The 144,179-nt window shown below is 45.0% G+C and overlaps 1 protein-coding gene across 1 annotated transcript; it reads right to left on the bottom strand.

Annotated features, from left to right (window-relative positions):
- Positions 1-78,250: 78,250 nt before the first annotated feature.
- SAP30L (SAP30 like) lies at positions 78,251-131,328 on the bottom strand. Its single transcript, XM_073621150.1, has 4 exons — positions 131,020-131,328; positions 101,870-101,992; positions 86,976-87,074; positions 78,251-84,042 (listed from the first exon to the last, which is right to left on the bottom strand). Exons 1-4 carry the CDS (start codon positions 131,209-131,211, stop codon positions 83,911-83,913), a joined length of 546 nt encoding a protein of 181 aa, XP_073477251.1. The 5' UTR covers positions 131,212-131,328; the 3' UTR covers positions 78,251-83,910.
- Positions 131,329-144,179: the final 12,851 nt, after the last annotated feature.

Genomic DNA, 144,179 nt, shown 5'->3' with positions numbered 1-144,179 from the left:
ACAATCTGGCCTTTATAAAGGCCCCCCCCCCCCCCCCCCCCGTTCTCTGGAGGCTGGGGGAATAAATAACAGACGCAAAAGAAAAAGCCAGGGAAAATTAGATCAAAAAAACGAAACTGTTTTAATGAGGAAAAACACCTCGGTCGTAACGATCACACTGGGACTGCAAAAAGCTTGGTGGAGAGACCCAGAGGGGCCGCAAAGCACTTTGTATTGTGCGCTGAGCGAAGGGGAAACTGCCAGAACTTGACATATTAGCGCTGAGGTTCAAATGTGACAAAATGGCAGTAGCTGCCTGCAGGGACAACGCCACGTGGAGCAGTGTATTAGGACGAAGATTATCCCCATTCAGGGAATAAGCACTATGTACATCATTAATGAAATCGTCCACCTATAACGCAGGTGAAATGGACGTTATCAATGTTTTAGCTGGAATGCTTATAAAACGTAACCGGAGAACATGGTTAAGCGCGGTACAAGTGTCATTTTACCAAAGCTGACCGCAGAAGTGAATAGCGATGATTAAATAGGCAGTTAAAGGGAAGCTACAGAATAATATAAGGGAGGGCCTGTTTTGCTTTATTATTATAAAACAGATTGAAGGTCATTTTTTACATGACATTCACACTGTTACATATTTGTTGTGCTGCTTTACCAGGTGATATTTTATAGGGAGACAGAGAGAGAATGTTTCCGTTGTGGCTACTTAAAAGACAGATAGAGCAATTAACATCTCTACTGAATGACTGCCAAGATACAGTCAGGAAATGCAGGATAAGTCGCTTATTGCCTTATACAGTAAAGAGTTCCTAAGTGCTAATTGTTCAATTATACTGCATGTAAAGCCAAAACTTTTATTTTGATTGAAATTATGGAGTAAGGAAGGGGTAAAACCCCTATCAAGTTATTTCTGTCGTTTCGTATCAAGCTGGGGGGGGGGCTTCATTTTCTGTCATGGAGATAAAAAAAAGATGAAATGAGAGGAAATCTCTTCAAAGTGAGAGGGATTATCATTTTAGAAAATGGTCACAGGTTCAGGTGTCACCATTGGAGAATTCCCCTCACTTATTGCTCTGTTGACAACTCAAAATTTCTGGATATCCCATCACCAAGGTCACCAGGAGAAACAGAGGGGTGCATCTACCCAGAAGGGGCACAGGCAGTAATAAAAACTTGACAAATGGACTTTAGTCCCCTAATTGGCCTTTACATACACTTTAAAGTATAAACTAAAGGCAAATATTTTGGGTTATCCCCAGAAAAGTATTAGAGGGGAAACCTTCCAATGGTGACGCTAGTTTTGGTGACCTGGGGGTCCCCAAGAAATTCCCTCAATTTGCAGGGCTATCCTTTCACTTCCTGTTTGGCTATGGGACAGGAAGTGAAGGGAAATCTCCGTAATGGGACACAGATGGCAAAAAAAACTCTGATAGGGGTTATAACCCTCCCTTGCTTTATCCAAAATGAAAAAAAAAAATTGCCCATAGTTCTACTTTAAGTGTGATAAGACACAGCAAGCTACCAGAATTCTCTCTGCTGAGGCCTTACTAGTACAAGATGTATTCTGATTGGTGCTATGGTTAATGCTCCTATAATATATATGAATGAATATGTTTCTTTTTAGTTTTAGCTAGTGTTGGACACCTCCATCCCAATAATGTACAACAAAACATCCTCCCAAGCTGGACGTCTGTTGCTGCCGCCTTTTAGGCATCCAGCATTTGGCAACCTGGCCTAGCCGATTGGTAAAATGGGGTCTCTTGTTCTAGACCTATCTGCCATAATTATCATCATTGTGTATATACATTTTTACTCTAGATATACTAACACACACATCCACCCCTGAAGAAGCGAGGCTTGTCTTGCAAAACACGTAGGGTATTACAGATGCTTGTGTTTATTGCATTTTGTATATTATTGTACGTGCAATGACAATTTTTATACTGTATGTACAATCTCATCGGGCACAATCTCATGGCTAGGCATTCATTCATGCTGGTATGTATGACATTTTTGAAATCTTGAGACTGTATTTACCATTTTCACCTCATTTAAAGTCCTAGGGCGACTTCTCTGTGTTTTAGTGTTGGTTATAGTTAAATCCTTGTTTGTTTTCCTCCTGTAATGAAGATTTCCCCTTACTTCCTGTACCAGAGACACAGCAGGAAATGACAGGAAATCTCTGCAAAGTATAGGGCGATCCCCTATTAGACACTTGTTACTGGAACAAGGGTACACACTGGAGGATTGGCCCTTCCAAATGCACTGGTAAACAATGTAATTATTTATAATGTATATATATATATCTATATCTATATATATATAGATATAGATATATATATCAATATATATAGATATAGATATATATATATATATATATATATAAAAGTGGTATTTTGAAACAAGTTGGCAGTATAGAGGGAAGAACAAAGTCCGGACAGCCGCACACCAGGTGAATATAATCCAACGAAATTTCTTTATTGTAAAATCAGGAACAAATCATGTACAAAGCACCATGGATAGAATGTACAGATAATCAGCTAACGCGTTTCATGCTCTGCGGAGCGCTTACTCATAGCTATAGCTTGTTTGGATACAACCTGGTGCGGGGAAATCGCTTGTGCTGAAGTTGGCAGAATAGTTTTCCAGAATGCCAAGAGAAAGATCTGCTTTTCATTCAAGAAGGAATATTGAGTGTTAAATATTAGGAACACTTTGGTTTTACGCATACCCATTAATGAATATACCTTCTCGTTTTTACTAGGTGGTTCTCTATGGAAAAATACAGTCATCATTAGGCCGCTGTCCACAAACATATAACGATCACACGCTATTGTGTGGAAAATGAGTGTGTGCAGCAAAGAAAAAGAAAGATTAAAAAAAAATCTTTTAATACACATATTAAAAAATGGCTGCAGTCCATAAGCAGAATAACTGAACAATTTCTTGGGTTTTTCTAACTAAACTATCTGCAATCTCATCATCCTTTCTGGGGCTGATTTCCTGTGACATCTCAATAAAGTTCATTAAAAAAAAAAGACCAGTGCCATTCACAGTGCTCAGAACATCAGCAGTGCGCTGATCCGGCCACTGCACACAAGCGGCTGGTGTGAACATACCCTAAGGCAAAGCAAGCATTTCAAAAGCTAAAGTACCTTGAAGCACCCTGAAAGCATGTTGCATGATGTCTGTGTAAAAAACAAAACAAAAAAAAAACTATAAAAGCTCTCAGTAAAATGCCCCCCAATATGTTCATTTCCCATAATCCTCTGCACACTATCAGACTGTCAATGGCACAGTCTTGAATCACTGCTGAAAGTGCTGTGATTGCATTCCTACAAACTCTCTAGGATGGTTAGGAGGGGCACCATTTAGCATTAAATATGCAGGCAAAGAACACATCCTTGGAGAACCATGGGGAATTAATACTCCAAAAATGATTGGTTAAACCCACAATTTTTTAAACCACTCTTTAAAAAAAAAAACAAAAAAACGAATCGAATAAATAACAATTTACTAAAAACAGAATAAGGTCCAAAAGGTCCTTGAAGGCATAAACATTTTTAAAGCTGTATCCGACTTTTACAACAAATCTCTTGCTATACAGTTGTGCTCATAAGTTTACATACCCTGGCAGAATTTATGATTTCTTGGCCAGTTTTCAGAGAATATGAATGATAATACAAGAACATTTCTTTCACTCATTGTTAGTGTTTGGCTGAAGCCATTTATTATCAATCAACTGTGTTTATTCTGTTTAAATTATAATGGCAACAGAAACTATCCAAATGACCCTGATAAAAAGTTTACATACCCTGGTGATTTTGGCCTGATAACATGCACGCAAGTTGACACAAAGGGGTTTGAATGGCTATTAAAGGTAATCATCCTCACCTGTGATCTGTTTGCTTCTAATTAGTGTGTGTGTCTGTGCATAAAAGGTCAATGCGTTTCTTGACTCCTGACAGACCCTTGTATCTTTCATTTCACTTTTCTGGATTCTGAGTCATGAAGAAAGCAAAAGAATTGTCAAAGGATCTGTGGGAAAAGGTAGTTGAACTGTAAAAAACAGGAAAGGGACATAAAAAGATATCCAAGGAATTGGAGAATGCCAATCAGCAGTGTTCAAACTCTAATCAAGAAGTGGAAAATGAGGGGTCCTGTTGAAACCAAACCACGGTCAGGTAGACCAACTAGAATTTCAGCCACAACTGCCAGGAAAATTGTTGGGGATGCAAAGAAAAACCCACAAATAACTTCAGGTGGAATAGAGGACTCTCTGAAAACATGTGGTGTGGCTGTTTCAAGATGCACAATAAAGAGGCACTTGCAGAACGATGGGCTGCATGGTCGAGTCGGCAGAAGAAAGTCATTACCATGCAAATGCCACAAAGTATCCAGCTTACAATACGCCAAACAGCACAGACAAAAATTAATTCTGTGACAGAAGAAGCAGAAGAAGGGCAAATAGTATCAGCAACCAAAATGGCGGAAACCGCATATCCGGTTTCACTGCAAACTGATTGGCTAAATATAATGAAAAAAGGGTATAAATACCTTAAGCAAGATGGCGCCACCAGCTTCCTGATGATGCATGAGTGATGCAAAACGCGTAGGGGCTAGTGAGCAACACCAACGTCACATCCTGTCCTTAACCCCGCACGAAACCGAGGCTTGCACCACACGGTTCCTGGAGACGGAAAGGTGAGCAGAGACGCCGCTCGGAACGTTGGATAGACTTGTGCTGGTCTAAAGGCACTTTTTCATGTGAGTGCACATTTGTTATATATATGTTACATAAAAAAAAGCAAGGAATGTTGCGCAATGATGGTAGTTTGTTTCCTATGAGGAGCAAAGATCACTGAATGGTGGAGACTTATGGAAGGAATATTGGCTTAATTGTTGTAAAATCCGTGGTATATCCCTACAACAGGATAAAACTAATCCAGGCATATATTTGAGGTGTTTTTTTCATTGCTTTCTGGTAAGCGTAAACTTTGGAAGGTGGTGGTGAATCACATATTGGTGGAACACGAGTTTGAATTTTGAAAATGGGGGGCTGAAATACTTGTGAAAAAGAGCAGCACTGGGACTTTTTAATTTTTATCACTTTAATTTTTCACTTTCTTCACTGTGGTTATAGTTTATATGTATTTTTATGAGTTTTTTTATGTGTTTATTTGAATGCATACGAAGTCACTACTGGATGTACATAGCATTTACATAATTAAATTTAGGGTTAGCGCGGTTATCCAATATATAAATTTTAGGGTTTATCCCACCTCTTATTGGGGGAACTTAAATCTATATAAGGGGTTTGCTGCAGTTATAAGTCACGTATCAATATATATATTTTTGCTTCTGTTTTTGCGCCGGTGACACTTGACACATAATAAGCACAGAAACAAGCCTCAAACCTTCTAGCACAAAGTCATTTGGAGTAGTGAGACCAAAATTGGGCTTTTTGGCCACAACCATATACGCTTCATTTGGAGAGGAGTCAACAAGGCCTATGATGAAGGGTACGGAGGTGGATCACTGATGTTTTGGGGATGTGTGAGCTACAAAGGCAAAGAAAAACATTTGTCAAAATTGTTGGCAAGATGAATGCAGTATGTTATCAAAAAATACTGGAGGAACATTTGCATTCATCAGCCAGGAAGCTGCGCATGGGACGTACTTGGACATTCCAACATGACAATGATCCAAAACACAAGTCCAAATCGACCTGTCATTGGCTACAGCAGAATAAAGTGAAGGTTCTGGAGTGGCCTTCTCAGTCTCCTGACCTCAATATCATTGAGCCACTCTGGGGAGATCTCAAACGTGCAGTTCATGCAAGACAGCCCAAGAATTTATAGGTACTGGAGGCTTTTTGCCAAAAGGAATGGGCAGCTTTACCATCTGAGAAGATAAAGAGTCTCATCCACAAATATCACAAAAGACTTCAAGCTGCCATTGATGTGAAAGGGGGCAAGACTTGGTATTAAGAACTGGGGTATGTAAACTTTTGATCAGGGTCATTTGGGTAGTTTCTGTTGCCATTATGATTTAATGAAATGAGTAAACACAGTTGATTGATAATAAATGGCTAAATCATAAATTCTGCCAGGGTATGTAAACTTATGAGCACTACTGTATATACATATATATTAGTCTCCACCTATAAAATCTAGTTTTATATATGGTGTACTAAGTTCCCTTTGTAGGGTCATATTTGCATTCACTGTGGAAGCAATTGTGATTGATAGGCCCCTATCCACACCACACTGACAATTCCAACTGACCAAAGCCATACCCCTATCCACTTTGATTCAACCAAAATGTCCACTTGCAAGGACCTTGCAAGCCATTCAAATTGGTTTCCTGACTTATGAGCTTAGGCAACATAACAAACATTTCTATTAGAGACGGCGGGAGGGAAGCTCATTCTATACCAGCCAATTCCCCACTGAAGCTTCTTCGCTTTTTCCCTAGAACAACCTCAGAAGATCCTCCTCATAAAGTCTAAACCTTCCAGTAAGGTAAGTAACACTTTATGTTCTCCACTCCAATTACCACTGTAAACCCCTTGTGTGGTTGGCACCTCTTCTACCCTGCCATGTAGGCCATGCACCTCTGCCTTTGCTTCGTTCTCCAGGCACATCTGGGGAGAGAATCATGTGCACCTTCATTCCTGGAATTACCAGGTGTTCATATAGATCCAGTGGGTGAACACAGGGCCAAAGAACACATGCAGCAATAAAAGCCCTCCAGGGGTTCTAACCATTCCCTAGTCTATCCAAAACTAGAATAAAACTTTTGACAGGTCCAGGATAAATATATAGAGAAAAGTTAATTTTCCGGGTCAAATCTAAGCATTTATTGTTATCTGCTTACTAAACAGAAGAGACTAAACTTCTGGGGTGGACAAAATATGGTGGAATGGTCAGGTCACAAGCCAGTTAAAAGTTAGTCATTGTTAGGGGACTTGCTGTTAGATTTAAGTAGTACAATTACAGTCTAATTTTAGAGACAGAAAGCATTTAAAGTATGGACTATCTGCAGATGAGCTGCGGAGAATGTTTCCAATACAAACACATTGCTTAGATTGGGTATGTGCACTCTGATAAAAGTGAGAGGTTTTGACCAGTTTGTATATCATGTGACCATCATCTGTCCAGAGGTAACAACCTATTGTTACTATGCTTGTTCAACCCATCGATAGAAAAGGAGACAGAGGTGTTACTGCACACGTGCTTCATATTCATCAGCAAGCAAGTCAGTCAAGGATGGGCAGATGAGTCACTGGCATTCTTTTTTGGAAAGACATCTTCCTCTCTACCAACACCATACAGCAGTGGCGTCTCCAGCTTTCATATTTAGGGGGGGCACATGGGGGGACAGGGACAAAAGTAGGGGGCAACTATAAAATGCGCATATATATATAGATATATAGATATATACTGGGGCCCTTTACTACGACCCCACAGCGGTCCTTTCACATGTTCTGCAGTGAGCTCCCTTCCTACTGTATTGGGGTCCCCCAGGATGAAAATATAAGGATCCAAAGCAGTGGGAGAACTATCAGGGTTGCAAAGGTTGTCTTGCCTCCGGGCCCTGGTGTTCTGCCACTGTGGGGTTTCCCAGCAACCTCTTGCTGTCCTGCTATTGACAGCGCTGGTCTGGCATCTCTTGGAATTTACAGGCTGGTTCTCCTGTCCTAAGGATGGGAGAAATCAGTCTGTTTTTTCAGTAACTGAGAGTCCTGGTGGAGTCCTTCCTGCAACTCGCTCTTCTCCCTGCCAATGAGGATGCAGGGGAAGGAGCAGATCGGGCAGCCGTGGTTGTGTGAGCGCTTGCATTATGCAGTGTCAGCGAGCAGAGGGAGGGGGGAGGAATCACCCGCAGGAGCTGACTGGGGACTCTCTCCCTCTTAGACATTGATTTTTTGTAAAAAAAAAAAAAAAAATTTTTTTTTAACCACTTAAGGACCGGACCATTATGCTGCTTAAGGACCAGAGGACTTTTTCCAATTTGGCACTGCGTCGCTTTAACTGCTAATTGCGCGGTCATGCAATGCTGTACCCAAACGAAATTTGCGTCCTTTTCTTCCCACAAATAGAGCTTTCTTTTGATGGTATTTGATCACCTCTGCCGTTTTTATTTTTTGCGCTATAAATGGAAAAAGACCGAAAATTTTGAAAAAAAATGATATTTTCTACTGTTTGTAGATCCAAATCCAATAAATCCAATAAACTCAATTTTAGCCATACATTTAGGCCAAAATGTATTCGGCCACATGTCTTTGGTAAAAAAAATGTCAATAAGCGTATATTTATTGGTTTGCGCAAAAGTTATAGCGTCTACAAACTAGGGTACATTTTCTGGAATTTACACAGCTTTTAGTTTATGACTGCCTATGTCATTTCTTGAGGTGCTAAAATGGCAGGGCAGTACAACCCCCCCCTCCCCAAATGACCCCATTTTGGAAAGTAGACACCCCAAGGAAATTGGTGAGAGGCATGTTGAACCCATTGAATATTTATTTTTTTTGTCCCAAGTGATTGAATAATGACAAAAAAAAATATATTTACAAAAAGTTGTCACTAAATGATATATTGCTCACACAGGCCATGGGCCTATGTGGAATTGCACCCCAAAATACATTCAGCTGCTTCAGCATTTGCCCAGATGGCACAAACCCCCCCAAATGACCTCATTTTGGAAAGTAGACACCCCAAGCTATTTGCTTTGAGGCATGTTGAGTCCATGGAATATTTTATATTTTGACACAAGTTGCAGGAAAGTGACACATTTTTTTTGCACAAAATTGTCACTAAATGATATATTGCTCACACAGGCCATGGGCATATGTGGAATTGCACCCCAAAATACATTTACCTGCTTCTCCTGAGTATGGGGATACCACATGTGTGGGACTTTTTGGGAGCCTAGCTGTGTACGGGGCCCCGAAAACCAATCACCGCCTTCAGGATTTCTAAGGGTGTAAATTTTTGATTTCACTCTTCACTGCCTATCACAGTTTCGGAGGCCATGGAATGCCCAGGTGGCACAAAACCCCCCAAATGACCCCATTTTGGAAAGTAGACACCCCAAGCTATTTGCTGAGAGGCATGGTGAGTATTTTGCAGCTCTCATTTGTTTTTGAAAATGAAGAAAGACAAGAAAAAAACATGTTTTTTTTTCTTTTTTCAATTTTCAAAACTTTGTAACAAAAAGTGAGGTCTGCAAAATACTCACTATACCTCTCAGAAAATAGCTTGGGGTGTCTACTTTCCAAAATGGGGTCATTTGGGGGGGTTTGTGCCACCCACCTGGGCATTCCATGGCCTCCGAAACTGTGATAGGCAGTGAAGAGTGAAATCAAAAATTTACGCCCTTAGAAAGCCTGAAGGCGGTGCTTGGTTTTCGGGGTCCCGTACGCGGCTAGGCTCCCAAAAAGTCTCACACATGTGGTATCCCTGTACTCAGGAGAAGCAACAGAATGTATTTTGGGGTGTAATTTCACATAATCCCATGGCATGTTTGAGCAATATATCATTTAGTGACAACTTTGTGCAAAAAAAAAAAAAAATTTGTCTCTTTCCCGCAACTTGTGTCACAATATAAAATATTCCATGGACTCGACATGACTCTCAGCAAATAGCTTGGGGTGTCTACTTTCCAAAATGGGGTCATTTGGGGGGGTTTGAACTGTCCTGGCATTTTATGCACAACATTTAGAAGCTTATGTCACACATCACCCACTCTTCTAACCACTTGAAGACAAAGCCCTTTCTGACAATTTTTGCTTACATGAAAAAATTATTTTTTTTTGCAAGAAAATTAATTTGAACCCCCAAACATTATATTTTTTTAAAGCAAATGCCCTACAGATTAAAATGGTGGATGTTTCATTTTTTTTTCACACAGTATTTGCGCAGCGATTTTTCAAACGCATTTTTTGGGGAAAAAACACACTTTTTTAAATTTTAATGCACTAAAACAGACTATATTGCCCAAATGTTTGATGAAATAAAAAAGATGATCTTAGGCCGAGTACATGGATACCTAACATGACATGCTTTAAAATTGCGCACAAACGTGCAGTGGCGACAAACTAAATACATTTTTAAAAGCCTTTAAAAGCCTTTACAGGTTACCATTTTAGATTTACAGAGGAGGTCTACTGCTAAAATTACTGCCCTCGATCTGACATTCACGGTGACACCTCACATGCATGGTGCAATTGCTGTTTACATTTGACGCCAGACCGACGCTTGCGTTCGCCTTTGCGCGAGAGCAGGGGGGGATAGGGGTGCTTTTTTTTTTTTTTTTTTTTTTCTTTATTATTTTTTTGCTTTTTTATCTTATTTTTAAACTGTTCCTTTCATTTTTTTTTTTTAATCATTTTTATTGTTATCTCAGGGAATGTAAATATCCCCTATGATAGCAATAGGTAGTGACAGGTACTCTTTTTTGAAAAAATTGGGGTCTATTAGACCCTAGATCTCTCCTCTGCCCTCAAAGCATCTGACCACACCAAGATCGGTGTGATAAAATGCTTTCCCAATGTCCCAATGGCGCTGTTTACATCCGGCGAAATCTAAGTCATGAAATGCTCGTAGCTTCCGGTTTCTTAGGCCATAGAGATGTTTGGAGCCACTCTGGTCTCTGATCAGCTCTATGGTCAGCTGGCTGAATCACCGGCTGCATTCTCAGGTTCCCTGTTGAGACAGGAGAGCCAGAGAAAAACACGGAAGACGGTGGGGGGGGGGCGCATTTCCTCCCACTGCTTGTAAAAGCAGTCTAGAGGCTAATTAGCCACTAGGATTGCTTTTACATGAAAGCCGACCGCTGGCTGAAAAGAATGATACCAAGATGATACCTAAACCTGCAGGCATCATTCTGGTATAACCATTCAAAGTCGTGAATGGCGTACCTGAAGACAAAACAATGGTTAACAATAAAACACAGTAAACGGTAAAGTATAAAAAATTGCATACCTGAAAAGCAAACATGATAAAACATAATAACAATAAAACATTGCAGAATAGAATACAGTAAAAAAGAGCAGAACAATAGAGAGAGAATAGAGAGAGAGAGAGCAATAAAACGACAACTATTTTTTTTTTTATTTTATATATATTTTTTTTTTTTTACACTTTTTTTTGTAACTAACTTTTATAACTGTAACCGGTTCCAGGTTCGGGTCTCTCAAAATGCGATGGCATCTTGGGAGACCCTGTGAAAGTGTGCCTAGTCTGTGCAATGCTGTACCCTACGCTAATACTCAACTAGTGAATGGTAGTGTTCAAAACATTCACCAATGCAAAGACCAGGATTATCAGGACAGGAGGGACAATAATAGCGGGTGTCACGCCTATATCCGCGCTTGCTGCAGACACTACATCTTTTTTGGGGGGGGTTCGTTGGGTAGGGGTACTCGGGAGGACATAAAGAAAATGCCTCTCATGCAGCCGACTGCATTTGGTTGGGGATGTGAATGGGGGAAGTACGGGCGCTGCAGAAGTGGTGGGTTCCCAATTAGGATTGGCGAATGCAGCAGGAAGGGCATTATGGGCACGACGGGCCTGTGTTTGTCTTCTTCTTGGTGGCAGCGGGACACTACTTGTGCTTGCCACCTCACCAGCTTGAACTGCACTTATGGGACTTGCCACGTCACCAAGTGTTACTGCAGTGCTGGTTTGACTATGACCGGGGTGTACTAGGACACTGGTGCTTGCCAGTTCACCAAAACGCTACCAAAAAAACTGTTAGCGATCGCAGGGATCAGGCCTGACTCTGCGAACGCTGCAGTTATGTGTTTAGTGTTTTGTAAGTGACAGTGATCGATCGATACTGCACTTGGGTGGGCTGGGCTGGGCCGGGCGGAGGGGCAAAACGCAGGTGCTAGCAGGTATCTGGGCTGATCCCGCTAACACTGCGTTTTTGGGAACCCTAAACTGCTGGGGACGCTAGTATAGATCTGATCGGATCAGATATTGATCCGTTCAGATACTATACCACTAAGGGAGGCGTATGCTGCGTGCGTGGGTGTTAGCGGTACTGGCGCTAATCTGACGCTGCCTGGGGCAACGCATATCACCGCCGGGCGATCAGGGGGCTAAACCTTTATTAGGTAATAAACGGCGGGTGCCCTGACACTATAAAAAATAAACGAACTAACCAGCATCACCCGTAACGGTTATACGGTGATCAGTGGTGAAAGGGTTAACTAGGGGGCAATCAAGGGGTTAAAACCTTTATCAGATAGTATATGGGGGTCCCTGTCGCTATAAAACGCTGACGGCGAACCTAAATATTTACCTCTCTAACTAGCGTCACCAGAGACACTAATACAGCGATCAGAAAAATAATCGCTTAGCGACACTGGCGACAGGGGGTGATCAAGGGGTTAAAACTTTATTAGGGGGGGTTAGGGGAGTACTCTAGACCTAAAGGGGGCTAACCCTAACTGCCCTAACACAGTAACTGTCACAAACTGACACCATGCAGTAATCAAAAAAAAAAAAACAGCTTGGTGTCAGTGTGACAGGGGGGGGAGGGGTGATCGGGGGGGATCGGGGGGTAAAGGGGGGTGTAATGTGTGCCTGGCATGTTCTACTGTGTGTGTGTGTTTGGTGCACTCACATTTCAGTCTTCTCTCCTCGGCGCCGGAACGGAAACTGCCGAGCCAAAGAGAGATGACATCATTTCCTCTGCCTCTGTGTACTACACAGAGGCAGGGGAAGAATCTCATTGGCTGGGAGCGATCGCGAGGGGGGGGCCACGATTGGATGGCCTCCCCCTCATCTCTTATCGCTGCCAGACCAAAGGCGACCGCCGCTGGCACCGGGGGGGGGGTCCGATCGGACCCCCCACCCGCGGGAAGGCAAGGACGTATATGTATGTCCTTTTGCCTGCCCGTGCCACTCTGTGGATGTATATCGTCGTGCGGCGGTCGTCAAGTGGTTAATTGGGGGGCACATGGTGGGGCACAGCATAATGTTGGGGGGGACGCCATTGCCATACAGGTGGCCATATACTGGGCAATATTCTATAATCGAATAATAATTCAAAATGCTATACTTGCACACACTTCTTGGGCAGGCCTTCTACCTAGCTAAGAGCAACTGTAATACCTGTCAGAAGGCCTGCCTTGTATAATGCACTTGGCATTTTTTGTTTATGCACGCATTTATCACAGGCACTTGCACTGCACGTGTGGTTTATTCAATTATTATTTTTAATCTCAGAGATAGAGAGTGCAGGTTTTTCAGGACCTGAACTGATGTCGGTGAGAGGATCTGTGGCCCTCAGGTTTTTCCCACTCTTCACTGGGGGTCTCTCTCTGGGAGACCCCTCACCAATACTAGTTTTGGCAGATCCCTAAGGAGCGGAGTCTGTTAAACTTTGATCTACGTAGAGCAGACTACCTTGCTCCTGTCTGGAGCCTTTTCCCTGGGGATGGGGGGCCCTTCCTCTTTGGAGGTTGGACTAGTACTGTACACTTGTGCACTTTTCACATGCTGTGATTTCAAAGTTCCCTCTTTTTGTTCATGGGGTTTTGACAAGCATCGCACAGTGGAGCTCCAGGAAAAATTATATATACAGCGGGTATAATAAGTATTGAACACGTCACTTTTTTTCTAGGTAAATACAGTGGATATAAAAAGCCTACACACCCCTGTTAAAATGTCAGGTTTCTGTGATGTAAAAAAATGAGACAAAGATAAATAATTTCAGAACTTTTTCCACCTTTAATTGGACCCATAAACTGTACAACTCAGTTGAAAAACAAACTGAAATCGTTTTAGGGGGGGAAGTAAAAATAAAAAAAATTAAATAATGTGGTTGCATAAGTGTGCACACCCTCTTATAACTGGGGATGTAGCTGTGTTCAGAATTCAGCAATCACATTCAAAGTCATGCTAAATAGGAGTCAGTATTGGAGTCAGTACACACCTGCCATCATTTAACTACCTCAATACAGGGCAATTGCTCCCCCTTCCTGCCCAGGCCATTTTTCAGCTTTCAAACTGTCACAATTTAAATGACAATTGCGCGGTCATGCTATACTGTAACTATGTGACATTTTTATCATTTTCTTCACACAAATACAGATTTCTTTTGGTGGTATTTAATTACTCCTGGGTTTTTTATTTTCTACAAAAAATATAAGAAAGACTGAAGTTTTTGGAAAAAAAAAGTTCTTCTTAGTTTCTGTCAGTAAATTTTGTAAACAAGTACATTTTTATCCTTCACTAATGTGCGCTGAGTAGGCGGCACTGATGGGCACTGATAGGCTGAACTGATGGGCACTGATGAGGTGGCACTTATGGGCACTGATTAGGTGGCACTGATGAGGAGGCACTAATATTCCACACTTATGGGCATTGATAGGTGGTACTAATATGTGACACTGATGAGCACTGATAGGTGGCACTGGTGGGCACTGATAGGCGGCACTGGTGGGCACTGATAGGCGGCACTGGTGAGTGGCACTAATGGGCATTGATGGGTGGCACTGATGGGCAACACTGATGGGCATTACTGATAGGCGGCACTGATAGCCAGCATTGACTGGCATCACTAATGGTTACTGATTGATGGCACTTGTGGGCACTGATTGCTAGCACTATTGGGCACTGATCGCTGGCACTAATTGCTGGCACTGGTGGCACTATTGTAATCAGGGAACTGATGATCAGTGCCCTGATTACATGTGTACATGTCTCCTGCGAGGAGAAGCCACTGATCAGCTCTCCTTGCCACACACTCTGTCAGGGTGTGGCGAGGAGCGCCGATTAGCAGCATCTCCATGTTTACATGTTACCGGCTGTGATTGGACACAGCCAATCACATTAGTAAAGAACCGCAGCTCTTTACAGAGATCAGGGTTGTGCCGTATCCTAGCAACATGGCGTGGCCGCGATCGCCGCACTGCACGCCCCCGCGGGTGCGTGAGAGCGGCCGTTCTGGGACAACATCATATGACATCGTCCCAGAACGAGAGTCGCACCACCCATTCATCATTTGAGGGTGGGGGGGTGGCAAGTGGTTAAAGTGCCTCTGATTAACCCCAATTAAAGTTCAGCTGTTCTAGTAGGTCTTTCCTGATATTTTCTTAGTCGCATCCTACAGCAAAAGCCATGGTCTGCAGAGAGCTTCCAAAGCATCAGAGTGATCTCATTGTAAAATGTATCAGTCAGGAGAAGGGTACAAAAGATTTTTTAAGGCATTAGATATACCATGGAACACAGTGAAGACAGTCATCTTCAAGTGGAGAAAATATGGCACAGCAGTGACATTACCAAGAACTGGACGTCCCTCCAAAAATTGATGAAAAGACGAGAAGAAAACTGGTCAGGGAGGCTGCCAAGAGGCCTAGAGCAACATTAAAGGAGCTGCAGGAATATCTGGCAAGTACTGGCTGTGTAGTACCTGTGACAACAATCTCCTGTATTCTTCATATGTCTGGGCTATGGGGTAGAGTGGCAAGACGGAAGCCTTTTCTTCCGAAGAAAAACATTCAAGCCCGGCTAAATTTTGAAAAACACATCTGAAGTCTCCCAAAAGCATGTAGGAAAATGTGTTAGGGTCTCATGAAACCAAGGTTGGACTTTTTGGCCAACATTTCAAAAGGTATGTTTGGTGCAAAAACAACACTGCACTTCACCAAAAGAACACCATACCCACAGGGAAGCATGGTGGTGGCAGCATCATGCTTTGGGGCTGTTTTTCTTCAGCTGGAACAGGGGCCTTATTCAAGGTAGAGGGAATTATGAACAGTTCCAAATACCAGTTAATATTGGTACAAAACCTTCAGGCTTCTGCTAGAAAGCTGAACATGAAAAGGAACTTCATCTTTCAGCATGACAACGACCCAAAGCATACATCCAAATCAACAAAGGAATGGCTTCACCAGAAGAAGATTACATTTTTGGAATGGCCCAGCCAGAGCCCAGCCCTGAATCCCATTGAAAATCTGTGGGGTGATCTGAAGAGGGCTGTGCACAGGAGATGCCCTCACAATCGGACAGATTTGGAGTATTTTTGCAAAGAAGAGTGGGCAAATATTGCCAAGTCAAGATGTGCCATGCTGATAGACTCATACCCAAAAAGACTGTAAGTGCTGTAATAAAATCAAAAGGGGCTTCAACAAAGTATTAGTTTAAGGGCTCTTTCACATGGGACGGATCCGAGATGATCCGCACCGTGAACATCCGCTTGCTCAGCGGGCATCGCTCCGCTGATGCCCGCTGAGCAGGAAGATGACAGGTCTGTCTCTGCACACTGTGCAGTGACGGACCTGTCAGAGTGCCGCTCTCCCCTATGGGGAATCGTATGATGACGGACCGTAGAGTCCGTCGTCACCCGATCCGATCCGAAAACGGATGGAAAAGTAGGTTTTTCCTCCGCTACACTTTTTCGGATCGGAGCGGGTCAGATGTCAGCGGACATGTCACCGCTGACATCCGACGCTCCATAGAGATCTATGGAGGGTCCGTTCAGGTCCGCCTAAAAAACTGACAGGCGGACCTGAACGGATCGTTCGTCTTAAAGAGGCCTAAGGGTGTGCACACTTATGCAACCATATTATTTTATTTTTTTATTTTTATTTCCCTCCACCTAAAAGATTTCAGTTTGTTGTTTAAAGAGTACAGTTTATAGGTCACATTAAAGTTGGAAAAAGTTCTGAAATTATTTATCTTTGTCTCATTTTTTTACATCACAGAAACCTGACATTTTAACAAGGGTGTGTAGACTTTTTATATCCACTGTATATTTCTAAAGGTACTATTGACATGAAATTTTTACCACATGTCGGTAACAACCCATGCAATCCATACATACAAAAAAAAAATAAGTAACAGAAATTAAGTTCTGTGTAATAAAATGGAATGACACAGGGAAAAAGTTTTGATCACATGAAGAAAGGGAGATTCAAAAAGGCATGGAAAGCCAAGACACCAGCTTAAATCTATCAGTAATTAGAAAGCAATCTTGCCCCTTGTCAGTGCAAATTAATATCAGCTAGTTCAGTCTCAACTGATGACCTCTAAAAAGGTGTCTCATTACCAAGGTGTCACACAAAAAAAATCTCATGATGGGTAAAAGCAAAGAGCTCTCTCGAGACCTTTGCAACCTTATTGTTGCAAAACATACTGATGGCATTGGTTACAGAAGAATTTCTAAACTTCTGAATGTTCCAGTGAGCCCTGTTGGGGACATAATCTGGAAGTGGAAAGAACATAATTTTACCATAATCTGGCCACGACCAGGTGCTCCTTGCAATATTTCTGAAAGAGGAGTGAAAATAATTATCAGAAGACTTGTCCAAGAGCCAAGGACCACTTGTGCAGAGCTTCAGAAAGACCTGGACTTAGCAGGTACAATTGTTTCAAAGAAAACAATAAGTAATGCACTCAACCGCCATGGCCTATATGCAAGCTCACCACGCAAGACTCCATTGCTGAAGAAAAAGCATGTTGAAGCTCCTTTAAAGTTTGCTGCAAAACATTTAGACAACAGGGATAAATCTTTAAAAATCCACTTGTAAGGACACCGCCACCATCACCCAAACACACTACCTCTTACCCTCAGGTAGATTAAAACAAGCCTGGATATCTCCCAATATCAGCTCCTCAGCGACATGGGGATATAAACTGCAGCTCTGTCAGGGAAATGGCCGTGTTGTGTATAATTCCGCCAGTAATAAATGTATGGGGACTAATGCGCAAAAACCACAATATAAACGAAAATCTGAAACTATCAGTGAGGTACCAGGTAGAGAGCTGCCAACATAGATGGGTGCACTCAGTTCCCCCAGGAAAATAATAGATTCATATAAAATATGTGGCGCTGCTCTATCAATCGGTACCAAACCAAGGTTTGGTACCGATTGATAGAGCAGCGCCACATATTTTATATGAATTCCGCCAGTAACCGTCATGGTTGCGCCAGACGAGTTTCTGTGTGCCTGCGCGCATGCAGATGCCCGTCAGCCAGACCACGGCAGTCTGTGCGCGCACGCCCTGATCTTGTGGGCACACCCCCCCTGGCCTATTTAAACCTGACACTTGCAGTTTCCTGGATTTTCAAAGAGCTTCCTGTGTTCCTGTGCCTTGTATACTCTGCAGACCCCTGGTTTGACCTCTGCTTGGCTTGACCTGTGTTCCTGTTTATCCTCTTACTCTGATCCCGGCTTGGCTGACTACTCTCTGATCCTCTGACCTCTGTGTATGACCCGGCTTGTTCCTGTACCTCTCTCGGACTGTCTTCTGGTATCTGATCCCTGGCCTGGCTGTGGACCCTGTTCCTGGTTTACCCTGCTGTTGCTACTCAAGACTTCTCTCCGCTGCCACAACGCACTCTAGCTACTTACAGCCAATCAGCCAGCTTGCAGTATCCCTGGCAACCAGTGCACCTTTGGCCATCTCATCCCCTGTATCAAATCCAGGGAAGCGCTGCACTCAGCCGCAAGGGATGCCCTCTCAGCAACCCGGCCTCACACTACAGATCTGACAGTATAATCCAGCCATGAGGCCGGCAGAGGTGCGTCCCCATTAGAGACTTTGTATCAACAAGCCACTATTCTGACCCAAGCAATTCAGAAGTTACAGGAAGGCTATCTTCAACTAACGGATAAGTTGCAACACCTGTCAGAGTCATCTGCTCAGGAACAATCCTCTACGGCTCCTTTGATGATGTTCCCACCTCCAGAACCCCGAGTTCCTGTTCCAGAACGATTCTCCGGAGACCGGAAAAAGTTCAGATCCTTTAAGACTTTGCTGTCCGATGAACCTCAGGCCTGGGCCCATAACTTATGGGAACAAAAGAGTCCAGTCATTTGCATGGTGGACGCATTCCTGGCGGCTATGGCACAACTCTATGAGGATCCCCAGCGTACTGCCACCGCTGAAGCCGCCCTGCATTCTCTGCAGCAGGGTAGGCGACCAGTAGAGGACTATACCGTGGACTTATGACGGTGGTCCGCAGACACAGCCTGGAATGAGGCAGCTTTACTACACCAGTTCCGCCTAGGACTCTCTGAATCCCTCAAAGATGAGTTGGCCAGGATCGGAATTCCCACTACACTTGAGGGTCTCATCCAATTATCCATATAACTGGATCGACATTTGCGGGAGAGACAGTCTGAACAATCATGAACCTGCAGACCCGCCAGTACATCCACCTTTGGATCAGTTCCTAAGCAGATTGGCCTGTTACATTCCGCACTAACTCCTGATGAAAAATGTCATCGTATCCTAGCCAATCTCTGCCTCTATTGCGGGGGAAACGGACATTAGCTATGTGACTGTCCCAGAAAGTCTAAGAAGCCACTCACCTACTCTCCAGCATATTTCCAGGTTTCCGGGACTTCTCGCTCACAACTTATTCTCCCCATCATGCTGCAGTTGGAAGAAGAAGAGATCCGGCTCCAGGGCATAATCGATTCTGGAGCATGCAGTTGCTTTGTGGACTTGAACCTGGCAAGAAACCTTAGGTTGCCCCTCCTTCACAAGAAACATTGTCTGGAAGTCCGTTTAGCAGATGGCACATTACCTAATTCTGGCCTTGTTACTCAAGAGACTACTCCTCTCCTTATTACTTCTCCTGATGGCCATCAGGAATTCATACATTTTGACGCCTTGAGCTCACCTATGTCTCCAATTATCTTGGGTATTCCTTGGCTCCAAGCCCATAACCCCCAGATCAATTTGATCAAGAAGGAAGTCCTGTTCACTTCCGCCTATTGCCAACAACATTGTTTCATCCCTGAATCCAGAGATACCACCAGTTGTCTGACAGTCCAGTCTGTATCCCCACTACCCAGGATGTACCCCGGGCATACCACGAATTCCTGGACGTCTTTGATAAGAGAAAAGCCGATGTTCTACCACCACATTGGCCATATGATTGTCCTATCAAACTGCTTCCATGGGCCGAGATTCCATTTGGACGTATATTCCCCCTCTCTGAAGTGGAATTAGGAACACTACGGCAATACACAAACGAAAAACCTGGCAAAGGGCTTCATCCGTCCTTCTTCCTCTCCTGCCGGTGCCGGCATTTTCTTTGTCGAAAAAAAGATAAGACTTTAAGACCATGTGTGGACTATAGGGAACTAAATAAGATCACCATAAAAAAACGATATCCACTTTCACTGGTCCCCGAACTCTTCCAGAGACTTTGTTCAGCCCAAGTATTCACCAAACTCGACCTCCGGGATGCCTACAACCTCATTCGCATCCGTGAGGGCGATGAATGGAAGACAGCATTCAGAACAAGGTTCGGGCACTTTGAGTATTTGGTGATGCTGTTTGGGCTCTGTAACGCTCCGGCTACTTTCCAGCACTTCGTAAACAACATCTTCCGGGAATATCTTGACTACTTCGTCATCTGGATGACATCCTTATATTCTCAGCCACCTTGGAGCTCCATCGGACTCATGTAAAATCAGTATTACTCACACTAAGGAAACACAGACTTTATGCAAAAGCAGAGAAGTGTGACTTTGAAAAGAAATCAATACAATTCCTAGGGCTCATCATCTCTACCGGTGGTGTAGCTATGGATCCACAGGAAGTGCAGGCAATCCTAGATTGGCCAACTCCGTCAGATAAGAAAGGGGTACAAAGGTTTGTAGGCTTTGCAAACTTCTATAGAAGGTTTATAAGGAACTTTTCTTCCATCATTTCGCCCATAACCCAAGTGACCCGCCTACATGTTCGTTTCCTGTGGTCCTCCGAAGCCCAATCTGCTTTTGAGAAACTGAAGTCTTTGTTTACCTCTGCACCAATTCTTCAACATCCCGATCCTGCCCTGCCCTACATTTTAGAGGTCGATGCCTCGGTGGTAGCTACAGGAGCAGTACTTTTACAGCGCCTGGAACCCAAGTCTCTGCTTCACCCTGTGGCCTTCTCCTCCCGAAAAATGAGCCAGCCCAAGAGAAATTACAACGTAGGTGATCGTGAGCTTCTGGCCATTAAGACAGCCTTAGAAGAGTGGAGATACCTTCTTGAGGGAGCCAAGCACCCTATAATGATATTCACTGATCACAGAAACCTCGAGTACCTCCGCACCGCCAAACGCCTGAGACCCTGTCAAGCTCCCTGGGCTCTGTTCTTTTCACAATTTAATTTTCATATCACCTACCACCCATGCCAGGGAAACAAGGGGTCCAACATTAAGTCTTGGGGTCTGCTACGTCCTTTGCCAGTACCAGAACAACCATGGAAGAATATATCTATGGACTTCATAGTAGAGCTGCCCCCCTCCGAAAGATTCACAACGATCCTAGTTGTTGTAGACCGTCTGTACAAGATGTCACACTTCGTGCCTATGACAGGTACTCCTTCTGCTGCAGACACAGCAAAAGCTTTCATAAAAGAGATAGTCAGACTTCATGGCCTTCCTGACAGCATTGTGTCTGATAGAGGGGTCCAATTTACTTCCCGATTTTGGAGAGAGCTCTGCAAAGTTTTGTCTGTTGAAGTATGCCTATCCTCTGCCTATCACCCCCAGAGCAATGGTCAGACTGAAAGGACTAATCAGACCTTAGAGCAATATCTACGCTGTTTCTGCTCCATTTCCCAGGATGACTGGTCCTCGCTACTCTCCTGTGCGGAGTTCGCATACAATAATTCAGTACACTCAACCAAAAATCAATCACCGTTTTCGGCCAATTATGGGTTCCATCCTCCATTCCTACTTAACGTCTTTCCAGAGACCTCAGTCCCAGCAGTTCAAGACAGGATAAGAGCTGTTCAGGCTAATTATCAAACCCTCCAGTTAACCATGCAAAAGGCCCAAGAGGACTACAAGGAACAATATGACAAGAAGAGGGGAGAGAGCCCTAGTTTTAAGGTTGGAGATGAGGTTTGGCTCTCCTCTGCAAATCTTAAACTTACTTGTCCCTCCCGGAAATTGTGACCAAGATTTATTGGGATTAGACGGCAGATTAACCCAGTACTTTTTGAACTGTCACTTCCGAGTTCTTACAAAGTGCACCCTGTGTTTCATTTCTCTACTTAAAGCTGTTTTCTCTAGTCCTTTTTCAGGAAGAGAAGAAGATCCTCCGCCTCCAGTTTCTGTGGGAGATGAGACAGAGTTTGAAGTTGAAGCCATCCTGGACTGCCGCCGGAGAGGTAGGATCATTCAATTTCTTATAAAGTGGAAGGGTTACCCAGCAGATGAAAGTTCTTGGGAACCTGCAGCCAATGTACATGCTCCTAGACTTCTGCAGAGATTCCAAATAGTTTAATATTAAGTTGGCCCACCCTTTCCAACTATAACAGCTTCAACTCTTCTGGGAAGGCTGTCCACAGGGTTTAGGAATGTATCTATGGGAATGTTTGACCATTCTTCCAGAAACGCATTTGTGAGGTCAGGCACTAATGTTGGACGAGAAGGCCTGGCTCGCAGTCTCTGCTCTAATTCATCCCAAAGGTGTTTTATCGGGTTGAGGTGCAGGCCAGTCAGGTTCCTCCACCCCAAACTCGCTCATCCATGTCTTTGTGGACCTTGCTTTGTGCACTGGTCCAAATTATTTGGTGGAGGGGGGATCATGGTGTGGGGTTGTTTTTCAGGGGTTGGGCCTGACCCCTTAGTTCCAGTGAAGGGAACTCTTAATGCATCAGCATACCAAGACATTTTGGGCAATTTCATGCTCCCAACTTTGTGGGAACAGTTTGGGGATGGCCCCTTCCTGTTCCAACATGGCTGCGCACCAGTGCACAAAGCAAGGTCCATAAAGACATGGATAAGCGAATTTGGGGTGGAGGAACTTGACTGGCCTGCACATGAGTCCTGACCTCAACCCGATAGAACACCTTTGGGATGATTTAGAGCAAAAACTGCAAGCCAGGCCTTCTCGCCCAACATCAGTGCCTGACCTCACAAATGAACTTCTGGCAGAATGGTCAAATATTCCCATAGACACACTCCTAAACCTTGTGGACAGCCTTCCCAGAAGTGTTGAAGCTGTTATAGCTGCAAAGGGTGGGCCAACTCAATATTGAACCCTACGAACTAAGACTGGGTTGCCATTAAAGTTAATGTGCGTGTAAAGGCAGGTGTTCCAATATTTTTGATAATATAGTGTATATGAGTGAAATGATTAATGGGCGGCCAACCAGTGCCTACATTCAATCAGATGCAGACACCACAAGTGGGTGCATTTATTGTTTTAATTACAAAAGTAAAATTACCCTGTATCGTGAAAAAATGCTGATGGTAGGTTCACTTTAAAGTGCCTACAAACTTACAGTCACCTGACCCAACTGTTTATGTTCACATCAGGAAATGTTCAAATATTTGTAAGCCCTATTCAGGACTTTGGCTAATGCTCCCTGGCAGAACCTGCCCAAGACAAAGTTACTCGACCAAAATGTACTTTTTTAAGCCCGGACTGGTGATGTCTGTATTGCTTCCTCTACCTTCTACCATGTTTGTAGAAAGATGTTTTGGATGCTGTATATTGTAATGGCAACAAATATAGGCTTACCTGGATGATCACATTGGAGTACAATGCTCCTGATGATTTCAAGCCATAATGTGAAGCTGTCCCTGTAACATTTATGTAGCCAGCCCCTTCTGTCATATGCTAAGCAGTGTATCATACACAGAAACTGAATAAGAAAGAAGTCATGGGTAAATAGTAGGCATAAGAAATGCATATTTGCCAACAGTCCCGATTTTCCCGGGACAATCCCGAATTTGGGACCCTCGTCCCGATTTAAGCTTGTCCCGATAATTTTCCCGGGGTTTTCAGTTTGTCCCGAGAAAATTGGGAATGTTTTTGCTAAAGAACGGCAGCGGCTACATGAACATGGCTGCCGCCGCCACCACGAGTGTTATTTCCCCTTGTGTTCAGTGCAGAGGAGAGGGGCAGCCAATCGGCTTCTCTCTTCAGTGTACAAATAGAAAATTCTATTCTACACTGAAGCCTATTGGCTGCAGGGATTGGCGGCCCCTCCCTGCTCTCCACTGAACACAAGGGTGTGATCATCTGCCGTCGTAGCCACTGCCCCTCCGCCCCATGTGTCAGATGAAATTTTTGTACATGTACATTGGGTGTGCTGCCAGGTGAGTACATTGCAGAGCCCGCGCAAACTTGAGGTGCGCAGACAGTCCTGATGTGAGGGAGGGCTCCGCTGGGGACTCCTGATGTGAGGGGGGCTCCGCTGGGGACTCCTGATGTGAAGGGGACTCCGCTGGGGACTCCAGGTGTGAGGGGGGCTCCGCTGGGGACTCCTGATGTGCCGGGGGGGCTCCGCTGGGGACTCCTGATGTGAGGGGGGCTCCGCTGGGGACTCCTGGTGTGAGGGGGGCTCCGCTGGGGACTCCTGGTGTGAGGGGGGCTCAGCTGGGGACTCCTGGTGTGAGGGGGGCTCCGCTGGGGAATACTGGTGTGAGGGGGGGCTCCGCTGGGGACTCCTGGTGTGAGGGGGGCTCCGCTGGGGACTCCTGATGTGTGGGGGGCTCCGCTGGGGACTCCTGGTGTGAGGGGGGCTCTGCTGGGGGACTCCTGGTGTGAGGGGGGCTCCGCTGGAGACTCCTGGTGTGAGGGGGAGCTCCGCTGGGGACTCCTGATGTGAGGGGGGCTCCGCTGGGGACTCCTGATGTGAAGGGGGCTCCGCTGGGGACTCCTGATGTGAGGGGGCTCCACTGGGGACGCCAGGTGTGAGGGGGGGCTCTGCTGGGGACTCCTGATGTGCAGGGGGCTCCGCTGGGGACTCCTGATGTGAGGGGGGCTCCGCTGGGGACTCCTGGTGTGAGGGGGGTTCCGCTGGGGACTCCTGATGTGAGGGGGGGCTCCGCTGGGGACTCCTGGTGCGAGGGGGGCTCCGCTGGGGACTCCTGGTGTGAGGGGGGCTCCGCTGGGGACTCCTGATGTGAGGGGGGGCTCTGCTGGAGACTCCTGATGTGAGGGGGAGCTCCGCTGGGGACTCCTGGCGTGAGGGGGCTCCGCTGGGGACTCCTGGCGTGAGGGGGGCTCCACTGGGGACTCCTGGCGTGAGGGGGGCTCTGCTGGGGACTCCTGATGTGAGGGGGGCTCCGCTGGGGACTCCTGGTGCGAGGGGGGCTCCGCTGGGGACTCCTGGTGTGAGGGGGGCTCCGCTGGGGACTCCTGATGTGAGGGGGGCTCTGCTGGGGACTCCTGATGTGAGGGGGGCTCCGCTGGGGACTCTTGATGTGAGGGGGCTCCGCTGGGGACTCCTGATGTAAAGGGGGGCTCCGCTGGGGACTCCTGATGTGAGGGGGGGCTCCGCTGGGGACTCCTGATGTGAGGGGGGGCTCCATTGGGGACTCCTGATGTGAGGGGGGGCTCTGCTGGAGACTCCTGATGTAAGGGGTGGCTCCGCTGGGGACTCCTGATGTGAGGGGTGGCTCCGCTGGGGACTCCTGATGTGAGGGGGGGCTCTGCTGAGGACTCCTGGTGTGAGGGGGGGCTCCGCTGGGGACTCCTGATGTGAGGGGGGGCTCCGCTGGGGACTCCTGGTGTGAGGGGGGCTCTGCTGGGGACTCCTGGTGTGAGGGGGGCTCCGCTGGGGACTCCTGATGTGAGGGGGGCTCCGCTGGGGACATCTGATGTGAGGGGGGCTCCGCTGGGGGCACCTGATGTAAGGGGGGCTCCGCTGGGGACACCTGATGTAAGGGGGGGCTCTGCTGGGGACATCTAATGTAAGGGGGGGCACAGCTGGGGACATCTGATGTAAGGGGGGCTCCACTGGGGACACCTGATGTAAGAAGGGGCTCCGCTCGGGACACCTGATGTAAGGGAGGGCTCGACTGGGGACACCAGATGTAAGGGGGCTCCACTGGGGACATCTGATGAAAGGGGGGCTCCTCTGGGGACAGCTGATGTAAGGGGGGCTCTGCTGGGGACATCTGATGCAAGGACAGACACTGCTGAGGGCACCTGATGCAAGGACGGACTCTGGTGGAGATATCTGATGCAAGGACGGACTCTGCTGGGACACCTGATGCAAGGACGGACAGCTGGTGGCAGGTGACGTGGCAGCTGACACGCTCAGGGATCCCACTGATTCAGCATTATGGTGAGTTGAATGATTTCATTTTATATTACAATGTAATAATAGAAATAATGCACTTCAATCATCCTGACACCATAACAATCATGGTGCCGGGATGATTGAAGCGCTAACACCAGGTGTTTGGAGTATCTTTATCTGCTGATTGTTAAACTTTGTAGAATACACATATTTCTGTTGTTGTGTAGGATCTGGGGCTGCTGTCATTCCATCCCTCTCCCCCCCTTTCCCTCTCCATCCCTCATTCATCTCAGACTCTAACCACACCCCCTTTGAGCCATGCCCATTTAAGACATGCCTACTATTTTGCATAAACCACACCCATATTTCGCTGCGCGCCGCACTTTTACTTTTCCCCTATGCCACGCCCACAAACGCATGCCCCCTGCCCCCTGATTATAACAAGACTCTGCCTACAGCCAAAAAAGTGTCCCTAAATTTTTTTTTACAATGTTGGCAACTATGGAAATGTGGAACAAGGATTACACTCACCAGGGTTGATTTACTAAAGGCAAATAGCCTGTTCACTTTGCAAGGGAATCTGCACTTTACAGTGAATGTGGTGAAATTTCACATTTTGCAATGAATACCCAACGAGGTAAAGGGGGAAAAATGCTTTTCTGCTTGCACATAATTGGATGATGAAAGTCAGCAAAGCTTTACCTCACTCAATAAACCATGGGGAAATCTATTTTGCAAAGTGCAACACTCCCTGGAAAGTGAACAATCTATTTTCTTTTAGTAAATCAACCCCATCAGGTCCTTTGTTTACTATGACATTATGCTAATCCAGTATCCACCTTCATACTTGATATTCAAGAACATTTTTGGCTGGTTTGTCCATTGCCATAATCAGTCAGCAATACAGTTTAGTAATGTATAGTAAACAAGATGCACGCAGGAGTCACGGCCGCGGCACAGAACTCTGAAGGAGCGGCAAGGGAATGCTGTTCCTTCAGATCGCATGCGGTGGTGATGTCACTGGCTGCTGCTCACTAGAATATGCACATTTAGGGGATATTCATTTAACCTACAGGTTAGCTTTATTATAAACAATACCTGTAGGTAAAAATAAAAATAGAGAGTTTACTACTGCTTTAAGTATTGTCTGTGCTTATTCCATTACACCTTTTCTGATGCTCTACGTACCAAACTTAAGCTGGCCATACATTATACAATTTTCTTATTCAATTTCCATTAGATTTACCTTTAACTATGTTGTGCAAGGGCTGACAGATTGCATACAATTCGAAAGTGTTTAAAGCCTAGTACACAGGATCAGAAAATCGGAAGAACAATACCGCTTTTGAAGCTTTTGTGCGATACTTTGATTGTTAGTACACAACTTTTCGAGAGCCGATCACGACAGTTCCTCAGAAATTATACGAAGGTACAAAACACAAATATTTTTCTCGTACAATACCAGATTGTACGATTTTCATTTAATCAGTACCGTTTTCGTCCAAATAAAATCGGAAGAATAAGATCAGCCATACACGGAGTGAATTTCTTCACAGAGAAATTCGCTCGATTCCCCCATCACAGACAGTGTTGACAGGGGAATCCCTCCTGCTGAGCAATTGTCTGCTCCTTGCCGGGGGGGGGGCAGGTGGGGGAAGCCGTTTCCGCCGGGAGAAGACAGTGATTATTGCTAGTGGCTATAACAGCCACTTGCGATAATCGCAAGTGAATCCGGCAGGCTGGTTGTATCCAAGTTAATCGATCAGTCGTACATTCAGCTTGCCCATTATTGGTTCGAATCTCAACTGGTTCCTGCTGAACCGGCCGAGATTCTAACTGTCTATGGCCGGCCTTAGACTATGCATGCTCGGAAACAAAAGAATACATTGCTATACAATACATTACATTACACCACTTTCAAAGTTGTATTCTGTCATACGAGCATTTTCGTAAGTTAAGTTACCTCTTCATTTTCTATATGAGACTAGCATGCAAAACGAAATGGACGATCATTCATCCGATATTCTTATCATGTGTACAGGCCTTTAGTTTCACCTCATATTATATAGTATTTGGTAAATCTAAAGGAAAGTTGTACAAGAACATTGTATAATGTATGGCGAGCCTTAGAAGCCCTGTTATCTTTCAGTATCTAAATATTAACATAAATATTAACATTTGCTGAAACACTAAACTAAGAATAATTTACTTTATCCATAAAAACTGCCCCTTGAACAGAAGTTCACCCTCTGGGACACACGTACCCCTGGCTGAGAATTTGTGGTCTATACTACACCTTCCAGCAAGCTCCATAGATCTGTTTATCTGATATCTTGGTAATCTTCTCTTATCTTGTTAGTGGTTTAGAAAGAGTTAACATGAAGCATTTAGCCCAGACATCTTGGAGCCACATAAAACAGCAAGGTTTACACCAGAAGGCTAGGGTCTGCATAGGGGAAAGTAGTTTTGGGGTCATCTGGTTAAGCCAAAGAACAAAACCCACCAGTTTATAGAGTTGGATATGCAAAGTCCTTTACAGTAGTTGGGGATTTGGGATGGATAAAAGCATTAAATTAGCTCCAGAACCTGTGTAATTCATATGTGTTCGGGTTTAAAGGGATGAGGTAGCAACCATACTTTGGTCCGATTTTCATGCAACTTGGGGGCCATAGACTTCAATGTTAAAACTCAAAAGGTGCATGAAAGTCCTACCTGAATGTTTTACATGCAACAGTGGGTCAAAGTTGCTCTCCAAAGTCGCACGACTTTGGACTCATACAAGTGTAAATAGAGCCTTAGGCCTGATTCACACTTATGCAGGTTGCAGTTTGCATACTCCAGGTGCATTTTGCATTGTTCAATACATGCTTTTTATCCATTGAAGTCTATGGAACCAAAAACCAGAAAAAAGTCCCTGGCACTTTCCATAAAATGCACAGATGTGAACTACATCCATAGGGAACCATGTTAAACGGACTGTAGTGTGTTTCTGCAAAACTGAAAACGTGCTAAAAAATGCATAGGTGTGAACCAGGCCTTAGGAAAAACTGAAGCACTCAGAATCAGGTGCATGGTAGCCAATCAGCTTCTAACTTCAGCTTGTTCATCTAAGCTTTGACACTAAAACCTGGAAACTGATTGGACTCTATGCAGAGCTGCACCAGATTTTCAATGCGCCAGTTTTAGTAAATCTCCCCCTTAACCACATACCGACCAGCCGCCGCAGTTGTACTGCGGCAGAATGGCGCAGCTTGGCGAAACGACGTTATGTAACGTCGCTTCACCCTGTGGCCACTCGCCCCCCGAGCCGATGCTAGTGCCCGGCAGTCTCAATCACCGCCGGGCTCCCGCGATCGCTCGGGGCACATGGAGAACCAAGATCTGCGTGTGTAAACACACCGTTTCCGGTTCTCTGAGGCGAGAACTGACAGATTGTTCATACAGAGTATGAACAGAGGATCTGTTAGTTTCCCTGCACAGCCCATATCCCCCCTTCAGTTAGAACACTCCCTAGGACACACATTAACCCCTTCACTACCCCCTAGTGTTAACCCCTTCACTGCCAGTGACATTTTTACAGTAATCAAAGCATTTTTAATCGCACTGATCGCTGTATTAATGCCAATGGTCCCAAAAATGTGTCAAAATTGTCCGATGTGTCTGCCATAATGTTGCAGTCACAATAAAAATCGCTGATCGCCGCCATTACTAGTAAAAAAAATTAATAAAAATGCCATAAAACTATCCCCTATTTTGTAGACGCTATAACTTTTGCACAAACCAATCAATATACGCTTATTGCGATTTTTTTTAACCAAAAATATGTAGAAGAATACGTATCGGCCTAAACTAAGGAAAAAAAATGTTTTTTTATATATTTTTTGGGGGTATTTATTATAGCAAAAAGTAAAAAATAATGCCATTTTTTCAAAATTGTCGCTCTTTTTTTGTTTATAGCACAAAAAATAAAAACCACAGAGGTGATCAAATACCACCAAAAGAAAGCTCTATTTGTGGGAAAAAAGGACGTCGATGTTGTTTGGGAGAAACGTAGCACGACCGCGCAATTGTCAGTTAAAGCGACACAGTGCCGAATTGCAAAAAGTGCTCTGGTCTTTGGCCAGCCAAATGGTCCGGGGCTGAAGCGGTTAATGTTGTGGCTGCATTCATTTTCTTTTTTAATCCATTTCCTTTTGGTCTTTTTTTTAACCTAGTGATCATACCACAAACACACACATCCTGTCCTAGGTGACAACATTCACTCACTGTACCAAATCTATGAAGTGGGAGATGTCCTGAAGTTTTTATCAGGTTCCTGGGAAAGCTAATAATAACATTATTTGAGATTTCAGTTCAGTGCATAGGTAGTTGCAAGGACGCTGGCTTTCCAGCAAGATCAACAGGTACTTTCTGTATTGCAGAAAATTTAAATATATATCCCTGAGAATTATGGGCGTTTCAAGACTTGTTACCTGACTGGGAAAACCCATTCTTCACAATGGTTATTTCAGGGTCTCCTCCTGGCATCCGCAGATCATCTTAAGCATAGGCACATTGAACATCAGTAGGCTGGGGGACCTTTTACCCTACATTTTACATTTGTACTTTTGTGCAATGCTTTGAGGTGAAATTTTGAATCTTTACATTGGACAAAATAAAAATAAAATCAAACCACATCTAGTACTTTCTTTAAAAATCTAATTTCCAAAAAACAGAGATGGACACAACTGACAGACCACCACTTGGAGCTGATGACCTGCCCATCACAGGGGCACTGGGGCAGTAATGACTTGTAGGTGGGGGGCTGATTTTATTACCAGCCAGTCTGACTTGTGGCATGATGTCACTGAGAGAGCAGATATCAATCACTTAGAGGCAGCCTCATTAAGCAGGGGTGAATTTCCCCATGGGATGCATCAAACCCTATCAGGACTAAATGACTCTAATCAGAGGAACTTTCTTTTACCTTTCAGTAAATAAACAAACAGAGGTGGGACAGATCTATTCAAAAAGAAGCCTAGCTCTGAGCAGACAGATATTTTAGTTTAACCTATCACAAATCTGGGCAATTCAGACTGGGCTTGTGAAAGAAACAACATATGAAAAAGATCAATAGATGTTGAGATATAGGCTGCTGAGATTTGCATATAATTCAGCTTCCTCTATCTCTCCTAACACAAAAACTAGTCATAGATGAACCGGGCAAGATTTGAACCATGTATGGGCAAGCTGATTGTAGCCAAGTTGATCAATCGATCAACTTGGGTACAACCAGCCTGTCAGATTTTACATGCGATTATTGCTAGAGCCTATTATACCTGCTGGCAGTAATCACTGTGTTGTCCCGGCAGGTATGGCTCCCTCCACCCCCACGAGAGAACACCATGGCGTCGCAGGAGGTATTCCCCCATCAACACTGACGGTGTTGATGGGGGAATTAAGTGATTGTCTTTCCTGCAACGCGTGGATGCAAGAAAGAAAATCGCTCTGCCTATGGCCTGCTTAACAGCATGGATGGAGAAATCTCCCTTGCCAGCTATTGCATTTAAATGGCTGGTACCCTCGGCCATTTGAATACCTAAAAAGTGACTGCATATGATTGGATACAATCACTGTTCATCTGACATTTTTCCACCTGGCTCCTTTGATTTTTTTTTCAGTCAAAGATTGTTAGGCTGGGTGGTGCCAAAAGGGACACCCACAGCTTGCATTTCGTCTGATTCAGCAGAAATCTGCTAAAATTTTAGTAATCTATGACATTTTTTATTCAATTGTTTTTAAGGCATGCAAAAAAGTGGGAATTAATATGTGAATGAAGATCCTTAATTCTCACTGTGTTTTTTTTTTTTCTTTTCTTCTTGGATTCTCTAGTTTCCAGTCACAACCCAAAAACCACCCTTGTAGGTTAACTGACCTCCAATAAAATTAGCCTTACTTACATGTGTGAAAACCATAGGGTCATTAGTCTGTAAGCATTCAAACAAGTGGTTTAATAGTGCAACAATAGTGACTATATAGGTAACCTTACTCCTTCCACCACCGTGGTTCAAATTCCATCAAGGACAAAGATTTTGTATGTAATTGGGTTCCTTCCCACAATCCAAAGGCAGACTGGTAGGTTAGACTGGGTTCACACCAATGTGAATTGGATGTGGGTTTCCCCGTGATCCAATTCGCATGACAGGAGAGTGTGAACGTCTCTCAATGGTCGTCTCTCAACAGTCCGAATTGCAGAAGGGTCCTGTGCATCTTCTGGTCTGTTTCAGGTGCAAATTCAGCCAAAAATTGGGACCTGATTGGCACCTGAAACGGTAAACAGACACGCACCGGACCCCCGGCTGTGAGCCGCGGCTGCAGCTAGTGTGAACCCGGCCTTAAATGGCAACTACGCAGAACTGGCCCAGTTTTGTGCATGGCTGTACTACAACATAGAAACAATAGACTGCAGGCTCCTCCAGGGTGGGAATAGAGAGAAATAAGAGCCCAATTACATTTCTTATCCTCTTATGCTTCTCCACGGTTCCTCGAAGTCCTCAAGAGAACTGCACAAATGTTGGCATTATAAAAAATAATGCAAGCAAACGTTTACAGTAACAGACCAAATAATCAAGCTCAGAGTCAGGCAATTTAAAAAAAGATTGGATATAGGAGGAAAAGGTTTAGCTAGCCATACGCAGACTGAATTTCAGCCGATTCCTACTGAATCAGCTGAAATTTGTTCTGTAGGCAAGCCTGTTGGCACCATATGGCTGTGCAAAAGTCAACTTTATAATAGAATTTTGTTGATAAAGCCGAGTGGAAAATTCTTATTCAGTAGCACCTGCATCCAATTAGATGCAGATACTATTTGGGCATTCTGACTGCGGAGGGTAGCGGCTGTCAGAATACAATAGCTGGCACAGTTTCATCCATCCTCACTGTTTAGCATGGATGGGGGATCACGTGATATCGAGTGAGAAATCTTAATGTGTATGGCCAGCTTTAGAATCTCTATTAAGTTTTAATTCATGTCTGTGACACCAATGGGAATGTTTATCCTCATTTCCTGTCCCTGAGACACCACCTTCACAACAAACAAGCTGTACTCAGGCAGCCCATGCATTCACTTAGGCAGGCCATACACGGTGCGAATTTCGCACAATTTCCACATCAACACACACAGTGCTGACAGGGAAATCAGCAATTGTCTTCACCTGGCAGGGAAGGGGTGGGATGGGGTGGGGGAAGCTGTCCCGCCAGGACAAGACAGTGATTATAGCTGCCTATAGCAGCCGCTAGTGAGAATCTCAAGAAAATATGTCAGGCTGGGTTGTGCCCAAGTTGATTGATCGACTTGGTACATGCAGCCTGCCCATTAACGGTTCGAACAGTATATGGCCGGCCTTATACCCTTATGCCGTGTACACACGGCAGGACTTCCAGACATAAAAAGTCCGATGGGAGCTTTTGGTCAAACATTCTGACTGTGTGTATGCCCCATCGGGACTTTTTCTGTTGGCATTTTCGACAGACTCAGATATAGAACATGTTCTAAATCTTTCCGTCAGAAATGCCGACGGAGTTTAGCCCGTTGGCAAGTCCGCTCGTGTGTACGCGGCATAAGACCTCTTCTTAGAGTCCAATCATGTCTCCATATCTGACCATCATCTGAGGCCTATGGCCACCTTATGAAGACCTTCAAGAGGAAGAAAAGTTTGTCCATAAATCACCCCTTTGTGTGGGGGCTTCAGGCATCACTACACACTCCAGGGGTTGTAAATACGTCATTAGTTCTGGAGCCCTTTGACAGACAACAGCAATGATCCATGTGCCATTTACAGAGATCTAAGTTCAGATAAGTTTAATGCTAAAGGTGACCATACACTGGCCCAATATCAAAGGACATTAGGCAGTGTTTGACCTAATCCCATATAGCCTCAGTTACAACCTAACTGGCCAAACACAACCCAATAAAAATATGTTTAAGTTAAAGCCTAACTCTGAGCATCATCGTCTTTTTAATAGCTTTAGAACGGATAGTAGCTGATTACCTGCAGTCATTCCATCATGACTTTCTTCATACAGTTTAATGGAGCAGGTTATGGTTAGAAGGTAATGAAGGAAACAAAAAGCCCTCTACTCTAATTCTGCCATAGCACAGTAAGGGCTTGTTTACACTTGCTTCAAAACAAGGCTTCATACAGGTTTTTTTAAAGCTCTCTGAACACCAGTCAAAGCCCCTGTCACCAAATAAAATGGTTAGCTTACAGTCGTTTACACCTTGCTTTGCTTTGCTTCAAAAATGATACCCCATGTTGCTTTAGTTGTTCTTTAAAGTGTCTTCTAAGCCTCGACAGAAGTCTATAACAAAGCTCACTTGAAGCACCTGTGGATTTTATTCAGCTTTAGCTTCGCTTTGGAGAAATTGCAGGTATGAGATATCAACAAACACACACACAGGGCATCTGCCAAGCTCTATTAAAGCGTAAAAAAAGCACCATCGAAGCACCACCGAAGCATTACAGAAGCATCAAAAAAGCATGTTAAAGTGGTAGGCGCTTTATTGTTTGTTGAAGTCAAAGAAAGTGTAAATGAGCCGCTGAGAACGGTATCCAGCCCAAGCAAACCTCTTATTTTTTGAATATGTGATAAAATGAGACCTTTTGTTTGAAGAATGCCTTAGGACTCATTTACACTTGCTTCAACTTCAACGTGCAAGCGCCTACCGCTTCAACATGCTTTTTTGATGTGTTTTTGATGCTTCTGCGATGCTTCGATGGTGCTTTTTTGAAGCTTTAATGAAGCTTGGCAGATGCCTTGTGTGTGTGTTGATATCTTATACCTGCAATTTCTCCAAAACAAAGTGAAGCTAAATCTAAATAAAAGCTGCTCAAAAGCTGCAGGTGCTTCATGCGAGCTTTGTCATAGACTTCTATGGAGGCTTTGAAGGCACTTTTAAGCACCACTAAAACTACATGAGGTGTAATTTCTGAAGCGAAGCAAAGCAAACACAATGTGTGACCAGAACTGTGTGCTAACCATTTTATCTAGTGACTGGTGCATTTTTATCAGCGTGTCCAATGGCATGTTTTCAAGCAAGTGTAAATGAGGACTGTATCCAGAGGATGTGAGGAGACACAGAGGGGGAGATTTGTAGCAGGAGACACCTGCATGGGATACACACCGATACACATAACTAATGTGCACGGTGCTGTAAACCCACCAAAAAAAGGTATGCTAAATTTCATCTCTGTTTTGTCAAGCCAGGTGGTGACAACATGGCCACCCACAAAATTAATTTCGGAAGGCTAATGATCCTTATTTTTGAAATATTGTAAGTGCCAGTTATTTTCAGATCCAAAGTTTCAGATTTCAGAACCCAATGAGATTTGTAGGCTACAGTCACATGGCAGAAAATATGAAAATAAACATCATTATCTTTTTGGTATAGCTTAGTGAATCAAGCCAATCAATTGTTGAAGCACACCCAGTTGTGTGACAATAGCAAATGAATATTCGCTATTGTAACACTGATTCTCCTCCCGGTCATTTAAGAAGTGGGTCATGAGACCCATCACCTGATTGGCCAAAAGGAGATCGGATTGGCCGCCAGGAGGAGGAGGGAGGAGACACAGGGGAACCGCAGGCTGCCCGGAGAGAAGCTGCCCACAAGATGGTGTGACTAACTGACCAGACCGACCCCCCCACAAAAAAAAAACACCACCTGCCACTGGCAATGCCATATTTCTACGGTTTAAACCAGTTTCTCTCTTTATTAGCACTAAAAACTGACAGGGGTTCTAATTCTTCTCCACTGTATCCATCCCACTGAATATCACGTCATGAGATAAAATACCGAATGGTTTCATGAGATAAATACCCCATTATTTTGATGAAATAACTCATGCTTTATTTTAGTAGCGTTTGTTTGTGAATTTCAAAAACATTTTTTTTTTTTAAAACTATGAGCGATTTTATCTCAGATTTTAAAGAGGAAATGCCTCTTTGTAAATTGAGCCCATGGAGAGGTTTTGTTTCTAGCATTACAGTAAGGCTCTGAGCCCTTCTCAGCTTTCATACAGCAATGCTAAAATACAGTATCTTCTGCATTTGCTTAGCTAGTGCTGCCCTCTGCTGCTCTGTTTGGTTAAACAGTTAGGTTGAAAAAAAGACACAAGGTCAATCAACCAATCAACCAATTATAATACCAACCAATACCAACCAACCAAAAATAATACATTAATACATTGGAAACTGCCATATACAGAACCCTATACCCACAGCTGATCCAGAGAAAAGGGGGGAAAAAAAACGTATAAACGGTCCAGTTTGCTTAGACAGGAGAAAAAAAATGGCTTTCCTGATCCCTAACACAATTGGATATTTCCTGGTGTAGCACTAACTCTCGGTGGAGCTGCTGGTTTAAAGCGGGCTGTTACCGTCACCTTCGCCACCTCCATTTCACCAGAACCGGGTCTAGGGTCCCGTAGAGTTTACCACCAGACAATGTAGGCACTGGACACTTGAGTATCTTTTCCAATGCTTTAATAAACATAAACTGAAGGAAGTAGCAGGAAAGCGGTAGAAGGAAAGTTGCAGGGAAGTTCAAATACCTTTTCTTGGTGTAGTATTAGGAATTTAGAGCTTGCAGATGAATGTACTCTCTCTTTAAAGTTGAATTTTTTCCCAGCCTGGATAGGTTTCTCTCACTAACCTAGCAGCCAGTACGTAACACAAACAAAAGTCTCTGCCACAGACTTGATTGGAACAAAACCCATACGATCCTCTGCCACAGGATGTAATGGTTTATGATGAATAGCAAACACAGCACTAGAACCTTTAAGCCGACCCGGCAGTACTATGCGGTAAGATTACTTTAGGATGCGTCCTCCAAATGAGTCACCAGGCCCCTCTCCAGACCAGAACTCTGCATGATCCTTCCATGATGGGTCCTCCCCTGGGATCTTCTCAGTTGTCCAGCTTCTTCCCGTAGGACAGACAGCTCAGGACCATTCCCCTGCTGCTGTGGTAGGCCCCAGACAGGCTTCTGGGCCCACCCACACGCCGCAGCGACGTGGGCCTCCCGAACGGAGGACTACGAGGTAGTACTCCTAGCACATACCTGTCGGCCAGGAGGGCCAGCAGGTGGAACGAAATGAACCCCAAAACGTGGCGTCTGTCCCATAAATACCCTCTCCCAGAATGCAACTTGGAGGACCACCTCCACCGAGTTATCTCCGGGACAGAGGAGCACTCATACACTTCAGCGTGTTGCCTTTCCAACACCGACCCATGGTGACAACGACACCCACAGGCACAGTGTGAAACTACATGCAACTCAGCCAAGCTGGAACAGAGGCAAATCTGACTATGTATGAACAGATAACCCATTAAATTTACCTATAAGCGGTAGATTGAAAATCTACCAGAGCTACATACTCCCTCCACTACAATAGACGTTGTCCTCAACGTCTGTCAAAAATAACTCCCAAGCCTGAGAGTAGGTATTTGAACTTAAAACTTGGATAAAGGCAAGGAAAAAGAAAAGACAGTATAAAGATATTACAGTTTCAACATTTATAAAACAACATGTTCACATCCGCAAACAAAATCACATTATGACTGTAACAACCCCACTGTCTATCTATTCTATTAGACACACACTAAATATGTACAGTACCTTCAAAAACAGTTTAGGAGCAAAGTCTCATTCTAAAAGAAGAATGACACTCTCTTCCCGTATATTTTTTTTCTTTTAATAAAACAAACTAGAGTAACTTGAGAAGTCCATCCCTATTTTTAAGTAAATCACATCCTTTCAATGGGGAAAATCCAGCTAGCAAGGAGTCTTTCGATTTAGGAATGCTGAGATGAACATTATCTCTTGACCACGAAGATCTCTAAACACTGACACTCTCTAACTATACACCCCAAAGTTCTTTTGTTCATAATCACCAATAAAACCGAGGATCTGGCAATGTCAGTTTCTTTCCCAATTTATCCACTGTAGTGAGAAAGTACAGAATGTCATCTTTTCCTGGTCTGCAAATGACCACTTTGTCAGCATAGATGTGCCGACCATAGTTCCGGTGTAGGAAACATCCACTGAAGCGTTCGTCCATGGCAACAGAATATCCAGTTTTCCGGAAAGGCTTTGGCACAGACAAATAGTCCCAAACAGCATCACTGTACCACAGTTCCCGGTTAGCCTCAATTTCCTGCATAATCTCCTGAGGAACATAGGGAAACTCCAGACCATATTCTGTGGCAACACGTTTGGAAAGCACTCTCTGTAAACGTGCAAATTTAGGCAAAGATCTATTTTTCCCCAAACCAGGAGGCACACAAGAGTTTGGTGATTTACTCACCATAGACCCGACGGGTGTCGGAAGCAAATTAGCAACTTTAGACAATGTCTCCTTAGTAGTACTGTGCGGCTCCACACAAGGTGATGTCTTCCCAGAATCCATGGCTGTCCACTCTGAGAAAGTCAAGGCAGATGCAACATCTTCGCCCTGGGCCCACAATAGTTCCTGTGACATTGTCTCAAACAAATCATCATCACCAGAGAGATCTGACATGGAATCTATCTCCGAATCTCTCAACTCTTCTGCCGGCAAATATTTATACAGAGTCCCAGATATGTTCCCATTTGATCTCTTACCCGGTCCTGACGTGGACTTCCCCGGATCCATGCATTTCTCCGGCTCCGGTTCGGGTAGTCTCTGGGGTAGGCCTCGACCACGGCCGCAGGAAGCCTTTACATATCCCACCTTCCTCTGGACAGGTGCAATGGGGATAGGTGTAGTAGATGTGGAAATGAAAGTGATGTCCGCCGATGAAGTGGTAGCAGCGCTATCTTCCTTAGGAACACTCTCAGTGACAACAGGTGAAATCACACTCTGTTGTTCTCCAACAGCAATGGTAGCAGCTTCTACTGTAGCAATACCTGTAGCCCAGTCCACCCGATAAGCACGGGGCGACATAGTAGGTTGCCCCACTATGAACAAATATTCTCTGCACTGCAAACAACGAACAAATGGACTGAGATGTATGCCCAGTCCTTCACACTTGTGGCAAAGCATGCCCAGCTCTTCAATATCTCCAACTGTGTAGAGAACAAACCTCCCCTGCGGTTTCAGACGAATGCCGGTATCTGTCAGCAAGGTTCCGGTCAGCATAGCACCCGCAGCGGTACTCGTAGGGAACATCTTAGGTCCCATAGCTGGCGGCATCAACGAAAAAGAAGACATGGCTGCATTCTGATCTTTTCAGCAGGATCACGAGGCCTCTCTTCTCCTCTGGCGCCAAACACACATACACACACGTCCCACGTGGCAACAAGTAGGTTAAGCTCCTCCCACTTGTTCTTCTAAACACGTAGCTCCTGGTCTTTTACTGCTCACCCACAGCCTACGCAGTCAGAAATAAAATCCTGCACTTTAACCCCTTCCTCTCTCCAAAAAATGACAAAGTCCAGAAACTTATTCCAACGTAAACTCCCGGTGAAATACTTCTCAGGGTTGCGGGAGGTTGACGGCTAGTAATCCCGGATGACGCCCCCACATGTAGCACTAACTCTCGGTGGAGCTGCTGGTTTAAAGCAGGCTGTTACCGTCATCTTCGCCACCTCCATTTCACCAGAACCGGGTCTAGGGTCCCGTTGAGTTTACCACCAGACAATGTAGGCACCGGACACTTGAGTATCTTTTCCAATGCTTTAATAAACATAAACTGAAGGAAGTAGCAGGAAAGCGGTAGAAGGAAAGTTGCAGGGAAGTTCAAATACCTTTTCTTGGTGTAGTATTAGGAATTTAGAGCTTGCAGATGAATGTACTCTCTCTTTATAGTTGAATCTTTGCCCGCCTGGATAGGTTTCTCTCACTAACCTAGCAGCCAGTACGTAACACAAACAAAAGTCTCTGCCACAGACTTGATTGGAACAAAACCTGTACGATCCTCTGCCACAGGATGTATTGGTTTATGATGAATAGCAAACACAGCACTAGAACCTTTAAACCGACCCGGCAGTACTATGCGGTATGATTACTTTAGGATGCGTCCTCCAACTGAGTCACCAGGCCCCTCTCCAGACCAGCACTCTGCATGATCCTTCCATGATGGGTCCTCCCTTGGGATCTTCTCAGTTGTCCGGCTTCTTCCCATAGGACAGACAGCTCAGGACCATTCCTCTGCCGCTGTGGTAGGCCCCAGACAGGCTTCTGGGCCCACCCACACGCCGCAGCGACGTGGGCCTCCCGAACGGAGGACCACGAGGTAGTACTCCTAGCACATACCTGTCGGCCAGGAGGGCCAGCAGGTGGAACGAAACAAACCCCAAAACATGGCGTCTGTCCCATAAATACCCTCTCCCGGAACGCAACTCGGAGGACCACCTCCACCGAGTTATCTCTGGGACAGAGGAGCACTCATACACTTCAGCGTGTTGCCTTTCCAACACCGACCCATGGTGACAATGACACCCACAGGCACAGTGTGAAACTACACGCAACTCAGTCAAGCTGGAACAGAGGCAAATCTGACTATGTATGAACAGATAACCCACTAAATTTACCTATAATCGGTAGATTGAAAACTATTCTACATTTTTACAGCTCTTATTGTGAAGAAGCGTCACTGTATGCAGAGGTTGAAGTGTACTTCCACATTTGAAGCCAATGTGGAAGTACACTGGTATGTACTCCCTACACACTCCCTTTCCCATAGCATAACTTAAAGTGATAATAACCGCTTGCCAACCACATAACATACTTATACGGCGACAAAATGGCTCTCCTGCACCGGATCACGTACCTAGTATGTGATCGGGCACTTCCGAGTAGGGGGACGTGCACACAGTCGGTAACGCGGCTGTGCTGTGAGTAGACACAGCACAAGCCGATCAGCAGGTACCAGCCAATGAATGTCCGCCGGCACTTGCTGATCGGTGAGGAGAGAGGCTCTCTATGTAAAGTGGGCAGAGCTCTGTCCTGACACGGCGGGAGTGATGGATTTTCTTTCCCTGCAATACAGGGAAAGAAAATCCATCACTTCCCTTAGTAAAAGCACCACCACACAAAGTACACATACAGTGGGGTCGGAAAGTATTCAGACCCCCTTCAATTTTTCACTCTTTGTTATATTGCAGCCATTTGCTAAAATCATTTAAGTTCATTTTTTTCCACATTAATCTACACACAGCACCCCATATTGACAGAAAAACACAGAATTGTTGACATTTTTGCAGATTTATTAAAAAAGAAAAACTGAAATATCACATGATCCTAAGTATTCAGACCCTTTGCTCAATATTTAGTAGAAGCACCCTGTTGATCTAATACAGCCATGAGTCTTTTTGGGAAAGATGCAACAAGTTTTTCACACCTGGATTTGGGGATCCTCTGCCATTCATCCTTGCAGATCCTCTCCAGTTCTGTCAGGTTGGATGGTAAATGTTGGTGGACAGCCATTTTTAGGTCTCTCCAGAGATGCTCAATTGGGTTTAAGTCAGGGCTCTGGCTGGGCCATTCAAGAACAGTTACGGAGTTGTTGTGAAGCCACTCCTTCGTTATTTTAGCTGTGTGCTTAGGGTCATTGTCTTGTTGGAAGGTAAACCTTCGGCCCAGTCTGAGGTCCTGAGCACTCTGGAGAAGGTTTTCGTCCAGGATATCCCTGTACTTGCCCACATTCATCTTTCCCTCGATTGCAACTAGTCGTCCTGTCCCTGCAGCTGAAAAACACCCCCATAGCATGATGCTGCCACCACCATGCTTCACTGTTGGGACTGTATTGGACAGGTGATGAGCAGTGCCTGGTTTTCTCCACACATACCGCTTAGAATTAAGGCCAAAAAGTTCTATCTTGGTCTCATCAGACCAGAGAACCTTATTTCTCACCATCTTGGAGTCCTTCAGGTGTTTTTTAGCAAACTCCATGCGGGCTTTCATGTGTCTTGCACCAAGGAGAGGCTTCCGTCGGGCCACTCTGACATAAACCCTCGACTGGTGGAGGGCTGCAGTGATGATTGACTTTCTACAACTTTCTCCCATCTCCCGACTGCATCTCTGGAGCTCAGCCACAGTGATCTCTACCTTCAACTCTCTACTTTGTCCTCCACCGCCTCCACCCACTGACTTACTCACTGCCCAGGAGATCGCTAATCACTTCAAAAACAAGATTGATACAATCCGTGATGAAATCTCCACTCTACAAGTATCTCCCCTAGCTAAGACCCCATGTCAACAGGTACAACTGACACTCCCCCTATTCAAATCTGCTGCTACAGACGGAGTTGCTAAACTCCTTTCTATCGCCCACCTAACCACCTGTCCCCTGGACCCTATTCCCTCTCAAATGGTACGGTCGCCCTCTGACCCCATCCTACACTCTCTTACCCACATCTTGAATCTCTCCCTCACCTCTGGCATCTTGCCCAATGCTCTAAAACATGCACTGGTCACTCCCTTATTAAAAAAGCCGTCCTTGGACCCTACCAATCTAAACAACCTACGCCCTATCTCCTTGCTCCCCTTTTCCTCTAAACTACTTGAGCGCCTGGTTTACAACCAACTGAGTGACCACCTCATTAAAAACAACCTTCTTGATCCCCTTCAATCTGGATTTCGCCCTCAACACTCCACAGAAACTGCTCTTTTAAAACTCACAAATGACCTACTAACTGCAAAAACCAACGGACTGTCAGAGAGCTCCCTTGGGCAGACGCGCTGTTGGTGGGCATCGCAGTGCATTGGCGCGCGTCGGCGTGCACGCGTGTCCGGTGTTTGGCGCCAACCTGCCTATTTAGGCCGTCTGCACAGGGGGCTCGGTGCTGTCCGATCTTCAGCTCCCTGTATCCCTGCACCTGCTTCCTGTTTCCTGTTTCCTGTTGAACCTGATCTCCTGACCACCGGCTTGTCTTTGATTCCTCCTTGCTTGCTGCCTGCCACTGATCCCGGACTGTCCTGACTACGAATCTGCCTGCTCCTTTGTACTACGCTGCCTGCCTGTTGCCGACCTCTGCCTGTGACCCGACCTGCCTGCTCCACTCCTGCTCTGCATCTGCTGCCTGTGTTTCAGTTACTAGAGATCTCCATAACCACCTTTACCGGGATCCTTCTGCAGCTAACCGCCAGGCTCTCATACCATTCTGTGCTCCCGTGTCTCCTGTCCATACTACCAGGGGCCAGGAACCAGATACGTAAGGGAGGCCTTCCCCTGCTACATCGGGCTCGCCTGTCTGCTACGTGGAAGTCTGACAGTATCGGACAGCCATGTCCGAGCCCGAGCAGGGGACCTCCCCCATGGAGGAACTGTGTAGACATCTGGCGGGTCTTACACAAGCCGTGAAGAGCCTCCAGGAAGGCTACACAAGGTTGGAAGAACAAGTATAAGTCCTGTCGGCTCCAACCCGTCTGCAAGCCTCCTCATCGGCCGGAGCAACATCCGCACCCTCAGTAGTTATGCTACCCCCGGAGCCTAGGGTACCCATACCCGAGAGGTTTACCGGTGACCGCAGTAAATTCCGGGCCTTTCGCAATGCCTGCGAACTATACTTTGCCCTGCAACCCCACACCTTCTCCTTGGAGGCAACCAAGGTGGGCTTCGTAATCTCCCTCTTATCAGGTGAACCACAGACCTGGGCTCATCGCCTCCTGGAGCAGAAATCTGGAGCTCTGGACAACCTTGATGCTTTCTTTACCATCATGTCCCAGTTGTATGAGGATCCCCAGGTGACAGCGACTGCTGAAGCCGCCTTGCATGCCCTTCAACAAGGGCGTAGAGCCACAGAGGACTATGTGGTGGAATTTAGGCGGTGGAGCTCTGACACAGGTTGGAATGATGCGGCCTTACGTTACCAATTCCGCATGGGATTGTCTGATCCTCTGAAGGATGAGTTAGCACAGGTCGGTGTACCCCAAACCTTGGATGAACTCATCAACCTGTCTATCCAGATCGACCGACGCCTCAGAGAGCGTCGCTCCGAGAGGTCTTCCAGCCAATTCCGCCCTACCTGGATGTTACCCAAGGTTCCAAGCTCTCCCAGCCAGTCCTTCCCGGCACCGGCCGCACCGGTTCTTGATACCTCTGAGCCAATGCAACTCGGTCTGTTCCGTCCCTCTCTCAATCCAGAAGAACGCCAACGCCGAAGAGTTAACAACCTCTGCATGTACTGCGGGGAGCCTGGACACTATGTGAGGTCTTGTCCAAACAAGACACGTAAGTCACCTAAGTCGCTGCCAATATCTTCAATTTGTGCTTCTGCTCTCTCTAAACCTGCTAATCATCTTGCTCTCTCTATCACCCTACAGCTCCCAGGAAAGACTATGCCAGCTACAGTCATAATTGATTCAGGAGCCTGCAGCTGTTTCATTGACCTAACCATCACATCCCTCTCCAGTCTAAAGTTCGGGGACTTTCTGTACACCTCGCTAATGGCTCCTCTCTTCGTTCCGGTCCCGTCACGCAGGAAACCATCCCTTTGTTAGCCACCATGGGCACTAACCATCAAGAACTCCTGCGCCTGGATGCCATCTCCTCTCCTCTTTTCCCCATCATACTTGGGATGCCATGGTTACAGGCCCATAACCCCAGCATTGACTGGTCTAGTGGAGAAGTCAAGTTCCTTTCTGACTACTGCCGGCAACACTGTCTTCATACCAGTCCTGCTTAGACTACCCGACTACTCTGTTTAGACGCTGCGTCCGAGTTACAACAGTTGGTCCCTGCACCCTACTGGGACTTTCTGGACGTTTTCAGTAAGAAAGGAGCAGAGACTCTACCTCCCCACAGACCTTACGATTGCCCAATCGAGCTATTACCTGGAGCAGAAGTTCCCTTTGGGAGGATTTTCCCACTAACTGAACAGGAGTTGGACACCTTAAAAATATATATCGATGAGAACCTGAAGAAGGGATTTATCCGTCCATCTACCTCTCCGGCCGGGGCTGGTATATTCTTCGTGGAGAAAAACGACCATTCCTAACGTCCTTGTATTGATTATCGGGAGCTAAACAAAGTAACAATCAAGAATCGTTACCCTTTGCCTTTAGTGCCTGAACTTTTCCAGAGATTGGGATCTGCAGTGATCTTTTCCAAGTTAGATCTCCGTGGTGCCTACAACTTGATCCGTATTCGTGAAGGAGATGAGTGGAAGACAGCTTTTCGCACCAGATTTGGGCATTACGAATACCTTGTTATGCCCTTCGGCCTGTGCAACGCACCTGCTACGTTCCAACACTTTGTTAATGACATTTTTCGTGACTTCTTGGATCTATATGTTATTGTCTACTTAGACGATATTTTGATCTTCTCCTCCTCAGTCTCAGATCATCGCAGGCACATCAGAAATGTGTTGGCTCGTCTCAGGCAGCATGGACTTTACGCTAAACCAGAAAAATGCCAGTTTGAACTTCAAAGCATCCAGTTTTTAGGCCTAATCATTTCTGTTGAAGGTATAAAAATGGATCCGCAGAAGGTATCAGCCATTCTGGAGTGGCCCGCTCCCTCCGATAAGAAAGGGGTTCAAAGGTTCATTGGCTTCTCGAACTTTTACAGGAAGTTCATTAGGGGCTTTTCTGCAATAATTGCCCCCATCACTGAAATAACCAAACAAGGGAACCGATTCCAGTGGTCCCCTAAGGCACAATCCGCCTTTGAAAAACTCAAGGAGCTGTTCACTTCTGCTTCAATCTTGAAACACCCAGATCCTGCCCTACCATTCGTCCTGGAAGTGGACGCTTCAGAGGTTGCAGTTGGAGCTGTTCTGTCCCAACGGCAAGGCCCAAAGACCCTTCTCTACCCAGTGGCCTTTTTCTCCCGCAAGCTCTCTTCTGCGGAGAGAAATTACAATGTGGGTGATCGGGAGCTTCTGGCCATCAAATCCGCCTTGGAGGAGTGGCGTTATTTACTGGAGGGTGCAGCATATCCTATCCTGGTCTATACGGACCATAAAAATCTGGAGTATCTCCGAACAGCCAAGAGACTGAAACCTCGGCAAGCGAGGTGGGCCCTATTTTTCTCCAGATTTCAGTTCCATATAACATACAGACCTGGTTCCAAAAATACCAAGCCGGATGCTCTGTCCCGTATGTTCCCTGATTCCGGCAGACCTGTGCATCCGGACACCATCCTTCCATCCGTAAATTTTCTGTTACTCCAAGAAGATCTGCTATCCCGCATAAAACAAGCCTCTGCAAATTGGACCCCAAGTTCCGGAGAGGAAGTGAGGACCCAGGATGGTCTTTTTTGGCACAAGGGTAAAATCGTGGTCCCTGAAGATTTGAGGGTGGCAGGGCTAGAGCTCTGCCATGATCACAAGATGGCTGGACATTTCGGTGTGCTAAAGACAACCGAATTAGTGCAGCGCACTTTTTGGTGGCCTCTGTTGGCAAACGATTGCAAGAACTATGTCAAATCTTGTACTACCTGTGCTCGAAGCAAAAATAGCCGAACTAGAGCCTGGGGTCTGCTAAAACCGTTACCCGTCCCAGAAAGACCGTGGAAGATGATATCAATGGATTTTATTGTAGAGCTTCCTCAGGCAGAAGGCTTCTCTACCATTTTTGTCGTTGTAGACAGGTTAACCAAGATGGCTCACTTTCTGCCTATGAAGGGCACGCCTTCGGCCATGGAGACAGCAAGGGTCTTCATTAAAGAAATCGTCAGGTTACACGGAGTCCCAGCAAATATTATATCGGATCGTGGTGTTCAGTTCACCTCTCGGTTCTGGAAGGCTCTCTGTGATTCCTTGGAAATCGAGCTGGCACTCTCCTCTGCTTACCATCCCCAGACTAATGGGCAGACGGAGAGGACTAATCAAACTCTGGAGCAATACCTCCGCTGTTTTTCATCTTTCTCACAGGACGACTGGGTCTCTCTTCTGCCAATTGTGGGGTTCTCTTATAACAACTCTCTACATTCGGCCATTAAGCAAACACCCTTTTTTGCCAACTACGGCTTCCACCCCTCCTTCCTGCCCAGGTCTTTACCCGAATGTACGATCCCTGCAGTTTCTGACACTATGGACTTTTTTCTTTCTAATAACAAACTCTTGCAGGAAACCATGGCCAAGACCCAAGGGTATAATAAGAGGATGTTTGACAGGAAGAGGCGGGGAGAGCTCATCCTGGAACCTGGCAACCAGGTTTGGTTGTCCACGACCAATGTAAGAATGGCCTGTCCTTCAAGGAAATTGGGTCCCAAATTCATGGGCCCGTTCTCAGTCAAGAAGAGAATTAACAATGTGGCCTATGAACTCAACTTACCCAGTACTCTGAAGATTCGTCCGGTCTTTCACATCTCATTGTTGAAGCCTGTTATACCCAACACCTTTGCTGGCCGAAGTACTGACCCACCGGAGCCCATAATTGTTGATAACAAAGAAGAATTTGAAGTGGAGGCTATATTGGATTGTAGGAGGAGACGCAACCAGTTGCAGTATCTGATCAAATGGAGGGGGTACGGACCGGAGGATAACTCCTGGGAGCTTCTGAGGACTTTCAGGAGTACTCGTGCCGCCAGATTGGCACAGTTGGACATCCGGAGGCTGCCCTTGAGGGGGGGGCACTGTCAGAGAGCTCCCTTGGGCAGACGCGCTGTTAGTGGGCATTGGCGCGCGTCGGCGTGCACGCGCGTCCGGTGTTTGGCGCCAACCTGCCTATTTAGGCCGTCTGCACAGGGGGCTCAGTGCTGTCCGATCTTCAGCTCCCTGTATCCCTGCACCTGCTTCCTGTTTCCTGTTTCCTGTTGAAACTGATCTCCTGACCACCGGCCTGTCTTTGATTCCTCCTTGCTTGCTGCCTGCCACTGATCCCGGACTGTCCTGACTACGAATCTGCCTGCTCCTTTGTACTACGCTGCCTGCCTGTTGCCGACCTCTGCCTGTGACCCGACCTGCCTGCTCCACTCCTGCTCTGCATCTGCTGCCTGTGCTTCAGTTACTGGAGATCTCCATAACCACCTTTACCGGGATCCTTCTGCAGCTAACCGCCAGGCTCTCATACCATCCTGTGCTCCCGTGCCTCCTGTCCATACTACCAGGGGCCGGGAACCAGATACGTAAGGGAGGCCTTCACCTGCTACATCGGGCTCGCCTGTCTGCTACCTGGAAGTCTGACACGGACACTATTCTGTACTCCTACTTCTGGATCTTTCAGCTGCCTTTGACACGGTTGACCACCCCCTCCTCCTCAAAAAACGTTACTCCCGCGGTCTCCGTGACTGTGCTCTTCAGTGGCTCTCATCCTACCTATCCCAACGCACATTCAGTGTCACTTACAATTCTACTTCCTCCACTCCTCTTCCCTTCTCTGTTGGGGTCCCCCGAGGTTCTGTTCTTGGACCTCTTTTATTTTCAATCTACACCTCTTCCCTGGGTCAACTGATAGCCTCTCATGGCTTTCAATATCACTTCTACGCTGACGACACACAAATCTATCTCTCCACCCCTCAACTCACTCCATCAGTCTCCTCACGCTTCACTAACTTACTAACCGACATATCTGTATGGATGTCACACCACTTCCTCAAACTCAACTTGTCCAAAACCGAGCTTATAATATTTCCTCCTCCACGTGCCTCTTCCCCTGACTTCTCTGTCAAGAGCAATGGCAAAACCATCCACCCGTCCCCACATGTCAGGGTGCTAGGTGTTATCCTGGACTCTGAACTCTCCTTTCGGCCCCACATCCAATCACTTTCCAAAGCTTGCCGCCTCAACCTCCGCAACATCTCTAAACTACGTCCCTTTCTAACCAGTGAAACCACAAAGCTCCTGATTCACTCCCTGGTTATCTCTCGCCTCGAATACTGCAACTCCCTCCTCATTGGCTTACCTTTAAATAGACTACCCCCCTTCAGTCCATCATGAATGCTGCTGCCAGACTCATCCACCTTACAAACCGCTCAGTGTCTGCTACCCCTCTCTGCCAATCCCTCCACTGGCTACCACTCACCCAACAAATTAAATTAAAAATACTAACAATAAGTTACAAAGCCATCCACAACTCTGCCCCCAGCTACATCACTAGCCTAGTCTCAAAATACCAACCTAATCTCCACCTCCGTTCCTCCCAAGACCTTCTGCTCTCTAGCTCCCTCATCACCTCCTCCCATGTCTGCCTCCAGGACTTCTCCCGAGCCTCGTCCATACTCTGGAATTCCCTACCCAAATCTGTCAGACTGTCTCCAAATGTATCCACCTTTAGGCGATCCCTGAAAACTTTCCTCTTCAGAGAAGCCTATCCTGCCTCCATCTAACAACTGCACTATTTTCTCCATTAGCTCATCCCCACAGCTATTACCCTTTTGTATAACTTGACCTTCCCTCCTAGATTGTAAGCTCTAACGAGCAGGGCCCTCTGATTCCTCCTGTATTGAATTGTATTGTACTTGTATTGTCTGCCCTAATTTTGTAAAGCGATGCGTAAACTGTCGGCGCTATATAAATCCTTTATAATAATAATAATAATCTTTGGGTTCTTCTTTACCTCGCTCACCAAGGCTCTTCTCCCCCGATAGCTCAGTTTGGCCGGACGGTCAGCTCTAGGAAGGGTTCTGGTCGTCCCAAACCTCTTCCATTTAAGGATTATGGAGGCCACTGTGCTCTTAGGAACCTTAAGTGCAGCAGAATTTTTTTTGTAACCTTGGCCAGATCTGTGTCTTGCCACAATTCTGTCTCTGAGCTCTTCAGGCAGTTCCTTTGACCTCATGATTCTCATTTGTTCTGACATACACTGTGAGCTGTAAGGTCTTATATAGACAGGTGTGTGGCTTTCCTAATCAAGTCCAATCAGTATAATCAGACATAGCTGGACTCAAATGAAGGTGTAGAACCATCTCAAGGATGATCAGAAGAAATGGACAGCACCTGAGTTAAATATATGAGTGTCACAGCAAAGGGTCTGAATACTTAGGACCATGTGATATTTCAGTTTTTCTTTTTTAATAAATCTGCAAAAATGTCAACAATTCTGTGTTTTTCTGTCAATATGGGGTGCTGTGTGTACATTAATGAGGAAAAAAATGAACTGAAATGATTTTAGCAAATGGCTGCAATATAACAAAGAGTGAAAAATTTAATGGGGTCTGAATACTTTCCGTCCCCACTGTAAACACAGGCTAGGCACACACTTAATCCTTTGATCGCACTAGATGTTTAACCCCTTCTCAGCCAATGTCATTAGTACAGTGACAGTGCATATTTTTAGCATTGCTCACTAAATTAGTGTAACTGGTTCCCAAAAAGTGTCAAAAGTGTCAGTTAGTGTCATATTATCTGATGCAAAATCACAGTTGCTTATTGTCGCCATTACTAGTATAAACAAAAATAAGTAATAAAAAATTCCAGTACATGTCCCATAGTTTGTAGACGCTATAACTTTTTAAACCAATCAATATACGCTTATTAGGAATATTTTTAACATAAATATGTAGCAGAATATATATTGGCCTAAATTTATGAAGAAATTTGATTTTTAACATTTTTTATTGGGCATGTTTTATAACAGAAAGTAAAAAATATTGTTTTTCTAATTTTTTTTTTATTTATTTATTTTCAAAATTGTTGGCCTTTTTTGCTTATAACGTAAAAAATAAAAAAGGCAGCAGGGATAAAATACCAGGGGAAAAAAGGACATCAATTTTATTTGGGTACAGTGTCGCATGACGGCGCAATTGTCAGTGAAAGTAAAGCTGTAAGTTAAAAAAAAGCCTGGTCATAAAGGGGGTAAATCTTCTGGAGGTCTAGTAGATAGAAGTAAAAAATATTGTTTTTTTTTTTTTTTTTCAAAATTTTCAGTCTTTTTTTGTTTATAACGTAAAAAAATAAAAAATGCAGCAGGGATAAAATCGTCAGTTTAAGTAATGCAGTTGCTTAACCACTTGCCTACTAGGCACTTAAACCTGCCTCCTGCCCAGACCAATTTTCAGCTTTCAGCACTCTCACACTTTTTTTCATACAAATAGAGCTTTCTTTTGGTGGTATTTGATCACCTCTGGGTTTTTTATTTTTTGTGCTATAAATGAAAAAAGCCCGAAAATTTTGGAAAAAAAACGCATTTTATCTTCTGTGATAACATTTTGCAAATTATTAATTTTTCTTCTTAAATTTTGGCCACAATTTATACTGCTACATATCTTTGGTAAAAAAAAAAAAATTAGTGGATATTATTTGGTCTTTGTGAAAGTTATAGAGTCTACAAGTTACGGTGCAAATCATACAAAAATTGATCACACCTGATGTACTGACGGCCTATCTCATTTCTTGTGACCCGAACAAGCCAGGAAAGTCCAAATACCCCCCAAATGACCCCTTTTTTGAAAGTAGACATTCCAAGGTATTTAGTAAAATGCATGGTGAGCTTTTTGATGTTGTCATTTTTTCCCTCAATTCTTTGCAATATTAAGATTTTTTTTTCCCCCCACAATTGTCATTGTAATAGGTTATTTCTCTCACATGGTATGTGTATACCACAAATAACGCCCCAAAATACATTCTTCTACTCCTCCTGAGTATTACGATATCACATGTGTGAGACTTTTTCACAGCCTAGCCACATAGAGAGGCCCAACATGCAGGGAGCACCATCAGGTGTTCTAGGAGCATAAATGACACATCTAACTTGTTGACTACCTATTACCTATTACATTTTTGAAGGCCCTGGAGCACCAGGACAATGACACGTGACACTGACGTGGCACTGAGGACAGATGGCACTGATACGTGGCACTGGTGACACTGATGTGGCACTGATGACAGATGGCACTGATACGTGGCACTGATGACACTGATGACAGATGGCACTAATACGTGGCACTGATGACAGATGGCACTAATACATGGTACTGATGACAGATGGCACTTATACGTGGCACTGACAGATGGCACTAATTCGTGGCACTGATGACACGTGACACTGATGACAGATGGCACTAATATGTGGCACTGATGACACGTGGCACTGATGACAGATGGCACTAATACGTGGCACTGATGACAGATGGCACTAATACGTGGTACTGATGACAGATGGCACTAATACGTGGCACTGACAGATGGCACTAATTCGTGGCACTGATGACACGTGACACTGATGACAGATGGCACTAATATGTGGCACTGATGACACGTGGCACTGATGACAGATGGCACTAATACGTGGTACTGATGACAGATGGCACTAATACGTGGCACTGACAGATGGCACTAATTCGTGGCACTGATGACAAGTGACACTGATGACAGATGGCACTAATATGTGGCACTGATGACAGATGGCACTAATACGTGGCACTGACACGTGGCACTGATGACAGATGGCACTGATGACAGATGACACTAATACGTGACACTGATGACAGATGGCACTGATGACACGTGACACTGATGACAGATGCCACTGATACGTGGCACTGATGACACGTGACACTGATAACAGATGGCACGTGACACTGACAGGTGGCACTGATGACAGATGGCACTAATATGTGGCACTGATGACAGATGGCACTGATGACATATGGCACTTATACATGGCACTGGGGACAGGTGGCAGTGGGGACAGATGGCAGTGGGGACAGATGGCAGTGGGGACAGATGGCACTGATGTCATTTTTTTTTTGACTCAGGCTGCAGCGGTTAGATCTCCCTCCTCACACGCTGTCTCTGTGTGAGGAGGGAGAGCCGGCGATGAGAGATGATCTCACATATTTACATATGAGATCATCTCTCATTGGCACCGCCAATCACGCTGTAAACTGCCGCTGTGATTGGCCATTTACAGCGATCTGTGACTGGCTGTGTCCAAGGGACACGGCCAGCACAGAACTTCCCCAATACGCACCCGCGGGAGCGCGCATCGCGGAAGTAAACAGGAGGACGATCAGGGACGCCCTCCCAGCAATTGGCGTCCGCGCTGTAGCCGTCTTTCGGCTATAGCGCTGGCGCAAAGTGGTTAAGAAATAGCATAGTCATGAAGGGGGGTAAATCATCCAGAGGTCAAGTAGATAACAGTATAAATCTTTAGCTAATAGACTGATTGGAGACTGCACTGTCCACTGTCAATGTTTTCCGGTGAAGACTGAAGGTTTAGAGAAGCAGCACAGAGAGCAGAATCTAGCAGCATTGAAAGTTGTAAATTGAATGTTCTAGGGTAGGCATTTTAAAAAATGGTTTATGAGGAGGGGGGTATTTTATTGTGCTAAATGTGTTAAATCGCTGAACTAATAGTTAAGCTAATACTACTTTAAAAAAAATATTTTAAAGCTGCTGCTTACCTTTTTTACTTGCCTAAAAATCCTATTTGGTATCCCTCTTCTATGTAATGTTTGTTAGGGGGCTGGGGAGTTTTGTTTACCATAATTAAACTGTCTGTATTGTGCTGTCCTCTATCATTATCAGTTGTAAACTAGATGCGCACATTGTCCTAACAAAGTGTTAAAGATCTCGAGGCTTGGGTGGTACATTGGATATGAATGCTTTTTCCTACAGTTTGCCCCTTGAAATGCACTTTTAAATTTGTGTGGAATAGCATACAGTCCTATATATAAACCTGCCTCAAATAGAAAGGTAAGAAATATTTGTAAATAATTTTAGGCACATGTGAATAAGTATACATATTGGGGGGGGGGGGGGGGGGTATCTCAAATTTGACTGCAAAACTGGGTCTACACTTTAAAAGTTTCTTCCTTCAGAGTGCCCCTTAGTCATTTGCAATGACTCTAAAGGTAACAACTTTGCACCAAGTTTGCTATATGGACTATTTGTGTATTTGTACAAGTTGATTATATATATATATATATATATATATATATATATATATATATATATATATATATATATTGTGACAGTACAGTTCCCTGTCCTAGTAATTGTTGCCCAGGGTTCTCAAATAGGCAGGTTGAGGGGCTCCAGGGGTATTTAATGTGGAGGAATCTGATCAATTTCCTCCAAAGTTTGCAAAATTCATTTGGGGACCTGGAGCCCAGAGATTCCATAGCGTTATGGGTGGGACGGAATCTCCAATCCTGGGACCGGGTTTTGGGAACAGCCAGGAGTCTGGCTGGTTGATTGAGCAGGTGGGTCCTGGGCTTATAGCAGTGTCAGGATTAGGGTTCTGGGCTCCACCCAGAGAGACAGGAGGTCTCCAGGAGTCCGGATGTGCACTAGTGAAAGCCAGAGAACCAAGTCTGAGGATCAGAGCAGTGAGGGGCTGCTTTCTAGATAGACGCTGTGTGCGTTGAAGCTGTGTGCATCCAAGGAGACAGATGAGAGCCTCAAGTGGAAGGCCTGAGCAGCAAGGAAGCTGGAAAGAAGTACAGTAGTTGTACGGGAACCCTATTATATGGCCAAGAACCCCTGTGTGGGCATCCAAGTGCATTTATGAACTTTCCTTTGTTTTGTTCCTTTTAATAAAAGTGGGCTACCATGCCCTTAAACTAAAGTTCCTGTTTGCTTTTCAGTAAGTCCTGTGAACTTACTGAAAAGGCATCTACCACTGATCTAGACATCCCCCAATGTCACAAGTGGTGGAGAATGCGGGCAGAATTGGAGATCCCTGAAAGTAAGTTCATCTGTTTTATGAACTGTGTTTGTGTGCATGAGACAGCACAATTTGTGTGTGCAGCTGAGAAAAGCAACTTGCTTTAAAGAGACAGTGCTTAATTTTTTTCCTGGACTGTGCAACGTTGTTGTGGAGTGACTAAGTATGGGGCGATCAAAGCTCCTAAAAGAAGCAAGGTTTGCAGAAATGAGAGCTGGAGCTCTGTGGCTGGAGGGGTTGTTACCGCCCGAACGAGCCCCATACATGCCTGATCAGAGTTTACCAAGAAGAAAAAGGGCTGGGGTTGGCCCTAGCAACAGTGGTGCAATGAGTGTACAGGTGACTGCTGGTATGGAGAGTCCATCAGCGTTTGAATCTGCAGTGGATTGGTGCAAGCGGTACCTGGCAGGAATGGACCTAGCTAAAGTGGAAGGCAAGCCAACCTTCTATACAAAGAGAGAGCTGCCGTATGTCCATACCTGGGAGATGGGTGTCATTGCCCATGGCAACGCTGCTGCAGTTAAACCAGCAGCCGTTGCGAAAAGTGTGAAAGTGACACAGCTTGAGACAGGGTCCAGCGGAGGAAAGCCTGTATTATGTGCCAGAAGAGAGGCTGATCAAAGGCTGAGACCGAGAGTGGTTGCCCATAGCAACGCAGAGGAAGCCAGTCGGACTCTCTGTGTACCATGGGCTATGTCTAATAAGGATAGTGGCAAGTGGCTTAAGCAGGAGCTGATGCAGCATGTTGGAGAGAGCCAGCAAAGTTCTACTGGGAGAGTGTGGTCTCCCATGGCAACGGGAGTGAAAGTGGTGCCGGAAAGGAGAAGCTGCAGTGGAGATTTTGCTCAGCGTCCCCTCAAAGAGGCCTGTGTGTTCCAGCCAGCTGGGAATCACCAGGAGAGAAACGCTTTGGAAAAAAATCATCCAGTACCATGCCCGGAGTGTGGCCAGCTGGGGCATGGCATATTTTCTTGCCCTAGGTTATGGAATACAGCCGGAGATAATGTTGCTGAGCAAAAGGTTTTGTCTGCAGGCCCAGATTCCTGTGCAAATATGTTTGCAGTTACCCCTAGCAACAAGGAGGAGTTTCCTGTTGTGCCTGCAGGGGGTGCTAAACAGTGGGAGATACCTGTTGTAGTTTCATCCCATGGCCACCAGGGGGAGTTGGCCAGTAAAAGTGCAGCAGAGGATTGGTTCATAAGACAACGTACTCAAATGAAGAGGGTGACCCCAACTACTGCGGTGGGTAAGACTGTCTTTAATGAAATGATGGCTGGAACTGCTGATTTCATGTATAAAAGGACTGGTTACGAGACTGTCCATGATGTCAGAGTGATCCCAGTTAGAGCCCTTTCACACTGGGGCAGGGGGCGGCGTCGGCGGTAAAACGCCGCTATTATTAGCTGCGTTTTACCGTCGGTATGCGGCCGCTAGCAGGGCGGTTTTACCCCCCGTTAGCGGCCGAGAAAGGGTTAAATACCACCGCAAAGCGCCTCTGCAGAGGCGCTTTGCCGGCGGTATAGCCGCGCCGTCCCATTGATTTCAATGAGCAGGAGCGGTAAAGGAGCGGTATACACACCGCTCCTTCACTGCTCCGAAGATGCTGCTGGAAGGACTTTTTTTACCGTCCTGCCAGCGCATCGCTCCAGTGTGAAAGCCCTCGGGGCTTTCACACTGGAATGCAAGCAGCGGCACTTTCGGGTCGGTTTGCAGGCGCTATTATTAGCGCAATAGCGCCTGCAAACCGCCCCAGTGTGAAAGGGCTCTTAGTGGGGCCACTGAATGTGCGCTTGACTTTTTGACTTTTCCATAACCAGTGGGAATGCAGGGGTTAAAGTCCAAACAGAACCTGTGTTGATGACTAAAAGTGTTGTGTCTAATGACTGTCAGTCTCAAGTTGGCAGTGGGCTATGACAGCCTGCAAAAGCTAAAAATGCTATAAGTGTTACTGTTAATGAAACGTTTGCTGCTGTTGGGAAAACCCCAGGTTCTTTCAGAGCAAAAGTTATCACAGATGGGCCATTACCTGTAGCAACTGGTGGTAAGACAGCACAGTTGTCCCCAGAAATCTCCAGGGAACTTCATGTATTGGAGTCGGAGGTTGCCCTGGACAACTGCAATGTCACTCTGGTGGGACAGAGTGGAACTGCTAGTACTAAAAATGTGCAGGTAAATGGTGGGTTAACACAACCTGTGAAAAATGCAAAGGTGTGCGAGGTTTATGAAGCGCCAGCCGAGCAAGGTGGTGAATATGGGGTATTGCAACCTGCTGTGTTAAAACCTGTGTTACCACAGTCTGACATGATTTACAAAGATTGGTGTAATGAGTCTGCAGCTAAGCCAGTTTGTTCTTGTGTGTCTCCTTGGGCAGATGGATCGATGCTGAGGAGTACCGATGAAGGAAGCGCACATACAATAGACTGGGATAGTTGGGGTAAAAATCTCATCTCCCTGATAGATAAGGCTTTTATGCACAAAAATAAGGTGGACATGGTTTCTGCTGTGCCAGCAGGAGGGACTGCAGAACAGCTTGTACCTGAGGGCGCTGTGGCTGCTGCAGGGGTTAACCCTCATGAGCAGGATGAACCAAATAAGGGCGAGCGCACAGCGGAGACATTGTCCGTGACCCACAAAACTGAGGTTGACATGGAGTGTCAAAGTGATGTTGTCACTGGTAATATTCTGGAGCAGTTCATTGATGCTGAGCCTGAGAAGTTGGGTATGAGTCCAGCACCTGGCAGCGCTCTGGTGGAGCACCAGGCTGTTTACCTCCAGCTGGGAGGAGGTTCTATTAACCGTTGCAACGTTTCAAGTCTCAGCAAGTGAGTCTCTCTGCATCCCCAGTGTCATGAAAGTCCCCAGAAAGAACTTGGGTCTGGAGTCAATGACCTGATTTATAACCAAAGCATTAAAAGAGATGCTTGAACTTTGGGATGTACAGCCAATCTACACTAGTGTGTCTCCTCCACAGTCTGAAGGTCTGGTACTGCAGAGTACCACTAGGTGGAGCACTGAATGGCAGGCTGTACAGAACAAAGAACAGCAGGACAGGAATGGTTTATTCCTGAATTTGTTACTTTTGGTAAAAGAAAATATGGAAAATATGCCTAAAATGTCTGTGGTTTCACCTCCTAACAGCCAGATGGGAAGCATTTCTGCTGCTATGGTCCAGGGTGGTGCTGGTCAGTTGTCGGTGAAGGGTGCATATAATGCACCTGTGGAAAAACCACATGTGATGGAAGGGCCAAGTGTGGACCCGAAAGCAGCAGAGATCCTGACCGGGGCTCAAACGAAGGTGGTTAAAGAGACTTGGGTCCCCAGTCCAATGTTTGGTTTAGGTGACAAACCTAATGAGGTCCCGAGACAAGGGAACGGATAAGGAGTGCAGTAAAAATTGTATGTGGATCAGACGAGAGCTTGCCTGTTTAGGTGGATAAAAATACAGATGGCATCAGAACAGGTCAAGTGGTAGGACAGCTGCCTGCAGAGTGGCTGAACCCAGGGGAGGTGATGTCCTGTGAGGTTCCCGTGGGTGATGGCGGCCCACCGGTATGTGTGCCCTCTGCAGACTCTGCCCTAGCAAATGCTGGAAAAAAAGGCATTGGTTACATGTGCAACATTGAGAGGTGTAATGTTGGTTTGAATATGTCTTTCAATGATGAACCAAGTAATGTGTTAATGGTACATCATGATGTGGTGTCCAAAGGTACAGGTAAACCTGGTAAACAATTAGTGACTGCTGAGTCAGGTACCAGAAATAAGAGGAGGGGTCCCGTTATAAACACCATAGAAATAGGCCCCCAACAGTCTCAGAACAGTAATGCTGAGAGAGGTTTTGGGAAACCAGGAAACTTGAAGCATGGAGGCAGAAGGGTTGGTAGAAAGACCAGGGGTTCCCTGTTAAAATTTCAGGAGAGGAAGTCCTTATGGAAATTCACCCGGAAGAAGAGTTGGGAAGGTCTCAAAACCCATAGCAGAGTGACAGGGGGGCAAAGAGAGAGACACCAGTTGAAGTGGTGGGTTGAGTTCCCCTTTAGGAGAAGTGAGGTTGGAAAGGGTTTGACTTCCGTAAGCTGCAGTTGGCACATAGGTGCCAAAAGGAAACTATGTGTTTCGGCCTCTGGTTGGAAATAAGGGGGAGGGATATGTGACAGTACAGTTCCCTGTCCTAGTAATTGTTGCCCAGGGTTCTCAAATAGGCAGGTTGAGGGGCTCCAGGGGTATTTAATGTGGAGGAATCTGTTTTATCAGTTTTCTCCAAAGTTTGTAACATCCATTTGGGGACCTGGAGCCCGGAGATTCCATAGCGTTATGGGTGGGAAGGAATCTCCAATCCTGGGACCGGGTTTTGGGAACAGCCAGGAGTCTGGCTGGTTGATTGAGCAGGTGGGTCCTCGTCTTATAGCAGAGTCAGGATTAGGGTTCTGGGCTCCCCCCAGAGAGACAGGAGGTCTCCAGGAGTCCAGATGTGCACTAGTGAAAGCCAGAGAACCAAGTCTGAGGATCAGAGCAGTGAGGGGCTGCTTTCTAGATAGACACTGTGTGCGTTGAAGCTGTGTGCATCCAAGGAGACAGATGAGAGCCTGAAGTGGAAGGCCTGAGCAGCAAGGAAGCTGAAAAGAGGTACAGTAGTTGTACGGGAACCCTGTTATATGGCCAAGAGGGCTGAAGCGTAAAGCCTAAGTGACAGTGCTACTGAAGAGAGCCAGGTGGCTTGGCATTTTTCATTTATTGTTTTTGGGAGAAGAACCCCTGTGTGGGCATCAAAGTGCATGTATGAACTTTCCTTTATTTTGTTCCTTTTAATAAAAGTGGGCTCCCATGCCCTTAAACTAAAGTTCCTGTTCGCTGTGAACTTACTGAAAAGGCATCTACCACTGAGCTAGACATCCCCCAATGTCACAAAATATATATATATATATTTGAACTCAACTATAATGTACTGCAGGTGTAATGGTACTGGGGATGACTAAAATATATTTCCATTGATGCCAAGAACAGCAGAAACCCTAGAGATCTATTCTTCTCCCTCTTTCTGAGCCAATACTTGCTCAGAGTTCTCCTGCTGATCTCTTAAAGCTTAAAAGCAGACAGCACAATAGCATATAATGCCTGATTTATATCTTTATTATCCAAAAAATCTTTTTCATCAACTTCATGTCTGATAAGCGCACACCCCCTGAGCCCTGATAAGATCCTAATTCACATGGGCTCATATCCCCATGCAGGGGGTGGTCTTTATGTGCCTGGGGAATGGAACAGGTGTTCTGTACAGCCAGCCTGTCATATTCAATAATACGCTGAAGGATGCAGCGGCTGTAAGGATCTTAAGGCACAAAATTGATCGACTGCCATGGTTTGCCGTGTAAATTGCCATCATCCCTTACAAATTCAAGAAGAAGAACCTCAAAATGATTTTTAAGGCGATTTGAAAATAAAAAGGTGGAAAAATGAATAAAAAATATACACAATTTTATTAATACACAAACATTCATAACATTCTTATGGAAAAAAACACAAGAAAAACATATATACATATATTTGAGTAATATTATACAATAATTGATAGAAGTGGCAAAATCCTACTACAATCATGAAAAGTCCAACGCGTTTCGAAGCGCGTTGGACTTTTCCACTACATACCATCTTTTGTCATCTGTCTGGATGGTTTCATGATTGTAGTAGGATTTTGCCACTTCCGTCAATTACTGTATAATATTATTCAAATATATGTATATATGTTTTTCTTGTGTTTTTTTTCCATAAGAATTTTATGAATTTTTGTGTATTAATAAAATCATATATATTTTTTATTAATTTTTCCACATTTTTTTTGTCAAATTGCCTTAAAAATGTTGAGGTTCTTCTTCTAGGGTCGTAAGACACATGCCAGTACTTACATCCATACAGGGGCAGACATACAGCTCTGGATGCAAATGTGTGTGCAGAGCTGTGTGTCTATCTTTGTACAGGTGCAAACACTGACATGCGTCTCTTAGCTTGTTATTGATTTGAACAGGCTGGCTGTCACAGTCACTGTCCAGGTGCTGAAAGCAGTGGCGGCTGGTGCTCCATTTTGGGGGGGTGGGGCGGCAAACAAACCACCCGCATCCCCCCTCCCCCATCGCTCGCTCACTCATCCTTCTGCCCACCAGCCCCGCACTTACCCCATCAAGGTCGTGGGCAGCGTTGGATCCTTCCTGCGTCTCCTCCTCTTCGGCGGCTTCCTCCTTGGCAGCCAATGCAATCGGTTCTCCTCTCGGCCAATCAGGTCTCAGGACCTGCTTCCTGATTGGCCCGGGAGGAGAATCAGGAAGACAACAGCGAATAATAATTTGATTTTGTCATACAATTGGGTGGTCTTGGGGCGCAGTGCTCTGCGCCCCAAGCTGCTAATATACAGTGCACCTGGTCCATGCTAACCAGGTCAATATAACTCTTAATGGCATAAGTGTGATATTACTGACTCAATACAGACAATTATTAGTAATTATGAACTGCTTGATATACAGAAAAAGTATGCAATAAACCAAACAGTTGAAAGCGTCTAGTGCAAACATAATGTCTCACAGAGACTGAACATAATCCACCAGAAAATTGAAAACATATACACTTATAAACAATTGACTGGTGAATAAAATTAAATTAAGATGTCCAAACATCAATAGTGCAAAAAGAGAGAAAATGGTGAGTCCAAAAACCTAAAGTGTGAAGATGAATAGTTCATATAGTGATCCAAGATAAGAAAAGTGAAATCCCAATGCTGGCAAGGATGGTCACATGAAGTGAAAAGATATCCACCGCTGATTAGATGAAGGCTTACCGGAATGTGTGGACTCAACTAGGCATATGCCCAATGAGTCAATCGAGCTGGAGGTGTGCCCACACCAATATGGAGAGGTTCTACGCCACCCTGTATTGGCCACGACGAAAGATGGTCCCTCAAGTCATGTAGCAACTGGATCTTGATAGGTCAGCAATGGTAGACCAAAAGGGCTTATATCAGTGCAGATCGTTATCAGAAATCATCGGGATGAACGTTTACCGCCCCCCCTTCAAGACCAGGCCATTTTTTGCGATACGGCACTGCGTTACTTTAACTGACAATTGCACGGTCGCATACAGAAATAAAATCAATGTCCTTTTTTTCCCACAAATAGAGCTTTCTTTTGGTGGTATTTGTTATGTTTTGCGCTATAAACAAAAAAAGACCAATTTTGTAAAAAAAAAAAAAAAATTTTACTTTCTGCTGTAAAACATTTCCAATAAAAAAAAATGTAAAAAATCGAATGTATTCATCAATTTAGGCCAATATACAGTATATATTCTGCTACATATATTTGGTAAAAAAAAATCCCAATACATGTATATTGATCGGTTTGCGCAAAAGTTCTAGCGGCTACATACTATGGTATATTTTTCTTTATTTTGTTTTTTTTTCTAGTAATGGCGGCGATCAGTGACTTATAGTGCGACTGCGATATTGCGGCGGACAAATCGAACACCTAACTGACACTTTTTAGGGACCAGTGACACTAATATAGTGATCAAAACATGAGCGGTATGGCACATGGCACAGAGCAGCCGCCCTGCCGCAGTAAATGTACGTGGGGCGGCACCTAAGCGGTTACTAAAACTTTAATATGTGATATTTTGTACAATAACCCATAAGGTTTGCACTGCTGCTAAATAATTTAACAATATTTATACATACCGTAATTGAATAATTTATTATAGTGAAATGAATTGGATACCAATACTAGGGTCTTAAAGAGCGGTTCCCATTTAAAAAAAAAAAGAAATTAAAAGTCAGCAGCTACAAATACTGCAGCTGCTGACTTTTAATTGGACACTTACCTGTCCTAGGGTCCAGCGATGCGGGGGATCGAAGCCGTGCTCGTCCCCCCCGGCATTCTGACTGTGGGCGCCCGGCTGTGGCTTCACAGCCAGGCACCCACTGCGCATGCGCGAGCCGCGCCGCGCGCTGTCACTGGCCCCGCAATCATCTGGGACCGGTCACGTGTCCCAGATGATTGACAAGAGGGAGGGGAGAGAGGCGATCTCCCTTCCTGCGCCGAGGGAAGTGACGTCAGGAGCCCAGGCACCGAAGAAGGCAGACTACGAGGGACCCCCTAGCAACAGGCATTTAGAGGTGAGTAAAAAAAAAAAAAATTCTCCAAATGTTTTTTTTTTTTTTTTAATTTTTTTTTTTTTTTTTTTATGGGTTGGAACTCCACTTTAACTAATTATGTCCTAGCCTTACCTCTAGATATAGCAGTTTAGTCTAACTCAGGGGTAGGCAACCTTTTGAGCACAGTGTGCCAAAAAATGTTTTCAAAGAAATTGAGCGTGCCGATTTTATAACAAATGTTAATTTCACACTCTCAATCACGAAATGGATTTTTTATAAAGTAAATTCTGTAAACTACTTGAGTAATAGTGACTAATTAACATCCTGCACTCTCATTCCTTAGATCACCCCCAATTCCTGCACCTTCACACCTCAGATCACTGTACCCCCTGCAAATCTGCCCCCCCCCCCCCCCCCCACTGTACCCCACTGCTCATCTGTCCCCTCACTGTACATCTGCCCCACCCCTGTACCCCCCCGCTCATCTGTCCCACCAATGTAACCACCTGCACATCTGCTCCACCCTGCTCTTCTGTCCCACCACTGTAACCCCCCCTGCTCATCTGCCCCAACAATGTACCCCCTTTTTTCATCTGCCCCAACACTGTATCTGCTTCACCGCTGTACCCCCATGCTCTTCTGTCTCACCGCTAAACCACCTTCTCACCTGTCCTAACACTGAACCCATCTGCTCATCTGCCTCACCACTGTAACCCCCTTTCTCATCTGCCCCACCACTGTACCTCCCTGCACATCTTTCCCACCTCTGTACCCCCCCTCTTCTGCCCCACCACTGTAACCCCCTGCTCATCCACTAATGCACCTCCCTTTCACATCTACCCCAACACTGAACCCCCCCCTGTTTATCTTTTCCACCACTGTAACCCCCTTCTCATCTGGCACAACACTGAACCCCCCTGCTCATCTGCCCTATCACTGTCCTGTACTCTTCTGTCTCACTGCTGAACCCCCTTCTCATCTCTCCCACCACTGTACCTCCTGCACTTCTGCCCAGCTACTGTACCCCCCTGAACATCTGCCCCACCGCTGTACCCCCGTTCTTCTGTCCCACCACTGAACCACCTTCTTAACTCTCCCACCACTGTAACCCCTTTTCTCATCTGCCCCACCACTTTACCTCCTGCACATCTGTCTCACCTCTGTACCCCCCTACTCTTCTGCTCCACCTCTGTACTCCCCTGCTCTTCTGCCCCACCACTGTAACCCCCTGCTCATCTGTTCCACCAATGTACCTCCTTTGTCCTCTACCCTGCCACTGTATCCCCCTGCACAACTGCCCCACCTCTGTACCCCCCTGCACAACTTCCCCACCTCTGTACCCCCCTGCTCTTCTGCCCCACCAGTGTAACCCTCTTCTCATCTGGTCCATCACTGACCCCCCCCCTGCTCCTCTGTCCTACCACTGCAACCCCCTGCTTATTTGCCCCATTACTGGTACACCCTGCTCATTTGTCCCCATCACTGTAACCCCCTTGCTCTTCTGTCCCACCGCTGAACCCCCTTCTCATCTCTTACACTACTGTACCCCCTGCACATCTGCCTCACCATTGCACCCTCCTGCTGTTCTGTCCCACCGCTAACCCCCCCCCCGCTCATCTGCTCCTCAGCTGTACCCTCTTCTCATCTTTGATATGCGTGATATGCACAGTGGTGAAAGGAAGCAGAGATGAGACACATCCACCCATCCTGGCACACTTATCCTGCTGATCCACCTCTCGAATCCAGCCTACGTGCTTTTATGTGATGTCACATACAAGCATCTGGAATGGATACGCAATGATGAGCCGAGGTCAGGGGCATTTTCCCAAAGCAGCGGGCTGAGAAAAAGTGCGGCACCGAGCGCCACAGCAAAATTGGGTGTGATTTTCATTGCGCTAAATACTGGCTGTGGCTTAAAGGGACGCAGAGTGCAGGGATTCAGTAGTAAGTGACGCAAAGTTCAGGGGTCAGGTTAAAGTGACGCAGAGTTCAGAGGTTGGGAGTAGGTGATGTAGAGGTTGGTAGTAGTAGATGATGCAGAGCTGAGGGGTCAGTAGTAAGTGACACATACACACAAACATATTATATATATTTTTTATTTTAATTTTTTTCAACAAAGTTCCCAGAAGCTCAACCATAATTCCATAAACTGTCACCTGATTGTGGTTTTCTCAATCACAGTGAATTCCCTTGTTTGAGATTGGTAGTGGCACCCAAGAGAGTAATCTTTCTCCAGATGGTGGGCGGGGCTAGCAGGACTGTGATTGGCTTTGGCAGTGGCCAATCACTGTCCTCCTCCTCCTGGAAACCAGGACTGCTCCCCTAGCAGAACTGCACCCAATCTCTTCCCCATCACAAGAGCTGACGATCGCAGCTACAACAAAGTTAGAGAACCAATGTTTCTCATCTTTTACAAAGTGTGGTGGCACAGTGCCTCCCCCTCAGCGCAGGAGCGGCGTGGGCAATTGTGAGATTGGAATGCATTAGTGTCTCACTGACACCTCCTTGCGCTGCTCTGCTGATGAGGAGGAGGGAGTCGTGTGTCGGTAAAAGAGGCTTCAAGTGCCGCTTGCAGCACCAGTGCTGGGGAGTTGCCTACCCCTGGTCTAACTTCATTTTATATAGCTACATAAAAGGCAGGAATTGTTACATAGTACCAATTAATCACTTGCCGACCGGCTTACGCCGATATACGTCGGCAAAGTGGCATGGGTGCGCAAAACCACGTACCTGTACGTTGCTCGTGGGCCGAGGGCGCGCGGGCACCCCTGCCGTGCCCGCGATGATCAGATTCGTTGCAGAACCGATCAGTCTTCAGGTCTAGGCCAATGATTTCTGCCCTGGACCTGCTGATCAGTTCTGGCCAATGAAAATGTTTCCCCTGCCTGTAAGTGTAAACACAGGCAGGGGAAGTGATGTCATCTCCCTTTCTGGAATTCTTTTCCGTTCCAGAGAGAGAGGACATGTTACAGTAAGTTGCACCAACACTACACTGACACACAGTACATGTAGGCACACTTGTCACCCCCCGATTGCCCCCCCAGTTAACCCCTTCACTCCTGTCACAGTGTCACCAATTGCAGTTTTCAGATTTTTCACTGATCACTGCATTTTTGTCATTTGTGACTCTAATCAGTGTTAGGGCAGTTAGTAGTAGGTCAAGGTAGCTCTAGAGTACCCCCTAATAAAGGTTTAGCCCCTTGATCCCCCCCCCCCAGTTAACCCTTTCACCTCCTGTTTTAGTGTCACTAATAGATCTTTTTTCTAAACGCCGTATTAGTGTCACGGGTGAAACTAGTTAGCCAGTTAGTTGATTAGCTTCACCGTCAGGTTTTTATAGTGTCAGATACCCCCATATATTACCCAATAAAGGTTTTAACCCCCTGATTGCCCCCTAGTTAACCCTTTCACCCCATCAATAGTGATCACTGTATTAGTGTCACGGGTGACACTGGTTAGTTCATTTTTTGTAGCGTTAGGGCACCGGCCGTATATTACCTATTAAAAGGTTTAACCCCCTGATCACTCGGCATTAGTTGGTTCCCAAAAACATGGGATTAGCCCAGATACCTGCTAGCACCTGCGTTTAGCCCCTCTGCCAAGCCCACCCAAGTGCAGTATCAATCAATTACTGTCACTTACAAAACACAAAACATAACTGCAGTGTTCACAGAGACAGGCCTGATCCCTGCAAACACTAACAGTTTTTTTTGGTAGCGATTGAAGCAGTCCCTGACAATCAAGTGGTCTTTTTTTCCCTGTGAGTTTCACTAGTTGTACCAGTAAATTTAGAGGCCACAATGTCCAATCGAAGGTACACTAGTGAAGAGCCCTACACGTTTCTGAGCATGACAGATGGGAGTGAAGAGGAAGTCACCCATCTGTCAGATTCAGACTCAGAATACGATCCAGTAGACAGCAGCAGCACCCTGACAGATGGCTCTGACGAGTAGTGGTCCCTGCTAAGGTCAGGTGTACCCGACCTTGTTCTTCTGTTGTTGAGGTGCAAGAACCGCAGGGCTCTCGTATGGAGCAGAGAGCCAGTACTAGTGCCGCGCATCCTTCTGGTGAACTGGCAAGCACCAGCTGCCTAGTACACCTTACAGCCTTATTTATTCCAGATCAAGTTGTCTGCGTCGATGAGTCCCTGATTAAGTTTTCTGGCCGCTTATCATTTAAACAGTATCTTCCCAGCAAGTGTGCCAGATATGGGGTCACGATGTATAAGCACTGTGACAGGGCAACAGGCTATACGTATAGTTTTATGGTTTATGAGGGAAAAGATAGTCGCATGGAGCTGGAGAACTGCCCAAACTACATAGGCAGCGCTGGTAAGATTGTGTGGCACTTGGTGTCACCCTTATTTGGAAACGGGTACCCTTGTACGTGGACAATTATTACACAAGCGTGCCACTTTTTAGTCACTTGTTTGATCATGGAATTTGCGCATGTGACACCGATCTAATCGCCGGGGCTTACACCAGCGGCTTGTAGATTCCAGTCTTAGGCTGGGGGAGAGAGCCTGCATGAGAGCTAATAATTTGCTCGCAGTGAAGTGGAGGGATACACGGAATGTTTTCTTTCTGTTCTCCCTTCACACAGATATGACAGTCCAAATTCCAACAGTGACTGGTGTTGTGGAGAAACCCCTCTGTGTCCACAACTACAACCTTAATATGGGAGGGGTGGACCTCAACGACCAATTGATAGCACCGTACTTAATTGCCTGTAAGGCTAGACCCTGGTACAAAAATGTCTCTGTATACTTATTCCAATTAGCTCTGCTGAACGCTTATGTGCTATACAAAGTGTCAGGACGAACTGGATCCTTCCTTAAAATTTCAGGAAGAGATCATCACAGCCCTTCTGTTTCCAGATGATGCTGTGCCCCACCTTCCCAATGCAAATGCAAATGCAGTAAGCTGGCTGCATGAGAGGCATTTTCCGTATGTCCGCCCTAGTACCCCTACCCAACAATCACCCCAAAGACGATGTTGTGTCTGTAGCAAGCGTGGATATAGGCGTGACACCCGATATTATTGTCCCTCCTGTCCTGGCCAACCTGGTCTTTGCATTGGTGAATGTTTCGAACGCTACCACACACTAGTGGAATATTAGCGTAGGGTTCAGCGTAGTCTTGGCTACCCTTTCACACGGTCTCCAAAGATGCCATTGCATTTTGAGAGACCTGATCCTGGAACCATTACAGTTACAAATAAAAGTGTAAAAATCAATTAAAAAAAAAAAAAAGCCAAAAATAGTTGTCGTTTTATTGCTCTCTCTCTATTGTTCTACTCTTTTTACTATGTTTTATCATGTTTGCTTTTCAGGTATGTAATTGTTCATACTTTACTGTTTAATGTGTTTTATTGTTAACCATTATTTTATTTTCAGGTACACCATTCAGCTGCAGCACTGATTTATTTATCTTGACAGCAACAGCATTTGCTCTCACGATACGCAAATCAGCGACTCCAGCGCTGTAGGAGGTGATTTCACCATCACAGTTTAAATAAAACGGTGCATGTATGCCCGTAAGTGGGTGGATGCAGGGCGGTATTCTAATGGTGGGCATACCCACTGATCAATATCTTATTTTTTTCGTTCAGCCCAGAGGCTGCATGAAGGAAGAAAAAAAAAAAACAACATTACAATATATGCCCAACAAGGACCAGCAACGTACTGGTATGTTGCTGGACTTTGAGTGGTTATACCAGAATGATGCCTGCAGGTTTAGGTATCATCTTGGTATCGTTCTTTTCAGCCAGCAGTCAGCTTTTATGTAAAAGCAATCCTAGCGGCTAATTAGCCGCTAGACTGCTTTTACAAGAAGTGGGAAGGAATTACCCCCCATCGTCTTCCTTGGTCTCTCCTGTCCCACTGGGGAACTTGATAATGCAGCCGGTGGCTCCGCCAGCTGACCATAGAGCTGATCGAAGATCAGAATGGCTCCAATCATCTCTATGGCCTAAGAAAGAAGCTACAAGCATTTCATGACTTCGGTTTCGCCAGATATAAACCGCGCCATTGGCAAAGCATCTGATCACACCAATTTTGGTGTGGTCAGATGCTTTGAAGCCAGAGGCGAGAACTAGTGTCTAATAGACCCATTTTTTTTTTTTTTTTTTTTTTTTTTTTTTTAAAGAGTACCTGTTACTACCTATTGCTATCATAGTGGATATTTACATTCTCTGTGATAACAATAAAAATTCTAAAAAAAAATAAATACAATGAAAAGGAACAGTGTGTAAAAAAAAAAACAAAAAACAAAAAAAAAAAAACACCCCTGTCCCCCCATGCTCGCACGCAAAGGCAAACGCAAGCATCGGTTTTCGGTCTCTAAACAGCAATTGCACCATGCATGTGAAGTATCACTGCGAACGTCAGATCGAGAGCAGTCATTTTAGCAGTAGACCGCCTCTGTAAAGGCTTTTAAAAATGTATGTAGTTTGTCTCCGCTGCACAGTTGTGCGCAATTTTAAAGCATGTCGTGTCTGGTATCTATGTACTGGGCATAAGATCATCTTTTATATTTTATCAAACATTTGGGCAATATAGTGTGTTTTAGTGCTTTAAAATTCAAAAGTGTATTTTTTTTTTTCCAAAAAAAATAGCATTTGAAAAATCGCTGCACAAATACTGTGTGGGAAAAAAAAAAAATTGCAACGTCCACCATTTTAATCTGTAGGGTCTTTGCTTTAAAAAATATATATATAATGTTTGGGGGGTCAGAGTAATTTTCTGGCAAAAAAAAAAAAATATATAATTTTTCTATGTAAACGAAAAAGTGTCAGAAAGGGCTTTGTCTTCAAGAGGTTAGAAGAGTGGGTGATGTGTGACATAGGCTTCCAATGTTGTGCATAAAATACCAGGACAGGTCAACCCCCCCCTCCAAATGACCCCATTTTGGAAAGTAGACACCCCAAGCTATTTGCTAAAAGGCATGTTGAGTCCATGGATTATTTTATATTTTGCCACATGTTTCGGGAAAATTACAATCATTTATTTTTATTTTTTCACAAAAATGATACTAAATGATATATTGCTCAAACATACCATGGGCATATGTGAAATTACACCCCAAAATACATTCTGCTGCTTCTCCTGAGTACGGGGACTTTTTGGCAGTCTAGCCGCGTACAGGACTCCGAAAAGCAAGCACCGCCTTCAGGCTTTCTAAAGGCGTACATTTTTGATTTCCCCCCTCACTACCTATCACAATTTTGGAGGCCATGAAGTGCCCAGATAGTGGAACCCCCCCCCAAATGACCCCAATCTTTGAACGTAGACACCCCAAGCTATTTGCCGAGAAGCATGTTGAGTCCATGGAATATTTTATCACTTGTGGCAAAAAAAAAAAATGAAATATTCAATGTGCTCAGCAAGCCTCTCAGCAAATTCCTTGGGGTGTCTTCTTTCCAAAATGGGGTCATTTGGGGGAGGGGGGGGGGTTGTACTGCCCTGCCATTTTAACAACTCAAGAAAAGAGATAGGCAGTCAAACTAAAAGCTGCCTAAATACCAGAAAATTTACGCTAGTTTGTAGACACTAACTTTTGCGCAAAACCAATATACGGTTATTTAATTTGTTTTTACCCGAGACATGTGGCTGAATGCTTTTTGGCCTAAATGTATGACTAAAGTTGAGTTTATTGTATTTTTTTTTTTTATAGCAAAAAGTAGAACATTTTTTTTTCAAAATTTTCAGTCTTTTTATGTCTATATCCGCTTCAGCCCCGGAAGATTTTACCCCCTTCCTGACCAGAGCGTTTTTTGCGATTCGGCACTCCGTCGCTTTAACCACTTGAGCCCCGGACCATTATGCTGCCTAAGGACCAGAGGTCTTTTTCCAATTTGGCACTGCGTCGCTTTAACTGCTAATTGCGCGGTTATGCAATGCTGTACCCAAACAAAATTTGCGTCCTTTTCTTCCCACAAATAGAGCTTTCTTTTGATGGTATTTGATCACTTCTGCAGTTTTTATTTTTTGCGCTATAAACGGAAAAAGACCGAAAATTTTGAAAAAAAATGATATTTTCTACTTTTTGTTATAAAAAAAATCCAATAAACTCAATTTTAGTCATACATTTAGGCCAAAATGTATTCGGCCACATGTCTTTGGTAAAAAAAATGTCAATAAGCGTATATTTATTGGTTTGCGCAAAAGTTATAGCGTCTACAAACTAGGGTACATTTTCTGGAATTTACACAGCTTTTAGTTTATGACTGCCTATGTCATTTCTTGAGGTGCTAAAATGGCAGGGCAGTACAAAACCCCCCCAAATGACCCCATTTTGGAAAGTAGACACCCCAAGGAAATTGCTGATAGGCATGTTGAACCCATTGAATATTTATTTTTTTTGTCCCAAGTGATTGAATAATGACAAAAAAAAAAAAAAAAATATTTACAAAAAGTTGTCACTAAATGATATATTGCTCACACAGGCCATGGGCCTATGTGGAATTGCACCCCAAAATATATTCAGCTACTTCTCCTGAGTACGGGGATACCACATGTGTGGGACTTTTTGGGAGCCTAGCCGCGTATGGGACCCCGAAAACCAATCACCGCCTTCAGGATTTCTAAGGGTGTAACTTTTTGATTTCACTCTTCACTGCCTATCACAGTTTCGGAGGCCATGGAATGCCCAGGTGGCACAACCCCCCCCCCAAATGACCCCATTTTGGAAAGTAGACACCCCAAGCTATTTGCTGAGAGGCATATTGAGTCCATGGAATATTTTATATTTTGACACAAGTTGCGGGAAAGTGACACTTTTTTTTTTTTTTTTTGCACAAAGTTGTCACTAAATGATATATTGCTCACACAGGCCATGGGCCTATGTGGAATTGCACCCCAAAATACATTTAGCTGCTTCTCCTGAGTATAGGGATACCACATGTGTGGGACTTTTTGGGAGCCTAGCCGCGTACGGGGCCCCGAAAACCAATCACCGCCTTCAGCGTTTTTAAGGGCGTGAATTTTTGATTTTACTCTTCACTGCCTAACACCGTTTCGGAGGCCATGGAATGCCCAGGTGGCACAAAACCCCCCCAAATGACCCCATTTTGGAAAGTAGACACCCCAAGCTATTTGCTGAGAGGCATGGTGAGTATTTTGCAGCTCTCATTTGTTTTTGAAAATGAAGAAAGACAAGAAAAAACTTTTTTTTTTTTTTCTTTTTTCAAATTTCAAAACTTTGTGACAAAAAGTGAGGTCTGCAAAATACTCACTATACCTCTCAGCAAATAGCTTGGGGTGTCTACTTTCCAAAATGGGGTCATTTGGGGGGGTTTTGTGCCACCTGGGCATTCCATGGCCTCCGAAACTGTGATAGGCAGTGAAGAGTGAAATCAAAAATTCACGCCCCTTAGAAAGCCTGAAGGCGGTGCTTGGTTTTCGGGGTCCCGTACACGGCTAGGCTCCCAAAAAGTCTCACACATATGGTATCCCCGTACTCAGGAGAAGCAGCAGAATGTATTTTGGGGTGTAATTTCACATATTCCCATGGCATGTTTGAGCAATATATCATTTAGTGACAACTTTGTGCAAAAAAAAAAAAAAAAAAAAAAAAAAAAAAAATTTTGTCTCTTTCCCGCAACTTGTGTCGCAATATAAAATATTCCATGGACTCGACATGCCTCTCAGCAAATAGCTTGGGGTGTCTACTTTCCAAAATGGGGTCATTTGGGGGGGTTTTGAACTGTCCTGGCATTTTATGCACAACATTTAGAAGCTTATGTCACACATCACCCACTCTTCTAACCACTTGAAGACAAAGCCCTGACACTTATTTTTTACATGAAAAAGTTTTTTTTTTTTTGCAAGAAAATTACTTTGAACCCCCAAACATTATATATTTTTTTAAAGCAAATGCCCTACAGATTAAAATGGTGGGTGTTTCATTTTTTTTTTTTCACACAGTATTTGCGCAGCGATTTTTCAAACGCATTTTTTGGGGAAAAAACACACTTTTTTACATTTTAATGCACTAAAACACACTATATTGCCCAAATGTTTGATGAAATAAAAAAGATGATCTTAGACCGAGTACATGGATACCAAACATGACATGCTTTACAATTGCGCACAAACGTGCAGTGGCAACAAAATAAATACATTTTTAAAAGCCTTTAAAAGCCTTTACAGGTTACCACTTTAGATCTACAGAGGAGGTCTACTGCAAAAATTACTGCCCTCGATCTGACCTTCGCGGCGATACCTCACATGCATGGTGCAATTGCTGTTTACGTTTGACGACAGACCGCCGCTTGCGTTCGCCTTAGCGCAAGAGCAGGGGGCGACAGGGGTGCTTTTTTTTTTTTTTTCTTTATTATTTTTTTGCTTTTTTATCTTATTTTTAAACTGTTCCTTTCATTTTTTTTTTTTTTTTAAATCATTTTTATTGTTATCTCGGGGAATGTAAATATCCCCTATGATAGCAATAGGTAGTGACAGGTACTCTTTTTTGAAAAAATTGGGGTCTATTAGACCCTAGATCTCTCCTCTGCCCTCAAAGCATCTGACCACACCAAGATCGGTGTGATAAAATGCTTCCCCAATTTCCCAATGGCGCTATTTACATCCGGCGAAATCTAAGTCATAAAATGCTCGTAGCTTCCGGTTTCTTAGGCCATAGAGATGTTTGGAGCCACTCTTGTCTCTGATCAGCTCTATGGTCAGCTGGCTGAATCACCGGCTGCATTCTCAGGTTCCCTGTTGAGACAGGAGAGCCAGAGAAAAAACACGGAAGACGGTGGGGGGGGGGGGGGGCCATTCCCTCCCACGGCTTGTAAAGGCAGTCTAGAGGCTAATTAGCCGCTAGGATTGCTTTTACATGAAAGCCTACCGCTGGCTGAAAAGAATGATACCAAGATGATACCTAAACCTGCAGGCATCATTCTGGTATAACCACTCAAAGTTGTGAATGGCGTACCTGAAGACAAAAAAATGGTTAACAATAAAGCACAGTAAACAATAAAGTATAAATAATTACATACCTGAAAAACAAACATGATAAAACATAATAACAATAACAATAACAATAAAACACTGCAGAATAGAATACAGTAAAAAAAGAGCAGAACAATAGAGAGAGAGAATAGAGAGAGAGAGAACAATAAAACGACAACTATTTTTTTTTATTTTATATATATATTTTTTTTTTTTTACACTTTTTTTGTAACTAACTTTTATAACTGTAACCGGTTCCAGGTTCGGGTCTCTCAAAATGCGATGGCATCTTGGGAGACCCTGTGAAAGTGTGCCTAGTCTGTGCAATGCTGTACCCTACGCTAATACTCAACTAGTGTATGGTAGCGTTCAAAACATTCACCAATGCAAAGACCAGGATTGTCAGGACAGGAGGGACAATAATAGCGGGTGTCACGCCTATATCCGCGTTTGCTGCAGACACAACATCTTTTTGGGGGGGGTTCGTTGGGTAGGGGTACTCGGGAGCACATAAAAATGCCTCTCATGCAGCCGACTGCATTTCGTTGGGGGATGTGAATGGGGGAAGTACGGGCGCTGCAGAAGTGGTGGGTTCCCAATTAGGATTGGCGAATGCAGCAGGAAGGGCACTATGGGCACGACGGGCCTGTGTTTGTCTTCTTGGTGGCAGCGGGACACTACTTGTGCTTGTCACCTCACCAGCTTGAACTGCACTTATGGGACTCGCCACGTCACCAAGTGTTACTGCAGTGCTGGTTTGACTACGACCGGGGTGTACTAGGCCGCTGGTGCTTGCCAGTTCAATAAAAAGCTTCCAAAAAAACTGTTAGCGATCGCAGGGATCAGGCCTGACTCTGCGAACGCTGCAGTTATGCGTTTAGTGTTTTGTAAGTGACAGTGATCGATCGATACTGCACTTGGGTGGGCTGGACTGGGCCGGGCGGAGGGGCAAAACGCAGGTGCTAGCAGGTATCTGGGTTGATCCCGCTAACACTGCGTTTTTGGGAACCCTAAACTGCTGGGGACGCTAGTATAGATCTGATCGGATCAGATATTGATCCGTTCAGATACTATACCACTAAAGGAGGCGTATGCTGCGTGCGTGGGTGTTAGCGGTACTGGCGCTAACCTGACGCTGCCTGGTGCTTGCTTGCCAGTTCACCAAAATGCTACCAAAAAAACTGTTAGCGATCGCAGGGATCAGGCCTGACTCTGCGAACGCTGCAGTTATGCGTTTAGTGTTTTGTAAGTGACAGTGATCGATCGATACTGCACTTGGGTGGGCTGGGCGGAGGGGCAAAACGCAGGTGCTAGCGGGTATCTGGGCTGATCCCGCTAACACTGTGTTTTTGGGAACCCTAAACTGCTGGGGACGCTAGTATAGATCTGATCAGATCAGATATTGATCCGATCAGATACTATACCACTAAGGGAGGCGCATGCTGCGTGCGTGGGTGTTAGCGGTACTGGCGCTAATCTGACGCTGCCTGGGGCGACGCATATCACCGCCGGGCGATCAGGGGGCTAAACCTTTATTAGGTAATAAACGACGGGTGCCCTGACACTATAAAAAATAAACGAACTAACCTGCGTCACCCGTAACGGTTATACGGTGATCAGTGGTGAAAGGGTTAACTAGGGGGCAATCAAGGGGTTAAAACATTTATTAGGTAGTATATGGGGGTCCCTGTCACTATAAAACGCTGACGGCGAACCTAAATATTTACCTCACTAACTAGCGTCACCAGCGACACTAATACAGCGATCAGAAAAAATGATCGCTTAGCAACACTGGTGACAGGGGGTGATCAAGGGGTTAAAACTTTATTAGGGGGGGTTAGGGGGGTACCCTAGACCTAAAGGGGGGTAATACTCACTGTCCCAACACTGTAACTGTCACAAACTGACACTATGCAGTAATCAGAAAAAAAAAAAAAAAAAAAAAAAAAAAAAAAAAAAAACCTGCTGGTGTCAGTTTGTGACAGGGGGGGGGGGTGATTGGGGGGGGGGAATCGGGGTGTTTTGTATGCCTGGCATGTTCTACTGTGTGTGTAGTGTGTTGTGCACTCACATTGATGTCTTCTCCCCTCGGCGCTGGAACGGAAACTACCGAGCCGAGGGGAGATGACATCATTTCCTTTGCTGCTGTTTAGCATACAGCAGCAAAGGAGTGTTCCCATTGGCCGGCGGCGATCGCGAGGGGGGGGCCACGAACGGATGGCCTCCCGCTCATCTCGGATCGCCGGGGAACAGAACGGGACCGCTTCGGGCACCGGGGGGGGGTCCGATCGGACCCCCCACCCGCGAGAGGCAAATCACGTACATGTACGTGATTTTGCCTGCCCGTGCCGCCTTGCCGACGTAAATCGGCGTTAGGCGGTCCTTAAGTGGTTAACTGACAATTGCGCAGTTGTGCGACGTGGCTCCCAAACAAAATTTATGTCCTTTTTTTCCACAAATAGAGCTTTCTTTTGGTGGTATTTGATCGCCTCTGCGATTTTTTTTTTTGCACTATAAACAAAATAAGAGCGTCAATTTAAAAAAAAAACGCATTATTTTTTTACATTTTGCTATAATAAATATCCCCCAAAAATACATAAAAAAAATTTTTTTTCCTCAGTTTAGGCCGATCGTATTCTTCTACATATTTTTGGTAAAAAAAAAAAAAACGCAATAAGCATTTATTGATTGGTTTGCGCAAAAGGTTATGGCGGACATTTTTGGGACCATTGTCATTTATACAGTGATCAAAAATGCACTGATTACTGTGTAAATGACACTGGCAGTAAAGGGGTTACGTGTGTCCTAGGGCAGTGATTACTAACTGTAGGGGGATGGGCTAGCAGTGTCATTACTCTGATCACTGCTCCCGATAACAGGGAGCAGTGATCAGTGACACTTGTCACTAGGCAGAACGGGGAGATGCTGTTTACATCAGCCTCTCCCCGTTCGTCCTCTCCGTAAGGCGATCGCGGGTATCCCCGGGGTGATCGAGTCCGCGGGACCCACGACCCGACTCACGGAGCTCCCGGCCGGCGGCAGACGCAATGGCACGGCGGGGAATTCAAAAGGACGTACCTGTAAGTCCATTTGCCCAGCCGTGCCATTCTGCCAACTTACATCGGCGTGCGCCGGTCGGGAACCGGATATTGCAAAGGTGATCAAATGCCATCAAAAGAAAGCTCTATTTGTGGGGAAAAAAAAAGGGACACAAATTTCGTTTGTGTACAGCATTGCACGACCGCGCAATTACCAGTTAAAGCACTGCAGTGCCAAAGTGTAAAAAGTGTTCTGGTCAGGAAGGGGGTAAATCCTTCCGGGGCTGAAGTGGTTAATAACTGAGGCAAAAGCATGTGTATATATAAATGTAACCAATGTGAACCAAGAGTTCAAAGAATAGAGTAAAAAATGTATACATGTATGTCTAGGAACACTGTTTAGAAGAACCACTTTCAATGAATCTACCCTGATCTCCAATTCTTTTTCATAAGGGACTCTTTTTAAAGAAGGGCACAGGTACAGGTCAGACCATATATCACATACTCAAGTGATAAATTGGTTTATCAGCTGGAAATGTACTGAACTGTCCATAAATCTCTTGTCGGTGCTGGAAAGTAAGGCATTTAGGTTTTTTAATTTAAAGCGGAGTCGGAGTTCCACCCATTTAAAAGTGTAGCTGCTGACTTAATAAATCAGACACTTACCTGTCCCACGGTCCAGCAATGCGGGCTCATGAAGCCTCGCTCCTCTCCTATCTCGCTCCATAGTTGCTGACCACTTTCACGGAGCCGGGCTGCAGGCCCTCCCTCCTCCCATGGTTCCCGGCTGTCCCGTGCTTACCGGCGCCTGGTAACACATCTGCCGGTGGGGAGAGACACTGCAGTGAGACCAAGGCAAATCCATGCCTCAATCTCACCTGCAGACAATGCAACCGGAAGTGATGTCACTTCTGGTTTCATATGCACTCTTTCCTGGCCAGCACAGCCAGGAGACACATCTAACCAAGCAGATCTGTGCTTGGTTAGATGGTGTGAAGGGCAGGGGAGACATTGGGCTCCATTAGACGCCTAATGTCTCTAAAATGTGTGTGTGTGTGTGTGTGTGTGTGTGTGTGTGTGTGTGTGTGTGTGTATATATATATATTTTTTTTTTTTTAATTAAAAAAAGAAAAAGTAAACCGCAGTCGCCCCACATGTGACATATCGCCATGAACGTCACAGTGAGCTTCAGGCCATTTTACATTGCGATTTTCTTTCACGTGTTTGAGTCGTTTTTAATCTACCTTTTTAATAAAATACATCTAAGGATAATTGCACAAAGTTGGTGCGCTCTCTTTCCATTTCTCTTTTGACTACTAGGATACCCCTATCCTTGAGGACAGCAAGGCCTGAGGCATTGTCCACTATGAACTTTAGTACACCTGGATAATACACTTCTGCGCAAGAACATAACATCAAGCTGAACATTTTGTATTGCACAAAATGTAAGCTCTTATGATTTAACCTTTGTCAGTTCCACAGAACCTGGGGACAGCAATGTGCAAATTTGAAGGATCCTGGAGTTGAGCTTTTAACACCATCAATGTTATTCGAGAAAAAACAGAGAACAGTGTAGACAAACTTTCAGCAGGACCAGTAAAGTAGCTAAAGGAAGATGTGTTTATTTTCAAACAATATAATACATAGCTACACAGACAGATGTCTGACAGACAAAGATCTATATACTACATCTTGTATCTTTAAAACAAAAAGGGGGAAATCCCTCCATAAAAGATATTTCCACAGAATATCCAACATTTTTTTTTACTGAATAATAAAGAGAAGATGAATTCCCCAGACATTTCTGTTTATCAGCAAATATAATTCACCATGCAGCTGGACGGTCATGATTTTATTAAAATCATATTTAAAATTTTATGAAAATATCAAAATGTTTGGGCTCTGCAACTTGGGCAGTACCTAAAGTTGAACTCCAGGTATGGATTTTACTGCATAGTTACATTGGTCCAGCTTGAACTAATGTATGAATGCATGTGTCATACCTGTAGGGCTGCTGTGGAATCAGAGAATCACTGTGGTATGTAGTAGTCACCGCCATCTTCCGGGTCCTGTGCCAAGCAGCTGCCCTTGTGCATAGTAACCACAGTAGAAGGGGAGGGGCGGTCACTTGCTTGGCATTGGTGCAATTGACAAAAAAAAAAAAAAAAACCCTTGATTTTTTTTCAATTAAAAAAATGCATCCATTCACAAATCCATGTGAATGGATGACATGGCTGTACAGACAGACTCAAGCACTGCAGCACTAAATATGGTCTAAAAGGTGTGCTAGACCTTTAACTGTAGTCTGTAGTATTGTGTGAAAGGAATCAATGCCAATGACTGACACAGCTTTTCAAACTAGCAGCAGATAAAATGGACACATAATAAAAAGACAAGGTTATTTAGAGACTCAGTCTGCACATTACATACTATTTTAAGAAAAGCCCACAGCCGGGATAAAAAAAAAAAAAAACAAAAAAAAAACACACACATGACTCCGATAACCGGCCAGGTCTGCCTACACAAAAAATGTTGGAAAGTAGACATCAAGTGAAGTTCAGCGAGAGACATCAAGCGCCACCTGCTGGCTAAAAAAGAGAATACAACCATTAATTTGTCATTTTTGTAATTAGTTGAGGGAAAAATAAAAAATGTGGTTATTACTAGTTGGAATACATTAATGTGGATAATGAGAATTCTTACAAAGCACATGTAGAAAATCAGAACCTCTGCCAGGTTTTATGTTGCAGTCTGTGTCCCTGCAGAGGTCTATAAATCAGGCTAAATAATATAACATTTGAAAACATGACTCCTCACTTTCTATTCCAGTGCCAGGGTGATAAAGTATTTCCATTATTACTGCACAATGGTCTGCGTCATCCACTTAAATCATAAAAAGCACAAAGTCCATCAGCACAAAGAATCTGTATGCTACAATTCTCGGTGAAGAGATCTGAGATAGATTACTATACCACAACCCTGTCACATTACCTCTATTGATGAGTGAGAGTAAGGGACTTGTCATGCAGCAAAGCCCTTATACAAACCACAAATGGGAAAATTGCTCTTAAAATGGGATTCTCTGCATCTTTGTGTAGAATGTCATTGTGCAAGCATGCATGCACTGATAGGGATTCCAAAGTATGTATGTCTCTGAGATGCATAGCCCTCAAAAAGATGGATAAAGAGGGTTTAAAAATGGAGAATCCTTTACTAGACCATCTTTTTGATGAAAGGGGAAAACCTCTTTAATTATTAAAATACTTACAACAGATAGCTTATTAAATATAAATTACAAGCTTGATTCAACTTTTTTTTAAAAGCAAACAAGCATTTATAAACATAGAAGCTGGATATTTATACAAAGGATCCAAACCATTGGACATTACACTGAATTACATTACATATTAGATGCATTTTTGTAGGCTGGTCCTTGCTGGCAGCAAGACCCAGAGATATGAGAATATTAATTGCACTCGTGTGCATGAGCCCTTAAAGAATAAAAATTACTAGAATAAAAAAAAAAAAAAAAAAAAAAAAAAAAACACTCTACCTTGTTAGTTAAGTCTGTGGGTAGAGGAACGAGGTATAAAACACCTAATTCCTCACTCTTGCAGGCTTCAGGCACTCACCTCTTGATGCTCTGGATTGCGGGCAGCTTGCCATGCTCACGTACAAATGTAGGACAGAACCAGCAAAGGCAGGTTCGTTCCAAGGCTAAACACAGTGGCTTTTGACATTTACTTCAGTAGTGAGACACTAGAACACCAAGATCTGCTCAAAAGCAAAAGCCATTAGAGAAAAAAAAAAAAAAAAAAAACCCACAGGATGTCTGGGCCCCTATTGGATTCTGCATAGCACAGATTTGGAAGTCCAGCTGCCAGGCAGTGACACTTTTTAGTGGTCTTGTGGGAGGGTGGAGACACATGGGAGTGCATGGAAATTCCAAAACTGAAATCCTTGAGGGATAAACAAAGCCAGTGTGCAGTTCAACTCACCAGTGCACACATGAGCTGGCCTTAAGGCCCCTTCCACACGGGGCGGGCTCCGCTGGAGTCTACCTGCTCAGCAGGGAATCGGTTCTCTGATCCCCACTGAGCTGATGGATGGCTGGTCCGTGTCGGCTCCGCTTATGCAGATGGGACGCACGCACACACACACACACACACACACACACACACACACACACACACACACACACACACACACACACACACACACACACACACACACACACACACACGCTCTCCTCTATGCAGTTGGATGGAAACAGACCGCCTGTCATTTTACACCCGACTGTCATCCGATCCAATCCACCAGATGGATGGGGAACAGATCCCCATCTGTCCGTTCTTAGCGGATAGGATCTGATTGGATGTCGGCGGTTATAAACTAACGTATGTCCATTTACACCCGCCGCTCCATAGAGGAGACTTGAGGGTTCGATCAGGTCCGCCTGAAAAACGGACAGATGGACCCGATCGGTCCCACTAGTGTGAATGGGACCTTAAGTGCAACTCCAACCAAAAGTTATTATTTACATTTTTTTAAATTTAGCATTCATTTAAAAATAGCCTTAGCCCGCCCCCCACCCCCCGTCACCCCGAAAAAAAAAAAAAAGTAATCCTAAAGCTGTACTCTGTGATAAGCAGATATTGTCTAAACACAGGAGTCGTGCATTTTTACTTAGAACGCGGGGTGCTTTGTGTATTTATTCCAGATATGTGCAGTAACTGGGTATGAAACCACCTCTGTGCAGGAGCTTCCAGTAATAAAGACCGGTCACAGCTGTCCTGGTGTGGGGTAGCTGGTCTCCTTCCCCTCCTATAGTTTTTCTGCAGGTAGCGAGCAGGGGGTGGAGCCTGCTGGGTTCCCCCCACAGCTCTTCTGCCCACACAGCACAGTGATGAGGTCACTGCTACTTTTACAACGTGACATCTGGGTTTGCAAATGCATTTAGTACACACAAAGTAAATTTGTATTCTTCATAGCTATTGAGGAATTGAATAATCTCTCTATTTTATATATATATATATGAGAGAGAGTGAGAGAGAGAGCGTGAGAGAGAGAGCGTGAGAGAGAGAGCGTGAGAGAGAGAGCGTGAGAGAGAGAGCGTGAGAGAGAGAGCGTGAGAGAGAGAGCGTGAGAGAGAGAGCGTGAGAGAGAGAGCGTGAGAGAGAGAGCGTGAGAGAGAGAGCGTGAGAGAGAGAGCGTGAGAGCGAGAGAGCGTGAGAGAGAGAGCGTGAGAGAGAGAGCGTGAGAGCGAGAGAGCGTGAGAGCGAGAGAGCGTGAGAGCGAGAGAGCGTGAGAGCGAGAGAGCGTGAGAGAGAGCGAGATAGTTCCTGGAGTTCAGCTTTAAAAGGGACCCTTTTAATATTGAATTCAAAGTAAAGTAAAAGCAACCTGTAAAAGGAGACCATTGCCTTTCTGGCGGCTCGTATCTCAAAAATGCACTACGTTACAGATCTCCTTTGAACCCATATAACTATAGCAACACCAAATTAGAACTCCAGTCAAAAGGTGTATTTTTTTTTACCTGGCTTTAAAATAGAGGAAAAATGAGGGTTAGCACATCTGTCAAGTTTTTATTGCCATCTAAGTATCAAGATAAGCGATTTACCCGCACTTCCTGGAACGGGGGGTGGGGGGGGAAATCACCAGGTCAGAAGAAGGGCAGGTCTTTCCAAAGAGGAAAAAACTAATAGAAATTAAAGTTCTAAACTGCCCCTAGCTTTATCCAAAAAAAAAAAAAAAAAAAGTACAGTTCAAACTGTGAAAGTGCCTCCGTTAAAAAAGAAAACTATCTAATATAACCACATAATAGGATTTAAAATATAACTGTGGAAATATCTTGGGGGAGAAATGCTAAAACGCAGTTGAAAAAAATTAAAATAAATACAAAGTCTACAGAGACTGTCACTTATTGCTAAGAATTTGAGATCTTGATCAGGGAGAGTGGATTACATTGGTGGCAGCATGTCGTGACCTAGCGACATAGCATGTATAGCAAACTGCAACAGAAAACCACCAACACAGATCAGTTTATAAAAGCTAGTCCAATAAAAAGTGATCAGAGATGGTTTATGAGTGACGGGGTACTACAATACCCTGTACCACACTGTGAAAGTTGACTCAAGTGTAAACATAAAGCTGTGTTAATAGTGTTGCCGAGAAGGGTCAGATAAATAAAACCTAAAAGATCCCACCTTTCCCGGAGAAAATGCTGCTCCAGTTTCCTCCAATAGGCCTCACACATGTCTATGTATAAGGCCTTGTGATCTAGAGAAAGGACAGATTACCTTGTCTAGCCTTATGCAGAGATGAAATGCCTAGTTTTTTTTACAGCTATTTTTTATCCACCTCAGCAAGCCGCTAGCATTGTTTTTAGTTAACATTTGACCATGGATCTGCTTTGAAGGGAAAAAACAGCTATATAAGAGCAATGTATACAGAAATATTTACCAAAGCTAAAAGGCAAGTCTCCAATGGCTTTGATCAAGCCTTTTTAGCTCCCTTCATCTGCAGGGTTTATACAGATCTTGCTGGAGTCGCCGACTCAATTTAAATAAGCTGCTAGTAAGCTTTTGTACACTTGCAGCTGGTTGAAAAACAGCTAGATGCCTACCTAAAAGGCCAAGTTCACCATTCCCAAAATGCAGTCAAGGGGCACCAGAACTCAAACCATTGGGACCCTCACTACCAGCTGTTAAGGAATGAAAACCAATGGTTTTCACGTCCTAGCAACAAGGCATGACATGGGGATTGCCGACTGAGTTTTTCAGCCGAGCTTCTGGGGAGACCAAATGGCCTACAGGTATGACAATAAAATATATTAGATATTTTATACAGCTGCATGTTTTTTTCCTACCCACTAGAGCCCCCTGACTGTATAGGATATTTTCTGGAAAAGGTGAAATGTAGATTTTCTGCAATTATAACTGATGGCAAGCCATTTTAAAAAAGGAACTGGTCTGTGCTGTGATATTTCTGCCGACATCATATTGGGAAGGTTAACCATCTGTTTGCGTATGGCAAGTCCAAGGCAGTATGCATGAATGGCACAGGTCTGTAATAAGTAAAGAAAAGTTTTTCCATGCAGAGCGCAGTGCTGCAAGCGCACTGTCTGTACGTAAAGACCATCAGCCCGCCCGCTGATGAGAAGATGATATGGCACAAGTTGTGGCCATGACCACACATGATTTCTATTTACACGTTCATTGGTTTTCGGTAAAAAGCTGGTCAAAGTCCTGTAGTCTCTGTGGCTATGCATCCAGCTGTTTGCTGCTTTCCGACTTCTGGTCCAGGCGGCTTCGATTGTTCTTTACCATGTAGATAAAATAGGCCAGTGTTTCCTTCTCATTCACAGGAATGTTTCGGAAATGCCGGCTCACAGTCTGTATGTGAGGGAACATAAAAAAGGGAAGGTAAATAAAATATTATGTTGCTTGAATAAACTTCCTAGCACTGAAAATAGAATAAAGATTCACAAAATGCATTTTAGATTTTTTCATAGTTTAGTTACAGTTAGCTAGACAGACACCATTGTTTTTTTTCTAAAAGAGTAACATTCAAGATATTAGCAAATCCGTCCTTTACGGGTAACATTTGGCAACAAGTGGTTACTACTATGGTAATAGTAATGTTCAAAATGTTCCGTTATCTGGGCAGCAGCTTGTTGTCTTTATACCCATATACAGGCATTTTGACCTCATCATATAACATGCATAGAAAACAATCCCAACAAAGGGTTAGTATCAGGTCAATGAACTAGGCAATGCTTGCTGATCTGCAGCGATAACCCAGCACCATGTGCTTTCCTCAATGGAGGATCTGAACCAGCATTATCCAGAACAAAACTTGGAATTTTCAATTGCATTTGCTAAAACTTAGCAATATAATGTAGAAGACATGTAGGGGCATATATTTTATTTCTGTGGTGTAACACGTGTTGATGGTCAGTAAGTCAATAGTTGCCAAAATTGAAGCTGGAAAAAAGGAGGTGAGGTGTGGAAAGGACTCCTCGGTGGAAATAATGCACAGCAACAGTATCGTATTATAACCGATTTGGCTGTCACTGTACAACCTGAAATTTTACCCTCACACAAAGTTTGACACAATGATGGAACATCTTTCAAATCTGCATGCAGCTAAAACATGTCACTGTAAGACTACCTTCACACTGAGGCGTTTTTTCAGGCACTAAAAGGGCTAAAAATAGTGCCTGTAAAGCACCTGAAAAACGCCTCCCCTACAGCCGAGTGCTTTCACACTGGAGCGGTGTGCTTGCAGAATGTTAGATGAATACACCGCTTCTCCACTGTCCCTGCCATTGGAATCAATGGGCACCTCTGCTGAAGCGCTCCCGGGCTTTGTGAGCGCCATTAACCCTTTATTCGCCCGCTAGCGGGGGTTAAAAGCACCACTAAAATTTGAGGGAGGCGCTTCACCACCAAGAATCGCGCTATAAAACAAAATAATTGATAAATGGTATGATCACACACTAACCAATCTGATGAACGATCGATACCAAGATTGATAAAAGTGAACAAAAGTGTGCAAATTGAAAGTACTGGATATAAGATTAACCACCTAATGGTGTAAAAGTGTCACGCCAACGTAACAATGACAATATAATAAAAAGTTCATAGTAATTGACCACAAAGAAATGATACCAGAGAGGCCAAAACATTAACCCCTTTAAAATGTTTTGGCCTCTCTGGTATCATTTCTTTGTGGTCAATTACTATGAATTTTTTTATTGATTATACTGTCATTGTTACGTTAGCGTGACACTTTTACACCATTAGGTGGGATATCTTATATCCAGTACTTTCAATTTGCACACTTTTGTTCACTTTTATCAATCTTGGTATCGATCGTTCATCAGATTGGTTAGTGTATGATCATACCATTTATCAATTATTTTGTTTTATAGCGCGATTCTAGGTTTTCCAATTTTTGTACACTGTGTTTATGTTATTCAGGAGAGTCGCTGCTGGTTTTGCATTCACTCATTGATCAATTTGTATGGGTTATAGGTTTATTTTTTATCATAGCGCAATTTGTTTTTTCTTGCTTTACCACCAAGGCCCCCCGGCCCAGAGTCAAAGTAGTCTAAGTGTACAGTTGTGATGGAGTGCGAGCTCCAATACTAAAAACTGTACCCAGAGTCAAACACTTTAACGGCTTCAATAACGGGCACTTTCAACCCCTTCCTACCCAGGCCACTTTTAAGCTATCAGTGCGGTCACACTTTGAATGACAATTGCGTCATCATGGAACACTCTACCCATATGAGATTTGTATAATTTTATTTTTAGACAGAGCTTTCTTTTGGTGGCATCTAATCACCACTGTTTAGGTTTTGCTAAATGGAAAAAAAAAAAAAAATAATAATATGCGCAAATAAGTAACGTTTCTCCTTCACTGATGTGTGCTGAGGAGGCTGCACTGATGGGTGCTGATGAGGCAGCAATAATAGGCAGCGTGGATGATCAGGGCACTGATGATCGGGGGGGGGGGGGAACGACACGCCCTCCCAGAAATGGACAACCGCGCTGTAGCTGTCTTTTGGCTAAAGTGTGTTCAGGAAGTGGTCAATTTTTAAACATCAGGTTCAAGGTCAAAGCAGTCAGACATTACTGGCTTCCAAGACCGCAAATAATTGTGAATGCTTATGGATCGCAAACATATGCTCTCAAACTGCCACTTGTATGAACATTCATTCCAATCTCCTCAGGGCAGGAACGACAATTCGTACACTTTTCCACAAGTGTGTACCAGCGGTTGAAGCCTTTGCAACAGCTGAGACAAAGTAAAACAGATGGGACTTTGCATTGCTAGGTTTGTTAATGACGTGTCCAACGTATAATTTACACTATGCCATCCATTACACACAGACTTTTTTTTTATATAAAAGTGTACGGGAACGGAAATTAGGTGCAGAGAATAGGTATATGTAGATCATCTATTAAAGTCAAATCCCATGGAAATACCCAAGTACACAGTCCAAATAAATAAATGATTATGGTTTACTGTTGAATCTGTGATTATTAATATGTGTATGTATGGCCTGCACTGGGAGTCAGAAATGGACTAACAAGTGGCAACCTCTTCAATCTCTAACTAGCCTTTGCAGTAGGGTGCACATGGAAGGACAACGCACATCACAAACAAAAAAAAAAAAAAAAATCCTTGCACATTTACCAGCTAGCCTGTCAAAAAAAAAAAAAACCACACAAACAACAACCCCAAAATTGTCCCGTTCTAACAAATCAGGCTAAAACCAGAGGGTTTAATTTGCTTGCTTTTGAAATCAGAAATGTACCTCTGCCAGTTGTGCCTTGTTGAGCCCAGGACGAGTCTGTAGCTTGTAATGCCTCTTGTATCTGCGCAGTGTGTTCACTTGCAGCTGAAAAAGATCAACCTACAGAGAGATAGAGGGTCTAATTAACACTTTTATAAGAACAAATGAAAATCAAGCAACTCATTTGACATAAGAAATGTCTGACCCTAGCCACCAAAAGTAAAGCTTTGGTTTGACAATATGAACTCCAGGAAAGGCTCATATTCATAGGCTACGCAGCCACCTTCAGCTTATTGGACATTGGCCAAAAAAAGACAAAAACAAAAAAACACACACACACACTGATGTCCAGTCATAATCCCTCCCAGCCCAGCTAAACCTTCGTTTTGAATGAGGAACACAAGTAAGACGAGAAAGATCTGTGTTGTGTGATGTGCTCTAAGAAAAGGATTTTTATAAGTAATCCAAAAAAGCAAATTTCTTCATTTTACATCACGATACACAGAGGAGTTAAGATTTATGGGCACAGAACGAGTTCGCTGCTTGTAGGAGAGAGGTTTGCTCTGCATTGTTTTTATGTGAGTACATCTACTTAAAGATTTTTAATAACGCATTACCTGGTTAATACATACTTCACTATCAAGTACCTTTGTCCTGCATATTCCTGTACATACATACCTGAGATGTGGAGGCTGAGCTAGGATCCGCGCTGGTCCAGGACCCCTGATAGGACCATAGCCACTTGTAATCAGCGGCCATTAGGATAACCCAACACCGGCAAGCGTGGATATAGGGACGCGATTGAGGCTCAGGACCTGGCGTTTTAGCTACAATTCATGCGGTTGACCTAGCACCGCTAGGTAAGGGGCCACTGCTTACATTAGTGTTTTATGCACGAAGAGGACACTGAGTGAATTGCATCCCAGACACCCCACTGTTTTGTTGAATACACCAGAACTTGCTTTTGCACCTTCAATGACTTTTACACTGGCACTTTAAGTTTGCTGCACTTACTGGCATGTCATTGGCCATTTGTTTCGCAGGCCAGCACAATATATTTTATATCACTATTATTGGGACATTTATTTATATTATTTATTATATTATTTATTATCCATATTGCGTTGGATTGATGTGTTTTATTTGCGATATCTAGATCACCTTTAAGCACTGGCACTTTGTACGTTTTGCACCATTTATAAGGATATGTTTTTGATGGTTATTTCTGATTTATTCTATGTATTTTTATTTAGAATTATTCACATGAAGTAGTGTTTGTCCCTTTGTGCACCAACACATGATTATCTAGATTTATATGTTTTTAGTGTCAACACTTATTTATGCGATTTAACATGCAATTTTTTTGTCATTTAGTATATACCAATTGAAAAGGATTTTTTATGCACTTTTTTTCCACATACACATGATGCTGATTATTAAGACTTGAATGTTTTTTAGTGTCAACACTTATTTATGCGATTTTATGTCATTTTATTAATTGACCACAGACAGAGATTTACAGCTTTCTTCTGGTTAGCGCAGCACCTCCCCCCCTATACCTCAGTTTGATTTTGGGCTTATGTCTGACCCTTGCTTCGGTGCAAGCAGCTGCCCAGTCGCATACGTGCGTTTTTACTGTTTTTCTTTTCTTTTTCCAATTGGGTAGCGCAGGAATATTCTTATTACATTTAAGATTTATGACTAATTCGGATGTGGTGAACACAAGGGATGGGCAAAACAGGGCCAAAATGCCCAAAACCAGAACCAGAGGGAAGCCCAACTACAAAGCTGCCTGTAGGAGCTTTTGCCTAAAGCTGGTGTCTGCAGTGGCACAAACAGCTATCTGTTAGAAGTTTATAAATGTGTAAAGAGAAGACCAGAAAAGGAGAAACCTTGCTCTCATGATACCATAGGCCTGAGAAACGAACTGACAAATGCACCTAGAAATAGTGAATTGAGAAGCAGCCTGAGCCTTATGAGGACCATCGGCCAAAATAAACAGAGAATCAGATTGTCAAAGTAAAGCTGTTGACTTCAGATAAACTCGAACAGCCCGAACGTGAAAAAAGTGAAGAAACTTTACCTTCGAATTGGGACACAACATAAAGCCCTGGGTTACATGGAACGAAAAAAAAAAAAAAAAAAAAAAAGAGAAGGAGGACCGAGGCCTTAACCAGTTGCCGACCGCCGCACGACGATGTACGTCGACAGAGCGGCATGGGCAGGCAAAAGGGCTTACCTGTACGTCCTTGCCTGCCCGCGGGGGGGGTCCGATCGGAGGTCGGCAAATCTCCCCCGGCGATCGGTGGTGAGGGGGAGGCCATCCATTCGTGGCCCCCCCTTCGCGATCGCTCCCAGCCAATGGGATCATTTCCCTGCCTCTGTATTGTACACAGAGGCAGAGGAAATGATGTCATCTCTCCTCGGCTCGGTATTTTCCGTTCCGGGCCGAGGAGAGAAGACTGTAATGTGAGTGCACCAACACACACACACACACACACACACACACACACACACAGTAGAACATGCCAGGCACACAAAACACCCCGGCTTTCATGTAAAAGCAATCCTAGCGGCTAATTAGCCTCTAGACTGCTTTTACAAGCAGTGGGAGAGAATGCCCCCCCCCCCCACCGTCTTCCGTGTTTTTCTCTGGCTCTCCTGTCTCAACAGGGAACCTGAGAATGCAGCCGGTGATTCAGCCAGCTGACCATAGAGCTGATCAGAGACCAGAGTGGCTCCAAACATCTCTATGGCCTAAGAAACCGGAAGCTACGAGCATTTTATGACTTAGATTTCGCCGGATGTAAATAGCGCCATTGGGAAATTGGGGAAGCATTTTATCACACCGATCTTGGTGTGGTCAGATGCTTTGAGGGCAGAGGAGAAATCTAGGGTCTAATAGACCCCAATTTTTTCAAAAAAAGAGTACCTGTCACTACCTATTGCTATCATAGGGGATATTTACATTCCCTGAGATAACAATAAAAATGATTAAAAAAAAAAAAAAAAAATGAAAGGAACAGTTTTAAAATAAGATAAAAAAGCAAAAAAAAAAAAATAAAGGAAGCACCCCTGTCCCCCCTGCTCTCGCGCTAAGGCGAACGCAAGCGTCGGTCTGGCGTCAAATGTAAACAGCAATTGCACCATGCATGTGAGGTATCACCGCGACGGTCAGATCGAGGGCAGTAATTTTAGCAGTAGACGACCTCTGTAAATCTAAAGTGGTAACCTGTAAAGGCTTTTAAAGGCTTTTAAAAATGTATTTATTTTGTTGCCACTGCACGTTTGTGCGCAATTGTAAAGCATGTCATGTTTGGTATCCATGTACTCGGCCTAAGATCATCTTTTTTATTTCATCAAACATTTGGGCAATATAGTGCGTTTTAGTGCATTAAAATGTAAAAAAGTGTGTTTTTTCCCCAAAAAATGCGTTTGAAAAATCGCTGCGCAAATACTGTGTGAAAAAAAAAATGAAACACCCACAATTTTTAATCTGTAGGGCATTTGCTTTAAAAAAAAATATATAATGTTTGGGGGTTCAAAGTAATTTTCTTGCAAAAAAAAAATTCTCATGTAATCAAAAAGTGTCAGAAAGGGCTTTGTCTTCAAGTGGTTAGAAGAGTGGGTGATGTGTGACATAAGCTTCTAAATGTTGTGCATAAAATGCCAGGACAGTTCAAACCCCCCCCAAATGACCCCATTTTGGAAAGTAGACACCCCAAGCTATTTGCTGAGAGGCATGTCGAGTCCATGGAATATTTTATATTGTGACACAAGTTGCGGGAAAGAGACAAATTTTTTTTTTTTTTTTTTTTTTTTTTGCACAAAGTTGTCACTAAATGATATATTGCTCAAACATGCCATGGGAATATGTGAAATTACACCCCAAAATACATTCTGTTGCTTCTCCTGAGTACGGGGATACCACATGTGTGAGACTTTTTGGGAGCCTAGCCGCGTACGGGACCCCGAAAACCAAGCACCGCCTTCAGGCTTTCTAAGGGCGTAAATTTTTGATTTCACTCTTCACTGCCTATCACAGTTTCGGAGGCCATGGAAAGCCCAGGTGGCACAAAACCCCCCCAAATGACCCCATTTTGGAAAGTAGACACCCAAAGCTATTTGCTGAGCGGTATAGTGAGTATTTTGCAGACCTCACTTTTTGTCACAAAGTTTTGAAAATTAAAAAAAGAAAAAAAAAAAAATTTTTTTTTTTTTGTCTTTCTTCATTTTCAAAAACAAATGAGAGCTGCAAAATACTCACCATGCCTCTCAGCAAATAGCTTTGTGCAAAAAAAAATAAAAAAATAGTCACTTTCCCGCAACTTGTGTCAAAATATAAAATATTCCATGGACTCAACATGCCTCTCAGCAAATAGCTTGGGGTGTCTGCTTTCCAAAATGGGGTCATTTGGGGGGGGGGGGGGGGGTTTGTGCCATCTGGGCATTTTATGGCCTTCAAAACTGTGATAGGTAGTGAGGAGTAAAATCAAAAATGTACGCCCTTAGAAATCCTGAAGGCAGTGATTGGTTTTCGGGCCCCGTACGCGGCTAGGCTCCCAAAAAGTCCCACACATGTGGTATCCCCATTCTCAGGAGAAGCAGCTGAATGTATTTTGGGGTGCAATTCCACATATGCCCATGGCCTGTGTGAGCAATATATCATTTAGTGACAACTTTTTGTAATTTTTTTTTTTTTTTTTGTCAATATTCAATCACTTGGGACAAAAAAAAAAATGAATATTCAATGGGCTCAACATGCCTCTCAGCAATTTCCTTGGGGTGTCTACTTTCCAAAATGGGGTCATTTGGGGGGGGTTTGTACTGCCCTGCCATTTTAGCACCTCAAGAAATGACATAGGCAGTCATAAATTAAAGGCTGTGTAAATTCCAGAAAATGTACCCTAGTTTGTAGGCGCTATAACTTTTGTGCAAACCAATAAATATACACTTATTGACATTTTTTTTTACCAAAGACATGTGGCCAAATACATTTTGGCCTAAATGTATGACTAAAATTGAGTTTATTGGATTTTTTTTAGAACAAAAAGTAGAAAATATCATTTTTCTTCAAAATTTTCGGTCTTTTTCCGTGTATAGCGCAAAAAATAAAAAACGGCAGAGGTGATCAAATACCATCAAAAGAAAGCTCTATTTGTGGGAAGAAAAGGACGCAAATTTCGTTTGGGTACAGCATTGCATGACCGTGCAATTAGCAGTTAAAGCGACGCAGTGCCAAATTGGAAAAAGTGCTCTGGTCAGGAAGGGGGTAAATCCTTCCGGGGCTGAAGTGGTTAAAGTGGATGTAAACCCGAATTTTTTTTTTTTTTTTTTTTTTATATCATACTGTAGAGTATAAGATTTCCTATCATTTGCGCCCATTCTTGCCACAAAGAGTTAATCTATCTCTTTGCAATCCTCTTATTGTTCAGTGAGAAAAATTTGACAAACTGATAAAAACTTTGTCAAATCCTCCCCCTTGCTGTGAGTGACAGCCTAAGACACAGGCATGATTTTTTTTTCCCACCCCCACTCCGTTCTTCAGCAGCTCTGCAAGGATTGGCTGTTCCACACCTCAGCATGATTTGCCATGCTGAAGTCATGTGGTTACTTTCCTGTCTTTTCACTGGATGTTAGAGATCATAGCAGAAGTTCAGTGTAAGAAATACACAGGAGAAAGTGCATATTGACAAGGGGAGTGTAGAGGTGGGCGGGGAGTCTACTGACATCACGACTCCACCCACCGAGCTCCAGACAACAGACCCGCCCACAGAATATGCAGTTTTTCGGGTCTCATAACAGACAGAGGGGAGACATTTGACATGTAACGATACATGCAGGAGGCATGTATATGCTTATAGATAACCCCTATGGCAGTAGTTTAGAAAGGATGACATTGGGTTTACATCCACTTTAACACCACCTTACCCTGGTGAAAAACAAGGAAGGATTCCTTGCAGGTAGGCGCAGCCAACTCAGACCCTACGAGCCAGAAACAGCCACTAAAATGGCAACTAAAGAGTGACAAGACAATACCTCAGTGAGGGTCAAAAGGAGGAGAAGACTGCATGACAGATAAGACCAAGTTGAGGTCCCACACAATGCATGAGACACTCTGCAGAAAAGCTTCAGGCTGGGTTCACACTGGTGCGACACGACAGCCGTCCTACTTTGGATCCGACTTTGCCCTGCGACATGAAGCCGGCATGTGTCCGACTTTCAATGAACGGGGATCCGACTTGGATCCCCGCCAATGCCGGCACTGTGTTTGGTATGAATCTTTAGGGGGGAACTCCGCGCCAAATTTTAAATAAAAAACCGGCATGGGTTCCCCCTCCAGAGGCATACCAGGCCCTTGGGTCTGGTATGGACCTTGAGGGGAACCCCCTACGCCGAAAAAGCGGCGTGGGGGGTCCCCCCAATCCATACCAGACCCTTATCCGAGCACGCAGCCCGGCCGGACAGGAATGGGGGTGGGGACGAGCGAGCGCCCCCCCCCCTCCTGAACCGTACCAGGCCGCATGCCCTCAACATGGGGGGTTGTTGCCTTGGGGGAGGGGGGCGCGCTGCGGCCCCCCCACCCCAAAGCACCTTGTCCCCATGTTGATGAGGACAAGGGCCTCTTCCCGACAACCCTGGCCGTTGGTTGTCGGGGTCTGCGGGCGGGGGGCTTATCGGAATCCGGGAGCCCCCTTTAATAAGGGAGCCCCCAGATCCCGGCCCCCCCACCCTATGTGAATGAGTATGGGGTACAGCGTACCCCTACCCATTCACCTAGGAAAAAAGTGTCAATTTAAAAAAAAACACTACACAGATTTTTAAAGCATTTTATTAGACAGCTCCGGGGGTCTTCTTCCGACTTCGGGGGTCTCTCCGGTTCTTCTCCACGCTCTCCGGATCTTCTGCCGGGCTCCTCCGCTCTCTTCTGCTCTTTTGCCGCTCTTTTGCTAAAGCGGAGGAGCCTGGTCTTCAATCTTCTGCCTTCTGCCCTCTTCTCCTGATGTTGACACGACGCTCTCTGGGGCTAGAATGCTCTCTGTGCGCTCTGCTCTGACTTATATAGGCGGTGACCCCGCCCCCTTATGCCGTCACAGTCCCTGGGCATGCTGGGACTGTGACGTTTTAGGGGGCTCGCTCGTCCCCACCCCCATTCCTGTCCGGCCGGGCTGCGTGCTCGGATAAGGGTCTGGTATGGATTGGGGGGACCCCCCACGCCGCTTTTTCGGCGTAGGGGGTTCCCCTCAAGTTCCATACCAGACCCAAGGGCCTGGTATGCTCTTGGAGGGGGAACCCATGCCGGATTTTTATCTAAAATTTGTCGCGGAGTTCCCCCTCAAGATGATCTGAGCACAAGTCGCGTGCCGAAGTCGGATCATGCGAGACGGCAATCCGACTTTGATCCGACTTCAATGATAGTCAATAGGCTGAAGTAGGATCAAAGTCGGACCAAAGTAGTACAGGGAGCATTTCTAAAGTCGGAACGACTTGTGTCGGACCAGTTAGGACGGCTCCCATAGGGAAACATTAAATTTCACACGTCATGCGACATGAGCTCCCAATGTCGGAGCGTTTGTCGGACCAGTGTGAACCCAGCCTCAACCAAGGAATGAGACATGATAGTCTTTGAAAGCACATGGCCAAGTCAAAGATCTTCACTTGACGGCACTCAAAGCCAGAGACATCGCCACACCAGGCTGGGGAAACTAAACCCAACAACATACTACTGGGGATGAAATGTATGAGCTTCAAATAAGCCTTCCATGTACAGTGCATTCAGAAAGTATTCACAGCGATTTACTTTTTCCACATTTTGTTATGTTACAGCCTTATTCCAAAATGAGTTAAAATTCATTAAATTTTCCTCAAAATTCTACAAAACAATACCCGATAACGACAACCTAAAAAAAAGTTTGCTTAAAATCTTTGCCATTTTAACCCCTTCCCAACCAGCGCACACCGATGTATGTCGGCAGAATGGCACGGCTGGGCAAATGGACTTACAGGTACGTCCATGTGAATTTCCCGCCGTGTCATTGCGCGCGCCGGCCGGGAGCTCTGTGAGTCGGGTCGCGGGTCCTGCAGACTCGATCGCTGTGGGGATACCCGCAATCGCCTCACGGAGAGGACGAAGGGGGAGATGCTGATGTAAACAGCATCTCCCCGTTCTGCCTAGTGACAAGTGTCACTGATCACAGATCCCTGTCATCGGGAGCAGTGATCAGTGTAGTGACACTGCTAGCCCATCCCCCTACAGTTAGTAATCACTCCCCTAGGACATACTTAACCCCTCCCCGCCCCCTAGTGGTTAACCCTTTCACTGCCAGTGTCATTTACACAGGAATCAGTGCATTTTTATAGCACTGATTGCTGTATAAAATGACAATGGTCCCAAAAATGTGTCCAAAATGTCTGACATGTCCGCCATAATGTCGCAGTCACAAAAAAAAAAAAAAAAAAAAAAAAAAAAAAAAAAAAAAAAAATCGCAGAGGCGATCAAATACCACCAAAAGAAAGCTCTATTTGAGGGGAAAAAAGTACATCAATTTGGTTTGGGAGACATGATTTCGCACGACCGCGCAATTGTCAGTTAAAGCGATGCAGTGCCGAATCGCAAAAATAGTTTGGTCAGGAAGGGGGTAAAATCTTCCAGGGCTGAAGCGGTTAAGAAAAAAAAACCCCCACACACACGACATGTACACATAAGTATTCACAGCCTCTGCTCAATACTTTGTTGAAGCACCTTTGCCACCAATTACAGCCTCAAGTCTTTTTAAATGCGATTCTACAAGATTAGCACACCTATTTTTGAGCAGTTTCTCTCATTCTTTGCAGAACCTCTCAAGCTCCATCAGGCTGGATGGGGAGCATCAGTGCACAGACATTTTCAAATCTCTCCAGAGATATTCAATCAGGTTCAAGTCTGGATTTTGGCTGGGCCACGCAAGGAAATTCAGTCGTCCCGTAGCCACTCCTTTGTTATCTTGGCTGTGTGCTTAAGGTTGTTGTCCTGTTGGAAGAGGAAACTTCGCCCCAATCTGAGGTCCAGAGCAGTTTTTTTTTTTTATCAAGGATGTCTCCGTACATTCATCTTTTCCTCCATCCTGACTGGCCAGGTGATGAGTGGTGCCTGTTTTCCTCCAGACATGACGCTTGCCATCCAGGCCAAGAGTTCAATCTTTGTTGCATCAGACCAGAGAATTTTGTTTCTCGTGGTCTGGCCACTCTAACATACAGAGCTGACTGGTGGAGTGTTGCAGAGATGGTTGTTCTTCTGGAAAGTTCTCCTCTCTCCGGAGAGAGACGCTGGAACTCTTTCAGAGTGACCATCGGGTTCTTGGTCACCTCCCTGACTATGGGCCTTCTCCCCCTACCACTTGGTCTGGCCGGGTGGCCCGCTCTAGGAAGAATACTGGTGGTTCCAAACTTCTTCCAATTACAGATGGAGGCCACTGTGCTCATTGGTACCCTCAATGCTGCAGAAAGGTTTCTGTACCCTTCCCTAGATCTGTGCCTCCATACAATCCTGCCTCGGAATTCTACAGACATTTACTTGGACTTCATGGCTTGGTTTGTGCTCTGACATGCACTATTAACCACTTCCTTACCAGGCCAATTCTGACACTTCTCTCCTACATGTAAAAATCATCATTTTTTTGCTAGAAAATTACATAGAACCCCCAAACATTATATAGGTTTTTTTTTAGCAAAGACCCTAGAGAATACAATGGCGGTTGTTGCAACTTTTTATCTCACACGGTATTTGCACAGGAATTTTTCGAACGCGTTTTTTTTGGGAAAAAAAACAGTTTTGTGTTTTAAAAAAAAAAAAAAAAAACAACAAAACAGTAAAGTTAGCCCAATGTTTTTGCATATTGTGAAAGATGAAGTTACGCCGAGTAAATAGATACCTAACATGTCACGCTTCAAAATTGCACACGCTCGTAGAATGGCACCAATGTTCGGTACTTAAAAATCCCCATAGGCGACGCTTGAAATTTTTTTACTGGTTACATGTTTTGAGTTACAGAGGAGGTCTAGTGACAAAATAATTGCTCTTGCTCCAACGTTCGCGGCGATACCTCACATGTATGGTTTGAACACCGTTTTCATATGTGGGCGGGACTTACATATGCGTTCGCTTCTGCGTGCGAACACACGGGGACAGCGGCGCTTTAAAATTTTTTTTTTTTTTTTTTTTTTGATAATTTTGTTTTTTTTATTTTGACACTTTTTTGAAAAAAAAAACAACATTTTTGATCACTTTTATTCCTATTACAAGGAATGTAAACATCCCTTGTAATAGGAATATGACATGACAGGTCCTCTTAATAGTGAGATATGGGGTCAATAAGACCCCATATCTCACCACTAGGCTGAGAAGCCTGAAATAAATAAAAAAAAAAATAAAACGATCACCGCTTCTCAGCCGAAGCGGCGTCGTTTTTTTTCAATGGAGAGGCCAGGTGTGACGTCATAACATTGCGCCCGGCCTCCGATGATCATAGAGACTCCAGCGACCATCTGGTCCGCCGGAAATCTCTATGATCTACATCCGGCGCCGGCGGATCCGCTCTCTGCCTCACCGATCGTAACGGTGAGTCGGAGCAAGCACCAGAGGGCGGCGGGAGGGGGACGTCCCCTCTCGCCTCCCATAGGAACGATCAAGCGGCGGAACGGCCGCTATGATCATTCCTATGGTGTAGAGATTCGCCGGCTAAAACCGGCAATATCTGAATGATGTCTAACTACAGGCATCATTCAGATATACCCGCCCAAAGCCCAGGACGTCATATGACGTGGGCGGGCGGGAAGTGGTTAACTGTGGGACCTTATATAGACAGGTGTGTGCCTTTCCAAATCACATCCAATCAACTGAATTTACCACAGGTGGACTCCTATCAAGTTGTAGAAACATCTGAAGGATGAATCTGAGCTCAATTTTGATTTTCATGGCAAAGGCTGTAAATACTTGTGTACATGTGATTTTATTTATTTTTAAATTTGCAAAGATTTTAAACAAACATCTTTCACGTCATTATGGGGTATTGTTTGTAGAATTTTGAGGAAAATAATGAATTTAATCCATTTAGGAATAAGGCGGTAACATATAATGTGGAAAAAGTGAAGCGCTGTGAATACTTTCCGGATGTACTGTACAATTGTACACTTTCTTGGATGCCGATTTTCTAGCCTTAGGGTTCTTTCATACAGACATTCTGTTTGTCTGTTTTTAGATGAAAAATGGACAGTAATGAATTTCCTATGGGGTTGCAAATATAAACAGATCATCCATTTACATCAGTGTCTGTTCGGATCCTTTTTTTAAATGGAACAGGGCTCTGTCCTTTTACATTTAGACAGATCTGAACAGGTGTAAACCGATGCTGTTGGTTTATGTCCGTTCAGTTTATGTTCATTTTTAGGAACAAGAAACAGGTTTTGTTTATACTTATGACTAGTTTCTTCAACAAAAACAACTGAACCGCAAACTGACGTAACCTGAGGAAGCATGTACAAACTGATGTGACACTGTATTAATCAGTTTTTTCTTATCAAAAACATGACTGAAGACGATGGTGTGAAATTACCATAAAGAAGGGTAGGAAATTAAGGAATCAAACTATCACTCAAGATTTGGGCTTCAACATCTATGCCATCAAAACCAGATAATATGAAAAGGATGGAAGAACGGACCATGTGACAACAAGTGTGATTAATCTGGAATAGGCAACAGCTTGTCTGCCAAGACATTTACGTCAGCATGCCGAATTATTTTTGGCCAAGCTGGTGCAATTAGAATAACCAGAATGTCCTCCAGCTTTAGCCTCTAAGAGGCGTGGAACAAGCTGCAGTGGAGGGAAGGCATAGATCAGGGAAAACTAATCCCAAGGAGTCACTAGGACAGGGTTTCTATACCGAGGCTCCACTGAACCCGAAGTTCCCAGGGGTTCTGCCACAATCTACCCCACATAGCCGACACTCAATCTGCTCCTACAGAGTGGCGTGGGGAAGCAAGGTACATCACTTTCCTGCTCCAATCTCAGCCGGTCCTCCCCTCCTGTCCATCCCAGGTACTTTTATGTGACATCACATAGGACGGACAAGAGAGGCAGGGCAGGTATCAGCATGACAGATACAATACAGCAGCTTCCTTGTGGTACTCAGCATAAGGAAACCGCTGCTGCACTACATTCTTTGGACCACAGTATTGTACCCTCCACAAACCTATTAAGTTTACAGCTGAATCTGGGGAAACTAAATACAAAAGGCACTCACCAGTGCAGATGCAGGGCCTGCATCATCATGGTGGGCACGCACTAGAGCCTTTAGGGACTTGATGCCCAATTTAGGGAGATCACTGCCCTGGACCTATAAAGCACCATGCCAGCAAGGTCACCATGTATTCTGTACACTAGAGATTGATGCCCACAGAGTACAGTACCAAACAGGCAGACATTACAAACTGTCCCCACTCCTATATGCAGGGTCCTGGTACAGCCCCCTCTTGACCAACTGTCAAGGGTAATGTCTGGGCACTGAAGGTGCCACCTGATGGTGGCAGCATAACCCAAGTTGTCATGAATATAACCAGGTTTGTATCCTGTAATGTACGATTAAGAACATACATTGAGAAAAATGTAAGATGTTACTAAAGCCTCTTTTTAAAAAAAATAAAATAAAAAACGTAATACTTACCAGGTCTGTGCAACGGTTTTGCAAAGAGCAGCCCCCATCCTCCTCTTCTGGGGTCCCCCCCAGGTCCCTCCTCTTCGGCGGGAGCCCCCACCGAAAGCCGCTGTCCCCCCGCTCCCGTGTCACAGCTTTTGATTGACAGCAGCGAGAGCCAATGGCTCCCGCTGCTATCAAACTGTCCAAAACGTTCTTTCACCTTAATGCATTGACCTTAAAAGGTTACTAAACCCACAACAGTAAATTCAGTCAGTATAACAAGCATGCTTTACTCCATATACACATTGTGGAACCTAAGTGGTTAATCCCCTGCATGGTGTAAAAAGGCTGTTTGATCCTGTCTCCTCTGATCCTCTCCTCCTTCTACTGTCCGCAACATATTTCCTGATAATACAAAGCCAGGCGACAGGCTGCAAATGCTCAGCTTGGTGTGTATTGCTATATTGCTCTATAGAGTTTTTTTTTTTCTTTTTTGGAAGGGTGCATGTGATCAGCACAGGGCCAATCAGCACTGTCCAGACAGAGGGTCAGGGGTCCTGCTTCCTCATAGGACAGACTGTGCAGAATGAAAACTTCTCCTACAAGCTTTAACCAGTGCTCAGCCGGACACCAATAGAAGTCACAAGACCGCTATTTACTGCTGAGGAGAAAAGGTATTTAGCAGTTTATATTTACTAAAATAATTGCATTTCAATGTTCTGTGCACTGTGGAAGACCAGATATAGCGAATGCAGGGTCCTGGGTTTAGTAACACTTTAAGGCTTTAGAACCACTTTAACCACTTGACAACTGGGCACTTAAACCCCCCTCGTGACCAGACCAATTTTCAGCTTTCGGTGCTCTCACACTTTGAATGACAATTACTCAGTCATGTAATACTGTACCCAAATGAATTTTTTGTCCTTTTTTTCATACAAATAGAGCTTTATTTTGGTGGTATTTGATCACCTCTGGGTTTTTTATTTTTTGCGCTATAAATGAAAAAAGACCGAAAATTTTGAAAAAAAAACGCATTTTTCTTTGTTTCTGTGATAAAATTTTGCAAATTAGTAATTTTTCTTCATATATTTTGGCCACAATTTATACTGCTACATATCTTTGGTAAAAATAACCCAAATTAGTGGATATTATTTGGTCTGTGTGAAAGTTATAGAGTCTACAAGTTATGGTGCAAATCATAAAAAATTGATCACACCTGATGTACTGGCGGCCTGTCTTATTTCTTGCGACCCGAACAAGTCAGTAAAGTACAAATACCCCCCAAATGACCCCTTTTTTGAAAGTAGACATTCTAAGGTATTTAGTTAGATGCATGGTGAGGTTTTTGATGTTGTCATTTTTTCCCACAATTCTTTGCAAAATGAAGATTCTCCCCCCCCCCCCACCCCACAAAATTGTCATTGTAATAGGTTATTTCTCTCACATGGCATGTATATACCACAAATGACACCCCAAAATACATTCTGCTACTCCTCCTGAGTATTACGATATCACATGTGTGGGACTTTTTCACAGCCTGGCCACATAGAGAGGCCCAACATGCAGGGAGCACCATCAGGTGTTCTAGGAGCATAAATTACACATCTAATTTGTTGACTACCTATTACACTTTTGAAGGCCCTGGAGAACCAGGACAATGACATGTGACACTGATGACAAATGGCACTGATGACAGATGGCACTAATACGTGGCACTGATGACAAATGGCACGTGACACTGATACGTGGCACTGTTGACACGTGACACTGATGACAGATGGCACTTTTACGTGGCACTGGGGACAGATGGCAGGACACATGACTGTGCTGACACTTTTTTTCGTTTTTTTTTTTTTTTGCCGTTTACTTACCGCCGCAGCGGTTAGCTCTCCCTCCTCACACGCTGTCTCTGTGTGAGGAGGGAGAGCCGGCGATGAGAGAGGATCTCATATGTTTACATGTGAGATCCTCTCTCATTGGCAGAGCGATCGCACTGTAAACGGCCGCTGACATTGGCTGTTTACGGCGATCTGTGACTGGCTGTGTCCGAGGGACACGGCCAGCACAAAACTTCCCTGATGCGCGCCCGCGGGAGCGCGCAACACGGAAGTAACTAGGAGGACGTCCAGGGACGCCCTCCCGGCAATTGGAGTCCGCGCTGTAGCCGTCTTTCGGCTATAGCGCGGACGCCTAGTGGTTAAAATAAGAATCCTAAACAAAAATGAATGTTTTGACATGCTGACCTCTGGCACATCTGTTTCATGTTCCGGAGAGTCTCCTCCGTCATCACTGGTTTTCCTCTTCCTCTTATTCCGAACACTTTGAATAAAATTCTTGTGGAAGTCACAGATGTAAAGATGTCGAACCTGAGATAAGAAAATATCTTAAATTACTTCAAATGTAAATGAACAAGGGTGGCAGGATCTCTAAGAAAAAAAACGTCTAAATGGCTGATGCGATTTTAAAAGTGAACAATCCTTTTTAAAATTATATTTGTATAACAAAATGGTTTCACGGTATTCCTTAAGAACCATTAACACTTTTACAAAAAAAAAAAAAAATATATAGCCTCTTCCCAATCAAAAGTATCACCCCACCAAAGTCACTACTAGGCGATGTCAAAGAAGCTGACTTTGAAGGATGAATCTTTTTAGATTTTACACTACTGTGTATAGCAAGAGTAATACAAATACTTGTAAGTAAATTTTGCTATCCTGCAACCATGGCAAAAGTACCATGTGCACAACACAATGCACTCAAGAAGCCTGTGTCCTGCTTCTGGGGTTGATTTTTTTTGCCTTCAACTGTCCTTCATGTGTACTTTAAGTAAGCAAAGGGGGGGGGGGGGGGGGGGGCGCAAAAAAAAAAAAAAAAAACCCACACCAACAAAAACAAAAACACACACACACACACACACACACACACACACACACACACACACACTTGTCCTGGAAGGATTTTAAATTTCAGCAAAAATGATTCTGAGTGGAGGGTAAAATTATAAGGAGTCTTTCAGTACAAGCTCAGCAGATTTCACCTTCTGTGTTTGTGCAGCATGGTCTGCAATCACTTCAATGGGAATTCTTGAGACACACAGAAAACACAAGCAGAAAATTCCCCTGAGTCTCAGTTACCATACAGAATGCAGCACAGGGTACATAGTGCTAAACACAGACTTGCCAGTGCCCCATACAGTGGGTAAACAAAAAAAAAAAAAAAAAAAAAAAAAAAAAATGAAAGGAAGGGTCTATAAAGTTTTATCATAAAAGTGTATTTTAAATGACAGACAGAAGATCAACCAAAAATCCACACACACACACACACACACACACACACACACACACACACACACACTACAAAATGTTATAAACTGAGTTGCAGTTAAGTAAAATAAGTATTTGATCCCCTACCAACCACAATTCTGGCTCTCAGACTGGCTAAAGTATGTGTTAATGTGTTACACAGATAAAGTCATTTTTTATTGCTAAATAGACAAAGACCGAAAATTTGGGGGGGTCTCCTGGGTGACATCACCGAATGGCCACGCCCCATAGCTGTACAAGAACTGGCAGACAACAGAACTGACACGATGACGGGCAAGAGCATCGGAGTAAGAACGGGTTTCCTATTTTTAGCGAGTCGGCAGCAGCAAATGACATCACCGGAGGTCAAAGACTTTTCAATAAAACTGTCTGTCTTTTTCTTTTAACACTACACTTCTATTTTTTTGGTGAATAGGTAGCAATGTACTGGGTTGGATCCCTTTCAAGATCCTCAGAGCACAAGTCCCATGCCAAACCTTTTTCAAAGTTGGACCGACACAAGTTAGACCAGTTAAGACGGCTTACGGGAAACCATAGATTTTGATATGTCATGCTACTTGTGCTCTCGAAGTTGGAGCGCATGTCGGACCAATGTGACCCGGCTCTTACTCCGATATCCCTAACTAAAATCTAGTGGCACCAATTGCCTTCAGAAGTCACCTGATTAGTAAATAGGAGTCCACCTGTGTGTAATGTAATCTCAGTATAAAATACAGCTGTTCTGTGAAGCCCTCAGAGGTTTGTTAGAGAACCTTTGTTAACCACTTAAGGACCAGCCTCGTTTTGGATTTTAGGTGTTTACATGTTTAAAACAGTTTTTTTTGCTAGAAAATTACTTAGAAAAAAAAACAATATATAATGTTTGGGGGTTCTAACACCCTAGAGAATAAAATGGCGGTCATTGCAATACTTTTTTTTTGCACCGTATTTGCGCTGCGGTCTTATAAGCGCACTTTTTTTTGGAAAAAAAAAAATCACTTTTTTGAATAAAAAAAAAAAAAAGACAACCGTTTTTTATATTGTGAAATATAATGTTACGCCAAGTAAATTGATACCCAACATGTCACGCTTCAAAATTGCGCCCGCTCGTGGAATAGCGTCAAACTTTTACCCTTAAAAATCTTCATAGGCAACGTTTAAAAAAATTCTACAGGTTGCATGTTTTGCGGTACAGAGGAGGTCTAGGGCTAGAATTATTGCTCTCGCTCTACCGGTCGCGGTGATACCTCACATGTGTGGTTTGACCACCGTTTTCATATGCGGGCGCTATTCACTTATGCGTTCGCTTCTGCGCGCGAGCTCGTCGGGACAGGGCGCTTTAAAATTTTTTATTTTTTTTTTTTATCATTTTACTTTATTTTATTTATTTTTTCACTGTTTAAAAAAAAAAAAAAAAAAATTTGGATCACTTTTATTCCTATTATAAGCAATACTTACTAGGGTGGGGATAGAGACTGGAGCACCTTGCGACCAAATGCCTGGTCTTGGTCGGACAGCTGGTCTATACAATAGTGCCTTGCGAAGGTACTGAAGCTCGACCATGTCGCTGCCCTGCAGATCTGCTCCAGAGTTGCCCCTGCTTTCTCTGCAACCGAGGTTGCCCAGGCTCTGGTTGTGTGTGCTCTGATCCCGTCAGGAGGGGTGAGGTTTTGTGCCTCGTAGGTCATCTGTATGGCCATGCTTATCCATCTGCTGATGGTATTCTTAGAAGCCTGCTTCCCTTTGTTGACTCCCGCATATAGGACATAAAGAGAAGAAGTTGTTCTTCGCCAGTCCTTTGTTCTTTCAAGGTATGTCACGAGTGTGTTTCTTACATCTAGTTTGTTGCAAGTGTCTTTTTTTGCTGTCCATACTTTTTGGAAGCGAAGGGATAATATTTTGTGTTTTGTGGAACGCTGAAGAGACCTTGGGTAGGAAAGCCGGGTCTGGCGAGAGAATTATCTTGTCTAAGTGTATAAGACAGTATGGTTCCATCATAGACAGGGCTTGGATTTCGCTCACTATTCTGGCCGACACTAGGGCCACAAGAAGTGCAGTTTTTAGAGTAAGGTTTTTGTCTGAGCTGTTTTCTATCGGTTCGAATGGAGGGGAGAGAAACCCTCTGAGTACCGTGGACATGTCCCAAGTTGGCGTTCTATTCATTTTAGCCGGTCTAGCTCTTTTGAGTGACATCAGGAATGGTTTTATTAGCGGATCCTCTGCGAGTCTGGTGTCCATGAACTAGGATGGTGCTGCCACTTGTACCTTTAGCGTGCCCAGGGAGATTTTTGTCTGCTCCGTCTTGCAGGAATTCCAGAATTGTTGGGATTATCCCCCAGTTGGAAATTGGTTTGTTTTTGTTCCAGGAGACAAACTTTATCCTCACTTTCTCGTAGATTACCCTAGTCACTAGTTTTCTGCTGTCTAGGATGGTATTGATCACCTTGTCTGACAGTCCTTTATTCTGGAGTCTTATCTTTTCAGTAACCAAGCTGAGAGCTTCAGGATTCTGTGGTGCTGATGATTGACTGGGCCCTGTGATAAAAGATCTGGCCGGCAATGTCAGATGAGGTTGGATGCTGAGGTTCTTTAAGTGGCTGAACCCTGCCCTTTGGGGCCAGTGCGGTGCTATTACTATCACCGTTGCGCTGTGTCTTTATTTTTTGGATCACTCTTGGTATTATGGCAGTTGGAGGGAATGCATAACACAGTTGCCATCTCCAGTTTTGGCTGAAGGCATCTACTCCGCTGTTCCCATCTGTGGGCTCTAGTGAGAAGAATGTTGGTGATTTTGCGTTCGCTTTGGAGGCAAACAGATCTACCTCGGGTATCCCCCACATTTGAGTGATTTGTGCGAAGATCGATTGGTTCAGTGACCACTCCGTCTGTTGTATGGTCTTCCTACACAGGAAGTCCGCCAGTGTATTGTCTATTCCTTTCAGATGGATGCCTGCCTGATATAGACCATATGTTTGGTTCTGCCCATAGCAGGATCGTTTCTGTCAGCCTCATCAAGCTTTGGGACTTTGTCCCTTCCTGCCTGTTTAGGTATGCCACAGTTGTGGCGTTGTCCGATTGTATTCTTAGGTTTCTCCCCTGTATTGCTGGTTTGAATGCTTTTAATGCTTCTTCCACAGCTTTTAGCTCCCTCAAGTTTGAGGAGGCTTGGGACCAACTGGTACTCCATTTGCCCTGTGCGCAAAGGTCCTCCATGTGTGCCCCCCAGCCTAGGGCGCTGGCATTGATGATGATCCTGACTGGGCCGGATTGAGTGATTTGCGCCCTTCGAAGTATCGAAGTGGATGGAGCCACCATTGGAGCGTTTGTTTGACCGTGGTCGGAACAGGAATGGACTTGTCTAGGGATGAATGGTTGCCATCTCACTGGGACAGAATGTAATTCTGTAGTGGTCTCATGTGGATCTGTGCACATGTGATGGCTGGTATTAAAGCCGTCATCAGCCCTAGTACTGCCATTTCCTGTGATTGTAATGGCGTTGGTCCCTGTTAGAGAGGTTATTGCCTGCGTTATCTTTTCGCTCTTTTCTTCTGTTAGGAAGATCTTGGTTAGTCTGAAGTCTAATACATAACCCAGATACACCACTCTCTGGCTTCTGGGGCCATCTGTGATTTTTCTGCATTCACTATCCACCCCAGGTTTTGTAGGTAGGACATACTTGTGCGCAAGTTGATCTCTAAGGTCTCTGCTGAGTCTGGAAAGAAGACTAGATCGTCTAGATATGGTATGATGCCAATGCCTTGTTGTCTTAGACCTTTTAGCGCTTCTGCCATTATCTTTGAGAAGATTTTGGGTGCCAAAGAGATGCCCAAAGGAAGAGCTGTATATTGCAGGTGCAGAGTGGTAGCTGGTCCTTGTATTGCGAACCTCAGGAATTTTTGATGCTCCTCCTTTATGGGGACATGTAGGTAAGCATCCTGTAGGTCTATTGTCGCCATAGATGACTCCCGAGGTAGGATGTTTCTGACCGAATAAATAGACTCCATTCTAAGTTTTTTGTATTTTATTCCTCTGTTGAGTGGTTTGAGGTTCAGTATGAGCCTTAGCTTGCCTGGTTTGTTCCTCTTCTTGAGATACATGGGGATACATGGGGAATCACTTTCTGATCTAGTAGATTCTCTAGTGCAGGGATAAGCAATTAGCGGACCTCCAGTTGTTGCAGAACTACAATTCCCATGAGGCATAGCAAGACTCACAGCCACAAGCATGACACCCAGAGGCAGAGGCATGATGGGACTAGTTTTGCAACAGCTGGAGGTCCGCTAATTGCATATCCCTGCTCTAGTGACTCTAGAAAGGCCTTTGCTCGATCTTTTGGTAGCGTGGTCACTAGGTACTTGGTTGGGGGGTGGGTGGAAAATTATATCGCGTAGCTATCCGTTATGGTGCGGACGATGAATTTTTTTGTTGCTTTCATCCATTGGTGGGAAAAAGCTGTTAGTCTGCCCCCCATCTGATGGCAGTCGTTTTTTGGGTTAGGGGGCTTGAGGATGAATTCACCCTTGCCTCTTGTTTTGTTGCCCCCAACGCTTCTTTGCTCCCGGCTTGTTGAATTTTTTGAACTGCCGAAAGGGCACCTTCCCTTGTTTCTTTTTGGTTTGGGGAAACCCCTTGTTCTTTGCTGCAGTTATCTAGTACCGTTTCCAGTTCAGGCCCGAACAGTAGGTCTCCAGTGAACGGAATTCCACACAGCCTGTTCTTAGAAGAGATGTTGCCTTCCCAAGATTTCATCCACAGGGCTCTACGGGCTGAGTAGAGTAGCGCTGTGGCTCTTGAAGAGATTCTGACAGTTTAAGCTGAGGCATCTGCTAGAAAAGCTGCCGCTCTGGTCAATGTAGGGATGGTTTTTATTAATTCTTCCCTAGGAGTGTCATTTTCCAGAAGTTCCTGAAGCTGGGTTAGCAAGGTGCGGGCTGTGCAGGTGGAAGCTATTGTTGGATTCAGATTCGCAGCCCCGGCTTCCCAGGCTCTCTTTAAAAGAGCTTCTATTTTCTTGTCCATGGGGTTGCTTAAAGTACCTGCGTCGTCAAAGCCTAAAACAGATTTGTGACTTTTGCCAGAGACGCATCCACTTTGGGGCCTTTAGCCAAGGTTTTGGTGTCTGTCACCGCAAACGAATATATCTAGGCTTGACCGCAGCTGGTATGAAGAGTTTTTTCTCTGGGTCTGCCCATTCTTTTTTTCCCGATATCTTTGAGAGTCTGGTATACAGGAAATGTTCTAGGTTTCCTGGGTTGTAGCCCTTTATACATCTTGTCGTGTAGTGTGAGCTCTGCAGCTTTTTGCTCTTTAATACCCAGTGTGTCGGCTATGGCTTTCAGAAGGTTATCTGTGTCTTCTGAGGGAAATAGATTGCCTTCTGAGTCCGGATCTTCCTCCTCCGAGTCTAAGCAGAGTCTATCCTCCGATTCGGATTCATCCGAATCTTCCTCCTGTTCCTGCCATTCTGTCTGTTCCCTATTGCCTGAAGGAACGCATGTCCCGCTGGTAGATGGGGTACTGGCTTGATCGGCATTCGCTGGTGCTTCTAATGTCTCAATTGCTGAGCATAGCGGTGCCATGGTGCTCTTTATCTCTTTTTTAAAAGAGGTGAGCAGATCTCTCAGGTAACCTTGCGACTCTTTGGCCACCATTTTGTCTATGCATTTTTGGCATAGGGGTTTTTTCCATTCAGGTGAAAACCGGTGGCTGCACGTTTTGCTGCTTTTTGTTTTCTTTTTCTCTGGGGTCCTGCCTGAAATCAAGCATAAAGAGATCCCTGTGAGGAAAGGAGGCTAAAGACTGCCTGTAAGGGCAGTTTTTGCAGTGAGGTTAAGACAGAAGTGACCCTGGAGTATTCTGGCTTACCCTGGAGCTGTCCTGGCTTGCAGGATCTGCAGGGCAGGGTGGAGAAGCATCCGACATGGTCAGCCACCAGGAACCTCTGGTGGGGAAGGCCTTTTAATTTTTTTTTTTTTAAATTTCCCGCCTCTCGGAAGTGATGTCACCGTCAGTGCCGCTCTGCAATTCTCCCTAGAAGAATCTGGACTTCGAGAAAATGGCCGCCGACTGTAACAGCGTGACCAGAAGTGGTGACGCCATCTTGGTACACCCTGCAGGGCCTCCACGAGGGAAGGCCGCCTCTGTAGGATGAGGTGAAACACAGAGGGCGGCGGTGAGAAGGATGGGGAAACCGGGCAGGCTGAAGGATGGACGAACGGTAGGTAAACAGATAGAGATAAAAAACTAACACCTACCCCGCTGTACCGTCTGTGGGATCCAAGTGCGGCCTGAGTCTCAGGGGTAAAGTAGATCACTAGCCATGGATTGAACTAGCAGCAGGTCCCTTCAGCATGTGGTCTGGGGAGAAAATGCCAGTGCATTTGTTCCAGCTTGGGGGGATGATTGCAGACCCCTCTGTAGGGGTGAAATCTCAGGCAGAGCAAAGTCTTTTTTGCTCAAATTTTCTGCTCCTGCTCGCCCTCCCAAGGCCCGCTGGGCTGAATGGGATGCTGGCAGGGGGTCTCCTACAAGTAGCACAGACACAGGATTTAAAATAATAAACGTTTCTTTGCAGCTCCTGTGGGTCCGGAGGAAACAACTGAGGCACGCAGGTAAGACTGTGAAATTTATAATGGTGGACTAATGTGGCTTCCTGTTTCAGGGAGGAGGAGCCTATATCTCGGATGCTGCCCTGGAAGACGATTCGAGAAAAAGTATTGACTCAGGGGGGCCGAATACAAATGCACGCCACACTTTTCACATTTATTTGTAAAAAATTTTAAAAACCATTTATCATTTTCTTTCAACTTTACAATTAGGTGCAACTTTGTGTTGGTCTGCGTTTTAGTTGTAACATGACAAAATGTGGAAAATTTCAAGGGGTATGAATGCTTTTTCAACTGCATATATGGTACGAGAAGTACAATATGCCATACAATGTACACAATGAACAAATGTTCAGCTGCAGCATCAGGTGGATGATGAGAATATTATATATACACATATACACACACACTTATTGATAGAACAGGATAAAACAAAAAGTGGAACGTCCACTTTAAGGACTCCTGAAATGCCACATTTGGCATGTAATTTTATTTTTGGGGGTGGTACCTAGTTTTGACAGGTACCCAGCTCCCACTTCTCCACTCGCCGCCTCGAGTGCAAGTTCTTCTCTTCCCCTTCTTTCCTGCAATCTACTGGGACACGTCACAGGTCTCAGAAAATTGCCTGGCCATTCAGGACGAACAGCGTGACTCTTGCATGTGCAGTGCGCACCCGGCTGTGCAGCCGCAGGCTGTCACAGCTGGGTGCCCACACTAGTAAATGTCAGGGGGAGAACCAAGGTTTCGGGCACCCGCATCGCTGGATTGTGGAACAGGTGAGTGTGCGTTTATTAAAAGTAGGGAAGAAATGTGGTATATTAGGTGAAAATACAAAATATTATGGGTAATTATACACACTGAAACCCAATGCGATGGTGTACAACAGAACAGTGTAGTATATAGTAGAACAGAGCAATGCACAATAGTAGTGTAAAGTATTATGGGGCAGCATAAAGTAGTACAGGGTCGTACAGTGCAATATAGAGATAAATGTAGACAGCACTGGGTATTCAGTGCAGTATACAATAGGGGCAGAATATTGAAATTTACAGTAACAGAACAGTGCAGTAGGGCACTGTAGTAATAGAAGGCAGTATATGGTAACAGAGGAAAGCACTGTTCCGTGTACAGTAATAGGTAGCAGTACAGTAATAAAGAGAAATACAGAGAAGTATACAATAATAAGGCGCAGAACAGTGCTATGCACAGCAATACAGTGCAGTGATAGAAAGTGGGCCATTACAGTGCAGGATAAAGTAATACAGTAGTATGCAGTGTACTGTAATAGGACGTACAGTGAAGTATACAATAATGGAGCATAACTGTGCTGTATGCAGTGACACAGGGCAGTACTGTAATAGAGACTAGGGCAGAACAGTGCAGTATACAGTAATAGAAGGCAGTACTGTGCTGTACACAGCTCTATATTAGCCAACATATTCATGCACATTGGGGCGTTTCGATTTGTTCTTAGGTTCAGCAATCAGAGACATAAAAAAAAAAAAAAAAAAAAAAAAGCCCCAAATCTATGTTGAGAGGAATTTACTGGCATAATTTCTGCACATACAGTACATGCACTTATGGACATAAATTTATTATAGTGGCTAGAATATTCTAGCCAACAGAAATAGTTCATGTATACAAGCCTCGAAATTTGTGCATAAAATGTGTGTAAATACACGCCAAAACAATCAATCTTATACTGGATTTTTCTGCCAGCTCTTAGCCAACCCCCCCCCCCCCCCCCCAAAGTTTAATATACAGTAATAGAGGCCATATGGTTCTGTAAACAGTAATAGAGGTGGTAAAGTACAGTGTATAGTAATAGGGGGCATTACAGTTCATCATACAGTAACAAGGGCCGTATAGTTCAGTGTACAGCAATAGGGAGCTGTAAAGTGCAGTTTACAGTAATAGCACCATACAGTTCTGTATACAGTAATATGGGTGGTAAAGTGCATTATACAGTAAATCGGGGCTGTATGGTTCTGTAAATGGTAATAGAGGCGTAAACTGCAGTATGGCGTTAGGCCTCATGTACACTGCTGCTGCTAAACGGAGGTTTAGGAGCAGTTGGGCTTTTTTTCCAGCTGCCCTGAACTCTCCTCTATGTTATCTTATCGGTACATGTACACAGGGTAGTTTATAGTCCTTTCTAGGCAGTGGAGTTTAGAGGCATTTTTTGGAAAACAAAATAATGAGTTCAGACGCTGAGTTTAGAGGCCTTTCAAGCGCCAAACGCTTCTAAATGCGGTAACTCACATTTAGCTGCGTTTCGTTTACAGGTGTTTTTTTTTTTTTTCAAAATAGCTTAGGATGAAAAAGGATTTCTCCAGATGAAGTCACGTGCTGGGTGACGTAACACGTAGGGCGGAGTTTGTAGGAGCGTGGACCGGAAGTGACCATTCTACCAGGAAGAACGGTACCCCCAATATGCCTGTGTTTATTGTATTGATCTATGCAGGATTTTAACAATTAAGAGAGCGGTTTTAAAGCATATTGCACTATTGGGCTATCCTTTGTCCTCACCTGGTGTAGGAGTACATCCCAGTATATGGACCACATGGTCTTAAAAGGGGACCACAACCCCATTACTGAAGAGGATGATACAAGTGGACAAGAGTACCCTGGTGGGAGGGAGGCTGTGCCACAGAGTAAAAATAGGATTTTTGAAGAAGTACATCACGGGACGCAGAGCCATAGTAGTTACTATGTGGGTTATAAGCCACCTTCAGGTGACACTGGCACACCCAAAGACAAAAAGTGCACTCCCTATATAACCCCTCCCACTACTGGGAGTACCTCGGTTTTGTAGCAAAGCAATACACGTGTACACCAAGAAGGGAGGGACCTCTGTGTCCCGTGATGTACTTCAAAGAAAAGGATTTTACAGGTAAGCTGTTATAAAAATCCTATTTTCTTATCATACATCACGGGACACAGAGCCATAGTAGTTACTACGTGGGATGTCCCATAGCAACACCAACTGAAGGGAGGGAGACACAACAAAAGTAGGGCACTAAGACTAGAGGACTTATACTGCAGCCTGCAGTACACTGCGCCCGAAGGCGATATCCTCATGACCTTTTACATCTAACTGGCAGAATCTGGTAAATGTTTGGACTGAAGACCAAGCTGCGGCCTTGCAGATCTGAGCCATGGAGGCTTGGTGATGCACTGCCTAAGAAGCACTAACAGCCCTGGTGGAGTGCGCTTTAATATGAAAAGGAGGAATTTTCCTTTTTAAACCATAAGCTTGAACAATCACTTGACGAATCTATTTAGACATAGTAGATTTCGATTCTGCCTGTCCTCTTTTAGAACCGTTGGGCAATACAAACAGAACATCTGTTTTACAAATCTGAGCAGTCACTTTCAAATAGACCTTGACCGCTCTCACCACATCAAGAGAATGTAGTGACTTTTCTTCCACAGAACGAGGTTCTGGAAAAAATGAAGGCAGAACAATATCTTGGTTTAAATGAAAACCTTGACACTACCTTCGGTAGGAAATTAGGTTGAGGCCACAATACAACCTTATCTTTATGAATAATCAAATATGGTTCTTTACAAGAAAGAGCAGCCAACTCTGAAACTCTTCTTGCAGAAGATATGGCAACCAAGAAAATTATTTTCCTCGTCAAGAGGGCCAAGGGAATATCTCGAATTGGCTGAAAAGGCTGTTTTTGTAAAGCCGACAGGACTAAATTTAAGTCCCAAGGGTTCAGGGGTGACCTAACTGGGGGAGTAATCCATGTTACCCCCTGAATAAAAATTACGAACCAGAGAGTGTGAAGGAAGTGGTCATTGAAAAAACACAGATAAGGCCGACACCTGACCCTTGATAGTACTTAAGGCCAGCTTCATTTCTAATACCATCTATAGGAATTCAAGGATCCTACCTATGACATATTTTCTGGGGTGCCAACCCCTGGATTCACACCAAACATATGCCTTCCAGACTCTATAGTATATGACTCTGGAGGCCGGCTTCATAGCATTAACCAAAGCAGAAAACTACTGAAGCTGACAGCCCACGGTCCTTTAGAATGTGGGTCTCAATAGCCAAATCGTTAAAATTTTGCGTTTGTAAGGTAGGATGATGAAGTCCAAGGGTCCCCTACCGCCATCTTTATGATCTCGGCAAACCAAGATCTCCTGGGCCATGCTGGGTCCAACAGAATCACCTCCTTCCCTTCTTGCTTGATCCTGCGAAGAAGACGCGGGAGCAGCAGAACAGGAGGGAACGCATAGATCAGTGAAAACTGATCCCACGGAAAAACCAAGGCATCTGTTCCGTATGCCACTGGATCCCTTGTCCTTGACACAAGGTTGTCGATCTTGTTGTTGAACCTGGACGCAAACAGATCCACGTCCGGAACTCCCCATTTTTGACATATTGACAGAAAGATGAAGGGACCATTCTCCCGGGAACAATTGTTGGCGACGCAAGTAGTCCGCCTGCTAATTCTCTATCCCTGGAATGAAAATTTATAGGCAAGGAATGTTTTCTGCCCAAGAAAGAATACGATTCACCTCTATTTCTGGGCCGCACGACTTCTCGTGCTCTCTTGGTGATTGATATAGGCCACCGCTGTGGCATTGTCGGATTGGATTCTGACAGGACAATTCTGTAGTCTCGAGGTTCAGGCCTCCAGGGCCAGGCGAATCTCTAGAATAATTGATGGGCAAGGTCATCTCTGATTTGGACCATTTCCCTTGGACAGACGCTTTTTCCAGGACTGCTCCCCAGCCCAGAAGGCTGGCATCTGTTATCACCTTCCAGGTAACTGGTAGAAAGGATTTCCCTTTTTGAAGATTCTTGGCTATCAACCAATTGAGGCTATGACACATATTGGAGAATAAACGCATTAGGAAGTCCAGAGCTTGGACCTTCTTGTTCCAAGTTGACAGGATACTGTTTTGCAGCAGTCTTGAATGAAAATGCACATAAGGAACGGCCTCAAAAAAGCCACCATCTTTCCCAACAATATCATGCAAAGTCGAATAGAAGGATTCTTCTTTGTCTTGACCAACTGAATCAGTTTCTTTTATGTAACTGATCCTTTCCTGGGGCAAAACACCCTCTTCTGAGCTGGATCTATTATCAGCCCCAAGTACTGCATTCTCCACGATGGTTTGAAGGAGGATTTCTCTAGGTTGAGAATCCAACCTAGGTATTCCAGGTAGCTGACTAAGGTTACCAAAGTTTGGTTTAAGCGGGCTACCGATTGATCTATCAAGAGTAGATCGTCTAAGTAGGCTAGTATCTTTATACCTTGAGCCCGTAGCCTGGCTAAAGGAGGAGCCAGGATCTTTGTAAATACTCGAGGTGCAGTAGCTAGACTGAAAAGGCAGAGCTACAAACTGGAAATGAAGATTTTCTACCTCGAAGCGTAGAAATTTCTGGTGAGCGCTGAAAATCGGCACATGGAGATAGGCATCCTTGATGTTGATTGACGCCAGAAGTTCTCCCCCTTGTAGGATGGAGACTACTGATCGGATTGACTCCATGCGAAAAGAACGGATATTAAAAACCGGTTTAGATCTTTGAGATCTAAAATGGGTCTGACATCCCCATTTGGTTTTGGAACCGTGAAATGGTTTGACTAAAACCCCAAACCTTGCTGTTCCAATGGGACCACCGATATCACTCTTCGAGACAAGATGTGATCCAAAGCTAGAAAGACTTCTTTTTCCCTGGATCTCGGGGAACGTTTGATCTGAGAAAACTAGACGGGAACTCTCGGAACTCTAGTTTGTAACTTAGAGAAATTGAGGAAGCCACCCATCTGTCTTGATATTGTTCCTGTTATACCTTTGAAAACTGTAGAAGCCTTCCCCCCACTCGAGCGAGCGCTCACCTTCATAAGGAGGCTTTAGTATTCTGTTTTATGGGTTTCTTCCCCCAGGTCCTTTTTTGGCCCTGGGACTGACCCGGAGGTTTACCTCTTGAACCTGACGGTGGAGGCCATTGTGACTGCCTGGAGGCTGATGCCCCTGGCACTAGAGAAGAAGCACGTTTAAAAGAAAAATGCTTTAACTTCTTTTTAACCGGTAAAAGGGAACTTTTCCCATTAGAAATTCTTTGGATATACTTATCCAGATCATCTCCAAACAACCGGTCATCATGAAAAGGGAAACTGGCCAAGAGCTTTTTGCATGGCACTTTGGCTGACCAATTTTTCAACCATAGGATTCTACGCACATGTACCAGCCCTAGCATGAGCCTTGAGGCCCGGAGAATAGAATCTTTCATAGCGTCTACTGTAAAACACAACGCTTCTGATATCCCGGCCAACTCCTGGGCCTGCTGATCAGGAATAACTTTGAGTACCTCTATAAACTGGTCCTTTAAGGACTGAGATACTCTATCGCTGCCAGTGCAGGTTGGACTCAACCTGCCAGCGAAACCTTAGCCAGACTTACCGGTATTTCTACGAGTCTTTCAGGACAGCACCTGGAGAGAGAGAGTGTAGCTCCACCCACTTTCCCAGGAAACACTGCAGTCAGTTTTTCTTTATAGACCGGACACTTTCACCATGGCCTCAGTTGTTTAAGAGTACTTCCAGCCATGCTGAAATTAGATAAGCAGAACATAGCAATAATACTTTATAATGCTTTAGGGCGGGTCATCTGTGCTGTCCTGAAAGACTCGTAGAAATACCGTTACCGGTATTTAGACCGGTAAGTCTAACTAAGGTTTTCTCACCTCGTCTTTCAGGACAGCACCTGGAGATGATAAAAGAGTACTTACTCTAGGGTGGGACCACCGCCTGTAGGACTTTCCTGCCAAAGGACTGGTCTGATGCAGAGAGCAAAGCCAACTTGTAGTGGCGGGTAAAAGAAGAGAAGCTTGTCCACGTAGCCGCCTTGCAGATCCCTCCTGGAGAAGCCCCTGCCCGTTCCGCCCAGGATGCTGCTACTTCCCCGGTTGAATGGGCCCCCACTCCTGTAGGAGGATCTACCCCTGAAGCTTTATAGGCTTCATTGATGGCCATTCGTAGCCACCTATCTATGGTGCTTTTGGAAGCACCGTAGCCCTTACGTGGGCCAGAGAATAGTATGAACAGTGAATATGATTTTCTGAATTCACTTGTGATCTTCAGATAATGTAGTATACATCTCCTTACATCTAGGCTGTGAAAGTCTCTTTCCCTTGTGCCGGATGGTGAAGGACAGAAAATCGGGAGAACTATCTCCTGTGACCTGTGGAATACCGTTGAAACCTTAGGTAAAAATCCCGGGTCAGTTCTCGGCACTACCCGGTCTGGAAATATAGAACAAAGAGGTTCAATAATGGACAGGGCTTGTAATTCGCTCACCCTCCTGGCTGAAGTGACTGCAACTAAAAGTGCTAATTTAAGCAACCAAAACTTGTAGAGGTTCGAAGGGTCTTTTAGTCAGACCCTGTAATACCAGAGATAAGTCCCATTTTGGGAAAAACTTAAAAGGTACTGGCCTAGCTCTGGTCAGTGCCAAAAAAAAAAAAAAAAAAAAAAAAAAAATTCCAATAAGCGGATTCTGGGATAATTGTCTCTCCAGGAACACCGAAAGAGCGGCCACTTGCACCTTTAGGGTGCTAGTCGCCAACCCTTTTTCCATTCCTTCGTGTAGGAACTCTAACACGGAAACAACTTCCCTTGGTGAAAAACTTTACTTGTGCACCAGGAATTAAAACATTTCCATGTTTTAAAGTAAATCTTTCTAGTGACTTTCTTTCGGCTGTCTAGTAGAGTTGAAACTAGTTTATTAGACAAGCCCTTACTTTTTAGGATCTGCTCCTCAGTAACCAAGCAGCTAGTCTTAGGTGCTCGATATTGGGGTGTTAAAGGGGCCCCTGGGTCAGAAGGTCTCTCTGTAAGGGAAGAAACCAGTGGGGTTCCAACGCCATCCACTGCTATGGCATTGTCTGACAACACCTAAATGTGGTGACCAAGAACTTGGTCCCTGAAAGCCCATAGTCCCAGGAGAATGGCCCTCAACTCCCTCTACACATATACATACCACAATGATTTAATGGCTTTACCCCATCAGAGACAATAACCAGCTGCCAAAGAGAAGAGCCAACTCCTTAGCTCCTCTATTTGTTACTGCAGCTTTCTCAGCAACTCTCCCCCACTGAGTCACCATAAGCAGATAAACACACTTTCCTTAGTACTAAGTTAAAAAAAGGAGAGTGGCGCAGGCTCCCTTGCATCCCCCCAGGGGAGCCAGGAAGGGACAAACAAGACCCTTAAGATAAAGTACAGGGACCTCTGCCCCTGCTTATCTGAGTCTGACTGGTGTTAGTGGCTCCTGCTCCTGCCACTGCCGTCTGTTCCTCTTCCAAGCTCGCCGAGGTTGTAGCGGCACCCTGCAGCGCTTCCACCATGGTCGGAGGAAACACTACAACTGAGGCCATGGTGGAAGTGTCCGGTCTATAAAGAAAACGGACTGCAGTGTTTCCTGGGAAAGTGGGTGGAGCTACGCTCTCTCCCCAGGTGCTGTCCTGAAAGATAAGGTGAGAAATATAGATTTTAAAAAGGAACTCCAACTTCTTATCCGTTGGATCCTTTAGCATATGAGCACTGTCTACTGGACAAGTCAGGTTTTTATTTACAGATGATATAGCAGCGTCAATTGCTGGAAATCCCCATTTCTTATAAAACTCTCTTGCTCCTTGTTCCTCATCAAGAGGGTCCTGAGCAATGGACGGGGACCTGCTGCGCTTAGTCCCACTCTGGGATGCAATTGAAGCATTCGTTTTTTGCTCCAAGCTTAAAATGGTTGAAGGAAAAAAAAACAAAAAAAAAAAAAAAAAAAAAAAAAAAAAAACTCCTTAGAAATATACACGGGGCTGCAGTGTTAAGAGCAGCTGCAACACTTGCCCCTCCTGATGGCTCACTCTGACCAGCCATATTACTCTCAGGGGAGGATGCCATCTTTTTGCGATGGTTCTAGGCTTCCGTGTGACTGTAGCAGTCCTTTTAGAGCCCTTTGAGGTGTCTTTCACCCCCCTTCCGACCATAGCCCGATGCACAAAGCAGAGGTACTACCAGAAGGAATGCATCCTCTGCTTGAGCAATAGTCCAGCCCGGTCACTGCTATTAATGCTCAGCCTGATGCAGTAGTAAATGTGTTAAAAGGAATGCCTGTGTCACCAAACCACTTATATGCGCCAACGTTGCGCTAAGCCCCGCCTACAGCCCCCCCCCCCTTTTTTTTTAAAGAGCTCTCTTTTCGCGTGGGCTCCTGATCCTATGGGATCCACAGGGAGAAAGGCGTAATGGGGGGTGGGGGGGTGTGTATGTCTGGAAGCTGCCGAGCATGCCAGTCGCGCTGTTTTTTTTTTTTTGTTTAAATTTCTTGTGGCGCCCTTTCCCCGAGAAGAGGGGAAGAAAAAACAGCATAGGGGGCGTCTGGTGGTGAGAGAGAACCCCCCCAGACGTACCGGAGGTCTGCTGCTTGGCCGGAGGAAAAAAGAATTGCTGCTTCCTAGAGACACAACGTGGGCTTTCTGAGAAGCATGAGATGGTAAGTGCTCAATACAGCCCCCAGTGGTGACACATAGGCATGACAACACTTACTAAATTTAAAAAGGAGACATTTCATAAGAAAATTCAAAAAATTTCTTAGAAAACTTCACTTTTACCTTTCCCGCCACAGGGTTTTTTGTGGTAAACCAACAGACCCACTGTTCACCCTTCATTGTGGGTTCCGTTAAACCTTCAGGAGCTGGGAATCCTTAAGGAAACCCACAATCCTGGACCTGTAATAGCACCACCGCCAGTAAAAACTTTATGGCCTTAATATCAAAAAAGTACTGGATCCCAGGGTCCAGCTCTCTAAAAAGAGAAGCGTTACAGGCAAGACCTTGTTTCTTCGGATATATGAGGCCTGGGTACAATTCAATTCAGCCAAAAAGACACTTTGAATGGATCCGGCTGCATGGCTAGGCCCAGCAAGGATTGCTCCAGAGGAGCTCAGCACAGCACATCTTTACTCGTGATCAACACCTTAGACACTGGCGAAAAAAACATGAGGTACTCCCAGTAGTGGGAGGGGTTATATAGGGAGTGCACTTTTTGTCTTAGGGCGTGCCAGTGTCCATCACCTGAAGGTGGCCTATAACCCACATAGTAACTACTATGGCTCTGTGCCCCGTGATGTACGATAAGAAAGTCATAATTACCTAGTTAGTAAGGTTGAATAAAAACACCAGTCCAACCTGAGTGTGTGAGTGAGTGAGAGTGTGAGTGTGAGTGTGAGTGTGAGTGTGAGTGTGAGTGTGAGTCACTGTCTACAATTGTCCCTATCTGTGTACATTGTGTCTCATTAAGATATTATTACTATTATATATATATATTTGTTTATGGGAACCCATATAGCGCTGTCAATTTATGCAGCGTTCCACGCATACATCACACACTCACATCAGCCCCTACCCTCAAGAAGCCCACAATCCAAGAGCCCCAACTCACATTCATATGCTAGGGCCAATTTTGGACAGAAGCCAATTAACCTACCAGCATGTCTTTGGAGTGTGGGAGGAAACCGGAGTACCCGGAGGAAACCCACGTAGGCACAGGGAGAACATGCAAACTCCAGGCAGGTAGTGTCGTGGTTGGGATTCGAACCAGCGACCCTTTTTACTGCTAGGCAAGCGTGCTACCCAGTACACCACTGTGCTGCCCACAGGCGATGGTCTCAGCGGGGGGCATTGATAGTTTCAAGAAACTATTAGATAAGCACCTGAACGACCGCAAGATACAATGTAATACTGACATATAATCACACACATGGGTTGGACTTGATGTCTTTTTTAAACCTCACCTACTATTTAACTATGTATTCTTCTACATTTTTTTTTACCAAAAATTAGTCTCAATAAGCGTATATTGGTTTGCACAAAAGTTATAGCGTCTACAAAATACGGGATAGATTTATGGCATTTTTATTATTAATTTTTTTTTCTATTAGTAGGGGTTAAACACTAGGGGGCTATCAAGGGGTTAAGTGTGTTCCAGGGAGTGATTCTAACTGTGGGGGTGAGGGTGGGGTGGGGGAAATGGGCTACCACTGACATGACAGCAATCACTGCTCCCGATGATGGGGAGCAGTAGATCACTGTCGTGTCACTAGGCAGAACAGGGAAATGCCTTGTTTACATAAGCATCTCCCCGTTCTGCCGCTCCATGACACGATCACGGGACACCGGCAGACAGAGTCCGCGGGACCCACGGTAATGGAGCACGCGCCCACAATGCCGCGTCTTAAAGGGGACGTACAGGTACACCCATTTGCACAGCCATGCCATTATGCCGATATATATTGTCGTGTACTGGTCGGCAACCGGTTAAACATACATAGGAACATATTTAACCCATTTCTGATATGAATATAATTATTTTTCTACATGGGGATTATGGGTGGAATATTGTAGTTCGGTTTAATATACAGGCAGTCCCCGAGTTACGAACACCCGTGTTACGAATGACTACTACTTACGACCGGCCTCAAATGCCGGCCACTTGTGCTCCACGCTGGTCCTGGATACCTCCAGATACATCCCATACTGCAGTACTACATGGCCAGAAGAACCCCAGATAACATAACAAGCGCCCGGAACATCCCACATCCATGCACAGGCGGACATTACACTTACGAATGCAGTGTTCCGACCGGAAGTTACACTTACAAATGCAGTGTTGCGACTTACGAACAAACCTACAATCCCTATTGTGTTCGTAACTCGGAGACTTCCTGTATTCCCATGTATGTTTAACTACAATATTTCACCCATAATCCCCACGTAGAAAAATTATATGCATATTATCAGAAATAGGTTGAATATGTTCCTATGTGTCAGAAACCATGAAATCAGACCAAGACAGAAGTACAGTTAAATCACACTTGTTTAATAATAAAAGTAAAACACGTAGTCAAAACATAGCCAAAGTTCAGTAACCGGAACGGATAGTCAGCCAAGCCAGAAGTCAGGGATCAATGTAGTGGAACAGCAGGCAGGATCTGGAGCCAGAAGGGATGTCAGCAAAGCAAGTCTTTAAAACAGGAACGCAGGCGATATCTCTGTGATGTTGACCAAGGCGAAGGCAGAGATCCTCTGGACTGGACGGCTTAAAGTGGAGTTCCACCCACTTTTACAACTCTTCAGCATCCCTCACTAAACTGTGCACTGTAAACAAATTGGATATTTTTTTATTTTTTCTCTCAGCACCTACTGTATATCTGCTGTATTCATTTTTCACTTCCTCCTCCCTGGCCGCGGCCCATCGCATCATTTCCTGTTTGCAATGCCTTCTGGGAAGGGGCAGAAACTTCCTCTGAAACTGCCGTTGCTATGGAAACCTGACCTGAAACCTATTACACTGCTTGTGCTGCACTGAGCATGTGCGAGATCTGCAAGGATGAGATCCAGGAAGAAATACAGTCTGGCTTCAGATGCCCACACTTAAGATGGCCACGACCTGCTGTAAGTTTATAAAATAACAAACTACTGCTATAAACTAACAAAACAGACCTTAGTTTACAGACTAACTTTATTGGAATACATTAAGCTTGTGTATTATAGGGGTATTTTTATTTAAAAATGATAATTTCGGCCAGAACACCACTTTAAGTAGGAAGGACTGACGAGCAGTATATCATCAACAGCTGAGCAACTGTGGAGAGATAGGAGCTGGCAATTAGCCGACAGCTGAGTGGCCAGCTCTGAGGAGGACAGGCTAAGCCCAGCCCTGACAGTACCCACTCATCAACTACCCCTCCTCAGAGGAGGACCACCAGGTTTGAGGGGAAAAAAAGTCTACTTAAATCACAGAGGAGGGCAGGGGCATAAACGTCTGAGGATGAGACCCAGGAGCATTCCTCCAGACCGTACCCTTTCCAATGCACCAGGTACTTGTGTACCCACAGAAACTACGGGAGTCAACAATGGACTGTACTTCATACTTCTCATGGTTCTCAACCTGTACAGGGTGAGGACGTGGCACAGAGGTGGTAAAGCGGTTGCAGACCATAAGGTTTTAATAAGGAGACACGAAACACATTCGAAATATGCATTAGAAGGAAGGTCTAATGCGCAAGCCACTGAGTTAATCCTGCGCAGAATACGGAAAGGATCAATAAACCAAGGTAAGACGAAGTCGGAGGTTGCGAGATGACAGCCAGACCCCGTCTCCAACCTGGTAGGAAGGCGCAGGCAGGCATCTGCGGTCAGCGCATCGCGAAGTCTCCTGGGGATTTGTGCCCAAGTGGAACGAAGACCACGGAGATGCTCCTCTAACGTAGGAATACTCTGCGGAACAAATGAGTCAGGCAACATGGAAGGTTGAAAACTATAGTTCGCCATAAACAGTGACAATCAGGAAGTGGAATGCAAGGCACTATTGTGAGCAAACTCTGCCCACAGTAATAGGTCTAACCAGTTGTTATGACCAGTTGTTGTGATGACAAACGTGATCAACCTCTCCAGCTCAGTGGGTATATCTTGGGCTGCTATGTTATCCTTGATGGTATCTGAGCGACCATGAAAAAAAAGCAACCACGAGGGTCTGGCAACCTCTGCTGCCAGAGTACGGAATTCAATGGCGTAGTTGGCAACAGCTCTCGTACTCTGTTCGATGGACATGAGGCACATGGCAACAGAAGCGGAGCGTGCGGGAACGTCAAATACCCTTTTAAACGAAGCCACAAACTCAGGGTAGCTCAAGACAACAGGTTTTTGCGTCTCCCATAGAGGGTTTGCCCAGGCCAAGGCTCTCTCAGAAAGCAAAGATATCACGAAACCTACTTTGCTTCTGTCTGTGGGAAACGCCTGGTGCAGCATCTCAAAGTATATCGCAACCTGGTTGAGAAACCCTCTGCATTGGACTGGATCACCCCCAAATCGCTGGGGAAGCGGAGCGGAACCAGACATACCTCTTATAGAGGTAATACTCAAGGCAGGTGCCTACACAGAGACTGGAGCAGCAGCAGGGTCAGCCTGCAACATGGGTTGTACCGGGGCGGCCACAGTGGGAGATTCCAGGTGAGCCGTGCTACTCCGTTTGTAATGTCATGGCAAACTGATCCATGTGGTGATCCAGTTCATCTAATCTGGAAAAAATATTAGCAACAAGTGGTTTGACTGCATCTTGTGAATTGATGGCCTTCGCCTACTGTCAGAAACCATGAAATCAGACCGAGACAAAAAGTACAGTTAAATCACACTTGTTTAAAAATAAAATTAAAAAGAACAAACGTAGTCAAAACATAGCCAAAGTTCAGTAACCGGAATGGATAGTCAACCAAGCCAGAAGTCAGGGATCAATGTAGTGGAACAGCAAGCAGGATCTATAGCCAGAAGGGATGTCAGCAAAGCAAGTCTTTTAACAGGAATGCAGGCGATGTCTCTGTAATGTTGACCTGCGAAGGCAGAGATCCTCTGGACTGGATGGCTTAAGTAGGCAGGACTGACGAGCAGGATATCATCAACAGCTGAGTAACTGTGGAGAGATAGGAGCTGGCAATTAGCCGACAGCTGAGCGGCCAGCTCTGAGAAGGAAGGGCTGAGCCCAGCCCTGACACGATGTATGTTTAACTACAATATTCCACCCATAATCCCCATGTAGAAAAATTATATGCATATTCTTATCAGAAATGGGTTTAATATATGTCTATGTATAACTACAATATTACCCCAATCATCCCCATGTAGAAAAATTATATGGACATTCTTAAAAAAAAATAAATAAATAGGTTAAATATGTTCCTATGTTTGTTTAGGTATAATATTCCACCCATAATCTCCATGTAGAAAATAATTATATGCATATTCTTATCAGGAATGGGTTAAATACGTTCCTATGTAGAACTACAATATTCCACCTATCATCCCCATGTAGAAAAATTATATGCATAATCTTATCAGAAATGGGTTTAATATATTCCCATGTATGTTTAACTTCAATATTCCACCCATAATCCCCATGTAGAAAAATCCCTGTTAGACTTACCGGTAACTATTTCCAGGAATCTTCCAGGACGGCTACTTGAGAGATGATTGGCTCCGCCTTCTACAGGAAACACAAATCAGACAATTTAAAAGGCCCCTCCCTTTCCCCTGACCCTCAGTTGTATGAAGATCAAGTAAACCTTCACCAAAAGTGAACTCGGAAGAGGAATAACAGACTCAAATACACGACCACCAGGTTTAAATAAGGGGACCAGTGAAACAAGAATAGGGTGGGAATATAGACGCTGTCCTGGAAGATTCCTGGAAATACCGTTACCGGTAAGTCTAACGGGGGTTTTCCCCCCTCATCTTCCAGGACGGCTACTTGAGAGGATAAGCAAGATCTATACCTTAGGGAGGGACGACAGCCTGAAGTACTTTCCTTCCAAAAGGAGAGGTCCTGGCTGGAGAGCATCTGGAATCTATAATGCCCAACGAATGCATGAGAGGAGGCCCAGACAGCAGCTTTGGAAATATCTTCCCATGATGCACCCGCTCTTTCTGCCCAAGAGGCAGCCAGCGACCTAGTAGAGTGAGCCCTAACTCTAGAAGGAGGGGATTGTCCTGAAGATTTGTAGGCCTCACATATAGCTTCTCTAATCCATCTGGAAATGAAACCTCTGGAAGCCTTGGAACCCTTTTTGGGGCCACTAAAAGTAATCAGTAGTTGGGAATCTTTCCTAAATTTACTAGTAACTTCTAAGTAGTGTAGACGACATCTTACATCAAAAAAAAACAAAAAAAAAAAAAAACAAACACACACCACACAACTAAACCTTTCTACCCTAGAAAATCTACCCTAGCCCTTTTTTGCCAGGCTACAAAGGTCCTCCAAACTTTGCCATAAATTTTCCTTGTGCCTAATTTATGGCTGTCTAGAATAGTCTCAATAACCCTAGCTGAACATCCTTTCAATTGTAGGATGTGCCACTCAGCCTCCAAGCCATCAGGCGGTAAATCCATGGGTTTGGATGTAGCATTGACCTTTGGTGTAGAAGGTCTCTTCTCTCTGGCAGGGGGACTCTACTGAGAGTGCTCTCAGTGCGAAGAACCAACTCCTCCTGAGCCACCATGGGGCAATCAGAATCACTTCTGCACAATCTTTCGGAGCACCAGAGGTAATAGCGGAATTGGATGAAAAGCATAGGCCAGGGGAAAATTCCACTGGAAAGAGAGCGCATTAGCCCCTAAAGACTTTGCTTCTCTCTCCAGGGAAAAATAAGCTGGAAGCTTCCTGTTGTGGGTGGAAGCAAACAGATCCACTGTCGTAGCATTGTCGGAAAAAAAAAAAAAAAAAAAAAAAAAATCAACAGGTCCTTTGCATGAACCCTGGTTTTCAAAGTGACCAAAGCTTTTCCTACTGCTAACAGTTCCCTGTAGTTTGAGGATTGGGCTGCCAGGCACCCTGAGCCTGCCAATTATCTGAGTGCGCCCCCCAACCCCACAAGCTGGAGTCTGTGGTTATCTTTACCGGGAAAAGCTGGGCCCAAGCCTTCCCCACCCGCAGATTCTCCGGTCAGACCCACCAGGATAGATTGACAGAATCGTCTCCTGGAAGTCACACGAACTGGTCTAGAGAGGCCTTTCTGCGATCCCAACGCAGAAGAAATGCCTGTAGGGATCTGGAATGCAATTGGGTCCAGGGCACTCCCGGAATTGATGCAGTCATCAAGCCCAACAGCTGCATTATCTGACGCAGGAATGCCTGGGGATTGCACCTGAATTTCTGCACGGAAAGGTGGATCTTGGAGATCTTCTCTTCCGGTAAGAAAATTCTTTGGGCGACCGAGTCCATCAGGTAGCCCAAAAATAGACAGCTCTGGGAGGGAACCAGAGCAGATTTCTGCAGATTGACTTTCCAACCCAATCTTTGGAAGGTCTGCAGAACTACTTGCAGATCCCGACCCAGGTCCTCTTTGTCCCGGGCAAAGATCAAAAAGTCGTTCAAGTAAGGGACGATTGAAATTTTCTGCAAACGAAAAAAGCCACGACCTCGGCAAAGATTCTCAGGGCTGCCGAGAGACCAAAAGGAAGGGCTCTGAACTGCCAATGACTTAAGCCATTTTCCGAGAGGATCGCAAACCTCAAAAACCTCTAATGATCCTGGTAACATTGGAACATGGAGGTAAGCATCCTGAAGATCCAGGGTCACCATGAATAACTCTGGCAAAAAACAGATTCCTGAGTGAATAAATGCTTTCCATCTGGAAATGCCTCAAACTGTTTAGGAGGCTCAGATTGATGACCATCCGAAATCCTCCCGATGCCTTTCTTACCAGGAAAACCTGGGAATAAAATCCTTCGAATTTTTGATACTCCAGAAAGGGGGAAAATAACCCCTTCTGATTTCCAAAGAGAAATCAGACATAACATGCCCTGCCGTTTCTCTTGGTCCCTTGGCAGATGAGAGAAAAAACCTCTGGTGAGGAGGGAGATTGAATTCCAAACTGAAACCCTCTCTTACGACCTTGAGAACAAAAGGATTTTCGGTTACCTTTGCCCATTCCTCGCTGAAAAAGGTCAGCCTTCCTCCTACCCCTGACCTGGCGTCACTGAGAGCTTTTTGCCCGAGTTGAAGGAGCAAAGAGAAACCCTTTAGCTTTGTCTTTGCTAAATGGCCATTTTTTATTTGCCTGCTGACCCGCTGGTTTGAAGTTAGCTTTGCCCCGAAAACTACGAAAGGGCCTCTTACTTTGAGGCTTAACCTTCCGAGATGGAAAACTTTTACCCTTTTCCGAGGACCGAGCAAGTACTTCCTCTAAAGCCGAACCAAACAATAGGGAATACCGCAGAGTTTATTTTTAGAGGTCAGATCCCCATTCCAGGATTTCGACCAGATTGCCCGTCTAGAGCAATTGATCACGGCTGACGTTTTGGCCACTGATCTAACCGAGTGCCGCCATGTCTTACAAGAAGGCCACTGATTTGGCAATCAGGAGGAGAGATTCTTTGATCTCTTCTACAGGCGTGTTGGTGGAGAGCAGGTCATCTAGCCTCTGGACCCAAACATCTAGATTTCTAGCTAAGCAGGTGGATGCCAGGGCTGGCCCCAGACAGAAGGCTGAAGCCCCCCAGGCCTTACGGAGCAAAGCGTCATCTTTCCTATCCATCTGGTCCTTAAGAACCCCAGAGTCTTCAAATGAAAGATCAGTTTTCTTAGACACTTGACACATAGGAGCATCCAGTCTGGGACACTTGAAAAACGTCTCTTCAATCTGGGCTGGAACAACCTTTCCATTCTGACAGGACCATATCTTTAAGTGACTGGTGTACCGGAAAACACTTAGGCTTACTCCCCTGAAGACCCCTATACATTCTATCCTGAACCAATTGAGATTTTTGTGGAGGCTCAATCTGTTCAGAAGTAAAAACTGCTTTCAACAGTTCTTCAAGATCTTCGACAGGAAATAGGTATCTAGACGAATTAACAGTTTCCTCCATCTCTGACATGGATTCCTTGTCAGATGAGGAATCTGAGTTCTCCCCCCTCCTCTGGATCAGGGACCGAATGGGAACTAACAGTCTCCAACACCAAAGGGGGTAGAGATCTTGAAGAGACCGAAAGGAACCTGGGCTACTCTCACTGCTACAGACGTGGAAGGGCCCAATCATTAAAGGCTTGAAAGGAGGAAACTACCTCCTTCGTGGAAACCACAAATTCCTTTAGGTTAGAAGCAGACTCAGCCCCTGCCACTGAAGAAATACATGTCTCACATAAGTTTCCTACAGCTATCAGGAAGCTTGGATCTACAATTTCCACATTTTCTTTTCACAGGTTTGTCAACCTAGAAAAAAGAAACCACAATAAGAAAGGAATACAAAATTACATTTTCTAAAACATTTGCCCCTGGATATACAATCTCTCATTACAGCGGAGAAGTACTAACTTTAGGGGTAACACAGGACTGGATTGCAGCCGCTGGATCAGACAGAGCAGGTGCACCGTCCACAGGGGTGTCCTTAACCTCCATGATGAGAAGGACCAGATAGGAGAGCATTGTAATGAACTTCGACACTGTCCGTTTGCTGTACAGCCAGCAAAACATCCCCGGCAGCATGTGCCTGAGCCAGTCCTTTTCAAATATGAAGAGGCCTGGCATCCGGAAGTGTGTGACATCACTTCCGGTTGCGAGACAGGAAGTGCACTCGCTGCCATCTTGGCACACTTAAAACGGTGAAAAGGACACAAGGAAGCGCTCTCTGGGTGTACCAAAGTGGATAAGGACGCTGGGGGGTGGAAGTTGCAGAAGATTCCCTAATGCAAGTAACCACCAGAAAAACAGGGGGAACCCTTCTCAGACTGCTGAAACAGCTGAAAATACTGCAGACATGGCCACAACTGGTCTGAGTAATCTGAACAAGGGAGGTCCTCTAACCACAGTCACCAAACCAAACGAAAGAAACAAACATGACGGTGCATACTCCTGGAGGTCTGGAAACACAAAACAACTGAGGGTCAGGGGAAAGGGAGGGGCCTTTTAAATTGTGTCCGATTTGTGTTTCCTGTAGAAGGCGGAGCCAATCATCTCTCAAGTAGCTGTCCTGGAAGATGAGGGGGGAAAATTATATTCATATCAGAAATAGGTTTAATATATTCCTATGTATGTTTAACTACAATATTCCACCCATAATCCCCATGTAGAAAAACTATATGCATATTATCAGTAATGGGTTAAATAATCATTCTCAGGTGTTAACATGATATTCCTCCCATAAACCCATGAGAAATAGTAATTCTACCCATATTCCCATCAAAAACCAGGTTAAATGTAATTTTTCCATTACTTCTGTATAATTTACAAACATACATACATACAAGTGAACAGTTAAACATTAGCAACTGCTTCTTGCAAACATTGAAAGAATAACATATTTTGAGAAACAACAGAGTCATTACCTTATATATGTGTATTAAGTACACTGACATCTAGTGAGAGATCTCAGTATTGCAGCCAATAATCCAATCATCCCAATATGCAGTTTAGTACACAGCAATAGAGGTCCACTCCACACAGTTCAGAATATTGTAATAGGGGGAAGTGTAGTATACAGCAATAAGAGCATAAAGTGCAGTATAAGACCCCTTTCACACTGGGGCGGTTTGCAGGCGATATTGCGCTAAAAATACCGCCTGCAAACCGCCCCTAAACAGCCTCCGCTGTTCAGTGTGAAAGCCCGAAGGCTTTCACACTGAAGCGGTGCGCAGGCAGGACGGTGAAAAAAGTCCTGCAAACCGCTTTTTTGGAGCGGTGTATTCAATGCTCCTTCCCATTGAAATCAATGGGACAGCGCGGCAATACCGCGGCTATAGCCGCGCTGTACGAGGGATTTTAACCCTTTTTCGGCCGCCAGCGGGGGTTAAAACCGCACCGCTAGCGGCCGAATACCACTGAAAGAAGGATGGTACAGCAGCGCTAAAAATAGCACTGTTGTACCGCCGACGCCCCCACCGCCCCAGTGTGAAAGGGGCCTAAAGGAAAACGGGGCTGTACTGTTCAGTACACAGTAATAGGGGAAAGTGTATACAGTCATAGGAGGTCCATAAAGTTCAGTATACAGTAATATTAGTGGGTTGTGCAGTATACAGTTCAGTACACATTAATGGAGGGCTACACACTGCAATATACAGAGAAATGCACTGGGGCAAAACACTGTACACTAACACACACACAGATATACACTGTACACTAATAAACAGATGTGCAGTATAGTGTGTGTGATATATATTTACATAAAATTGTACTATACACTGTATATACAGAAACCACACACACGGTTGTATACACTGGCATACTACACACACACACACAATGTTGTACACGCTGGCATACTACACACAATGTTGTACACACTGGCATACTACACACAATGTTGTACACACTGGCATACTACACACAATGTTGTACACACTGGCATACTACACACAATGTTGTACACACTGGCATACTACACACACACACACACACACACACACAATGTTGTACACACTGGCATACTACACACACAATGTTGTACACACTGGCATACTACACACACAATGTTGTACACACTGGCATACTACACACACAATGTTGTACACACTGGCATACTACACACACACACACACACACACACAATGTTGTACACACTGATATACTACACACAATGTTGTACACACTGGCATACTACACACACACACACAATGTTGTACACACTGGCATACTACACACACAATGTTGTACACACTGGCATACTACACACACAATGTTGTACACACTGGCATACTACACACACAATGTTGTACACACTGATATACTACACACAATGTTGTACACACTGGCATACTACACACAATGTTGTACACACTGGCATACTACACACACACACACACACACACACACAATGTTGTACACACTGGCATACTACACACACAGTTGTACACACTGATATACTACACACAATGTTGTACACACTGGCATACTACACACACAATGTCACCCCGGACTCACGCTCTTATCGATGTCCAGTTTGAGTCTCTTCTGACTGATACTCTTCTGCACTCTCTTGCTGAAAGAAGCGTTCCCAGCCGGCCGGGCACAGCGCTCTCCCCCGTCTATCAGACAACACGTCTGACCGAAGAACGGAGCGGCCGGGGCCGGCGGCCCATCCCTGCTGTCCTCCTCCGTACTGAAGCCGTTCATCCCCGCTTGACTCTCACTACAGACTCCGTCCGAACATGCCGGGCCTCTCCCCGACACACTGCAGCGACAGAGTCGCCAGCACCCTAACAACGGAAGTCCCGCCCTCTGGTGAGAGCCGACTGGACAGAACAGTCGATGGGCGGCTTTTACTTGTGACATTCAATGTCAAGATTGGTCAGAGCTATTGTCATTTGAGGGGGGAATGGTCACGCCTCTTCCGGGTACGGAGCCGACCAATACGGTGCTCTGGCCCGGCTGTTCACTACTGTAAACAAGTGTGTGGTCCCGGCAACCTGTGGATGATGAGCCATTAGCCGGCAATGTCTCCTTATAGTTCGCCCCGTGCTTCCTCCCTGCCCCCAGTGTGTGTATACTAATAAAGCTGTACATGCCGTGTACGGGATGTGTGACTGCAGACACTGAGTGTGGAGGAGTTCAGATGTGTGATCAGGGAGATGTCCTGTGTATCACCTCAAGTCTTTCTTTTTAGGAAATATTTATGCGTTTAACAAAACAGCGCCCCCACGAGGGGAAAAAGTGGGCAGGTACACATTCCTTTATGGGGGAACCAACCCAAGTTTTTATTTGTCTTTCTACCTTAGAGGGAGAAGTTCCCCTCACTCCCTGGTCTGGCATGAAGGGCTCCTTGTGGTGCCCTCTGAAGAGAGATGCACCGTGGATCACTCTTCAGAGGGCAATAAGCTGGTGGTGAGGATGCTTTATGTCACCCCCTTGCCCTAAACAACTGGTACCACAACCGCATTCGATGCACACAGATGCAGAGAGGTTGCTCCTCTTTATTCAGACTAATGGGTCGCATTCAGTGTGCACTATGGCAGAGGGGATCATTTGTGCTGTGCCATTGCATCAGTACATCCCGTCCACTGCCTTTGCAGCTAAAGGGGGGCAGCAAGACTGTGTCTCAACCCCTTGTTTGTATCACCCCCAACTTAGGGTTGCCACCTTTTCTTCAAGTCAAACCCGAACACATTAGCGGTGCACAGCAATCTTTTTTATAGTATGAACTATACATATATATAAATTGCAAATAAATAACGAGAGCCCCCCTTTACATCAGAGTCCCAATTTTACTTCTGAACTCGCAGAGACCCCTTACACTGTAAGGGGGGGGGGACTCAGAGGCAGGAGAGAGAAGGGGGGAGACTTCAAACACAGACAGGGATGGATGGTGAGCTCACTCACCCCTTGGCAGTCAGCACCTCTCATCCAGATGTAGCTGAGGCTGCTGGAGCGTGGGTAGACACAGAGCGGTAGCATAGTTCCCAACTGTCCCTGATGTCGAGCAATGTCCCTCTGTCCCTCATTTCTTCTCATTTTGGTCTGATCTATATAGTTGTATATAAGATGCACTTTTTATCTTTCAAAAAGTGTTTCCCAGCGCTAAACCTTTCATCTGATTTCTAAATTGCTGCATTTGTAAATTCCAAAAGCCAATATAAAGGAATAGTGGTAAAAAAGCACTTGTGGGTTTAACCAATCTTTTTTTTTATACAATTCTCCTATAAGGGGGCGTGGCAAGGGGTGTGTCCTATGCCTACATACTTTTGCTGATAAGTGTTCCTCATTCCCATCTCAAAAAGTTGGGAGGTATGCATTAGGGGTGGGAGGAAGAGGAGCAGATCAAGTCCTTTCTCCTCTCCCATCTGTGTGGGGGGAGGGGTAATTGTTAGTGCTCGCTTTGGGCAGTGTGAAAGAGTGTAACAGACACTCTCGGCTTACACAACTGCAACCCTATAGTCTGGTCTGAATAATGTGTCCTGAAACCCGAACGCATGACTCCAAACTTGAACTGTGGCAACCCTACCCCAAGTACAGGTGTACTTGGGGTAGTACACCTGTACTTGGGGTAGGGTTGGGTTCACCTGTCAGTTTTTCAGGGGGACCCGATTGGAACCTTCATTCTTTTCTATGGAGCAGCAGATGTCAGTGGACACCCACCGGCATCCGCTCCAATCGGGTCTGCTAAAAACAGATGGATAGGGATCCATTTCCATCCGCTTGGTTAATTGGATTGGATGACAGTCGGATGGAAACAGACAGGTGGTCTGTTACCATCCAACTGCCCCATAGAGCACAGCGGGCTGTGTCTGTGTCCACTCTGCATCAGAGCAGACACGGACCTGTCATGCCCCTGCTCAGCGGGGATCAGCAAAGCGGACACGGACCTGTCATGCCCCTGCTCAGCGGGGATCAGTAAAGCGGACACGGACCTGTCATGCCCCTGCTCAGCGGGGATCAGCAAAGCGGACACGGACCTGTCATGCCCCAGCTCAGCGGGGATCAGCAAAGCGGACACGGACCTGTCATGCCCCTGCTCAGCAGGGATCAGCAAAGCGGACACGGACCTGTCATGCCCCTGCTCAGCGGGGATCAGTAAAGCGGACACGGACCTATCATGCCCCTGCTCAGCGGGGATCAGCAAAGCGGACACGGACCTGTCATGCCCCTGCTCAGCGGGGATCAGCAAAGCGGACACAGACCTGTCATGCCCCTGCTCAGTGGGATCAGCAAAGCGGACACGGACCTGTCATCCGCCTGCTCAGTGGGGATCAGCAAAGCGGACACAGAACTGTCATCTGCCTGCTCAGTGGGGATCAGCGCAAAGCAGACATGGACCTGTCATCCGCTTGCTCAGCGGGGATCAGCAAAGCGGACACGGACCTGTCATGCCCCTGCTCAGTGGGATCAGCAAAGCGGACACAGACCTGTCATCCGCCTGCTCAGTGGGGATCAGCAAAGCGGACACAGACCTGTCATCTGCCTGCTCAGTGGGGATCAGCGCAAAGCAAACATGGACCTGTCATCCGCCTGCTCAGCGGGGATCAGCAAAGCGGACACGGACCTGTCATGCCCCTGCTCAGCGGGGATCAGCAAAGTGGACACGGACCTATCATGCCCCTGCTCAGCGGGGATCAGTAAAGCGGACACAGACCTGTCATGCCCCTGCTCTGCGGGAATCAGCAAAGCGGACACAGACCTGTCATCCGCCTGCTCAGTGGGGATCAGCAAAGCGGACACAGACCTGTCATCCCCCTGCTCAGCGGACACAGACCTGTCATCCGCCTGCTCAGCGGGGATCAGCGGACAGATACCGTGCTGAGTGGGGGGGGGGGGGTGGGCAGATCCGCTGCCATGTGAAAGGGGCCTTAACGTAGATAGATCTAAAGGTTTTCTAAAGGTTTTCATTTTGGAAGGGGTAGGGGAGGGTTATAACCCTGTCAGCCTTTATTTATTTTTTTTTTTTTTTGCCATCTGCGTCTCATTGGGGAGGATTCCTTTCACTTGCTGTCCCATAGCCACACATAGCCAGGAAGGAAACATGAGGAAATCTCTGGTGGACACCAGGGTCACCTGAACTATTGTCCCCATTGGAAGATTTCCCTTCTATTCCTGTTCTTTTACTTTTTGCTATAATAAATATCCCAAATTAGAAAAAAAACCCACAAATTTCTTCCTCAGTTTAGGCCGATATGTATTTTACATATATTGGTAAAAAAAAAAAATCGCAGTAAGCGTATATTGATTGGTTTGCACAAAAATGATAGCATCTACAAATTGGGGATAGATTTATGGCATTTTTATTTAATTACTTTTTTACTAGTAATGGCAGCGATCTGCGATTTTTATCAGGACTGCAACATTGCGGCGGACAGATTGGACACTTTTGATACTATTTTGGGACCACTGACATTTATACAGAGATTAGTGCTTTAAATAGCCACTGATTACTGTATAAATGTTATTGGTAGGGAATGGGTTAACACAAAGGGGAAGATCAAGGGGTTAAATGTGTTCCCTGTGTGTGTTCTAACTGTAGGGAGATGGGACTGACTAGGGAAGGAGACTGATCGGTGTTCCTATATACTAGGAACACACAATCTGTCTTCTCTCCCCTGACAGGATGTGGATGTGTGTGTTTACACACACACATCCCCGGTCCTGCTCTGTCGGGAGCGATCGAAAGTGCGCCGGCGGACATCATGTCCACCGGGCACGTGCACGGGCTCCTCAGTGACACGGCGGGCGTGCGCCCCCTAATCCCCTTAAAGCGGCCACCGCACAGCTACGGCGATTCGCGCAGGAAGCCAATCTGCCACTATCAATCGATGGCGGGCGGGCAGTCTGGAAGCGGTTAATAATGCTTAAAGTCAAACAATAAAAATGAAATATTCCTTTAAATATCATGCCTGGGGGTGTCCTTAGTATGCCTGTAAAGTAACTCATCTTTCTCATGTTTATAACAGTACCACAGCATAATTACATTTCTAAAGGAAAAAATGTCATTTAAAACTGCTTGCGGCTGTAATGTATTGTTGGATCCCGGCAATATAGATAAAAATACCAAAAGTACCAAAAAAATGATGTGGATGTCCCCCCCAAAATCCATACCAGGCCCTTCAGGTCTGGTATGGATATTAAGGGGAACCCCACACCCAAATGTTTTCAAAAATGGCCCCCAGGAACTATATACTCTGAACAGCAGTATATATACTATACAGCCTGCCCCATATACCCTGCAGAAAATTGGGCCTTAGGTGTTGGTGGTACCAGAACACTGTAAGCCCCCACAGTTACTCTTTGTGGGAGCAGGAACGGGCTCTGCTGTGAAATATTATATCAAGAACTGTAATTACATGCCCCTGTTAAACAGGGGCAGAAAAATTGGGCCTTGGGTGGTGGTGTTGGTGCCACAACACTGTAACCCCTCACAGATACTCGTGTTGGGCACTGGAACAGGCCCTACTGTGAAATATATCAAAAGTTGAAATTACATGCCCCAGTTAAACAGGGGCAGAAAAATTGGGCCTTGGGTGGTGGTGGTGCCACAACACTGTAACCCCTCACAGATACCCTTGTTGGGAGCAGGAACGGGCCCTGCTGTGAAACATGACTGCCAGTTTCTTGTCCTTCTGTGGCACCCCCTCTCTCTAGGCTTCCTCAACCTGGGAACCAACATCAGAGCCTTCAAATTGCTGCGCATCCTCCACCGGCATGTACCTGACACTGTGGTCGAATAATTCTGGGGACTCCTCCATGCATGATGGTGGGGCTACGGAAGGAGTGACTGTGGACAAGGGGCAGGTGGAATAGGCTGCTTTGGCAGCTGCGTTGGAAGGCAAACTACTCTGAGCCTGGGTGACAGAGGATGAGGAGGATGAGGACGGCTTCGTTATCCACTCCACCAACTCTTCTGCATGTTGTGGCTCAATAACATGGACAGCAGCAGAAAAAAAGGAGAAGAGTGCCCCACAGCCACCTGCAGAGGATGCACCATATCCACAACCACCACTGTTGGCTGTAGACACAGAGGCTGCTTGCCCTCTTTTAGTGGCCTGTGAGCGTCTGCCTCTCCTTGGTGGCCTTCCGGAAACAATGTACTTTTTGTTTTGCAACACCACACTACACTGTATTAGATACTGTGTACACCTCCTGAAGTGTATTAGAAAGTGTACAATGGCTGCACTGTATTGTATATTGTGTACACCACCAGAAGTGTAGTAGAAAGAAACTGTACACACTGTAATAGATACTGCGTACACCGCCTTCCAGAGGTGGGGGACTTGAGTCACATGACTTGACTCGAGTCAGACTCGAGTCACCTGTTTGAGGACTTGCGACTTGCTTTACAAAATTAAATAAATGACTCGACTTGACTTTGACTTGTCACTAATGACTTGCGACTTGACTTTGACTCGGGCTATTTGACTTGCAATGACTTGCAATGACTTGGCACCACCAGTTCTGTGTCTTGGCCTAGGCAAAAGCCGCCCCCCCCCCCCCCCCACAAAAGAAAGCTCCCCCGAGTCCCGGCTTCGGGGTAGATCAGTATTTTTACTTAATTTGTGACTTGACCAAAATAAATGACTTGACTTGACTTGCTTGACTTCTAGCAGGGACTCGACTTGACTTGCTTGCTTTTCGCCACAGTGACTTGGGACTTGCTTATGACTTGAAGGTTAAGACTTGAGACTTGCTTATGACTTGCACATGTGTGACTTACTCCCATCACTGCCGCCTTCAGTGTATTAGCAACTGTACACCACGGAATGCACTGTAGATATAGGCTACACTGAATGCAGAGTGTATATATATATATATATATATATATATATATATATATATATATATATATATATACACACACACACACACTAGACTGCATATATATATATATATATATATAAAAATACACTGCCTGCACTGACTGAATATAGAGTAAACACTGAATATATAGTCTATGCTAAATGCAGAGTATATATATATATATATATATATACACATATATATATACACACTAGACTGACTGTGTATGTATATGTATATATATCAAATAAACTGCCACTAACTGAATAACCTGCCTGCTTAATCTAACTCAAGTTATCTCTCTGTCCACGCCAACAACACTACACACAGCCGCTCTGTAAGCGGCCTTATATAGTGTGGGGCATGGACTTAGTCCCCCTGAGCAATGATTGGCCAAAGGCACCCTGCCTTTGGTCAATTATGGCTCTCTCAGCAAAGCGCGCTGTGATTGGCCAAAGCATGCAGGTCAGGTGCGTGTTTTGGCCAATCATCATACAGCAATGCACTGCAACCTCGCATTATGGGGCGTTCCGCTGCGCTCACATTTTCCACGAACGCCCCATATGTTCGGTTCATTTTAGAACAAACGAACACCCGATGTTCGAGTCGAACTTACGTTCACCTCGAACCGTTGGCTCATCCCTACTCCCTACCACCAGCAAGAGAAAGGAGGAGATTGCGTTTGTGTAAGATCTTGCATTGTGTCACAAGAAGGCCGGCTGGAAGAATAAGAAAAAGACAGCTGGTCCCCAAGACGGAAAAATGGCGGAGTGGAGCAAGAAGTGTCCTACGAGAATTGCAGCTTACAGCCATGGTCAAAAGTTTTGAGCATTACACAAACATTAATTTTCACAAAGTCTGCTGCCTCAGTTTTTATGATGGCAATTTGCATATACTCCAGATTATTATGTAGGGCGATCGGATGAATTGCAAATATTTGCCATGAACATAATCCCATAAAAGAAAAATTTCCACTGCATTTTTGAAGAAGGCTTAAGGGCTCCCAAGAAAGTCCAGCAAGCGTCAGGACCGTCTCCTACAGTTGATTTAGCTGTAGGATCGGGGCACCACCAGTGCAGAGCTTGCTCAGGAATAGCAGCAGGCAGGTGTGAGTGCATCTGAATGCACAGTGAGGAGAAGACTTTTGGATGATGGCCTGGTGTCAAGAATGGCAGCAAAGAAGCCACTTCTCTCTCCAGGAAAAACATCAAGGACAGACTGATATTATGCAATAGGTACAGAGATTGGACTGCTGAGGACTGGAGTTAAGTCATTTTCTCTGATCAATCTCCTTTCCGATTGTTTGGGGAATCTGGAAAAAACCTTGTCTGGAGAAGAAAAGGAGAGCTACCATCAGTCCTGTGTCATTCCAACATTAAAGCATCCTGAGACCATTTATATCCCATGCCCAGCACCACCAGAGAACGCCACGTTGCCCAGCATTACCAGAGAGAGTGCCACGCTGCTCAGCACCACCAGAAAGAGTACCACACTGCCTAACACCACCAGAGAAAGCGTCACGCTACCCAGCACCACCAGAGAGAGCGCCACGCTGCCCAGCACCACCAGAGAGAGCGCCACGCTGCCCAGCACCACCAGAGAGAGCGCCACGCTGCCCAGCACCACCAGAGAGAGCGCCACACTGCCCAGCACCACCAGAGAGCGCCACACTGCCCAGCACCACTAGTGAGAGCACCACGCTGCCCACCACCACCACCAGAGAGAGCTCCACACTGCCCAGCACCACTAGCGAGAGCACCACGCTGCCCACCACCACCACCAGAGAGAGCTCCACACTGCCCAGCACCATCAGAGAGAGAGTGCTATGCTGCCCAGACCCACCAGAAAAAGCACCACGCTGCCCTGTGCCACCAGAGAGAGCGTGAAGCTGCCCAGCACCCCCAGAGAGAGCATCACGCTGCCCAGCACCACCAGAGAGAGCATCACACTGCCCAGCACCCCCAGAAAGAGCGCTACACAACACAGGGTGTGCGAACATCCAGCTGAAAGGTAGCTGGTCTGCTGGCCCAAAAATATGGGAGGGGTGTGACACCATGTTCTACCGCGCCAGATGACACCAACCCTAGTGACGCCACTGGACACTGCTACTTCAGTGATCTCCACTTGCTTCTGGATCCCATGCCGAGTGGCCGTCCTGATGCATTGTGGTCATCTGCTCAGCACAGGCACCATTGAGAAAATATTTTACATTTTCTAAATGAATGTAAAGTGTTCTCTGATTGAACAAAGTGAAGAGGGTGACATAAACTCTCCACCTCGTCCAATCAGAGCCACGTCGGGCCTCAAATCGCCTTATTCTCATATTCGTCTTACCTGTTCTCTTAAGGAGGACTTGATGGTTTGGGAGAATTTTTTGGAGTCCTTTAATGCTAGGTCCTTTTTTCGGGAAGATTTTGTGGATGCAGATGCTCTGCAGTTGTTCACAGCAGGGTCGCGAGGGTTTGCGGCCATATGGGGGACACATTGGAGTTGTGGAGGGTGGCCGGAATCCTGGGTTTTCAAAAAAGCTACCAGAAATATTGTCTTGCTAGAGCTCTTTCCAGTGGTAGTGGTGGTTGAATTGCGGGGTTCTGAGTTTGCAAACAAACATAAATTGCTCCATACAGATAACATAGGTGTGCTATATGCTGTGAATTGTTTGTCTTCAAAGTCGCTCTTTGTCATACAGTTTTTACGGCACTTAGTATTTTTGTGTTTGAAATATAACATCTGGCTGAAAGCAAAGTTTGTCCCAGGTAAATTTAATATTCTCGCTGACTCCCTGCCTCGATTGCAGATTTCTCGTTTTCGGCGGCTTCTTCCCAGTGCGGACCCAGTGGGTCAGGCCAGCCCGCCACACTTATGGGCCCTGATTTGATGGAAGCCCTTCGGGCTATCGGGAATTCAGTCACCCGGTGTACTTGGGCGGATTGTGAGGCTGCATGACGGAAATGGGTTCACTTTAAATTTGTTTTCAAAAAATGTTTGCAATTGCTGGGTTTGCAGGATTTTAAGTTTACACCTCATTCTTTTAGGATTGGCGCAGCATCAGAAGCTGCCAGGAGAGGTAGGTCAGAAGCTGACATCAGAGCTTTGGGTAGGTGGGAGTCCAAGCGATATCAAGTTTATATACGCTCTAATCTTTTTCTTTAATTTCCCAGGTGGCCCGTGTTATGTCTGGATCCTTGAGCAGTCCTTTTCTGGGCACGCAAGAGAGCGGCTCAGCGGAATTACTCAGAGAATCTATTGTTGCCTGACGACCAATTCACAGTACTATGGAAGGGTGTGAGGGGCCTACAGTGGAGAGACAGTTATACTTACTGCTATCCAGATTGTATCAGAGCTGGCCTTCCCCTTCCATTTTGATTATACACATGGGTGGGAATGATTTGGGAAGAATGAGAACGTTAGATCTATTATTTGATATGAAAAATTATTTGTATAGATTTAAACTGACATCACCGAACACTACTATAGTCTTCTCAGAGATGGTGCCATGCCTGTCTTGGCTTTGCACTCCGCAATGCCGGGTCATGGAAAAATGAGGAAACGGATAAATAGGGCACTGGAGAAATATTTGCCCCTGTTGGGTGGGTTTTCTTACTGTCACATTGATCTTGAAGGGGGTATTGCGGGATTGTATCGCCAGGACGGGGTACATCTATCTGAGGTGGGACTTGACATCTTTAATATAGGGCTACAGTCATGCATCAAAATGGTCGCGATTTTGGGTTAGGCCGGACTAGTGTCGGCTGGTGGGCGTTTGTTTCTGGAAGTAAATTGCTTGAGTTCTGACAACTGAGCTTAAAGCGGAGTTCCACACAAAAATGGAACTTCTGCTTTTCGGAACCCTCCCCCCCTCCGGTGTCACATTTGGCACCTTTCAGGGGGGAGGGGGGTGCAGATACCTGTCTAAGACAGGTATTTGCACCCACTTCCGGCATAGACTCCCATGGGAGTCTATGCCTCTTCCTGTCAGTCCGCGCTGTCTCCTGGGAAACACACAGCTCCCAGGAGATAGCGGGGACCAATTACGATGCACAGCGCGACTCGCGCATGCGCACTAGGGAACCGGGAAGTGAAGCCGCAACGCTTCGCTTCCTGATTCCCTCACCTAGGATGGCGGCGGCAGCTGCCGAGAACCGAGCGGGACATCGCTGGACCCTGGGACAGGTAAGTGGCCATGTATTAAAAGTCAGCAGCTGCAGTATTTGTAGCTGCTGGCTTTTAATATTTTTGCGGTTTAGGTGGACCCCCGCTTTAAGAGGTGGTAGTTGTAAATATTTTATTGTTATTGAATTAAAATTTATTGACAATATTATGATTTTTTTTTATGCTTTTGGCAAACCAATAAATGGAGCCGCGGCCATTTCATGCAATTATCTGTGTATTGGTCATTTATTTAAGGTTCTATGGGATTTGCGTAAAGGGGGGTTTAGGGCCTGCGGTCCTATGGATTTTATGCATTATTACCTCCTTATCTTAAGCCTGATGGAAGTCAAGTTTAGTAATTGCAGTCCATTAGCTATATAATAAACATTTTTTTATTCTAAGAACGAAAGTACCGTAACTTGTGACTCCTCAGCTTCCTCCCAAATTTATTTTGTGATTTTTTCCCCTTTTATAAAGGCTCTATAACTATGTTTCTGGTACACAGTAAAATATAAATTATTTTTAAATTTAGCGTTTTGCCCCGTCCCTCGGAGCTTAATCATGGGCCCCATCCCCATAATTAAGCTCCAAGGGGTAGAGCGAAAAGCGCTGGGGACGTAGCCTGGTCGGAGCCCAGGCTGAGGCTGCTGTTCATCCTCCTACTACATTTGTTACGATAAGTGCCAGGCCAAGGTAATCTACAGCCCAGGGCGAACATGCCAAATTGCGTCCACCCCAAGATGTACGATTGTGTCCCCCCCTTCCAAATTTTTTAAAAAAATTGAGCACTAATCTGCATGTTCCCCTCCCCCCAAGCATTACCCCCAATTCCACCTGGTACAAATCCCTCCTGGCACAAATCTTTGACGCGCCCCCCCCCCCCCAGCTCAAATCCTCTCCCTCTGTGCCCCCAGCATAAATCCCCCCCTCGCAAAAAATAAATCCTAGCACAACCCTCTCACCATATTATCTTTTCTAGCACAAACCCCCCATCCCCCCTCCCAGCACAAATACTCTTCACCCAGCCCCCTGCCAACACATATCTCTCCAGTTGAATGGAAAGGCACTCATATGAGGAAAGACAAAATAGCTGCACACCCCGAGTAATAATGTAGAATGAGAGGATTGTCCCCCATGAGGGGTTTTCTAGGCAGCTAAAAAAGGTTGAAAGATACTATGGGAAGTGGCGTTAATGAAATTTTAATTTTAACGAAGTATCAAAAATGCTTTAGACATAAGTAGTCAAAATATGAGCCGTGATACAAAAGATAAAAACAATGTCACTAACATGACAGTACACAATAATAATATACAGTGCTCAAACACCATGAAGAAAAATTGTACATGAATCTTGTATATGAATTCTGACGCATTACGACCCAACCGGGTCTTCTTCAGAGGATTTTTGTAAGCTGTAGGGATGTTAACATGTGTTGAAATTCATAATTCAGAGGTAAAAAGGAAAAACAGTAATGGTTATTTTTACGTATATTTACCAATCACATTGTGTTAAGCCATGTTAAATAGCCTCTAAATGGGGAAAACCCATGTCCCCTCATGGGGGACAATCCTCTCATTCTGCACAAATCTCTCCAAAGCACTACTCCAAGCACAATTCCCAAAATTTATCATCCTAGAACAATTCTTACCCTCTGCCCGGTGCCCGGTGCCCCCAAATTCCCCCTCCCAACACAAATTCCCTTCCACAATCTCCTAGTGGCTCCCCACCCCCACATGATACCACAGTGCCCAGGGCAGCTGCCTCTCCTGCCCACCCCTTCTCCCGGGCCTAGTTACGATGTGCAGCACATGGACATTCCCCTTGCTATATTGAAGGTTGGAGCTCCGTTCCTGGCCAGCACTCATAGCATTCGGCTATTGATTTATACCTCTAGCCAGAGTGGCACCCACACCTTTACTATTTTTTACATCGGTTATTTTTTTATTTGGTTCTATTTGTCCCAGCAGCATGGAACTAAAGAAGTTTTTCCTTTTCCAAAAAAAATCTGCGCTTGGATGAGAAAATAGGTTAGCAGCCAGCACCAATAGGCTGATTACACACCAAATGAAAATACATACTATAGAAAGGGTGCAGCTCAGTGGCGGCCGCTCATGCGGAGTGCAGGGGCGCTGCCCCGCTAATCTATGTGCCCGGTCCCTAATCTATATGCATGCGCCGAGCGCATGGATTTCAATTTTTTTTTGGGCCCACGCCCACCCAACCCAGTTGTGTGACGATTAATATTCGCAAATGTCTTCCTGTTTTTCCTCCTGGGAGTCCTAAGAGCCGATTGGCCACAAGTCCTAAGTCCTGACTGGCTGGGAGAAGCGACTACTGGGACTCGGGAGGAGAAGCAGGAGGGGAAGCCGCGGGAAGAGACAACCAGCTCTGGTCTCTTGCAACCAGAGACAACGTCCTCCTCCCACTTGGCCGTGAACAAATTTGCCATGCTTGGTGCAAACTTTGCACCCATGGCGATTCCCCTATTTTGTAAATAGAAGGAGCTGCCAAACCAAAAGTAACTGCGTTCCATGGCAAACAACAATAGTTGTTTAATAATAATAAAATATAAACATGCAGTGCTGGTACCATGCTGGAATCTTGCTCAAGAAAATAATTCACCGCTTCATAGCCATACTTATGGGAAATGATTGTATACAATGATGCCACATCGGCTGTGGCCAGCCTATAACCATCTTTCCACTGTATA

Source organism: Aquarana catesbeiana, linkage group LG03 (genome assembly GCF_042186555.1).
Source record: "Aquarana catesbeiana isolate 2022-GZ linkage group LG03, ASM4218655v1, whole genome shotgun sequence".
In the NCBI taxonomy this organism is placed as follows: Eukaryota; Metazoa; Chordata; class Amphibia; order Anura; family Ranidae; genus Aquarana; species Aquarana catesbeiana.
This window is presented reverse-complemented; position numbering and strand designations above follow the sequence as displayed.

Excerpts from the sequence above, each read along its gene's own strand:
- SAP30L (XM_073621150.1), bottom strand. The coding sequence starts at position 131,211 with ATGAACGGCTTCAGTACGGAGGAGGACAGCAGGGATGGGCCGCCGGCC. Across the intron at positions 101,993-131,019 it reads AACTGGACATCGATAAGAGC|GTTCGACATCTTTACATCTG; the intron begins GTGAGTCCGGGG and ends TTCTTATCTCAG. Across the intron at positions 84,043-86,975 it reads ACAAGGCACAACTGGCAGAG|ACTGTGAGCCGGCATTTCCG; the intron begins GTACATTTCTGA and ends CCTCACATACAG.